Genomic DNA, 109,607 nt, shown 5'->3' with positions numbered 1-109,607 from the left:
TAAGCAACTTCCAAACTTCTAGAAATGACAGATAGTGTGGGCAGTCCTTCTGTATATGTGTTGCTTTTATTGGTTAATGAATAAAGAAGCTCCATTTGGCCAGTGGCTTAACAATATAGCCAGGCTGGGAGAGAGAGAAAGGGAGAGAGAGAGAGATTGAGAGAGAGAGGCAGAGAGAGAGAGAGAAGGGACAGTCAGGGAGAAGCCATGTAGCTCCACCACAGACAGATGCTGGACACTGGATGGAACTTTACCCAGTAAACCATAACCATGTAGTGATACAGAGATTAATGGAGATGGGTTAGTTTAGGATATAAGAGGTAGCTTAAAATATGCTTAAGCTATTCGCCAAACAGTATTACAAACAATATAGTTTTTGAGTGGTTATTTCATATGTGGGCAGCCAGGAACGAGCAAGCAGCCTCCACCAACAGAGACATCTCACTGCCTGGACAGTCACCCAGAGTTCTTCTGTAATGTTGGGGCAACTATCTTCAGCCTACAGGCCAATATTATCTGGAAGGCTTTTCCATGAATCAGGAAATTTGAAGATCTATTCTGCCTTGTACTGACAAAGTTCATTAGTTGCTTTCTTCTGTGTCCTGCAGAATGTCTCTCAGTTTCCTCTCTGAATCAGGAGCCCTGAAGGACTTTTACCTTCTTTAGGCAAGTTCACTATTCACTTTTCCTGAATGTCTAGTTCATAAAGCATACCATCAAGCAGTCCAGACAAGAACAGTTTCTTACCCAAATGTCTAACAAACTCCATAAGGAGCCTCTTCAATGCCTATCATCCTCTTAAAGTAATTGGTGCTGCCACAAGCAGATATGTTTCAACGTCGAGAAAAGTCTAAGTTCTTAAAACATTTTAAATGCTATATTTTGTAGGTCTCTGAAGTGTTGAAGATTATCTATCTGAAATATATCTCTATATCTAGAAAACCTAACTAACATAATTAAATGTTTGATTATTACAGATAACTATTAATCTGTATTTCTTAATTATATATTACATTTTTAAATGAGCCGCACAAACACAATACCTTAAATATACATACACAGTGAAATAAAATCAACCTTAAATTTGTATCAGTAGATCAAGATCCATACCAATGCAAAGTATTCATCTCTATATTTCATATCTCCCTTTAAATGAAAACAAACACTTATAAAAAGTCATTTTGGGAATTTGAGTGTAGTTTTTTTTAAATGTTTCCTGCTTTTTCTTGGGCAAAGTATTTTTAGGATTCATAGAGAACTTCTGGGGGCTCTTGTTTCATCAAACCACATTAGCCTGGAAGGGATCCACAGGTTCTCATCTTCTGTGGAAACAAAAGCAGAACCTCTTTCCCAAAGCAACATATCCTTAGACCCAAATTTTGAAGTCAAGATACCTTTATGTTGGTTTAACTTAGCAGCCCCTAGAATCAAATGTCTCTGCAGTCAAAAAGGTGAAAGAAAACAATAATATGCATAGTCCAGACACTGTTTATTTTCCATCTTTATGTAGCTTATTTTCCATTACTCCTTTAATCAGTGACTGTCTGTACTCTTTTATATTACTTTTACTGTCTCTTTAAAGACTTTACTTCTTTTTTAACCATACTCTTTTTCTTCTCTCTCCCAAACCTACATACATTTATCCAACACTGTGACCCATTTGGAGGTATTTTTCATCTGAATCTGTCTTTATAGCATATCTGTAGTCATTTTCTGACCAGGAGTGCTTTTAAAATGGTAAGCAGTTTGGTCGCAATGGCCATGGAAGCTGACTTCGCCTCTCTCAGCTTTTCAGTATGGCAGAGGTAACTTTACCACCATCTCTGGGACCGCAGGGTAGGAGCCATGCTTGCCACTTTAACTCTGGGTAGGAGCATGCAGCACATAAACCCTGTTTATCTGAGTAAGCTAGCTAAATGGGCCATGCAGTGCACTGCACGGCCTGGAGATACCTGTGTATGGTGGTGGGAATCTGCCATGCTCTCCTGCCTGTGCACTCCTAGCAGACCCGATTTGGCTGCTTGCCCAGGTAGGGGTGATGAGCTGCTGACATGCTCTCAGCTACTTTCTTCCTGACCCCAAGTGGGCATACAAGTATCTGGACCTGAAGTGTGTGGCTGGTCATATATGTTAACCCCACATTTGTGTACCATTTCGCAAGGTGGAGGCTGTATTTTTGTTTCCCCAGATGCCCATACCTGAATAATCACACAGAAACTATATTAATTACAACACTGGTCTGTTAGATCAGGTTTCTTATTAACTAACTTACATCTTAAATTAACCCATTTCTATTAATGTGTGTATGGTCACGAGGCTGTGGCTTACTGGTTCTCTTCTGATGTCTTTCTCTGTTGCAGCTACATTTTGTTTCTCTGACTCCACGTACTCTCAATATCTCTTTTAGCCTAGCTGTATTAACCAGTGGTAGTAAAACATATTCATAGCATACAGAGGGGAATCCCACATCACCTGCCCCCATCTCCTGTAATTTTTTTAACTAGAAATATTACTTAGCCAGGCAGTGGTGGCGCACACCTTTAATCCCAGAACTTGGGAGGCAGAGGTAGGCAGATCTCTGTGAGTTCGAGGCCAGCCTAGTCTATAAGAGCTAGTTCCAGAACAGGCACCAAAGCTACAGAGAAACCTTGTCTCAAAAAAAACGTGTGTGTGTGTGTGTGTGTTATTGTTTAATGAAATTGGCATCATACAGTGGTTACCCAATAACTACAGATTACATTTTTAACACAAACCATATGCCAAAAGTACTCCCTTTGTAGGGGTGTGGTTAACTGAGAAGAAATAAATTCCCTGAACTATCTCATAGGAAATTAAGGAACTTTTTGCTTTAGAATTGCTTATGTTGTTAGGCAGTCTAGGGATAGGTTTGTAGCTTGCTTGGTTGCTTGGTTTTGTGTACTGGTGGTTTAATGAGGGGTTTCACATACTGATTTCACACACTTAACATTGAGCCACATCAACAGCTAGAGTTTTCATTTTAAGGACTCAGGATGAAGTGTTCCATAGTACAGTCAAAGTCACAGATAATACTAGAGAAGGCACTTGCCTAGAACCTGGAGACCTTATATTTAAATGCTTCAAATTGAGGCACAGAAATATGTTTCAAGTAAAGTGGGTTTTATTTACATAGATTATGAGATATGAATCTAACTTCATTTCAGTATCCCAAAATTCTAAGTCCTCATTACACTGAACAACCTCCTTTGAATACCACAATGGAAAGGTGATCTTGATAAACTTCTGCCTAATGTGCCTTGACATATTTAGTCAACATTTTATGTCACACTGAAAGTTTTACATTCCTGAAGACCAGAAGCTGAAGTAAATCCACAATCTCTAATAGGCTTAAGTGCCTTCACCTTGTCCTGATTTGACCTTTTTGTATACTCTAGATCTTGAAGATTGCCAAACATATACAGTATTAGTAGATTATTTGCTTTGAATTTTTGTGTTCGGATGAGCATCAGATCCCTTTATTTGGACTAGTATTCAGTAAATCCATTGTCTTCTAGCAGATTTCGCTGAGTCACAGTTTGTGATCGGGTCAGCGCTTAGAGAACTGTTTATGTGAAGCACAGAAGAGCTGTGTTTGTACATGCGCCCTTACAACATTCTAGCAACTTACTTGAGTCAGATTTTTATTGTAACTATTTTCTCTATTTTTCTCCCAGTTATTAGTGATTATATTTACATTAATAAACATTTTTCTTATTCTTTGGCTTTTTGATAATGTACATATATTACTGCATTTTGAAGACATAACTGAAAAACACAAATGAAGAAAGCCTTAGATGAAATTGAGGACCCAGCAGGGAAAGGTTCTTGGAGATAGTAAAAGCTTACCACTCCCTGTCATCTCTTCCTCCTCTCAGCACCAGTGCAGTAGGTACTATGATTGTTTGGTGGGAGGAAATGAAAGCTCAGAAGGTAACTAGCCCACCACTCCACAGCTAGAAGTAGGAAAGCAGGTAGCAGTTTGGCACCACAGCCTTGATCTTCACCATTTCCTGGTAGTTCTCATCCAGAATAGTAACACAGATGAGTAAAAAAGATAGCCTTTGGATAGACATCTAATAAAATAGGAGTTCCTATTACCCTTAAGTGTGTCAGTCTTGTGGTTTTTCAAAGAATTTGCTACTCAAGATAAGTGTCTAATGTGTGTTTCTTTTGTACAAAACATTAAATCTTACATGAATGTTTTGATCATCTTTTGTGAAGTTCTGGGTGTTCTGATAGCATTCTAATATGTCTTACATGTTTGTGCCTGCTGTGTTTGTGCTTTCATGTATCTTTGCTACAACAGCTCCAAACAAACTTATGTCCATAGTACTGTCCTTTATAATTACAGAAAGTAGGAAAATTAGAAGTACTAGTTAAATTTTATTTTGACATAGCAAGATATTGAGGGTTTTCTCTCAGATTTCTCCTTAATAGCAGAGATTGTCTTTTTCGTCTAAAGACTGAAGCGGGTATGGTGGCACACACTTGTAGTCCTAGCACTTGAGAGCCGAGGCAGGAGGAAAGCTGTGCATTTAAGGCCAGTGTTCTCTGCATAGTAAGTTCAAGGCAAACTGGACTATATAGCACGACACTGTCTCAGAAAACATCCAGGGATCTGGAGAGAGAGATCAGATGTTAAGAGCACTTTCTGCTCTTCCAGAGGACTTGAGGTTAGTTCCTAGTATTGTCGTTAGGCAGGTGTGTCTGTATGATGTAATATATTACATATATAAATCCTATATTTTTAGTATATTAATTTTAAACTTTGAGTTAGGCATACATGTTACATAATATTTATAAATATTTTGATAATATAGGTTTAATTCAGTTTAACTATAAAGCAGAAAATTTAGAGTTTTTCAACTTTGTTTTGTTGTTGTTATTGTTTTGTCTTCAAGACAGGGTTTCTCTGTGTATCCCTGGCTGTCCTGTTCTTGCTCTGTAGATCAGACTATCCTTGAACTCAGAGATCTGCCTCTGCCTCCCAAATGCTGGAATTAAAGGCACAAACCTCTGCTGCCCAACTCAAACAGAAAGTTTGTAACAAAAGTACTACAGAAATCCCTTCCTTTATTCGATTTCATAGTAAGAATCACACAATGAATATGAGACTCCTAATTGAGTGTAAAGTTAATAGAGAATTCTGACTTTCTTCATAATTATTTAAATTTAGAGACTTACAACTCCCTTTTCAATAATATCTTTAAAATAAGCATAAAACTAATTTTCCTAGGAAGTCTGTTGTTGGACACATATTCTTAGAGTCATTGGAGGCTGCTTTCTTTGATAGTGGGATAGTCAAGAAGAAAGGAGCCTGGTCTCTGAAGGGAAGTCCATTTCAAGCTGTTTGGTCTTACCATCTCTGGATACTTCAGGTTTCATGTTTTCATTCATTTTAATATTAGGATACAAAGTAATAGGTTTCCCCATGTCATTATCAAACACTTTGTCACTAAACATTGTCATTCATTTCCCATGACCATGCTGAAAGTATAGAGATGTATGTTGGACATCTTCCTCTCTTGCTCTTCACCTTAACTTTTGGAACATATTCTCCTACCAAACATGGAGCTTAGTGATTGAACTAGACTAGTTGCCCTGCAAGCTTTAGGGATCCACCTATCTCTCCCTTCAGCACTGGTATAGGCATGAGCCACTACATTCAGCTTTTATGTGGGTTTGTGGCTTCTAAACTTAGCCCATTATGCTCTTGCGTCAAGTGCATTACTGACTGAGCCGTCTTCCTGGATCAACATTTAAAATTTTTGAAGCAGTCATGATTGGAATTTTCCACCTCAGAAAATGATTGTTGGAATACGGCAAAGTTTCTGATTTTGTGTGTTGATTTTTGTATGCCCCTTACTTTCCTGAAAGTGTTTTGTGTTTTCTAGTGGAATCTTTGGAGTCTTAATTTAAGTACATGATTATGTCTTCTGAAAGTAGGGATAAATTGATTTCTTTTCCTATTTATATCCTTTTTTTTATTGTTCTAACACTTTGAGCACTAATATGAAAAAAAGTGGGCACCCTTGTCTCGTTGCATATTTTAGAGGAAATGCTCTCATTTCTTCTGTATTTAGAATTATGTTTGCTGTAGGTTTGGGGCTTGTCCCAGAACTAGCTCTTGTAGACCAGTCTGGCCTCATACCCACAGAGATCCACCTGCCTCTTCCTCACAAGTGCACCACCGCCCAGCTAAGGTCTTTTATTGTGTAGTGATATTTAACTTTTTTTTTACATGAATTTAGATAATGATGTGGCGTCTGTCTTTAAGTCTATTTCTGTGCCCAATTACACTTTCTGATTTGTGTATGTTGAGCCAGCTTTGCAACCCTGCAATGACACTAACTTGACAAATCCTTTTGGTTTATTGATTAGAAATTATTACAGTTTAAGTTCCTCAAAAGCAGGTGATCGGAAGATGTGACTGTATATCAGTGGCTTCTAAGGTTTCTTTCCTGCATCCAGGGCGACTCAGCCACATCCTGGCCAACTTATTCGTCCATGCTTGGAGGGAAGCGTGAGGATTAAGAAGTGGCAGGTAGAAAAATAAAGATACAAAAGAAAAGACAGAAACACAAAATCCATCCTGCATTCATTTCTCTTAGGCTTTAGATACCCCAGTCCACAGGAGAGGGAAGACAAAAGACTGCTTTGTCGAGATACAAGGAAACAATACAAGGAACAAACAAAGTAATCACCTTCTCAATACCCAAAGCATCAAGTAACCACACCCTAGGCCAAAACAGCCTAAGCACCAAGTAGCCACACCCTGGGTCAAACCTTCTGTCCTAACCTTGAAGGAGCAAGAAGAGGCCTGAACTCTCTGACCTTTGGTCAAGGTGGAACAGATCCCATCTGTGGGCTCCCACAGCAGATTAGGGTTGATTGCTTCATTCTGAAGGATTAGTGAAAACATGGTTTTCTACATGGCACTATCAATTTCAGATAGCACATATTAAATATAAAATTCATCCAGACAACTATAAGCTTCCTAATTACTTCATCACTTTGGCCTCATTGGAATTGTTTTATTATTGGTGTTAACAAAACCACTGTGTGCCTCATATTTTGTAGTTAGACCTTAAAGAAAAAGGAATGACAACATCATTACCATATGGTAGAAACCACAGTTTAACTCACTTCATTCTGGCCCAGGATCTGTTCAGAGTTAATGACCTCTGCTCATTGCTGCTAGTGACCTAACTGGAATTTCTTGGTGCTTTAATAAGGCTTCAGTAAATTGAGAAAATAACTATTTTGATGATGAAATCTTATGATCCTATTTCACAAGTGTCTTTGAGGCAGGATTTAAAAGAATTACTATCTTCTCACTCATCCTTTGTGACCAGCTGAAAGGATCCTTCCAATGTGGGTGATGTTCATATCACCTCAGGCTTCAGGATAAAGTTCAGACTACTTATTCTTACTGTCATGGTTTGTGTTTTCTCTCCAGACTCCTTTCAACTCAACATCACACACACACAGACCACACCATCCCCCACCCACACACAGTGACAGAGCATATTTCAGGCCATCTCCGTGAACCACCATGCAACTTCATTCCGAGCTTTCAAACTCACTGTGTTGAGAGCACTTTCCCTCCTCTCCTAGTTTTCTTTCACCCATCATCCTACCTCTTCCCCAAATACTCTTGCTTTGAGCTCCATATCGTACTTTATTCTCCTCTTGCAATTTTTGTATAGAATATTTCTGTGCACTCCCTTGAACATGGTACAGAGTAAGCATATTTACTATTTAAATATTTACTATATTTAAATTGTGAGTAGTGTCATGGTTTGAAAAAGAATAGTTCCATAGGCTCATGTATTTGAATACTTGGGCCCCTGTTGGAACTGTTTGGAAAGGATTAGGATGTGTGTCAGTGGGGTGGGCTAACACCCTTCCCAGTTAGATTTCTTTGCCTCCTCCTTGTAGCTGCTGCTTCATGCCTGCCACACTTGCCACAGTGATGGTCATGGACTCATCCTCTGAAAGTAAGCCCTAAATAAACACTTCTCTGTAAGTTGCCCTGGTTATGCTGAAGATGGATGTGGTAGCACACACTTGTGATCCCAACTACTCATAAAGCATGGGATGTTTGATTGCAAGTTAAAGGACAACCTGAGCTACACAGTGAAACCTATCTTGAAATAGAAACAAGACTAATAAAAAGGAGTCGATGTGTAACATAGAGGAGGAACACTTGACTAGTATCCTCAGAACTCAAAAATTAGTGCAAAGTTTTTGAATAATTGGACTACAGGACAAAGAGCTACTGGGTTTTTTTTTTTAAGAAGTTAAAATGTTTACATAAGAACCAGGTGTCTGTTCTTACCAGACATCCATAATTCCTAGCTGCTGCCGCCAATTAACACCCATTTTTCTATCAAATGAAGAGCTCCTTTACCAAGACTTGGCCACACCACCAACATTTATGTGAAGTTCTTTAGGAATAATTTTGCTAGATTACTTATTATGTATTGCAAATACTATTCTTCAGAGATAGATCACCAACTTGAAGCACATCGGAATCACTGGTGGGAACTTCTTATTAACAGGGAAGTGTACAGGGCAGGTGCCAATCAAACTGAGTCAGTCCTGGACATGGAGAAGGCAGCTGATGCTGAATAACCTCCCAGAGTGGCTCTGATGCTCACACAAGTCTGAAAACTACTGCCATCTCTCTCTGCAAGGGAAGGTTTCCTTTTAGGAATAATAATTCTTAGGGCTTGGGAATGGCTTCATTGTAATTCATAATTCTGAATCATCATTCTGTCTGCACTACAACTGTAAGTCAGCAAATCTGTGGCATGACTTATTGTAATGGAATGAACTGACACCTAATTTTTGCTTTTATGTTGGAAAATTGTGTATTAATAATAATAGCTCACACTTGGTTTTAGTCATTTTCACTTGGCATGTGAAAAAATGATGGCTGCTTTTCCAGTAACCACTATTAATAAATCTGGAGCAGGTGAACAACAGCTGTTAATATTCCAAATAAAGAATCACAAAATCCTAAGATTAAAGTCAGAATGTCCAGCCATATGCTACTTGAATTTTTTACAGCCTCTTTACCAAGTGACTAAATATTCTATTCCTGTTAAGTAGCCATTCAACCCTTAGGTACAATTTCTTCTATTTAACTTACAAAATTCCTCTTTGGTCAATGAGATGGCTCAGTGGGTAATAGCACTTGTCACCAAATCTGACAACCCCAGCCTGCCTGGAACCCAGAACCCATGATAGAAGTAGAGAAGCAACTCCTGCTAGTTGCACTACATGCATACATTCATACACAGTCACAAACACACACACAATAAATACATGTAATTTTAAAAAGAAAGTTCATCCTTGTAAATAGGTGAAATGAATTTCTTTGGTCTTCCATGTATTAGTCCTTTTCCCAACCTTACCTGAACTTCTCAAATCAACCAAAACCTTTAGTTGCTGTTTCTGCTACTTGACAGGATGCCTCAGTATCTTATGAAGTGAAAGAAAGCTTCTGTACCATTAAATTAAAGATTTTTATATTTTATTCATGAGCTTTTGTAATCCCACATAAAGATATTATGGCACATTTAAATATGGTAGGGGCAGAATGGCAGAAAAAGGAAGGTGATCGTGATTTTGAACTATAAATATTGAACTTTATAATTTTGTTAAGTGCTTAACTGTATTAACATCATTAGCTTGATATGTTGAGTTTAGTAACCATATTTAAATTAAAGAGGTTGTTTTGCCTTCTCTGTGAGTTTTCAGAATCTTCTCACCCCCCTGGAGTGGTTGATAGTTCTTTCTAAATGAAAAACATACCATATGGCAGGTTCCACTTGAATATATGTGCCCCCACTACCTAAGAGCTTCCCTGTAAACATTCGTCTCACAGACTAAAACTTAACTGGTGGCCCAGGATGATGGCTAAGACATCGGGAGCTAGTATTGAGCCATCTTCTACTGATGTGAACTCTCAAACCTCTGGATCCAGTTAGATTAAAATGTAGGCAACAACTACACAAACAAACCGGGTTAATATCAGATAGAGACATTTTCTTGGTAAGTCTTTCTTGACATAGATACTTTTACATTTAACATCTAACATCAGGAAATTGGAAAACCTATTTCAACATTTGTTATTAATGTAATCATTCAGCCAGGGTGATATATAATATTCTGATCACAGAAGGAAACAGTATTATATCCTGACATAAAGATAATTGGCATTTCCATTAAAAGTTATTGTTAAGTTTGGTTATAAATGTAGGAGATAGTCCCTTTGATGCGTACTTTTTCCTGGGGTAGAATGAAAGTTCAGCATTCAACTCTATTATGAAGCTTCCAAAATTTTGCTTAGTCATGGGTATTCTTTTCCAAATGTATGCATAATCTCTCAGTCATAATCTCTCCCTCCCTTCTCATAAAAAAAAATCAAGGTATTTTGCCACACCTCCTTCACCCTTGGTTCTAATTAGTCTACTGCAGTAATGACATCTTCAGCATTCAAATTAGCTCTTCAGAGTTCAAAAAAGTACAGAAAAGAAATATATGAGTCATTTGATTATGCTTTATAAAAGAAGACTGAATTATTATATTCATTCTCTGACAACCAACATGGAGGAATATCCATCCATCTATCTATCTATCTATCTATCTATCTATCTATCTATCTATCTATCTATCTATCTAATCTACCTATAAATATGCTTTAAATGTATATGCTTTATTAATAAGGGGCTAGATAGTTGATGTTTGAACTGCAGTAGTATCTGTCTTAAAATATGATAATTGTAATATGGAGAAATACATACCTAGTATCATTATGCTTTCTAGGGTTAATCCCATGGTAACTGCAGATAAACTATACCAACAGTATTTTGTAATTCAAAGGCAGGAAAACAATTATGAAAAATGAGCAACTCACCGCAAACTGCGGGTGCTGTGTTTAGACAGAATCCTGTCTGAGCACTGGAGGAATTCTATCTGCTTCTGCTCATTAATTGTGGGAGCTCAACAACCTGCCAAGCATTGTGTGGCTGCCAGTCTGCTTGTGGAATTCTGAATTAGTCCTCAATAAGCTACAGTCAACTTATTGTTAAGCATTATAAGTACATGCCTAGGCTTATGACACATTTAAGAGGCCACAAAATGTTGTTCTTCTTACCAAGTAAGGAGATAAAATGAATGAATATAAAATAATGAATCTGCCTATATTATATGCGTCTTTGTGCTAACATGGTCATGAAATATAATGGTTGGGAGTTTCTGGTTTAAGGAAGAGGAGCCTCTGAATCCAAAGGTAGCCTGTGATAAACTCTAGGTAGTAGAACTCATGGAGAGCCTTTGTGGTGGTTTGCCTAGGAATGATTCCCAAAGGCTCATATACTTCAATACTTAGTCCTTAGCTGGTGGTACTGTTTTGGGAAGGATTAGGAGGTGTGGCCTTGTTGGAGGAAGTATGTACCTGTCTACCTGCTTCTGTTCTTCCTGCTGTGATGATCAACCTTGAGATCATATACACACAAACAGGTTGTATTCATATATTTGAATATGTATTCAGGTACACACACACATGAGCACACACACATAACAATAATTATCAAAGAAAAAGAAGCTACCAATTTGAGAATGAGGTGAGAAACAAGGTAGGAGTTGAAGGAAGGGAACATAGAAGAGGCTGGAAAGAAGAAAGGGAAACTGATGCAACTGTATTTAAATTTAAAATGTATTTAAATATAAAATACTAGTTCATAGCAGCATTGTTTGTCATAGCCAGAATCTGGAAACAACCTAAACACCCCTTGACAGAAGAATGGATAAGGAAAATGTGATACATTTACACAATGGAGTACTATATGGCAGAGAAAAATAACGACATCTTGAAATTTGCAAGCAAATGGATGGAGCTAAAAAACATCATATTGAGTGAAGTAATCCAGACCCAGAAAGACAAATATTATATGTACTCATAAGTGGTTTTTAAATATAAAGCAAAGAACACCAACCTGTAAATCACAATCCCAGAGAACCTAGACAACAATAAGGACCCTAATACATGAATCTAATCTACATGGGAAGTAAAAATAAAAAGGACAAGATCTCCTGAGCAAGTTGAGAGCATGGGGACCTTGGGGGAGGGTTGAAGGGCAGGGGAGAGGTAGGGAGTGGAGCAGAGAATGTATAGCTCAATAAAATCAATTAAAAAAGAAAAGAAAAAATAATAAAATACTATCATTTAAAAAATGGGTAGTAACTCTACACAGACACTTTTCAAAAGACATACAAGTAACCAACATATACATGGAAAAATATGAAACATCATTAATTATCAGGGAAATGCAAATCAAAACCATGTGGACTATTACCTCATTCTAATCAGTATTATCAAGCAGATCAAAGAGGGCCTGACAAAATGACTTAGTGGGTAAAGAAGCTTGCTGCTAAGGTTGGTGACCTGAGTTAAATCCCTGGGCCCCAGATGTTAGAAGGAGAGAACCAACTCCTGTGACCATCACACATGTCCCGTGGCTGTGGGTGCACATACACACACACACACACACATGCAAATAAATAAATGCAAATTTTTCCAGAAAGATCAAAGAAGGCCTCAGAGTGATGGTGGATGTCTATGTTACCACTAAGGAGGCTGAGGCAGGGGATTTTACAGTCCTGCCAATCAAGAATATAACAAAAAGAGAACCACTATCTTCTGTTGGTGAAAAAATAGTAAAGTCAGTGTGGAGAACAGTATGGGGGTTCTTTTTTTTTTAAATTAAAATGGAACTATGATATGACAGAGCAATACCACTACTGTGTATTTGTCCAAAGGAAATTAAATCAGTATGTCAAAGACACATTATTCACAGTAACAAAGAACTAGAGACAGCTGAAGTATTCATCAATCAATGAATGGACAATGTGTGGTATATATACACAACGTATAGCTATAAAGAGAATGACACTATGTCATTTGCAGTTCCATGAACAGAACTAGAAATCATTATGTTACGTGAAATAAGTCAGATGAGAATCACAGGATCTACTCATGTGAAATCTGAAATGCCTGAGCGCCCAGAAGTTGAGAGCAGAATGATGATCATGAGAGGCTGGTAAGAGTGGAGAGGAGAACCACTTACCTTACAAAGGCTGGCATGTGAAAGAACCCAAGCACTGAACAATGGTTCAAGTTTCCTGTGTGAGCTCAAGCTCAACTAGTGTGCTGCTGTACTTGGCGTGTTCTGTGGCTGCTCTTTGAGTTCATCCTTTAAACTAGGCCCTTATGCTATCATAAACATTCCTATACTGCAGCGCTAGCCAATGAAAACTTGTGTCCATTAAGACAGTAAGAGTTTAGAGTACAAGATAGTGTACCATGACTTCTTCCACCTAAGACCCTGGCTTCTCAGCCACTCTTACAGTATTTACATTCTAATATTTACAAAGCACTTGGTCTAGAATATGCCAGGAGACTTAGAATTTCATTTAATTCCCCAGTGTGATGGTTTCCTCTTCATGTTTGTAAGTTATTTACTGTACTTCATATGTCTTCAATTTGTTTTGCTTTTATTTTTCATAGAATTTGATGGAAGGGATAAGAACTTCAAGTCAAATGAAGAAAGTGAAGCATTTCCATTACAGTTTTTTTCCTCAAGACACAGAGCTGTGCTGACTTCTCTACCTAAAGACAGATGACTGGTTTCATTGGAGAAGACTTTAGAAATAGCTTTTGAGAGTTAAACCTGGAGTCCTAGTGGGCAATAGACATTAAAAAATACCAAGAGAATTGACTACAGTTCATTTGAATGAAAGAGATTAGCTTAACTATTTGAAGTAAATGAGATTTGAAAACTCAGGGCAAAAACCATGCCCAAATAAATAACAGAGTGTTTAGGGGATCAGCTTAGCTGAAGTTTCCTAGGAATTCTAGTGGTTACTCTATTTAAAAAAGAAAGCACCGACTTCCTTTATAACCTAACATCTTTTCTATTTAGAGAGCCAGTGTGTGGCTTGAGAAGCACCATGACACCACAGAGATACTCACAAGAAGAACACTGGAACAGAGCGGGGTGGCCATCCCCATCCCCAAATATGTCTCTAAATGATTAGGAAATCTAGAGGATAATTGGCTTTGGAGAGGGGCTGATTCAGACTTTAAGACTTTCAAGTAAATTCTGCTATATATAAATGCCTAAATATATAAGGGATTTCAGTTTCTGCAATTAAAAAAAAACTTTAAGCACTACATATGCAAAAGTATCCGAAACACAAAGAATGCTTTTACAAACAAGAACACCTGTAAAACCAAGAAATTACTTCTGATGGTGTAATCCAACATTTCTAAAAATGTGTAAATCCTGGCTGTCGTTTTGTTTTTTCCTATTCCTGTTCTCCCCCTGGTGGTTATGACAAGAAAAGACTGAGGGCTCTGGTAGAAAAAGGAGGAGGGAAAGAGAGAAGGGAGGATGGATGGGAAGGGAGGAGGCCCAGGTGGTGAACTGATCACCAAGGTAAGTAGGCTTGCCTGGTCTCCACAGTTCGGGATCTTGGATCTTGGCAGAAAATACATGGAAAGTTGGGAAGGAGTAGTTGTAAATTACCCTATCATTAAATTTTCTGTGGCATTGGTAAAGGAAATTGAAAGGGCAGTTACATACATGTCTTTGGCTAAACCAAGTGGAAGACAGAAGAAAAGAGAACAGAATTTTTGCAGTCCTTGAAGGGTCAATCTTCTGGGATGTGAAGCAGGAATGTTAGTCTGTTTAGGCAAGCAAAGTACATCTAGCATATAGGGTCTTCCTAAAGGAGCTCACTGTACTTATTTCCTGTAGTAGAACAAGTCCAAGGTGGATGGTATAGAGTGCCTGTCCTATAATTTGGAGTTGGATTATCTATACAACCCATGTCCTACTTAGAAAACAGCAGAGATAACAGACTTCTGCCATGCCTCAAATGAGCATTCATATTTGTCTCCTCCAGTGAATGTGTGAATTCTGTGCTTGAAGGGTTCAAAACACTAGATGCTTTGGTGAGTGACAGTAGACAAGGGAATAAGGTAGAAGTGGGGAGGCGGAGATCCCCGTGAATGTCCGCAGCTGTCCTCTCCCACTCTTATTCCTATAGAAAAAGTAACTTGCAGGTTCCTATCTGCATGATCAGAACCGGTACTGATTATTTATTAGACACCTGCTCTAAGATACCAGCAGAGAAGGGTTCCAAACATACACTTGAAGAAAATTAAAACTTAGTTTGAAGTTACTTTTATTTTTGTATATTTGTAATTTTTTATTTACTTTATAAGTGTAATAGTTTATTTTATGTTTCAGAGAGTGGTTACTAGTGGGGGAATGTCTGCATATTCTCATTTTTTTTTAACGATTGTTCAATAATGCTTATGCTGTCCCTGGTTGGATCTGAAACAGTCTGAGGGCCCAGCTCCTCCTGTCCTGAAAAATGAACACCACGGGCAGAGCTCTGCAGGTTAAAACTGCCATTTGGAGCTTTTATCTTTGATGAAATGCTTCCTTGGTTGAACACATGTATTTTCCCCTAAGTCTGCAACATAACTTGGATCCCATTCACGATGTGGCAAAGGATGGAGACCTTGGTTGCTGCATATAGCAGAATGTCAGGGAGGAGAGGTCAAAGACACCGTTGTTATTAATCTGCTAGCCATTCGCTAGCTTGACCTGTTAACACCAACAATTTATTACCTCGCAGTTCCAGCAGGTGGAAATCCCAGATGAAGATGTTGACAGGGTTGATTTCTCCTGAGGTCTCTTCTACATGTGGCCTCTGCTCATCCCCTTGTTTTTCCCTCTCCTTATTAGGAACCAGGCCTGTTATATAAGGATTTGCCCTTCTGACATTTAACTTTCATTATTTCACCAGAAGCCCTATATTCAAATGCATTCTTACGGGACTTAGAGCTTCAGCATATGACTTTTCTGAGACATTGCCTCAAGGGACAAGATTTTTAAAAAAGATTAAAAAATGTCTTCAACTGTTACTTTTCATTCTCTACGGTACTCATAGAGATAGCTCCTCCTTCTCCAGCTTCTGTTAGCTTTTATTCCTATACTATTACTATAATAACTTAGCCAAGTATATTGCTGGAATTGTTTTATTAATCATTACTCCCTTACTGTGCTTAATTTATAAATTAAACTTTTTGTAGGTAGTGTATATAGGAGATGGAGTCCATATAGGGCTATCCAGTGTTTAATGGTCCCTTTGAGAATACTGGAATACATTCCCATTGATAAAAGAAGAATTCTGCACCAATCTTTTATATTTTTTAGTCTTTTTTGAGACAGGGTTTCTCTGTGTAACAGCTCTGGTTGTCTGGGAACTCACTTTGTACACCATGTTGGCCTCGAACTCACAGAGATCTGCCTGCCTCTGCCTGCTGAGTGCTGGGATTAAAGCCCTGCTTAAATAAAGGAATTCTGGATATACATATGAAAATAACATGATGACAGAAATTCACCTCAGCAAATCAGTAAGATTAGAACAATTTTAAAGTCTCTTGGTAGGAAATCAGTAGATGCATATACTGGAATACTTGGTAGTCATAAAAAGACAAGGAAGCTCATTTATATACAGTCAGGATAAGTTACAGTTGAGAGCAGTGGTTCATATCTGTACTTCTAGAATTAGGGAGGCAGAGGCACGAAAACTGCCACAAATTTGAGGTTAGCCTGGGTTGCATAGTGAGTCCAGGCCAATCTGAGCTGTGGTATAAGGCCCTGCATATGAAAAAACAGACCAAAAAAAAAAGTATTTTCTTTCAATTTACATTTCAATTTACATTAGGTTAAAAAGGGCAAAGTGCAGAACTATATTCATAGTTTGCTGTTATATATATATATATATATATATAGTACGGAAACATATACATGTAAAACATGTATGCATTATAGCTGCATACATTTTTATATTCATGTGTTATAGTGCGCTCAATTTTCACTAAATAACATATTGAGTTGATGGCGATGGCTCACAATTCATGTCAATCTTCCCAGCACTTCGGTGGCTGAAGAATTGGTGAGTTTAAGGCCAGTCCGGGCTCACTACACTAATTTTTAATATATACAATAAATACTTATATCCGGTATGTTAAATGTCATATAAATATACATTATGCCTCACGAGTATATGCTATTTATTTTCATTTTATATATGAATGTCTGCTCACATGTATGTATATAAACCACATGTGCGCCTTACCAGAGACCAGCTTCGGTGAGAGCATGGGGCAGTGTTCAGGTCCCAAAGAGGATGTGTGGTGTGGGGGTGGGGAGAGTGGAGAAGACAGACACTATCTGTGGGTGAATAGGGATGGCTGCCAGCAGATTTAGATGAAAAAAGGCTACATCTTTTACTGCACATAGGATTAAAGGTAGAAAAGGGGCATGTGAACTGGGATGTGGCTCGAAATCAGGGCTTGAGGAAGCCAGCCTTGACCATGGCAATAGGCACTCATCATATCTTGTTCATGAAAGGGCCCTAAGTTTTTCTTGTCAGAAATAAGGAGAACGAGTGCTTTATCAAACAGCAACTTTCCTCAAACCCCTGAGTGAAATGTTTATCCAAATGCCTGACTTTGGAAAAGGACTTCTGAGGAGCAGACACAATACTACAATTTCTTAGTCTTACTGTTCCCTTATAACACTCCCAAAAGGGAAGGTCCTGATGCCTTACTCTTCTCCCATTATACCATAGCATTCTGATTTATCTGTATTTATTAACTGAACTCTTGCCCTTAATAGCCTCAGGCTCTGGATCTGAATTGTGGGCAGTTCCTCTTTGGGATCAGGTGTATCTAGTAAATCTCTAACTTTCCTGTTCTTGGTGTAATTAGGGGGGCACAATGGGATTCCTGGTTCTGAGGTGGTGGGGATTTTTTTCTTTTTTTTCTCTTTTTTTTTTTTTTTTTTTTTTTTTTTTTTTTTTTTTTTTTTTTTGATTTTTCGAGACAGGGTTTCTCTGTAGTTTTTGGTGCCTGTCCTAGAACTAGCTCTTGTAGACTAGGCTGGCCTCGAACTCACAGGGATTCGCCTGCCTCTGCCTCCCGAGTGCTGGGATTAAAGGCGTGCGCCACCACCGCCCGGCGCGGGGATTTTTTTCTAAAGAATTATTTTGTTTAGAGAAGCTACCATTGTACACATTTTTATCCTTTACCAAAGCCTGCGCAAAATTTCCCAAAAGGAAAGGCATTAATATTGAGAATCATTAAAGATGAAAGTAAAAAGGTGCAGGAGAAGCATGGTCTGCAGTGTTGAAAGCTGGAACTTTGTCAAGCAGCAATGGTGGTTGTCATGCGGTCCGCGCCAGTGCTTGGTGCCTGTGGGGGTGAGGGCATCAGATCACCTGGGTCGGAAATTACAAAGCCATAGTAATAGTTAGAACCCAGGTCTTCTGCAAGAGTAGCAAGTGCTCTTAACTGCTACACTGTGTAAAAATACATATGTGTGTATTTTTAATATACATATTTGCTTGTAGATTATCTCTGGGCAAATAGTTATGGAAATGACAACAAGAGACAGAGAAGTAGACAGGAGTCTATTCTGCATACTTAAAAATTTTTGGATATTGCACCATTTGATAATGTCCAACAGATAGAGATCATTAGAAACATGCATGTAGGCAAACACTTTTAGGAAAAAACTCATACCAGAGCAACAGTGTATTAGTCAAAGAGAATACAGAGGGATTTTTTTTTCTTCAGTATTTAAACTTCTGCTCAGTGACTGAGGTGTTTCGGGGAAGTGAGCATCAATGCTGAAAAGAATGTTAGCAAATCATGCAGAAGACAATGAGAAAAAAAAAAGCAGAGCTGGGGCACTCATGGTAAATAAACATTAAGGAAACAGAAGGCTGTTCGATCCCGCATGGTCTTAGGAAAACGCTGCTTCTGATGGTCTTGGCATTTGCACTCTGTGCGTATTAGGTACATCACAGACCGACTATAGTGACAACCTCACTTTCTCGGTCTTCGAGCTGTGCATGTTAAAAAAAAAATTAATGCAAAAAAAAATTAATGCAAATTTTAAAATGGAATGAAAATAAACGTTCTCCACGTACTTCTTAAACACAGACCACCAATTCCTTTGTATATAAAATGTATTTTTTTTCCCTTTCAGCCCAAATTTCTGCATTTCCACTCTCCGTCGTTAGCTTAGAGCTTTTGCATGTGTTTCAGTTTCTGTAACTTTTCTGTGGAGACCGAGTGCACAGGGGAAAAAGCACACCTTGCCATAAATCTTTTACAGAGATCTGTGGTACAAAATGAGACTATCTGGAGCTAGAAAGAACTTCAAGAAAATGATAGAGTAGACGTCTGACAAGTTAGCTACAGATCCAACACTCAACACTTCAGATCCTAGTTCGTCTCCTAACCCTTTACTTCCCTGAAGGCTCGTGCATCTGCAGATGCCACAACAACACACATTCTGCCTCTGCCGCTGACACTCTAAGGCAGCCATAGACGCGCTTCACCGCCCTTTAAGCCGGAGCTCTGGGGGCGGCCCTGGCGTCGCTCTCGTCCGTTCTCCTGATTGGCGAGCTGTTCTAGCTTCTCTCCCGGGGCCCGGCACAGCTCGCGGCTGGATCCGGCTCGCGGTGATGACGACATCGCTCAGCGACGGCGGCCGCCGCCGCGGTGCCCGTACGGCGGGGGAGGGCTTCCGGGCCGTGGGCCTGACTCCTCAGAGCTGCTGTCATGGCGGGTGCTCTGTGGGGCTTCTTTTCCATCCTGCTGCTGTTACTCTCAGGAGATGCCCACAGCTCGGAGGTGCCTGGGGCTGCTGCCGAGGGCCCGGGAGGTGGCGGGGTCGGCCCGGGAGATCGCTTCAAGATCGAGGGACGTGCGGTCGTTCCAGGGGTGAAGCCTCAGGACTGGATCTCCGCGGCCCGAGTGCTGGTAGACGGAGAGGAGCACGTTGGCTTCCTTAAGTGAGCATCCTGAGGGCAGCAGGAAAGCGGCTGGGTGGACGCTGGAAGGGTATCCAGCTAGGACAGCACAGTGTCAGGACCGACAGCGTAGCTGTCACCAACTGAAGGTACAGGTGCCACTAACGGTCTGTGCTGGGAGTCTGTGCAGTCAGCGATACTTCAGCAACGAGGACGGAGGACAGTGGCCCCAGGCCCGAAACATTGGGGTCATTTATTTGTAGCCCCATTTTGCCCCCTTGTATGGGCTCATTTTGTCCCCTGTGGGGCGGATGACACTTGAGCCCAAGGGATTGGTGCGCCCAGGTTTGTTTGTTGGATATTTTGCACCTTTGCATCTTGTCTAGTTTCTCAGGGACCTAGGTACTTTCTACTTGTCGGTCTTCTGGTAGCTTGGTGTTGTGTAGAAAGATGTTAAACAAGTGGGAATTATCAAAGCCCAAAGGACTCCCGGTAGTGACATAAGCCTGGAAGGCTGATGTTTCTGCTTCTAAAATTAATGGGCCCTGAAGTCCCTAATCAAAGAGCTTTTTCCCCCTTGGCCCGAGGTTGCGATTATTGTTCTTTTTACATTTGACTTCGTCGGGGGATTTGCGATAGCGCGGTCGTCTTCTGTGTCAGATTAAGGTTTTTCAAAATTCCTTACACATACCTCTTCTCGTTCTTAGGAGAAATGGGATTTTATGGGAAGGTGGGGTGAATTTATTAGTGATTTGGCTTGTCAGCAGTCTGTTTTCATCCTTATAGGCATGAATATGATGTTTTAAATTTTACCACCAGTATTAGGGGTTGAAATTATTTTTTATATTTCTTTGTATATTAACTTGTGATATCTGAAAACCGTACATCTTAAATGTGGACGTTTAAGTTTGAATTGCAGATTTCTGCAGATTGTTAAAGTTCCCTCGTGGGAAATTCAACCTCACATTAATAAATAACTACAAATTGACAACCATTTTTTGTGTGTGTGCGCATGTGTGTGTTTTATTTGTTTGTTTGTTTGGTTGCTTGGTTTTTTTTTTTTTTTCTATGACCTCTGTAGGGATTGGTTGGTTTTTTTGAGGCAAGGTTTCATTGTAGCTTTGGAGCCTGTCTTGGAACTAGCTCTTGCATGAGCACTGGGATTAAAGGTGTGAGCCACCACCACCCTGCTGTTGTGGTTTTTTTTAAATTAATTAATTTATTTATTATGTATACAATATTCTGTCTGTGTGTATGTCTGCAGGCCAGAAGAGGGCACCAGACCTCATTACAGATGGTTGCTGGGAATTGAACTCAGGACCTCTGGAAGAGCAGGCAATGCTCTTAACCACTGAGCCATCTCTCCAGCCCCCCTGCTGTTGTTTTTTGAGACAGGGTTTCTCTGTAGCTTTGGAGCCTGTCCTGGAACTCGCTTTGTAGACCAGGCTGGCCTCAAACTCACAGAGATCCACCAGTCTCTGCCTCCCAAGTGCTGGGTTTAAAGGAGTGCACCACCACCTTCCGGTGATAAACAGTATTTTAATTTCATCTGGCACTAGGGTATTGTTTAGAGTTTATCCTAATTAATGATGCATTAATAATAAAAATCCCCCCCCCCCCGCCGCGGTAGTGGTGCACGCCTTTAATCCCAGCACTTGGGAGGCAGAAGCAGGTAAATCTCTGTGAGTTCCAGGACAACCAACACTACACAAAGAGACCCTGTCTTGAACCCCTCCTAAAAAAAACCAACTAAACAAAACAAAAAATCATAGTAATAATAAAATCTCATTAAGTTTTGAAAGGTAAGACTTAATTGAGAATTTAACTTCTGCAGTGTGTAGCACTTTTGAAAACCACTTATTTTTATTTTGAAATTGTTTTTAAAATTAATATATGTTGTCATATATTATTAACCTTGCCTGTTGCCACATGCCTATCATCCCAGCTACTCCTGAAGTGGATGCAGAAGGATATAAGTTGAAGGACATCATGAGCAACTTAGTTGAGACCCTATCTCAAAAAAGCTGGCTGGCGATAGTTTTGTGGTGGAGCTGGAGTCACTCCCAAGTGTAAATAAATAAGTGTTTATTGTGAAAAATACAAATAAGACTTTTTTTTTAAAAGGTTGCAGTGAACGATACAAACCCTTAAAGTTTTATGACTTGTTTTTAAGATTAAAGCATATCCAGGCTCTATTTCCCAGGATGTGGGCTCAGCCTACCCCACTTCCCCTCAGCAGAGCCTAGAATAAAGGTGCCAGGCTTCTCACTCGTGGGAGGAGTGTTTGAGGAAGGAGCCTCACCCAGGCTAGCCTGGCCTCACATTTACTTGGCCATGATAACTTGTCAGGAGGAGCTGGCGAACAAGATGAAAAACTGACTGATGGGGCAGGGTGTGGGGAGATTAAAGCACATAAGACGTTGTAATTTTAATTTAACATTTATTAAAAATGTTACAGTACTTTGGTTTTTTGTTGTTGTTGTTGTTTGTTTGTTTGTTTGTTTTGGCTTTTTGACACAGGGTTTCTCTGTGTATCCCTGGCTCCCCTAAAATTTACTCTGTAAACCAGGCTGTCTTCAACCTCGGAGATCTGAATTCCTCTGCCACCGGAGTGCTGGGATTAAAGGAGTGCACCACCACCACCTGGCTTCTACTCTGTGCTCTTATATTCATATAGAAGGGTTGAGAGTTTATATGATTTTTATGGTCATAGTCTTGTCGTAAATAGGATAGGTGATTTGTCTGACAGCTGTTTTGACTAGTCAGCATACAAGTTTGACTGTAGTTTTGGCTTGTGGGGAGGTGGCTTGGAACTTTGCTAATGGAGATGAGAGGAGCTGGGGTTGAAGAGCATGCAAGCCTGTTTTTATATTGTAAATGTGTATATAAACCACAACGCACTTATCCAGTCTTCTAATTTTGAACAATTAGGTAGGTGTCAGAGTAATGATTGTTCTGTCTCTTTAAAAGACAAGCCACACCTACTCCCTTCCCCATCACCGACTGAGGCAAGCTGATCTTCAGCTTCCAGCCTCTTTTCTGGCTCCTTCCCCAGAGGCAGCTCCAGTCCCTCCCTTCCTCCTTCCCTCCCTCTCTCCTTCCCTCCCTCTCTCCTTCCCTCCCTCCCCTCCCTCTTTCTCTGCTCTTCTCTCCTTCTCCCCTCCTTTCCATAACCACTAAATAAATATCCAACCTCACTCTGCATGGTGTGCCTATCCATCTGTCTCTCACTTACTGCTGCCACATGGCTTGCTGCTTGGGACCAGCCACCTTCAGAGATGTGCTGCATGGTCTCCTGCACCATCCCTGCCTGGGACCTGCTGCTCTCGGGACCCGCTGCCCCCTGCCTGTCACGGCTTGGGGACCTGCAGTGTTTCTGCTGCCTGCCACTGCCAGGGATCCGCAGCAATTTTTATTAATCAATTACAGTCAGTTTTTGGTTTTTGTTTTGTTTTGATATTATAAGATTATATACTCCTTATTTTTAAAATCTTTTTATTGTGTAGTTTCACTGTGTGGTTCATACTGTCTTCACACTCACGGCCTCCTGGATTCCCACCTGATTACAGGTGTTGGCTCTCACACCTAGCTTAGCTTTCTTTGGATGATCCTGATACTGTTTGTGTTGAACAACCATCACTCATTTTTTCCCTCCATGCTCAGAAAAAAACATGTTTTGAAATTGATTCTGTCAGGGTCCATCAAGAAGCAGAAGATGACTAGATGTGATGCTTACGCTTATATCCTAGCTCTTGGAAGACTGGGACACTAGCATTGTGAGTCTTAGGCCATTCTTCGTTGTATGGCAAGACTTTGTCTCCAAAAACAAAAGAGCAGAATATGCATTAAAATTAGAATAGTTCACATAGAGTTCAGTCATCAAGGAATAGAGGAACAGTCAGAGTGTACACTACCTAGAGCTTCCAGCCTCAACACTGTTTACCCAGTAGTACAATGAAAGCAAAACATAGCTGTTGCCACCTCCAAGCTGGAGGGAAGTGGGGAGAGGAGGGGAAGAGGCTGGAAGTGTGTGAAGTGTGTGTGGGGTGAGGCAACTCGTGTGTAGCTGTGATCCTGAGCAGAGACAGAGATGGTCTGTCCGTGAAAAAGCTGTGGAAAAAATACACTAAAGTAATTTTCTTCCCTTCCCATAGACGTGAAAAGAAAAGTAGAGAGAGGGTCTGGGGACTGTGAGGGTGATATGGCCGTGACGGCTGTCACCTCATTGTCAGGGTTGATTTGGCTAGACAAATGTCTCCTAATTCTAACCACACCACATGCATCTTTCCTGAAGCTGTTAGACTCTCCAAAACCCTTTCAAGGTACATTTGAAGGTGTGTCTGGAGGTTAGACAGGGGATCTGCTGAGGAATAAGGCATCTCAATGCTTATATTTCAGTTCTGCTTTACCTTGGTATAGTCTTTCAATGACAAGAAACACTTTTCATCTTAATTTTCTATGTCTTTTTTCCTTGAAAAAGAAGTTTTTCATTTTCTAGACAGGTTAATTTTGACTTGCAAAAAGAAATTACCAGCTTTTGATTGGGTAATTTTTTTTAACAAGTAGGATTAGAAGAAATAAAGGAAGAAAAGATGGATGGTTTTAACTACTAAATTGTAGGTTTCTGCATAACCGGCTAAAAAGTAACTAAAGTAAATGAGACTGTTTATAATAAATGGAAGTTACTATTGAAATATGTTTATATGGAAAAGAAAGCCAACAAATACAAGTTAAAACTAAAACAGAACGCTTTTTTGAATGAGCAGAATGTATGGAAGGGAATGAGTAAAGCTGGGACCCTGCTACTGTGATAATGTGCACTGACAGCTGTCTTCAGTGAAGGCAAGGCTGCAGAGTACTAGCTGCCCTTTGTCGCTGTCCTCCTGCCGCAGGGGTCTAATACTCTGCCTTAGGCTTGTCTGTGCCTGCAAACTCTGAAAATACTGGAATGTAAATTGCAGGACCAACTTTTGTCATTTTTTGTTTATTTAGGAATAGAGGCAGAAACTATGTAGGCCAAGCTGGCCATGAATTCACTATGTAGTTCAGGCTGGCTCCAAACTGGCAGTGATCCTCCTGCCTCAGTCTCCTGCATTTTATGATTACAGGAGTAAGTCATTGTACCTGTATTTTCTGTTTGCTTGTAATTGCTTGTGTGTTTGTTTGTTTGAGACAGGATTTTCCACTGTATGTAGTCCCGGCTGTCTTGAAATTTACTATGTAGCCCAGGCTGGCCTTGAACCCATGATGATCCTTCTGCTTAAGTCTCTCAGGTGCAAGAATCTGGTTTTCTTCTGATGTTTTTCTAGAACTCTTTGGGAAATGAACAAGTGCTTTCAAACGGGAGAGACTGCCAGGCGGTGGTGGCCCACACCTTTTATTTTATTTTATTTTATTTTATTTTTTGAGACAGTGTTTCCCTGTTGCTTGTTTCTTGTAGACTCTGCTTGCCTCTGCCTCCACTAGGATTAAAGTGCTAGGATTAAAGGAGTGCGCCACCACTGTCCATCTGGACCATGCCTTTAATCCCAGCACCTGGGAAGCAGAGGTAGGCTGATCTCTGTGAGTCGAGGCCAGCCTGGTCTACAGAATGAGTTCCAGGACAACTAGGGCTGTTACACAGAGAAATCCTGTCTCAAAACAAAACAAAAAACAAACAAATTTAAAAAAAAAAACCAAAACGGAGAGACTAAGGTGCTGATGAGAAGTGACTAAGTGTGACTTTCCTTTTTCCAGGACAGATGGGAGTTTCGTGGTTCATGACATTCCCTCTGGCTCTTACGTAGTGGAAGTTATCTCCCCAGCTTACAAGTTTGATCCTGTGCGAGTCGATATCACTTCAAAAGGAAAAATGAGGTGAGGATACATTTCTTTCTATTAAAGTCTAATCTACTTGTTATGTATTACTTTTGCAGTTCACAGTGAAGGTCGAGCGTTTCTTATTTAAAGCACAGCTGCTTCTTAAAATGTTTATGTTGAGACTATGAAGTTGGATTTTTTTTCCCCCTAAGTGAATGCTTCTAATATGGTAAACCCCTTCTATAACTGTATAGCGTGAAGGTAAGATTATTTGATGTAGGGGAAAAGTACTGTGAAATTATAATTGAAATTTAACTTTTAAATTTGAGAGTTATTTATTTTTTAAATAATTTGAAATGCTTTTCCTGACATGTCATTGAAATATTTTGATAATCCTTCTATTTGCTGAAAAGTTGATCTAAGAGTTTCTATAGCTTCTCCTTTATATACTACAAATTTCAGTAAAGAAATTATCAAATGTAGTTGTAGTGTGTATGTGAAAGCGAGGCTCTTGATAAAAATGGAAAGGAGGGCCCGTGTGGGTCAGAGCACAGGCCATGAAGCCTCACGACCAGAGTTTGATCTCTAGGACCCACACGATGGAAGGAGAGGGCCAGCTCCTGCAAGCTGTCCTCTGACCTCTACAAGTGCACTGTGGCACCTATGTGCCCCCCCAAACACACACTAAATAGATAAAAAATGTGTTACCTGGGGTATGAATTTATTTCTTCTCACAAAATCTAGGAGCTTCCAAGCTGAAGACTGAAGATGACCCTTGGTTAGTATAACTCGAATAGTAGCACATGTAAATGCTTGACTCTCTGGTAGGGGATGCTCTGTTGTGTGTTTATGTTCAGAAAAACATTTCTATTTGCTGAAACTACCCTAAAAATTCAGAGTAAATAAAGTCTGCTTTTCTTTCAAAATACCCACGGAAACAGTGTTTATTGAGCCAGCCAGTGAAAACAGGCCTCTAGAAAGTTAAGATAGTATGGATACTAGATATAGGCTAAAATAGTTTAAAAGTATATTTAAAGTGATTAAAGAAAAGAAAGACTTGCTATCTGTTGTTCTCATTGTAAAAGTTACTGTGTATAAATTTGTAACTTTGTCTTAATTAAAATGCTAGTCTTTAGAGGATTAAAAAAAGAAATAGAAGATTTCCTGTTAACACAAGCAATGTATCAAAGTAGACAATAGATATTTGAAAAAAGATAAGATAGGATTTCTACAATAAATACAGGCATTGAGGTGGAAAGATCAATGGATTGTAAAACAACAGAAGAGATGTCTGATGAACTGGAAAACATAGTAAAATAAATGATCCAAACTGCAGCACAGATAAAGAAATGAACAATAAGCTGGGCGGTGGTGGCGCACGCCTTTAATCCCAGCACACGGGAGGCAGAGGCAGGCAGATCTCTGTGAGTTCGAGGCCAGCCTGGTCTACAAGAGCTAGTTTCCAGGACAGGCTCCAAAGCTACAGAGAAACCCTGTCTCAGAAAAAAAAAAAACAAACCAAAAAACCAAATCAGAACAACAACAACAAAATAACAAGAAATGAACAATAGCTACAAGGTGGTTGCCTACCCCCCAATATATATCTGGTAAAAATAAGATATTACCAAATGTGTTTTTTATGGCTTTCTTGAATTGTATATTTTTTCTGTAAAATAACCTTAAACTTTGGGTATATCCAGTAGTATATATTTTAGACCATCAAAAATATGTAAGCCAATACTTTTGCATGTCTGACACAGGCCTTTAATCCCAGCACTCAGGAGGCAGAGGAGGGTAGATATCTAAGTTCAAGGCCAGCCTGGTCTATAGAGTGAGTTCTAAGATAGCCAGAGATGCACAGAGACACCCTGCCTTCTTAAATAAATTTCTTACTACGTGTATGAAAGGTCTTGAAAGTGGGAAAGATTCTAAAATAATTGGGGGACAAGGAGGTGTTTCTTTTATTTTTTTCTGTCTTTTTTTTTTTCTCATTGGAGACAAAGTCTCATAAAGCCCAGCAAACTTCCAACTCCCTCTGTAGCTGAATTTGGCCTTGAACTTCTGATCCTTCTACTTTCCAGTCCTAGGATTACAAAGATTTGATACCATACCCAGATTTAAAATAACTAACTTGATATAAAAAGTAGGTAAGGAGTTACATGGACCTGCAAGAGTAAGAAGTGATGTAGCTAGAAGACCCCAAATCTAGTTCCTGTGTACCTTACTTTAGACCGACACTCTTTTTTTTTGGGGGGAGGGGTTTTAAGACAGGGTTTCACAGTAGCTATGGAGCCTTTCCTGGAACTAGCTCTTGTAGACCAGGCTGGCCTCGAATTCACAGAGATCCACCTGCCTCTGTCTCCCGTGTGCTGGGATTAAAGGTGTGTGCCACCACCGCCTGGCTAGGCAGACACTTTGATCGAACTTTCACGATCAAAAGTTTGCACGTGGAGCTGGAGAGATGACTCAGCAGTTAAGAGCTCTGGCTGTTCTTGCTGAGGACCCAGCTTCAGTATTCAACACCCACATGGCAGCTCACAGCCATCTCTAACTCCAGTTCCAGGTGTCCACGCCCTCTTCTAGCATGCTTGGATCCTGCTTACACATGATGTACAGACATATATGGAGGCAAACAACCTATAACATAAAAATAAGTAGGTAATTTAAAAAAATGTTTAGATCCTGAAGTGCTTTGGAAAAGCTGAAGGTAATTATAAGGCATTGTTAACATAAGCAGTTGTTTTTTGTTTGTTTTGCTTTGTTTATGTGTATGTTTTCTTTTGCAGTAGCTTGTGACTGCACATGCTAGATAAATGTCATGTTCTTCATAGAATTCATTTTTCCCTGTTTCCTTAGAGCAAGATATGTGAATTACATCAAAACATCAGAAGTGGTCAGATTACCCTATCCTCTCCAGATGAAATCTTCAGGTCCACCTTCTTACTTCATTAAGAGGGAATCGTGGGGCTGGACAGACTTTCTGATGAACCCAATGGTATGTTAGAGCATTTTACTAATCCCTGGTTTGCTTCTAGCAGTTGGAAACTTTAAACTCCTGCGAGAGGAAAGGGTGAAATTGGGAAAATATAGTCCTTAGAAACAGATATGGAAAGGAATATGAGAATTCTACTGTGTATTTCATAATAAATGTGCAACTGAAATGAATATTGAGGAAGATATCAGATTTCGTTATAATAGATTAATTAAAAATGCTGTGGATCCCCCAAGTGGCTGCAGCAATATAAACACTGCAGGTCAAGAGGCAGCAGTGGGTAGCGGGTCCGAGAGCAGCCAGTCCTAGGCAGGGACTGAGCATGAGACCACACCACAGGTCTGCGAAGGCAGCTGGTCCCAGGCGGCAAGCCATGTGTCAGTGGCAAGAGACAGATAGGCACTCCGTGCAGAGTGAGTTTGGATATTTATTTAGTGGGTTATGGAAGGGAAGGGAGAGAAGGAGAAGAGGAGAGAGAAGGGGGGGGAGAGAGAGTGAGAAGGGAGAGTCGGGAGAGGGAGAAGTCTCCGAGAGATAGATGGAAAAAGGAAGAGACTCAGGCTGCAAACAGGAAGGAAGATCTGCCTGCCTCAGTGAACAGGAGATGGGGTGGGCGTGGCTTGTCTCTTAAAGAGACAGGACAGACTATTACATTCATGAGATATCAGATAGAATGAGAATATTACTAAATTGTATATGGAGTTAACCTATCCATTCTACCTATTTGCCCATTGCTAAATGGCGGTCATTTATTAACCAGTCCATGTTGATGACACATGTAATGTTTTATTATTGTTTGAGGCAGGGTCTAGTGGATCCCAGCCTGGCCTTGAGTTTGCTATGTAGCTGAGGATGACAGTGAACTTCAGATTCTCCTGCCTCTACTTCTCAAGTGCTAGTATTATAGGGGTGTACTACATGACTGGTTGTTTTATGAAGTGCTGGGAATCAAAGGCAGAGCCTCCTGAATGCTAGGCAAGCACTCTACCAAATGAACTTGTCTCCAGAAGGAAGTAGGGCTTTCTTCCTCCTTTTTAAAACTGGGGTAGTAAACAGAGAAATTATCTTGGAGGTTTTTTTTGTTTTGTTTTGTTTTTCGAGACAGGGTTTCTCTGTAGCTTTGGAACCTGTCCTGGAACTAGCTCTTGTAGACCAGGCTGGCCTCGAACTCACAGAGCTCCGCCTGCCTCTGCCTCCCAAGTGCTGGGATTAAAGATGTGTGCCACCTATCTTTGAGTATTTTAAGTAGTTATTAATCGTGAAACAACAACCCACAACTCATGTTATCATCCTACTAGTAAAATACTAATAATTCTTTAGAAACAAATTGACCTTTTTAAATGTTTTTGAAAATTGTTTTATCTTAGGATTCTCTAAATTTGGATTAGATTCCTTGCTGATAACTGTTTAGATCATAAACAGGGCTGTTTGGGGCCTATACATCTGGTGAAGGTAGATTAATACCTGGGGTTTATTACCAGAGACAAAAGGGCAGGAGAGCAGCTGAGAAGAGAAACCTCAGCAATGAAACACCACCATTTTCATCTTTGGTGTTCTTGTTTCTGAAATTGCACAGAAGTGTGTCAAGTGCTGGAGGATTCTAGGCCGTCTTCAGGGTGAATGTGCTCAAGTCATTGGCTTCCACTGTGCTGCAGGTCTAGGGAATGTAATTAATCAGAGCAGTGACACAGCACTCAGGAAGCAGACCGTTGTCTGTGAGGAGCAGCCCTCTGGCCATTGGAATCACCAGTGCCAGCTTGCACTGGAAGAGAAAGAATGAGCAGACAGATCCACTTAGAAAGATTTGTGTTCAAACTAAACTCTTCACAAGGGCAGAAAGAGAAGTTTGGTATCAGTGCCTGCATGAGCAAGACTCCGTCAGTCTCAGATGCTGCACGGCAGTCACACAGCACCCCACCCAGCTGGTCGGTTACTGTTAAGGCAATTTGGATGCATTTTATTCTGTGTACTGTGTACTTACTTGAATATTGTCATTAGTTATTAAAAACAGGTTTTGTTTTGCAAGCTAAAGTGGAAGAAAAGGTTCCTGATTTTTTTTTTTTTTATTCTGCAGGTTATGATGATGGTTCTTCCATTATTGATATTTGTGCTTCTGCCTAAAGTGGTCAACACAAGTGATCCTGACATGAGACGGGTATGTCCCAGCTATGGACTTTTGAGTCATACTGTGCTTTTTTTTCAAATGACATTTTGAAGATGTGTATATGTGTACCCACATGGTGTGTGTGTGCACGCACGTGCATGTGCTCTCACAAGCACTGGGGAGTAAACTCATGGCCTTGCGCATTTTACCAAGTGCCCTACCACTGAAACAGAGCAACATTCTTAGTGCCAGTTTTTAAATCTAGCTTGAGGAAGAATCTCAGTAAGTTATCGAAGCTGGCCTTGAGCTGTCCATCTTCTGCCTCAGCTTCGCGGGCTGTCATGTGGTCAGGTTCTGGTTCTTGTTCTTGGTCAGGTTCTGGTTCTTGTTTCACTGCAGCAGTGAACTGCATGGAACCGCATGGGAACTCATCCTAGTTCCCATGGCAAATTCTCTTAAGAGTTTGTATACAAAAAAAAAAAAGAGTTTGTATACATGCAGCATTATGTTTTCTTGTGTTCAATTAGCTGTTTCCACTGGACAGTTGGTTGTCTTAGTGAATGCTAATGTCTTTCTTGTGCTATCTTGGTCTTTTTGTGTGCCTTGCTTGTTACACAGTTGAAATGCATAATAACTTTGATATGCCTAATCGAGATATTTTGATCCTTTAACCTAATTTTGCTTAGTAACACTCTTTTGTTAGTGTGTTCATACATACAAATGATTCAGGTAGACCCAGGGAGGATGCCTCTCATATCTGGCACTTTCTCTTCCTGCAGGAGATGGAGCAGTCAATGAACATGTTGAATTCCAACCATGAATTGCCTGATGTCTCAGAGTTCATGACAAGACTCTTCTCTTCAAAATCCTCTGGCAAATCCAGTAGTGGCAGCAGTAAAACAGGCAAAAGTGGGGCTGGCAAAAGGAGGTAGTCAGCCCGCAGCTGCCATCGCACAAACTCGCCTACACCAGGGGGTGTCCAGTCCTGAGGAAACCGTGTGAAGCGACTACTGTAAACTGAGTCATCCTGAAAGTTGATCTCGTACAACTGTTGTCTATGTTGATTTCTTAACACATGTTTTGTACTTGGTACACAAGAACACCCAGCTTTCATCCTTTGTCTGTATGAGGTCAATATTAATGTCACTGAATTAATTACAGTGTCCTATAGAAAATGACATTAATAAATTATATGAAGTACTATACATTATGTATATTAAAGAAGTCTTAATCCAGAGATAAAAAATTATCTTCTGTCATTCTTTACTACTTTCCTTTTCTGGACAGTTTTCCCCTTTCATTATCTGACCTTTGCTTTTAAAAAGAAGTGCTTAGTACATACACCATGTTTTTTATGTATGTGCCCATATGTTTCAAAATTTCCACCCTAAGACAGGCATGGTGGCTCACACTTAGAATCCTAACACTGAAATGCTGATGCAGGAGGATTGCCTTGAAATTGAGGCCAGCCTTGGCCACAGAGTAAGACTGCTTTTCAAAAATAAAAATCCCAAGACCTACATTCACAGTGAACAGTCCCTGGTTATGAAGTGGCATGGCATGTTTTGTTCCTGATGTAGTTATCATTTTATTATTTTTAATTTTAGAGTATGGACTTTTGGGTCAGTATAGAGCCTGCCACTAGTTCTATGTTCTAGTTTCTGTCCTTGGTATTCATTTCACAAGTTTTGTCTATCAGCTGTGTGCTGTGGTCTGTAGTAGAATACAGAGATGGATATTAACCCAGCACCTGTCTCAGAGTGAGACAGAGCCTATCAGGGGAAAACAGTCTAGCCAGAAACAGTGCCTCCTGGCCTAAAAATGGAAAACCAACCTTAGTGTCATAGGAACACAGATCAAGTATTCTTAAGTTGCTCTTCTTTACAGTCTTAGAGTTCCATTTAGAGTGTTAAAGCATGACAACTTCACAGTGTTTTAGTTTGGAGAACTAAATTGACTTCAGTAAGTCACAAAGGTTTTTACAACTTTTTCTTATGGGTTATTTAAAGAATAACCCTTGAGTATCAGACGAGAACTGGGATAAACGACTCTGTTTTGCTTTTTTAATATTAATCAGAAAACCCATAGAAGGGTTGGTTCCAAGCTCTACTTTCTCTTTTGCTTATTTGTTTTTGAGACAAGGTCCTAACTCATTATGTAGCCCAGGCTTGCCTCAAATATGTGCTAATCCTGCCTCAGACTTGCAAATGCTGGGGTTTCAAACATGTGCCGCCATGACTTTTAATAAATGCTTAAGGGAGTGGCTAAGTCCTAATAAAGTTCTTAAGTGTGGGACTGTATGGGTGGAGTACAGCTTAGGAAAAAGTGCCATGCAAAGGTAAGATTGAAAGGCGATAAAGATTAACCAGGCTGTCCCAGAGAGCCTAGACAATGAAGACCCTAAGAGAGACATACATGAATCTAATCTACATGGGAAGTAGAAAAAGACAAGATCTCCTGAGTAAATTTTAAGCATGGGAACCATGGGAGAGGGTTGAAGGGGAGGGGTGAGGAAAGGAGGGGAGCAGAGAAAAAATGTAGAGCTCAATAAAAGAAAAAAGATGAACCAGGTTGAAGCAGAGAAGCAGTTAAAGTGGATAACTCCTGAATTGAGGTGTGTGTGGGGGTAGAGAGTGGGGCGGCTCATGGAGGAACTGAACAGGTATAGCTAAAAGAAAGCACCCAGACTGGGGCTGATAACCGTAGACTGCTGCCTGGGTGCACTGCAAGCCTGAAGTCACTTTGTCTTCTGGAGGGTACCTTGTAGAGCAACCTAGGTTGAGGCTGGTAGTGTGGGTCAGTAATCTAGCTATTGAGGAGACCAAGGCAGGAGGATCACGAGTTCAAGGCCTTCCTAAGCTATACTGAGGATCACAGTGAGGGTAAGGCAAGGTTGGGCATCTTAATGAGACCCTGTCTTAAAACATTTAAAAAGGTTGGGGATGTAACTCAGTGGTGGAATGTTTGCCTAGCATGTGAGAGGTCCTGGATTTAAACCCCAATACTGGAGGGAGGGAGAGTTAGTGGGTCAGCCTGTATATCAAGCTCCGTGATGCTCGGAGAAGAAGCTGGAACTGAATACAGACTGGGTCAGGCCAGCTTGTGTTTGAGACAGTGGCTGCAGCTAATCATAATGAGTAGCAAGGCAAGGTGGGTCTGAAGCTGTAGCTCAGTAGGAGAGCACATCTATAGCATGTGCCAGGCCATAGTCTCAGGCTCCAGTGTCCAAAGGACAATAAACAAAGAAAAAAGAAAAACTTTGAGATGTTAATTGAAGGAACATAGGTCTCCCCTTCCTTCTTACTTCTTCCTGTCTTACTCCTTGCCCACCTCTGGCTCAGACTCAAAAGTTCCCATTCAAGTACTAACCAGGCCAGACCCCGTGTAGCTTCCAAGATCAAATGAAGTCAGGAACATCCAGGGTGGTATGGCTAATGGTCCAGTTTCAAATCTTTGATAAGGTTCAGCGGGGCCGGTAGGGTAGAGACAGCTTTTCTTTATTTGCATCCTCTTTGGAATTGGTTGGAAAGAACATGCCTGCCCTTGTGCAAGGCCTCCTAGAAATTGTCCTTGTTCCTGGTAGATGGGTAGCCTTCCTACCCTGACACAGCAACTCCCATCCTGATGGGTTTTCCTGTTTGCATGCTTCAATATATAGACCTGTAACGGCATAGGTGACTATGCACTTGCCTTTAAAGGTATGCTGGCTGAATTCTACAGACAACTCTTAATCTCTGTGATGCTGCCTGACTTCTGTGAGGAGTTGTGTGGGGTCTCTGCAGACATTGGGGCCGGCAAAGAGTTGATCCTTGTGAGATAAGAAGGAAATCTGGTTCAACACGACTCAGTAGCTGGTGTTGGTTCAAACTTTTAGTCTGACACCAGGCAATTTATTTAAGACATTTAAGTATGGTACAGTTTGGAAGAAAAGTTTCCTAGTGTAACACAATCCTGTGTGCACCAGAAGCCATAATAATGCTGAAACTCTTCTCAAAATACATGTCACTTCTTTCATGAAGGTTAGTTTTAGAGATATGTGTTATCTTAAGGACCTAGGGGAGGGTCTTGTGTGGTCTCCATCATACAGATAGTACAAGTTAGCCATGTCTGGTCCTAGTTGTGGGAGCTTGGAGGACCCCAACTACCCACCCACTGGCCATACAGATAATGCGAAGGTCTTCTAGACTATTAGTTACCTCAGGCCCTTCTTAGGGGAGCCAAGTATAGCCTGACTTTATAGATAGTACAGGGATGACCTAGGCTATTAGCCACCAACAGGTTTTCCCTCGAAAAGACAACTTTATGTATTTAACATTCCTGGATTCTCTGTGTTATCTGTGAGCACAAGGACCTTTGTGCGCCCCACAGAATCTGGTTATCAAATACACAGGTTAGGTATATCCAAAAAACAGAAGCCTTTCGACATGTCTTGACATGTAGCATATGAACTAGGAACCAAATGTGGGGAAAGGAAGGGCTGCTCTCAGACCAGGCAAGTAGCTCACTTAGTAGGGTGCTTGTGTGGCAAGCACAAACCCCTGTCTGTGTTCAATCCTTGGTGCACAGGTAATTCTACCAGCTGAGGAGAGTGGAGGGGCAGGAGGGTCAGATATTCAAAATTATCCTCAGCTACGGAGAGTTTGAGCCTAACCTGAGTTAGAGATGCTGTTTTGCTTGTGTGCCAGGCTGTTTATGAGAACTTGGTGAATACTGCAGTCCACATGCATCTCATCAGGATCCAGTCACCCTTTCTTCCACCCTTTGCTCACAGATCCAGCCTCTGACGCTTTTCTTTATGTGCCAAAGAACAGTGCAAAAGAGGCTTAGAGAAGGGAAACATTTGTATTTGGGGAGGAGCAGGGCAGCCAGCCAGCACTGGAGTGATTTCCTTTGTACTGGAGTGGTGAATGGTTGTTCCGTTCATCATCCAGTTTGTCTACATCTCTGAAGCGGGGGAGCAGTACCCATTTTCTTCTGAGCACCAAGCTCATTGCATAGATCAATAATTATTTGTTGAACAAATGAGCAACCAAGCATAGGATAATCAAGAGTTGCCATTTTGGGTCTAAAATATGATGAAAGAAAGATGAATTCTCAAGGACAGTAATCTTCTTATCCTCTAAGCTGTACTGGTTGCATTTAACAGAGATAGAAAATGACAGATGCAGCCTCTTTCTGATCTATATTTAGTTAGGAGTGGGAGCTTTCTGTGTCACTTGAAGCCTTATGATTTCTTCTTTGAAGAGTCTAAGTGGCCAGATACTTTTTATTCAAGGACCGCCAAATGGTACTTAATAGCACTGTAAGTTCAGATGAAACATGTTTATAGATGGCTGGTGTGGGGGCAGGGGAAACCAAACTTTATAGACTGCTAATGGGAGCGTCAATTAAGTGGAGGTTCCTCCAAAGACTAAAAATAAGGCTAGCATACTTCTACACATATAACTGAAGGGATTAAAGAGCATCCAATGGAGATACCCGCACCCCCATGTTTATCGCAGCGCTATTCAGGTCAGTCAAGGTTTAGAAGCAGTAGATGTGTCTAGCGGTGGATGAATGGATGAAGACAATGTACTATACATTCACAGTGGCATTTAATCCACCATAAAGATGGGCAAAATCATGTGGTAGGTGGGAAAATAGAGCAAACTAGGGATTATCATGTTAAGCAAAATAAACCAGACACAGAAAAACAAAATGCTCGTGTCTTCTCTCGTATGCAGAATCTATATGAAAATAGAAAGATCGTGAAGGGAGAAGTAGGGCTTTGACAGGTGAAGAGGGACCCGAGGAGGGGGACAAAAGAGGCTTTTGGAGTGGATGTGATTAAAATATACTATATGCTTGTATGAAAATATCACAAAACATACTGTTTTATAAAATTAATATATGATAATTTTTTTTTGGTTTTTTGAGACAGGGTTTCTCTGTAGCTTTGGAGCCTTTCCTGGAACTAGCTCTTGTAGACCAGGCTGGTCTTGAACTCACAGAGATCCGCCTGTCTCTGCCTCCCGAGTGCTGGGATTAAAGGCGTGCACCACCATCGCCCAGCTGATAAGAATTTTAAAGTATGTGTGTGCATACAATAAGATTTCAAGAGTAGATGCTAAGATATTTTGCTGGCAGAATTATTGGTAATTTTTCATTTGTATGTCTTCTAGGAAAATATGTATTGCTATATTAATCATTGTCTTATAAAGTATAGTGAATATAAAGCAAAACTGAATATAATTTTTTGTGTGTTCAAGCATGTGTGTGTATGTGATGTTCAGACCAGAGACTGACATGGAGTTTCTTTCTCAGTTGCTCTCCCTTTATTTTTTGAGTCAGGGTTTCTCACTGAATTTCTTTGGCTAGACTGGCTGCCAACAAGCCCTAGGGATCCTCCTGCTTTCAACTCCCCAGTTCTGAGTTATAAGTGCACACTGGCTTTTAAGTGGATGCTGGGGGTCTAAATTTAGGTCCTCAGAACTTTACCACCTGAACCTTGCCTGGTCCTCTAGGTTGTTTGTTTGTTTGCTTATCCAATGAGTGTTTTGCCTACCTGTATGTCTGTGCGCCTCATGTGTGCCTAGCACCTCAAGAGGCTGGAAGAGGGCATCAGATCTCCTGAAACTGGGTTTACAGATAGTTATAAGCCATGATGTGGGTGCTGGGAATTGAAACTGGATCCTATGGAGGAGCAGCCAGTGCTCTTAATGGCTGAGTCATCTCTCCAGTCATGTAGCATCATTTCTTTTCTTATTCTTCTCAATAGGCCCTACTTCCTGGGTATCAAAGATCCCTCCCATCTGAAGACTGTCTGTCCATGACAGACCGGGTTTCCAGGGAGTAGAGTTGTACTCAAGATACCAGAGGAAATCTGATCAGTATTCCCACTGCTATCTTTCAGCATGTGGTGTTTTCTACCACAATCTACTGGACTGATCAGTTGGTAATCTGGCCTATTGTTAGTATATCATCATCAATAACTTGATGGATTTTGACCAAAGGTAACTTTGTCTATCTTTGGATACATGAGTACCACTAAAAATAAGTACTAATTTCCATCTTGAGATATTTGGAATACAAGAATGCATTTGCAACATTCTGTTAGAGGTGAAGTTGCTTCTTTTTATTAGGATGTCAATGCAGATACATTTATACAAGATAATCACATTTCTAAACGCTCTGCCAAGGACTGGGAAATGGCACTCTTGGGATGGCCATTCTTAGAAGGAACATAATGAACATCCTTGTGGATATCTAGTGGTTTGAGACTTGTTGAGAGTTAATATAAAAAAAGGCATTAGGATTTTTTGGTAGATAGATTTCCATGACATATAATGATGCTAAATAAGTATGGATAATTGTTGGACACAATAAGCAAAAACGAGGCTCATTTTACTTTGGTTTTATTCCCCTAATTTTGGATCACAGATGAATTTAAGGTTGTATTCCCCACCCCCACACATAACTCATGAATTACTAAGGGAGAGGAGTGCGGTTCCTTGGAGGATTATAATGGCTGTCGCCTCTCTGAGTTCGACATGAACATGTGAGTTGGTCTTTTGTCTGTTATCACTTATTCTCTCCATAACTTGTGGTGGTTTGAAGGAAAATGGCCCCCAAAGGGAGTGGCACTGTTAGGAGGTGTGACCTTATTGAAATAGGTGTGGTCTTGTTGGAGGAAGTGTGCCAGTGTGGGGGCTTTTAGGTCTCTTTTCTCAAGCTTCACTCTGTGTGATAGTCGATTTCCTGTTGCTTCTGAGTCTAAATATAGGACTCTCAGCTCCAGCACCACATCTGCCTGCATGCCACCATGCTCCCCATTCTGATGATAAGGGATTGAATCTCTGAAACTGTACGGGAGCCACCTCAGTTAAATGTTTTTCTTTATAAGAGTTGCCGTGGCCATGGTGTCTCTTCACAGCAATAGAAACCCTATGACATAGCTCTATTAGTTTTACTGGATGCTTTCATAGCTTTCGGTAATAGTAGCTGCTGCAGGCGGGCACAGCGTGTGTCTTCTCTAGGACCCATGTGTCTAGCTTTATGGCGAGCTCTAGAACATAATACCCAATGAAAAATTGCTTGATAGAGACATCCATGTCCACACAGCACTTTTGTAAATTGAGGGCCCTAGGGATGGTGAGTTTGAGGGAAATAATTTCTGTGGAAAAGTCAGAGCTTCATTTTTCACAGAAAGAGAAAAGCGGTGGATATTTTTCTTAAAACATCAAAATATGCAGAATTTTAAAATGGATGCTAACACTGAAAAAAATGACTATAAGAATTTTTAAAGCCTTTTTATATTTATTTATTTTGTTTGTATGCCATCAGAGGACAATTTGCAGGAACTGGTTCTCTCGTTCCACCTCGTGGGTCCCAGAGATTGAACTTGGGTTTAGAGGCAAGCAACTTTATCTGTGGAGCCTTCTTGCTGGCCATTGTGGGTTTTTTTTTTTTGCCTTTGTTTTTTGTTTTGTTAAAGACAAAGGGGGAGAAACAGAGTCTGTTAACTAGACAATGATGGAATAGGATAAAAGAAAGAGAGGGCAGAGGGACACTTTTCTGAGTAAACCTGGTTGTAGTTTTGACTTTTACAAACATTAATATTCTACTTATTAAAAAGAAGTTAAATCAGTGTGGGGAGCGGCTAATACTTAAAATCCAAGCACTTGGGAAGCTAATGCTGGAGAATCTTGAGTTCCAAAACAGCCAGATCATGTCCCAAAGTAGGGGGAAGGAAAGTGCAGGACCATTGTGGAACTGAGTCTGTAGATCAACACAAGAGTGCTTGCTTAGCATGCAGAAGGGCCTGAAAAACGCACACACTATGAAAGGCCAAGAAAAGCTGAGGCCCTTCTCCAGATGCAAGGTTCTAAACAGGCCGTGGTAGAGCATTCTGTTTGGTCCTAGATTAGAACCTGGACTGGAAAAGAAATTCTTACAACAAACATTTGTAGGACTAGTGAAATTTGAACAGTGTATAGACTACAAATCAACATTGTAGCAATGTCAATTTTCTTGATTTTCGTTGTTTGTGCATTAGTTACATAAAAGTAACATTGTTCTTAAGGAACAAACATGGAGACATTCCAAGGTAAATAGACACATGGAGAAAACCTACTCTAAGAGAGGTGAGAAAAAAAATGGTGGGCCAGCACACACAGCTGTGCACACTGAGAGAGAGAGAGCACACTAATAGAACAAAACCTTAATGGGTTTGTAAAACAGATGAAGGACAAAGAGATTCTTCTAGTATTGATTCAGCTTTTACATAAGTTCAGAATTCAAAAGAATTTGTTCTTTTTAAAATGTGCTTCTGGCTCCTTTCCTAACACATTTACCCACTCCCTGCCTAGATTTCCTTAAATTAGCAACGAGCTTGCATAATCCTAAACTGATGAGATAGAAATTACAATCACAAAATGCTAATGACATGACGGGGGAGAAAGTGAGGCTGTTCCCGTTGGCACAGGGCCTCTGTCTGAGAAGAGTTGGACTTCCAGGTTTGTCCCTCATCCCAGTCCTACAGGAGAAAGGAAGACTTTTAGCCACAGACGTTTTATCATCATTATTTAATCTTAATTTGATCATTGGTAACTGGAATGGCACATCACAGAAAGTAGCAACAGGGATGTGTATTCCATATTGTGTGCCCTATTGTAAAAGGGAAGGCCATGCAGAGCTGGGTAAGACCCCGGTACAAATTGGGTCTGTCATGCTAACCGGAGAAGAGTCTCCAGTTTTAACACTTTTCACAGAATCACTGGGCAGCTGAATGTCTTTAATATCCAGAACAACATGAGTACAATATGCTTTGCTGTGATTCGGATATTTGTAGTAGACGGCTATATATCCCAACCCAAGGGTTTAGGTGCAGATTTCACAATACAAATAACTGACAGCATCACCCTCAGAGCACACTCGCCAGAGGAGCAAAGCAGAGGAACACTGGTAAGGTGTGTTGTTTGGCCAAACAGGAATGGAAAAGAGGGACTTGTTACCAAGTTCACAGCCAAAGAGAAACAAATCACATTATTAGCAACACATAGCTTCAATGGATAACTAGTTAAAGCTGAACACAGTTTCCACCACAGACAGAGCTCAGGAGACTGGGATCTGGGATCCTAGCCCAGAAGGCGTAGGACAGGATACACCCCGCCCGCTCAACCAGTCCCTGTAGTTGACAGCTGAATCTTTGCATTCTGAAGGCCCCACTTAAGGCCCCGACTCAAGGAAACTTTGGTTTCCCCTAGTAGTTTTGGGGTACACTTTGTCTGTGTTAGTCGGCATGAGTACCTTTGTGAACCTGGCTACTTTCCAAAGTCAAAGATCAGTTTCACAAAAGATAAACTAAAAGCGCTCATTCTGTGTGATGATGGAGCAATACTCTCTCCATTCCAGCTCTGGGTTCCTTTGCTTTAACTGCCTTATCCTTCTACTGTGACTGATGAATACCCAATATAGGATTAAAATGCCGTTTTCATTGAAAGATTTCCAATTCTGTCAGCAGCCAAGGCCTTAAAGGAAGAGAATCAAGCCTGTCTACAGCTGGTAGAGCAGGTTTCGGAATAAAGCCACACCTTCCTGGTGTCACGTAGGCCTGGGAACTCTGTCTTAGAGATCTGAGCCAATTAGTATTTTCTGCTAGTTTCTTAGCAGGTAGGAACCTGCCCTTCACAAAGACTCCACAGCTACGGTGCATCAAACATGTTCCATTTCAACATCAGGGCTCTGCAGGATAGAATAGAAGCCTGGGTAGATTAGCCTTGTGCTGCCCAAGAGTTCCCCATCCCAAAGGCTCCTTGGCATCTAACTCTCTTCTTCCAGGGTTGGAGGAAGAACTCAGACACACGTCTAGTTCCCAGGAAACAGGCCAATTCTTCTTCTTCTTCTTCTTCTTCTTCTTCTTCTTCTTCTTCTTCTTCTTCTTCTTCTTCTTCTTCTCTTCTTTTGACATCCTCTTAGCAAATGAGGTTGAAAGAGAGCTGGCTTCCACTGAGTGAAATGAAATCCAGATTTTTTTTTCTTTTTGAAAGAGGATCTTGCTATAGACAAAGCTGCCTCCACTGCTCAAGTGCTGGTATTAGAGGTATGTTCCACCACACCCAGCTGAAGTGTAGAGAATTTTTTAACACAGTGTCAAATAATAGCAGATCTAACTAGGAAGCTTCCAAAAGGATTTCTCCACCTGCCAGTTCTTCATGTAGCTCTGCACTGCTTTTACTGTGGAGCTTTCATTAATTCAACTTATTTCATAGCTTTAATTTCTTGTACATATATTTATGTTTAGAGTCATCAAAAAAGCATCTTAGGTTCAATATTTTTCCTCTCTTGCTTCTAAAACTCAAACCCAGGGTTTTCAGCATGCTGGACAAGCACTGTCCAATGAGCACCACTCCACTTCCAGTTTGTTTATATAAAAATACTTCAGTTAAATAGTTCCAACAAACTCAGTTTTTAAATAATTCCATGGCACAAATGTATGTTGATAATTTTGTTTTTATGTCATTATAATTTACACTTAGTTTTTAAGATGAAACTTACATTTAAACAATGTTTGCTTTGGTGCTGAGGGTCAAATCTGGTGCCTCATGGATGTGGAAGAAAATGTCGTATCACTGGGCTCCTCCTAGCCAAAGCGTTCATATTTAAGGACCATAACCAACTGCACTGAACTCTCAACGGTAAGTTTCTGAGCTCCTCACTTTGGGGTGAATTTGGGTAGGACTGAATAAGGAAGTCATTTCTTTCAAATATGAAAGACTTATAAGAGAGGAAGGGAGAGAGAGAGAGAGAGAGAGAGAGAGAGAGAGAGAGAGAATATTTCCCTCTGCTTGCCCAAGTAGCATTTCTTTCCCAGCACAAGACAGTAATCTGTGAATGTCTGGGTGTGTTAAGGGTTGAATGAGGGGGATTGGGAGCTTCAAAAACTCTTAAATAAATGTCAAAGCATAGAAGGAAAAGCATATTTGGTTTCCATGTTTTGTGTCTGAATTGTCCTGAGAAGAGATTAGAAAGCAATTCCCCTGAAAACAACATAAAAGACCCAACATTCAATATTTTGGAGAGGATTCCTACTGGACAGGGCTGTTATACAATCAGTTTCTCCTGGGAACACAGCATATTTAGTAAATGATTCCAAATGGGCACCAAAAGTGATACACAATATTTGTTTAGAGAAATAATTGCCTCACTGGTAAAACACAAAAGTAACTGTACGGAAACTTGATCATCATTAGTAGCAGAATAGAAGCCCCTTTAGGAGACCAAGTGTGCCAAGTGTGCCAACGTCAGCACCCTTCTTGACTCAGGATTCTGAGAAACTGATGGTCTGTGGAAATCACCATGGTTTCACCGGGCACAGGCGTTGTCATAGCTATGTAAGGGGGAGTGAGAGCATCGTTCTGCATATGAACAGAAAAACATGCCACAGTACAAAGCACGTGATAGCTGCATAATAAGTGCTGATTAAATTACGAGTGATATTCTTAGAAGCCAGTTGAATATCATTCTTATCCAGAGGCGACAGTGGCCTACATTCTCCTGATTCTCACTGGTATAAGACAATTTCACACAGACACATACACAGTCCCGAATAGTCTATGACAGAAAGCCACAGGGGAAGATTTCCATCTGGTCGCTACTGTTCTGCACAGGTCAGTTCCCCCAAATCATTGCCCACTGTGACTCAGATGTACGTCCAGAGCAGGGCCCTGAGTCTGTCTCTCTGCTCCACCAGCAGACTCTAGTGGCATCAGGTGGCCTTGGTAATAGAGAAGACTCGTTGCTGTGTGTGTGTTACTCTTCATCTGACAACAGACCTTGAGTCCTGACAAGTCTTCGGGGACTCAGAATGGCAGATGACGTCCTTGAAAACAAGCAAACCGGACCCCACGTGGTTATGATGCTTTCGAGGGGCGTTGCTGACTTTTCAGGGTAGCTTGCTGTTCCCTTGCCAGTACAGTTTTTCCTCGGCTTTTTTCTTTTTCCACCGGCAGAGGAGCAGCATCTTAAAAGTCTTCCTGAAGGTTCTGTTGCAGAGAGCATAGCAGATGGGGTTGACAGTGCTGTTGACGTAGCACAACCAGTAACCCAAGTGCCACAAGGTGACAGGGACACACTTGTCACAGAAGGTGGAAACCAGGACCATGATGTTGTAAGGGGTCCACGTGATGATGAAGGCCAGGAGGATGGCACTCAAGGTCTGGGCTGCTTTCCTCTCCTTGACTAGGACCATTCTCTTTCGTTTGGTCATTTGATGGCTGAGGTTGGGATCCAGGCCTTTCGTGGAAGGGTCTTTGGACACCGGGAAGGTACAGGGCATGATTTTCACCTTGCGACAGCCATTGTTAGTCTCTTGGGTCCCATCAGCTTTTACCACCAGTCGGAACTTATAGGCAACACACTTCTGACTCTTGAGTTTCTGAGCAGTAGCCGGGGACAGGAAGTACTTGGGAGTGTCATAGTCATTGTTTTCAGTCTGAGCATTCCCAAAAGTTTCCTTGGTCTCTTCAGTGCTGAATTCTTTCCTTGCGCTTTCCTTGGCCTGGTTCTTGTAGACCACTTGGAAGACAGGGTCAGTGGTGGTCTTGGCCTCATCCTCTGAGGAGGCATAGCTGCTACAGGTAGTGACCTGCTCAGCCTTGTCCCAGTCTGCACTTAGGCCCGTGGCCTGGGTTGGCTTTCCTGTGGTTGAGGGTCTTCTGCGGGAGGATGACCAGTCATTCCTTTCCTTCTGGGCCAGGCTGGGTCTAGGGTAGCTAAAGAAAGATCTGAGCAGGGTCCTGTGAGCTGGCTTTCTCTTCTTGGCTTCTGCCACAGAATCAGAACCCTGGAGGTCAGCCAGGTCCTTGGTTCGCTTCTCCGTTTCCCTGTAGATCCGGCAGTAGAGTATGGTCATGACGGAGACAGGGATGTAGAAGGCAGCGATGGCAGTGCCGAAAGTAATGGTGGGCTCGGAGAGGAATTGGATCTGGCACTCATCGGGGGGTACTGTCCGCTTCCCCACCAAGTATTGCCAGCAGAGGATTGCTGGCGCCCAGAGGATGAAGGAGATGAACCAGGCCAAGCCGATCATAATGCCCGCCCTCTTTGGGGTACGCTTGGCCCGGTATGTCAGTGGTCTTGTGATGGAAAAGTAACGGTCGAAGCTAATCACCAGAAGGTTCATGACAGAAGCGTTGCTGGCAACATAGTCCAGTGCAAGCCAAAGGTCACAAGCCAGACTCCCGAGAACCCAGCGACCCATGAGGATGTAGGTCGTGTAGAGGTTCATGGAGAAGACCCCAATGATGAGGTCCGCGCAGGCCAAGCTGAGCAGGTAATAGTTGTTAACTGTCTTGAGCTGACTGTTGACTTTGAAGGAGATCATGACCAAGACATTGCCCACAATGGTCATGAGGCTGACCACGGCCGTCACCGCTGCAATAGTGACGACTTCCCAAAGCCCATGGCGTTCCAAAGCCTGGGGATTCACTGGGGTGCCATTGACTGTGGTTTCATTGTGGTAAGATTCCGCCTCCATCCTGGTTCAGGAAGTTGTTTTCGGATTTAGTCTGAGGTTTGGAGCCGCTCTGTTCTGCCTCCACTCTTCTCCACCAGTACCTGGAAGAGACATAAACAGGTCATCTCCGCTCATCACAGTTCTGCCTGATTTTCTTTTCCATTCGAGATTCGTCATTACTTCCAGAGTATGAAATGTATGTAGAGTAAGATTATAATTGTTAAACTTTTTTTCTTAGAAAATGACTTAATTTATCATCACACTATTGTTAGAATTGATAGTGTTGAGATAGTTAAGGTAAGTATAAGGTAAAAGGCAAAATAAATTTGGGAAAACATAAATATGTGTACACATCATCATTGCATTGGGTAACAGTATAGCAATATATGTATATATATATATTATCATTGCAAAATTATTCTGCCTAGTGAATAAGTATTTTTAAACTTTATTTTATTTACTTAGTATACAGTATTCTGCTTACATGTATGCCCGTGCCAGAAGAGGGTACCAGATCTTATTACAGATGGTTGTGAGCCACCATATGGTGGTGGGAATTGAACTCAGGACCTCTAGAAGAACAGTCAGTTCTCTTAACCGCTGAGCCATCTTTTCAGCTCAAGTATTGGGTTTTAATTACAAAAATTTTCAATTAAAAAATTTTTAATGAAAAATTCTCTTCCATTTTTATACATGTAAAAATGAATTTTGGTCATCTTCATGCCCCAATACCCTCTCTCTTTCCTCTCTTTCTCCCCTTGAAACCGTTTTTCTTCCATGGAAATCTCTGGACAGTCAGCAGCATTTTTATAGGGTATCATCACTAGCTCTTTGAGAATTTCGTATGATGTGTTGTGAGCACATCCATTCCCTCCCACAACCTCTCCCAGATCCATTCCCTTCCCTACCCACCCAGCTTTGTGTCCTTTTAAATTTTTTGGTGAATGCTCGTTTGCATTTTAATGTGCCTCAGTGCCTGAGTCCCATTCATATGAAACTGCTGCCCTCTTGTGGCAATTTTTTAAAAAGGGGGGTTAAGAAGATGAAGGAGATTAAGGAATGAATTGTTTAAGACTGGGAGGGTGGTGGAGGTGAGGGATCGTAGGGTGGAAATGAAGGGTGTGGTTGCGGGTGGGGTGGGGGGGATGGAGGAGGCGGCCTATGGGTGTGATAGACTTGAATGCTGGGGATAGAAAACGGAAATGAGCATTGGAGGTACCGCAGGGAAGCGGCAGGCTTAAAACACGACAGCTCACAATGGGTTAAAAACCAAGGGGAATTCCTATTGAAGGAATGTGTGAAGAAACAAAATTTGCGCATTTTTTTAAAGGCGACTCTTTTAAAGTAACAAACATCTAACTTCTAACTCAGAGAAAAGAAGTGCATGCAGTCTAAAGCTCATTTCAATTAAGAGATACCTTCTTGGAGTGGGTGCGGATGAGAAGAAGGATGGGGGTGGGGAGAGGAGGAAGGGAGGAGAAACTGATTGAGTTGGGAAAAAATAATTATTTTTTAAATTTCGGGGGGGGGATGATGGCTTCTCATTTTCTATGAAGTAATAGTATCTGGGGCACGATTTTAACCGATGCCTTAAGAACACTGTTTACTGGTGCTAGATGCCTTGGAGCGTAAAAGAGGCTCGGGTGCATGAACTGAGAGACTAAATCTTGTTCAGCCCTAAACAGCATCCAGGAAGAAAGTGAAGCTTTTGGGTCAAATTCTTGGGACAGAAGAGTCATTCTCGAGGATACTGAATAGTTGCACTGTCTCTGCAGAACAGGAAAGCTGGTGAGACAGCTTATACTTGAGGACTAAACTGCAGCCTCTGGATTCACGTGTGAAGCTTATCTCCTAGTCCTGGGGTGTGGCGGTGGTAGGGGACTCCCTTCCTTTCTGTCTTGTGCGGTATCCCCAGACTTTGGGGAATCTATCATTTTTCTATGTGTGCCCTGTCATAAAAAGCCTTGGAAGTACTCCTGCAGTTAGGTTTATGAGAAAATCTGAAAGCCCAGAATTCCTTGGCAGCTAGCAAACCCTTCCCAATAGAAGTAAAAGCAAGATTATGTATTTATCTTTGCATTCCTAACGGAAGCATATTTTTCTGTAAGCAATAGGAAGAAAATGTCTTCAGGAGGCAGGGACACACTGCGTGCATCAAGCAAAGCTGAGAAATCTAATTAGATAAGGACTGACACAGGAGCCTGGGTTTAGTTCCAAGGAGATAAGATGCATCTTGGAAAGTTGTTTGGGGCTGTGGTGCTCGGAGAGCTTCGTGACACATGAGAAAGAGGGACCAGGAGGAGCAGAGTGGGAGGAAGCTATGCTACTGACTGCATGCTTGTCTGTGGACCAACTTCGTGCCTGTATGCAATACCAACCGAAGGCCAGAAGAGGGAGTCTCTTAGGACTGGAGTTACAGACAGTTATCCGCTGGGTGGATGCTGGGAATCAAACCCTGGTTTTGGGCAAGAGTAGGCAATGCTTTTAAACATTAAGTCTTCTCTCTAAACTGGCTTTTTCTTATTTTTAAAGAAGGGTGAACATAATCTACTTTTCCATGCTCATGAGAATGGCAGTACATTAGAACGTAAAAAATCGACACATGGGAAAGACTCAGAGAGATTCTGGACTGAGCTGGTCAGTGAAGTGGCATAGGACCTAACGTGGTAATAGAAGTAACTGCCTGCCCCTAGAGCAGAGGCCCCACAATAGTACCCCGAGGGAAGGTGGAGTGTATGACCCAGACACCAGTTGCAGTGTTTGGAAGAGGTGGAAATTATCTTCTGATCACACCCACCTTTAAGAAATAAAAAGCCTAATCTTACTCTTGTAAGAAGTTGTGATCCTAGAGAAGCTAAATAACAAGATGAACCTGAAGAAAATCATGTAGTTATTTTCCTGGATATTGGAAGTAGACAAGAGTGCCAGGCAACCTTGGGTGCACGGGGGTTGGGGGGAATGGAAGGGGAGAGGGTTAGAGAGAGGGGAGTAGGGGAGGATTGGGGAAAGCTTGGGGGATTGGGATGGGGTGGAGGGAGGAAGGATGGATATGGGAGCAGGGAAGTATATACCTCAACTAAGGGAGCCATTTTAGGGTTTACAAGAGACTTGATTCTAGAGGGGTTCCCAGGTCCAAGGAGAGATCCCCAGATTGTTCCCTGGACAGCAGAGGAGAGGGTGCCTGAACTGGCCTTGGTCCATAACCATACTGATGAATGTTTTGCATATCACCATAGAACCTTCATCTGGTGATGGATGGAGATAGAGACAGAGACCCACATTGGAACACTGGACTTAACTCCCTAGGTCCAAATGAGAAGCAGAAGGAGGGAGAACGTGAACAAGGAAGACAGGATCAGAGTGAACCTTCATCCGACGATGGATGGAGATAGAGACAGAGACCCACATTGGAGCACTGGACTGAGCCCCCAAGGTCCAAATGAGGAGCAGAAGGAGGGAGAACATGAACAAGGAAGGCAGGACCGTAAGGAGTGCGTTCACCCACTGATACAAGGGGACTGATCTAATGAGAGCTCACTAAGGCCAGCTGGACTGGAACTGAATGAGCACGTGATCAAACCGGATTCTCTGAATGTGACTGGCATGGGGACTGTCTGAGAAGCCATTGATAATGGCACTGGGACTTGCTTCCTCTGCTTTTTGGGATCCTAGTCTGTTTGGATGCTCACCTTCCTAGACCTGGAGGGACGGGGGGGGGGGGGGGGGGGGAGGAACTTGAACTTCTCACAGGGCAGGAAACCCTGACTGCTCTTAGGGCTGGAGAGGGAGGAGGAGAAGGAGTGGGGGGAGTGGGAGGGTATTTATTGGGAGGAGGGGCGGAAGTGGAAACTTTTATAAATTAATAAAAAAAAACTTAAAAAAAAAAAGAATGGCCAAGAACAAAAACACTGATGACAACTTATGCTGGAGAGGTTGTGGGGAAAAGGGAAAACTTCTGCATTGCTAGTAAGAAAGCAAGCTGGTGCAGTCCCTTTGGATGTCAGTGTGGCGATTTCTCAGAAAATTAGGAAACAACCTTCCTTAAGACCCAGTAATACCACTTTTGGGTATATATCCAAAGGATGCTCAATCATGCTCAGCTATGTTCATAGCAGCTTTGTTTGTCATAGCCAGAATCTGGAAACAACCTAAATGAACCTTGAGCGAAGAATGGATAAGGAAAATGTGGTAATTTACACAATGGAGTACTACACAGCAGAAAAAAATAATGACATCTTGAATTTTGCAGGAAAATGGATGAAGCTAGAAAGCATTATTTTGAGTGAGGAAACCCAGACACAGAAAGACAATTATCACATGGACTCACTCATAGGTGGTTTTTAAACATAAAGCAAAGAAAGTCAGCCTACAAATCACAATCCCAGAGAACTTAGACAACAATGCGGACACTAAGAGAGACATACATAGATCGAATCTATATGGGAAGTAGAAAAAGACAAGATCTCCTGAGTAAATTAGGAGCATGGGGACCTTCGGGGAGGGTTGAAATGGGGAGGAGAGAGGCAGAGAGGGGAGCAGAGAAAAATGTAGAGCTCAATAAAAATCAATGAAAAAAAAAAAGAAATAAAAAGCCTAGTGAACAGCTTAGAGTGGGGAGGGAAGGCAGCAGAAGTCTGTCCTGTGTATTTTAGGGATTGGTTCCATCCATTTTGAGGAGTTGCCTAGCCCCGAGGCAAGCCCTCGAACCCCCTTAACGTTTCATCATTACCTGGCAGACTTTGCCTCTCCGTCATCTCCAGCACAGTGTGGACAGAACTTGGGGGCTCAAAGAGTAGCTCTTGTCAGCTCCCCTCCATCTGTAACCTTGAGCACCCCTCAGTAGCAGATGGAAATGTTTAAAATACACAACAAATGAAAACCCAGGCGTTGTAGCACAAGCCTGTAACACTAGCTACGCTGCAGGCTTAGACAGAAGGGTGGACCATTTAAGGGCCTGCCTGGACTACAGGGTCAGTTGAAGGCTCTCAGTGCAAATGATTGAGATACTCTTTCAAACGAAAAAGTAAGGGTGGCCTTCTTTCTGGGAAAACCTACCGATGTTTCTCCATTTTCTTTTTCATGCACTCAGCACAGAAGGGAGCCAAACTAATTAAAAGTCTGACTGATTACAGAGAGAGAGTCAAGAAATTGTGTTTGTTGTATGAGATTTGTATTTGCAAGGGGTCCATGATTTGTTTTACAACTATCCCAAACAGCTAGGAGGTGGTGGTGTACGACTTTAACCCCAGCACCTGAGACACAGAGACGGGTGGCTCTCTGTGGGTTCAAAGCTAGCCTGGTCTATATAGTGAGCTCCAGGCCAGCCAGGGCTACATAATGAGACCCATTTAAATTAAATAAATGAAGAAATAAGGAAGGAAAGAAGGAAAGAACTATCATAATATTTTCTTTTCCAAGTAGCGAGAAACTGTAAGTTCCATGGTTTTGGGTTAGTATAGTGATGTTTTATTTATGTTTTAATAACTAATGCTTGAAAGACCAGAAGGGAAAAGCTAAGGCCCCAGAGGTCAGGCAGTGATGGCACACACCTTTAATCCCAGGATTTGGGAGACAGAGGCAGATGGATCTCTTTTTGAGTTCAGGGCCACCCTGGACTACACAAGATCAATGCAGAAACCAAACCAGGTGGTGGTGGCTTATACCTTTAATCCCAGTACTAGGGAGTCAGTCACATGCCTTTAATCCCAGAACTAGAGGGAATATAAAATGAGAGGAGAAAGAGGCTTAGGTTTTAGTTTGCGGTCACCAGCCTTGGTAGAGGGAAGACTTCACTCATGGGTTGGCTGCTTTGCTTTTCTGGTTTTCGAGTTGAACCCCAATTTCTGTCTCTGGGTTTTTATTACTTGTGCTACAGGCTAGGATTTATGAACCTTCTTGGGAGGTTTAAATGAAAGCCTAGATATTACCTGATGATAGTGATTTTCCAACCTGAATATGTATCACAGCTGCCAGCAAGTTGATTGAAACAGATCACTGGACTTCATCTTCAGCCTTGTGGCTGCAGGGATGTTTAGGAGTTTGTATTTCAACAAGTGACACTATGCTACTACACAGTTTGAAAACAACTACAGAATGAATGGATATTTTAGGTGGAGGCTGCTTGTTCATTTTCCGGCCAGACCCCGAAATAATCACACAGAAATTGTATTAATCAAAACACTGGCCTAGGATTCTTATTAACTTATTATTCTTTTTTAAATATTTATTTATTATGTATACAATATTCTGTCTGTGTGTATGCCTGAAGGCCAGAAGAGGGCATCAGACCCCATTACAGATGGTTGTGAGCCACCATGTGGTTGCTGGGAATTGAACTCAGGACCTTTGGAAGAGCAGGCAATGCTCTTAACCTCTGAGCCATCTCTCCAGCCCTTAACTTATTATTCTTATTATTGTTATTAATTATTCTTGTTAAGCTTAGGATTCTTATTAACTAACTCTTATATATTAAACTAACCCATTTCTATTATTGTGTATTTTACCATAAGGTTCATGGTTTACCAGTAAGATTCCAGGGCATCTTTCTCCTTTGGCAGCTACAAGGCATCTCCTTGACTCTGCCTTCTTTTCTTTTCTATCTGTGCTTGAATTTCCCATCTTTCTCTATTCTGCACTGTCATAGGCCCAAGTAGTTTCTTTATTAACCAATGGTAATAAAACATTCACAGCATACAGAAAGGAATCCCCTTTTTTGTCTAAATAAAGAGGAAGGTTTTAACTTTAACATAGTAAAATTACGTATAACAAAACAGATATTAAGCAAGAATTACAGTTACAATATTTATATTTATTTATCACTTATTATAAATAAGGAAAACTATAATTATAACCACCTATTTTTTAATTCCATTAAAGACTCTAGAAGGATATAGTATTACCTAAGTAAACAGGAATTGTAAGTTATATTATATTCAACATCCAAAATCTAGAATTGACAGAGACATCTCACTGTCTGGATAGTCACCCAAAGTTCTTCTGTAACATTGGGGCATCCATATTTACCTTACAGGCACATAGTATCTGGCAGACTTTTTTATGAAGCAGGAAATTTAAAGACAGTTTTGCCTATATTGGCAGTTTGTCAGTCACTTTTTCTGTGTGTCCTGCAGAATGTCTGGTAGACTCTTTTATTAATCAGGAACCTGAAGGACTGTCTAACCTTTTTTAGGCAACTTCAGCATCATTATTTTTTTATGGGTTCTGCATGTCCAGTTTATACAGCATACCATCATACCACCAACTAGTCCATCCAGCAGTTTCTTTTTCTTTTTCTTTTTTTGTCCAAATGGCTAGCAAACTCTATAAGGAGTCTCTTTGATACCCTTCAACCTCTTGAAATCGATTGGTGTGGCCAGGAGCAGATGTGTCTCACTGTCATGAAAAATTCTAAGTTTTAAAAATCATTTTAGATGTCATATTTTGTTAATCTTGGAAAGGTTTGAAGAATACCTATCCATCTGAAATACACCTCTGTACATCTAGAAAACCTAACTAACACGACTGCCAGCTTGACTGTTATAGATGACTCTCTATTAACCTGTATTTGTAATTATATGTTACATTTTAAAATGAGCTGTACAAACACAATACCTTAGTCAAGAGCAGAAGTATACATGTAACAAAATTGACTTTAAATTTGTATCAATAAATCAAGAACCATACCAATAAAAAGTATTCATCTCGGGGCTGGAGAGATGGCCCAGAGGTTAGGAGCACTGGCTGTACTTCCTGAGAAAGGTCCTGAGTTCAATTCCCAGCAACCACATGGTGGCTCACAACCATCTGTAATGAAATATGCTGCCCTCTTCTGGCCTGCAGGGACACATGCAGGCAGACCACTGTATAGTTAATAAATAAATAAATCCTAAAAAAAGAAAAGAAAAATAAAAGAACTCATCTCCTCATTTTTTTTAAAGAAAAGTATTCATCTCTATAGCATATCCCCCTTTAAAGTAAACAAACATTTATGAACAATCATTTAGGGAAATTTTTAAAAAGTTTTTTAGGTTTCACCTTCCCCCTGTCTCCACCCCCATTCACTCCTCAGAAAGGGTAAGACACATTGCTTAGGGGAAGGTCCAAGGCCCTCCCTACTATATCTAGGCCGAGCAAGGTATCCATCCAAAGAGAATAGGCTTCCCAAAAGCCCGGACAAGCAGTCTGCCCCAGTCATACAACTGTCACTCACATTCAGAGGGACTAGTTTGGTCCTATGCTGGTTCTTTTCCTGTCAGGTTGGAGTTGGTGAGCTCTCATTAGCTCAGGTATACTGTTTCAGTGGGTGTCTCCATCATGGTCTTGACCTCTTTGCTCATAATCTCACTCCTCCCACTCTTCAACTGGACTTTGGGAGCTCAGCCCAGTGCTCTGCTGTGGGTCTCTGCCTTTATTTTCATCAGTTGCTGGGTGAAGGCTCTATGGAAACGTTTAAGATATTCATCAGTCTGACTACAGGGCAAGGCCAGTTCAAGCACCTTCTCCACTATTAGCTTAGGGTATTAGCTGTTGTCATCTTTGTGGATTCCTGGGAGTTTCTCTAGTACCGGGTTTCTGCTATCCCCATAATGGCTCCCTCAATCCAAATATCTCTTTCCTTGCTTTCATCTCTGTCTTTCCCCCATCTCGACCATCCCACTCCCTCAAGTTCTCTTTCCCCTCCCATTCTCCCCTCCCATTCTCCCCTCCCCTTCTCCCTTCCTCTTCCCCTTCCACTCTCTCTTTTCTCCCGAACCCCATTGTCAGGAGATCTTGTCTATTTCCTCTTACCAGGGGGATTTATATATGTTTTTCTTAGGGTTCACCTTGTTACTTATCTTCTCTAGGGTTGTGGATTATAGACTTGTTATCTTTCGTTTATAGCTAGTATCCACTTATCATGTTCATATTTCTGGGTCTGGGTTACTTCACTCAGGATGGTTTTCTCTAGTTTCATCCATTTGCATGCAAATTTCAAGATGTCATTTTTTTTTCCCACTAAGTAGTACTCCATTGTGTAAACGTACCATATTTCTTTATCCGTTCTTTGGTTGAGGGGAATCTAGTTTGTTTCCAGGTTCTGGCTATTACAAATAATGCTGCTATGAACATAGCTAAACAGATGTCCTTGTAGTATGATTGAACATCCTTTGGGTATATGCCCAAGAGTGGTATTTCTGGGTCCTGAGGTAGGTTGATTCCCAATATTCTGACAAACAATCATACTAATTTCCAGAGTGGTTGTATAAATTTGCATTCCCACCAGGGTGGTTGGTTCTTGTCTGCCTTGACTCCACCCTTCTTTCTCCCTGTTTTCAGTATGGCTTTCTCGCCTAACTATATTCTGCCTTGTTATAGGCCAAAGTAGCTTTTATTATCAACCAATTAGAGCAACACAAATTCACAGTGTACAGAAAGGTTATCCCACAGTAGATGTTGGCTGGTTACTCCCAGAAGCTTTGTGCCACAATGGCATTAGCGTATCTTGCAGGCAGGACACCATTGGAGATCAAAGGCTGTGACTGGGTTGGTACTTACATTTTTCCTCTGGTAGCGTGCAGAATACCTTCTTGTACCAAAAGCTCTAAGTAGGCACCAGCTCAACTTCACCATGTTCAAAGAGTTGTGTAGTTGGGATATCTAGGTTGTTTCTAATTTCTGATTATTATACATAGGACAGTGGTCAGGAAGTAGGTGTGCACCTTTAATCCCAGCACTTGGGAGGCAGAGGCAGGCAGATCCCTGTGAGTATGAGGCCAGTCTGGACTACAGAGTGAGTTCCAGGACAGCAAAGGCTATCTGGAAAAGCCCTGTCTTGAAAAACAAAACAAAAACAAAAAGGGCAGCAATGAACATGACTGAGCAAGTGTCTCTGTGGTAGGATGAAGCATGGTTTAGGTGTATGCTCGAGAGTTATATAGCTGGATCTTGAGGTAGATTGATTCCTATCTTCCCAAGGAACCACCACACTGATTTCTATCGTGGCTGTGCAAGTTTGAAGCCCTACCAGCAATAGGTGCATGTTTCCCTTACTACACTAGCATTAGCTGTCCTTTGTTTTATTGATCTTCGTCATTCTGATGGGTGTAGGATGAAATCTCAAAGTACTTTCAATTTACATTTCCCTGATGGCTCAGGATGCTGAACATTTCTTTAAGTGTTTCTCAGTCCTTTGAGTTCCCGCTTTTGAGAATTCTCTGTTTAAATCTGTATCCCATTTAGAGACCCACAGTCAGACAATATGCTGGGAGTGGGAGACCTTAGATCACTAAGCCCTAAACGGAATGGCTCCATCAAATTCCTCCCCTCAGGGCAGAAGAGGCCTGGAAAGATCAACAGGATTGACATATGAACTCATGGAGACTGCAGCAGCACGCAGAGGGCCCGCACAGATCTGCAGCAGATGGGGTCCTAGAGTTGACAGAAGTGAAAACATGTCCCCATGTCTAACCCACAAGTTACCTCCGACTGATAATCACTTGCAAATGAGAGTTTAGTTTCCTCAAAGGGAAACAAACTACTCCTAAGTGTAGACTGCTGAGCAGTAGATGGCCAACAGAAGGTGAACTCAATGGCATCTTTGGAGGTTGTCTGACGTTTTTTGTTATTATCTTATTTTTTAATTTTACTTATATTTATTTTCACATTTTTCCTCTCTCTTTACCTTATAGGTTCTTTGCATTATAATTTCCAGTTTAGTGTTTTTATGGTATTCCCGAGCATGCAAATGAGTGAGTTTCTGCATCTATTTTTTGTGCCTTTTCTTGGACTTTTTCCTTTCTATTTGTCTGTTTTGTCCTATTCTGATGTGTTAGTTTTTGTTCTATCCCTGGATGCCTATTTTCTAATAAGAGACAGAAAGAAGGTGGATCCAGATGGGAGGGGAGGTGGGAGGAACTGAATGAAGTAGAGGGAGAATATTTTACATAAGAAAAAAGACCTATTTTCAATAAAAGGGGGAACATATATTTAGATTGCTTTGAGTTAAAAAATGTAAGGCCACAGTGATCATTTTGAGATAAACCTTCATATGTATTCTTGTTAATTTTCTTTAAAAAGTTCCTAAAAGTATAATTACTTGATGAAAGGTTATGAACATCATGAAGGCATTTTATATACATTTAAAGAAATAAGTAAAGGCAAGGAAATCTTCATTTCATACTAAATCATTTATTTAAATAAAATGTGCTTATTATACTTCCTCTAATAATGGTTATCGTTAGGACATTTTGTTCAAATGTTGTCTTGCATGCTTGTTGAAATATAAAAATCAAGTCTTAGCTAATAAAAACGCTATATTATGTGTTTTTGTTAGCTAGAGGTAGGAATCAAATGTATTTGCTTATTTGTAATTTCCTGACATCAGCTCTCACTGATGAAAAATGAAAACAGTAGCAACAACAAAATCGAAGGTACAACCGGAATTTTAGAGAACGTGAGCCAGAGGAAGACAACCATCGAATTACTGTCCTCTGTTGTAAAAGTTCCTTTTACTGCAGTCCTCCACCATGTGAGGAGACAGCAAACACATGGACCCTCACCGGACAGCACATTTGCCCACACCCTGCTCTTGAACTTGACAGCTTCAGATCTGTGGGAACCAGATTTGTTTGTGTTACCCAGTTCACGGTGTTTTGCGATAGTAGGCCCAAAGAATCAGATTGCTCACTCCCCTGTGTGCAGGCCTTGCTTCAAAGAAGTTTGACCATTTCTGTTGTGTAAAACATCTCCATAATGCCTTGGTAGTTTCAAAGGGAGTGTCTCTACTAGAAGGTGTGGCTTTGTTGGATTAGATGTGCCCTTGTTGGAGGAAGTAAGTCACTAAGTCACTATTGGGGGCAGGATTTGAGGTTTCCAGGGCTCAAGTGACCTCAGTGTGTGACACACAGACTCCTTCTGCTGCCTGGGGATCAAAATGTAGAACTCTCAGGTCCTTCTCCAGCACCATGTCTGCTGGCCTGCTGTCACGTTCCACTGTGATAATAATGGACGACACCTCTGAAACTGTAGGCTAGAGTTATGTATGTGGTCATGGTGTCTCTTCACAGCAATAGGAACCCCACCTAAGACAATGCTTTATTTCAACCTACCAGCTTTGTTACTGAAACACAGAATCTTAAAGAGATAATGTACAAAACCATTATTGACCTGGTCACCCAGAGAATGGAGTTTAGACTGTCCAGTGTGTTCTTGAAAATGGTGTTTATATCTGTCTAAGTCTTGCTGGTTCCTTTATGGTATGTAGAGAAAAGAATATGACTCTCCTTACTGTTGTTATGGTTCTGTGTTTGGTTGTTTTTGGAGAGATGGGACTACTGAATTTGAGAGCTCAGAATAGGGAAGAACACTGGCATTCTAAATTTCACAGGTAGATACAAAGTATCTATCTCAATATCTATCTATCTATCTATCTATCTATCTATCTATCTATCTATCTATCTATCTTCCCAAATAGAAAGTATAAAAATGTAGTGTGCACAAATAAAAAGAAAATGTAGAAATGTTTTTTAAAAAAATAAATGTGCCATGTCCGAAATAATAGTATTATTTATACCATTACACTAGCCAACAAAATGTTAACTGTTATGACAAAGAGATAACTAAGATGTAGAATGAAATGTTAAATTACTATTACTATTGGGGTACATGAAAGGGTAATGGGGGTGAAGCTTTTTATATGTGCTAAAATTTTGTGATTTAGATTGGCCTACCCTGATACATCTTCCTCCCTAACTCTTGATTCTCTATTAATGGCACAATTAACTGTCCATACAATAAAAAAATAAAAGCGTGTATCACCACTATTTCTCAGATCCTGACCTCCCCATTTACATCGGGATGTAGAATTCTCAAGTGGGAAATGTAAACTTACATTTCCCACTTCTCAGCTGTCTTCTTGGCTCTCATCTCCAGTTACACCCCGACAACTATGACCTGGACTTTCCTAATGACTTTACGCCTCTGACTGGAATGTCAATCTCTTTTACAGACTGATTTCTCAAGACTTTGAAGCCAGACAACCCTGGGCTTGAACCATTCCATTAATTACTAGCTGTATGACCATAAAATTATTTAATGTTTGTGCTTTCTTTTGTGTGTGTGGTATAGCACATGTATGTTTGAGCATGCATGTTTATGTGGGCTAAGTATGGAGGTCAGCAGTTGATTCGGGGGCGTCTTCCTCAATCACTGGTCACTCTCCACCTTTTTGTTTTTTGAAAAAAAAACATTGTAAAGAAATGATTACAAACTTATTTGTATATATAGGGAATCTTATTAAACTTCAGTTTGTAATTTTAAAATGTAGAGGAATTAGGCTTTTTTTATCAGGAGAATGCAGATAAATTTGACAGCATACACTTGATGAAATCACCAGTGTAAAATAATTAAAATTCTACAAAATATTAAAATGTGTTTACAAGCAAGTGTGGTCACAATAAAGGCTAATGTCGGTTATAAAGACAACGTTGACCTGAACTCACTTTGTTTCTTTGTCTCTAGAGATTTATCCAGAAGGCTTATGCATTAAACAATTATAGAAGATCATTTTGTTCATGGTTTTCAGACAGGGTCTCTTACTGTGATAGCTAATCTTGGTCGTTATCACACCTTGGCAGGGGAACCTCAACTGAAGAATGACCTTCATCATGTTGGCGTTAGGGCTGGTTTGTGGGGCATTTTCTAGATTGCTGATAGGTGTGGGAGCAGTACATTTGTGAGCCGTACAATCCTCAGGCATATGGGGCTGGGCGGCACAGAAACAGAAGGGAACTGAGGGGCTAGAGAGATGGCTCAGTGATTAAGAGCACAGAGAGATGGCTCAGTGATTAAGAGCACTTGTTGCTCTTGCAGTGGACTAACATTTGGTTATAATCACCCACGTGGCGACTCACAATGATTCACATGACTCTACTCTATGTATGTATGTATGTATGTATGTATGTGTGTATCCATTCATCCATCCCTATCTCTAGATTTCAGGGAATCCAAAATGGTCTGCTAGTGTCAGTGGGTACCAGGTACTCATGTGGTACATGTAGTATGTGCACGCAAAACACTCATACACATAGTTTTTAAAAAGGCAGCTGATTTGCAAACAAATCAGAAAGCAGGATTTCTGTGGTTTCTACTTCAAGTTCCTACTTTGAGTTCCTGCCGTGACTTCCCATAATGATGGATTTTAAATTGGAAGAAGAAATAAACCTTTTCCTTCCCAAGTTGCATTTGCTCATGGTGTTTATGACAGCCACAGAAAACTAAGTAGGACACTCCCAGAACCTGGATCTCACAGGTTTGGCTAGAAGGGTTGAACAACGAGCACCAGGTATTTGCACATGGGGCACACAGTCAGGCTTTTCCTGCTGGTGCTGTGCATTTGGGCTCAGCACTTTCCCAATGGAGGGCTTTCTCCAGCCTAATGTTTGTGTTTTCATTCTGGGCTCCAAACCTGAGTCTAGTAGTTCCTGTCATAGGCCTGCTGAGTTCAGAGGAAGGGATCTACTCTGCACGGAGACAACTGGTGGGTTTTAATGCTCTGCAAGGGACAGCTGTTTCAAAGACTGTATCTCTCTCAAGTTGACAAACCTTCAGGGGCCCCCTCATCTTTGTAGGTTCTCCCACTCTCTCCCACCTATTAGCTGGGCCAGCTCCTGTTCGGTCAGAAGACTGTAGCTGGGGTGTCCACGAATCATGAAAAGCTACTTCTAGCTTTGGTCGTGAACCTCTTCCTGCATTTAGCTCATGACAGCGGAAATCATCTTTCTATATAACTGTCTTCCTTGTGAGTTCAGGACTTTAGCGTGGGGGTCGATCTCTCTTTTCAATTCTGGACATAGTACTGCCTGTGTGGTTCTGTGCACAATTAGAAGCAATATATGGCAGTGAGGAAGGGCCAGGAAAGACTGGGGATGAAAGTGACACTTATTTTGCCAGGCTGATTTCTATCTTTTCATTATTTTTTATTTTTCGGTCTTTTGAGATAGGGTTTATTTTTCGGTCTTTTGAGATAGGGTTTCTGTGTAGCCTTGGCTGTCCTGGAACTCATTCTGTAGACCAGACCGGTCTTGAACTCAGAGATCTGCCTGACTTTAACTCTAGTGTTAAAGGCACAAGTGCCACCATCGGCTTGCTTTCATTTTCCTGTAGCTTCCCTAAGACAAAATAAACCTTGGCTTCTGTGGTTTCTTCTTCTTTTTTTTTTAACCTGTGCCAAAGACGAATTCAGCACTCTACCGCTGAGTTACATCCACAACCCTCTCACGTCTTTCTATAACTTTCTTGCTACCCTTTTCTTTGGATACTATCTGGCCAAGTCTTGCTAAATGAGTTAACTTCTCTAGGGCTGTTACCTCATTGCAGAATAAGGGCAACACAAGTACCTATGAGAATCAAGAGCTCAGTAAATGTACCAGCAATTAGGTTTACAAATTCTTTTTCTTTTCAAGATTTTCAAGCACCCTTTCTACTTTCCCACCCTCCTCTCCACCCACTTGAGCTGCTGTCTCACCTGTCCCGTGGAACTCACCCAAGACCTATACCTCCTTCCTAAATCCTGATTTTAAAATGACATATCCTCTTTAAATCAGGAAGTTAACAAACTCATCGTACATCTCTGGCTTGGGGTTCTGCAAATACTAGTATGAATCAAAAGCGATCACACAAAGTGTCTTTAGAGCGTCCTTTCAATACAGATCACTCCTGCGGTCCCCGCCCCGGTCGGCCCGCACCCGGATCACCGGGGCCCGTGCTCGCCCGGCCGCTTCCGGTGGGGCCTTCGCTCTCGGCAGCTGCTCGCTCGCGCGCTGCTCTCGGCGGGCGGCCTCATGCAGGCGGAGCGCGGGGCTCGGGGCGGCCGCGGGCGGCGGGGAGGCCGGGAGCGGCCCGGAGGGGACCGAGAGTCGGCCGGAACCGCGGCGGCGCTGGCGAGAGGAGGCTGCGGGGACGGAGGCGGCCGGCGGGGCCGAGGCCGGGGCTTCCGCGGAGGCCGAGGAGGCGGCGCCCCGCGTGGCGGTCGCCGGGAGTCGGGAGGCCGCGGTCGCGGCGGCGGCGGCGGAGCCAGCACGAGGGTAAGCGGCGCGGGATGCTGCAGCAGGCAGCCGGCGTACGGCGCCTGCGCGGGACGGAGCCGGGGGGACGCGCGTGGACGGTGCACGCGCAGCCCCTGGCTGCTTGCGGCCCAAGGACTGGGCTACCAGCCTCCCGGTTTTGCTATCGCCCGGGTCCCAAAGTCTAATGGTGTCCCTGCAGTTACCTGCTACAGCGCGGGCCCGGGCACATGAACTCAAACAGATTCACTCAGAGATATGTTTGTTCCTCTATCCTGTGTTTTCTTTATCCCATCCCAGCATTGCCTAGGTAACACTCTCTGTTGCCACATCTGGATGGGGGGACATGAGGAAGATCATGTCTTTCTTCATTTTGGTCCTTCCCACTCTTCAGATCATATTTCGTCTTATTGAGGGTACCTAAAGATTGACCGACCTTCCCGAGGTCGCTCTGTTCTCATATCTTACGGTGGGCACATTGGTGTCTTAAATCAGGATTAACTGCAGAGCTCTGAAAGCCAAACAATAGAGTTCTGCCTGTGTAGGGACCATTGTCCAGCTGCAGGATTCCACAGAGTGTCCATCCTTTGCGTTCTCTCTGGATGCAGATGGAAACAACTTCTAGATATGTACTACTCCAAAGTAACTTCTTCGGGAGCCCAGAGGTTTACTGACTTTGATAACAAAATCCTCATGCCGGTCACCTTCACTGAATACCTAGCTGAAACGCGACACTATCCTTGATACAATCATTAACTTCATAAAATGCAAGAATTTGTTTAGTGTTTATTTTTTAGAAATATCTCTCTCTCGTGTGTGTGTGTGTGTGTGTGTGTGAGAGAGAGAGAGAGAGAGATAGAGAGAGATAGAGAGATGTGTCATGACCTTCTGCATATGTGTTGCTTTTATTGGCTAATGAATAAAGCTACTTTGGCCTAAGGCAGGGCAGAATATAGCCAGGCGGGAAGAGATATATATATATATGTATATATGTATACACACACACACACACACACACACACACACACACACAGAGTAGGCTGAGTCAGAAAGATGCCATGTAGCTGCCATGGTAAAACTTCGTGGTAAAACAAAGACGAATATAAATGGGGTTAATTTAAGATGTAAGAGCCAGCTAGGAAGACTCTTGAGCCATTGGCCAAAAACAGTGTTGTAATTAATATTGTTTCTGTGTGATTATTTGGGTCTGGGACAGCCGGAATATGAACAAGCAGTCTCTGCTTACGTGTGTGTGTGTGTGTGTGTGTGTGTGTGTGTGTGTGTGGTGTTGGGGTGCACGTGTGGAGGTTGGAGGACAACCTTCTGGAGTCTATTTTCTCCTTGCACTGTGGATTACCAGGATAGAACTCACGTCATTAGACTTGCGCAAGTGCTTTTACCCATTGAGCTATATTACTTGTCCCAAAATATATATTAAAATTTAAATGACACATAGTAACTATACATTTATGGGGTATTAAGTAGTATTTCTATACATGGATACAATGTGTAATGATGAGATCAGAAGGATTTGATATACCTATCATGTTAGAAATAGATTACTTCTTTGTGTTGGTGTGCGGCCTAGTTTTATGGCAACTTGACACATAAAGTAGAGTTATCTGAAAGGAGGGAACCTCAGCTGAGAAAATGCCTCCATAAGATCCAGATGTAAGGGATTTTCTTAATTAGTGATTGATGTGGAGGGCCCAACCCATTGTGGGTGGTTTGGGCTCTGTAAGAAAATAGGCTGAGAAAGCCAGCAGGGAGCAAGTCAGTAAGCAACACCCCTCTATGGCCTGTGCACCAGCTCCTGACTCCAGATTCCTGCCCTGCTTGAGTTCCTGTCCTGACTTTCTTTGGTGAATAGCAATATGGAAGTGTGAACTGAATAAATTCTTTCCTCCCCAAGTTGCTTTGGTCATGGTGTTTAATTACAGCAGTAGAAGCCCTAATTATGAAAGTTGGCATCATTAAAAAACTTCTAGGCCAGTGTAGTCAGAAGGGTCGCTTGTTGGTTCCCAGCCAACAAGCTAGCTTAGACACGAAATAATCACACAGAAGCTGTATTAATTAAATCACTGCTTGGCCCATTAGCTCTAGCTTCTTATTGGCTAACTCTTACAATAATTTAACCCATTTCTATTAATCTGTATATGGCCCCGTGGCAGTGGCTTAACCGGCAAAGTTTCGGCATGTCCGACTCTAGCGGTGGCTCCATCACTTCTCCCGACTCCGCCCTTCTCCCAGCATTCAGCCTAGCTTTTCCTGCCTAGTTCTGTTCTGCCCTTGCCATAGGCTCAAAGCAGTTCTTTATTCATTAACCAATAAAGGCAACACATAGCAGAAGGACCTCCCACACCAGGTTAGCTGTTTTCTAATAATTGATTTTCATATCCTACTTTGCTTTGATCTTTAGAAATGATTCTTTCTGTCTAAGTGATCTGTACTCATTAATCGTCTCCGCCTTCCCTTTCCCTACACGTTTCCTAGTCTCTCATCACCACTATTCTAGGTTTCTTCAAGATCAACTTTTTAGTTTCCACATAGAAATGAGAAAGTGATAGTATTGGTCTTTCCGTACCCAGCTTATTTAACTTAGCATAATATCCTTTAGTTCCATTCATTTTTCTGCTGGTAACCATTTCATTCTGATGTTCTGAAGGCTGACTGAACAATCCTTTGTGTCTATATATTCTCTTCTTTTGAAAAAAGGACTTGTTTTTATTTTTTTAAATTATGTATATGTTTATGCATGTAAGTGCAAAGCCAGCAGAGACCAGACGAGGGCATCAGGTCCTTGGAGCCCGAGTTAAAGGCAGTTGTGTCCTCCAGAACAAGTACTCTTAACTGCCTCTGAGGGCATCTGCACACATGGCACATGCTTACAGGCACACAAACGTGTTATAAACAAACAAACAAACAAGCAAACAAACATGGGAATACCAGTGTTTCTTATGCATACTGACTCCAGTTCCTTTGGATATGTACCTAGTAGTTAGATTGTGGAATATTTACTGTTTTTCTTTTTTTGTTTTTTGAAGAACATCCATACTGCTTTCTGTGATGCTGTACTAGCTGATGTTCCCACAGCATACAATGAGAGTTCCTGTCTCTGCATCTTCCCTAGCTCTTGCTATTTTTTTTTCCTCTTCCTCTTCTCCTTCTTTAGACAGGATTTTACTATGTACCCATGCTGCCCCAACTCAGGATCTTCCTGCCTCTATTTCTAAGGTATGGGATCACACATGGACTTCAACACATCTGACTTTATTTAGCTAACTATTTATTTGTTTGTTCAGACATAATCTTATGTAGCTCAGCCTGTGTCTGGTTCTCAGTTACTGGTATCACAGGAGTGCCCCAGTTTTATTTTAATTGTTTTTTTTGTTTTTATTTTTATTTTATCTATCTATCTATCTATCTATCTATCTATCTATCTATCTATCTATCTATCTATCTATTTTTACAGACAGGGTCTCACTATGTAGACTTGGCTGTCCTGGAACTATGTAGAGCAGGCAGGCCTTGAACTCAGAGATCTGCTTGCTTTTGCCTCCAGAGTGATGGGATTAAAGGTGATATCTCACAGGAGATTTTTTTTTGTTTTGTTTTTCTTTTTTGCATTTATTGAGAAGTTTCTAGATACTCTTAGGCAAGCAGTTTGTTCTCATGGTTTTGTACATTTGAACGGTTTGAGGTTGGTCCATTTTACAATCCTCTCTGGCTGGGTGATCAGCTGGTAAACATTCCCTCCGCTGTCGCTGTCCTATGCAGCTTTTGATGTGGTCCCATCCGTCAAGGTTGCTGCTGTTGTTTGGGCTTCGAGGTCAAATGCAAAGAAAGCTTGGCCCAGAGCAATGTTCTGAAGTGCCTTTCCTGATAGTTTCAAAGGTTCAGGTTTTATATTTAATTCTTATTTATTTTGAGTTGGTTTTGTATATAGTTTATGTCTTCTGAGTATGGATATGCACATGTATTTCTGGGGTTTTCTGTTCTGTCTCGTTGACTCCTCTCTTTTTAGTGGTGGGACTGAACTTGGGATGGAGTGCATATTACCAAACCACATTTAAACCACCAGGTTTTTGTACCAGGACCATACAGGTCAGCCTATTACCCTTTGCAGTGTGTTTTGAGGTCTTATATTGTAATGCTTAACTTTTATTCCTCTGTTTAAGACATTCAGGGTCTTTTACACTTCTGTGCAAATTTTAGGAGTGGTTGTTCTGTTTCTGTGAAGAAGGTCGGGCTATCTCAGGAGGCATTGCTTTGACTCTGTAGATCACTTTGGGTATTACAGGCATGTGAAACGTAGTGCATAGTTCCATCTATGCACCCGGGAAGGGTGTGAAACCTTGTAATTTAGTGTCTTCTCCAGTTGCTCCCATTGATGCTTTGTAATTATCATTGCAGATATCACTCACTTCTTTGGCTAAATTTATTCACATATATCTTATTTTAAGTTTTCTCTGGTATTGATTATTTACTTAGATTTATTTTTCACTCTCACCAATTTTGATACTGTTATATTAAAAAATCAACTACATTTTACATGCTAATTTGTATTCTGTAACCTTTCTAAATTTATCAGTTTTAATGTTTTTGGTAGTATTGTTTTATATATAATTTATATAATCATATACAATTATATATATAATATATAAAGTATATGATTATATAAAATATACATAATTAATGTCTTCTGCTAGTACGGGTTGCTTAACTCCCTTCTTTTTTGTTTGAATGCCCGTCTTTTGTGTTCTGTCTGAGACTTTTGGAGACAGGCTCGTACTATGTAATCCTGGCTGGCCTGGAACCCATTATAACAACCAAGTTGGCCTCGAACTTATAGATCCGTCTGCCTCTGCTTCCCGAGTGCTGGGACTAAAAGTGAATTGTCTTGATGAGTTATTAACAGGGAGGAAATTAAGGCCTATTAGCCATCCTTGGGATTTCTTACCCCTTTTTCCTGTATATAATAGTAAGTAATTAACATTTATTGAACACTTAGTTATGAGATTTGTACACTGAGTCATAACTAAGTCACTCACAGTATTGGTTAAATTACTATTTCACAATTATCTGAAGATCACTGAACCTGGATTCAACATAGGTCTGTTGCCTCCAAAGCCTGCTCTTCTGGGCTTCTCTGAGCTTCTGGTACAGGTTGAAAAGAGGTAGCTCCGTGGTAAGACCTCCTGTTGCACAAGCATGAGAACCTGAGTTCAGATTCCCAACACCACGTAAAAAACTGGGCATTGCAGCTTGTACCTGTAACCCCAGTGCTGTGCGGTTGGGGTAGAGACAGGGAGGGGGATTGCTAGAGCTTGCTGGCTGACAGCCTGACTGAGCTCCAGCCTCAGTGAGAGACAGTGTCTGAAGTAAATAAGGCAGAAAGCAGTGGAGGAAGATTCTCAATGTCTTCTGACTTCTACAGCATACACTAAGGCATACACACTTAGATAGACTACACACACACACACACACACACACACACACACACACACACACACACACGGGGTCGGGAGATAACTGTGTTTTCACATACCTTCCCCCTCATGTTTAAATATAATTACAAAGCCATGTAGTGATACTGGTAACACGTTTAGTTCTTTGAATGTTAGCAAACATTTGTGCTCCTTCTCCACGTTTATATGGCAGATGTATATGTCTGTATTCACTTAAAAAAGTGAGACAAAGTCTCACTGTGGAGCCCAGGCTGGCCTTCATCTGTGCTACCATCCCTAGGCTGGCCACGTTTTAGTTACTTATATTCAGTAAAAAGCCATTGCGCTGAGGAAAGTGGAACTTTGAAGGCATATGCATTTGTTTATATTTATTTTGCTGTTTTGTTTTCTTTGTGACTACTGTCTGGCTGGAGTAGTAAACAAGGCACTAGTGCTGAGACTCTTACACTTTGCCTGGCTCAGATGCTCAGCCGTAGAGCCCCATTCGGTGTCACATCGGGTCTTGGCAGGTGTCTAAGTCTTGTTCTGTCCCTGAGACCTCATGCCAGCCCTGTGAACTAAGAAGTGCCTGTGAGCTTCTTAAACTCAGACTCAAACAACAGTCTCCAGGAATGGTTTTTACTTTTCCAGAAGACTGAAGCTGTCTTGGCTAGAAGCTGAATGTGGTTAAGTATCCCAGCAGAAAATTGCTCTAGGATTATATTTTTGAGCCAGGTTACATGGTGAGTTCCAGGACAGTCTGTGCTACATTGTGAGGAAAAGGCATTTGCCATTCTTTCTTGTCACTGCGGGCCACCGTGTGGGCATTAGTGTCTTGTGAAGCCCTTCTTGTTAACAGTGTGCTGTTTGGAGGTATGCTCTTTTCCATCAGCCATATTTCCATAATCCACACATATATAATTCATCCTCAAACTGTTTTACTTATTCGGAGGAAGCCATGCATAATACCACGTCTATAAGTTTACATCTAATATCTTTTAAAATCAAACGGTTCAGATACTTTTAAAATATCTAATTCCCAGGATATTCTGTGCATTTGTTAATTAAAACATGGAGCAGGAAAGCATTTTAAGGGCTGAGAATGTGGCTCTGTTGATAGTTTTGCATAGCTTGCATACGGCCCTGGCTTTGGTTCCCAGCACCACATACACCCTAGGTATGGGGTTGCATACCTGCCTAAAGCTCAGGACAGGAGGCAGTCTTTCAGATGTTACACAGTATTTAGATGCCAGCATGGCATTTCAACAACAGCCACAGAAACAGTTAAAATAAAACAGCATCACTATTTTTATGAATGAATGGTCTTAAATACTGTAGTGACTTGATATTGTCTTCATTCATAAAAATCACATCAATACAGATTTTAGCAGTAAAATTCCAACTGTTTCTTTTACTTTTAAACTCATAATTTCTTCTCACGTTTCCTCATAACTTTATCAGGGGTACTATATTTTATGCTAGGAATTTGTTTAGTAGCTGCCTTACACTTTCTATGCAATCATTTTTTTTTTTTTTTTTTTTTTGGTTTTTCGAGACAGGGTTTCTCTGTAGCTTTGGAGCCTGTCCTGGAGCTAGCTCTTGTAGACCAGGCTGGCCTCGAACTCACAAAGATCCGCCCGCCTCTGCCTCCCGAGTGCTGGGATTAAAGGCGTGTGCCACCACTGCCCGGCTCTATGCAATCATTTTTGTTTTATTTTGTTTCTGTTTTGAGACAGGGTCTCACGTAGGGCAGACTCGCCTTGAACTTTAGATTCTCTGTCTCCATCCCCCCCGTGCTAGGATTTCCAAGTGGTAGAGGCATTTTATTAATATAAAGTGTAATTAGGATGACAAGACTTCATATCAAATTCATATATTATTTTAGATCATCAGTTCTCTAATAGTTTTATTTTTGTATTATGAGACTGAGTTACTAACACTGAGAGACTTTGTTAATTGATGTGTGTTTTGTGAGAAAGTCACTGTGTATAGAGACCTATGTGTTGTCCAGTGTGAATGGATCATTATCATTTGTGACTGGGAACAATTAAAACCGTTCAGCTAGTGAATACTTAAAATGTGCTGTGTGACTTTCATGTATGTGTGTTTGGAATTCCTTGGGCATCTAGAATTGTGCTGGTATTGTTCATGTCTGTTCATTTAACCTTGTGTTCTTTGCGAGATTAAGTGTTGGATTCAGTCTGTACTTCCTACACTCTGGAGTGTGGGTTACTTAGAAGGGCACAGGACAGCACTTCATCAGCACAAGTTCTGATGAAAAGATTTGCTTTTCTCTTCAATTGTATGAGGCGAGGTCTCTTGTTCTACAGCCCAGGCTGTCCTGGAACACGATATTGTAGCTTGAGATGGCCTTGAACTCTTGATCCTCCTGCCTTACGTGCTGGCTGGAATTATAGGCACGTGCCATCAGATCTAGCAGGACACCAACTCCCCCAAGAAACAAATACCAGAGTTTACAGAGTTGAAAGTCAATCTGTAAATTGGGGTGTGCTCAGAGCAGGGAGCCTGAAGAATGGCTTCTCTGTTTATACCACACCCAAAAGAAAGCTGGTCATGTGTGAGGAGGCTTACAGAACGTTTCACCTTCCTCTGAGCAAATGCCCTACACATCGACAAACAAACAGAACAAAACCAAGAAAAATAAAATTGTGTCTTTTAACCAAATCAAATAGATGAAGAGCAATTGACTTCTCAGTCAAATGAAAGTTGTATTAACTCCACCTGCAAAGTCCCTAGCTCCAGAACAATGAAGAGAGAACACCCGGGCAGGCCCAGGGCAGGAGGTGTAGCTAGGTGTTAGAACACGTGCCCGGGTCCTGTCCTTAGCGTGGGAAGACATTTCAGTCCTAGAGACCAGCGGGGGGGCCCCCCTCCCGCGCCCCAACTGTGCTCAGCTGGGTGAAACTGGCAATCAAAGCTCAATTTTAGCTGTGACCAGCAGGTGGGGCAAGGAGCACGTTCACGGAGCAAACCCGCCTGGCTTACAGCGGGCAAACAGCCGCAGGCAAAGCTCCTCATTGACTCGATCTTTACTACTCAATTGAATGCTTCCTGGTGTTTATCCCTGACTTTTCGAGACCTGAGAAATAGCACGTTCTCATCGTCATGCTCTGTTTTAGAGAAAATTCCGTTCTTCTTAAAGAGTTTCCATTGTGTGTAGTGTTTGTCCCTGGTCCTACGTTACTTGAATACCTTTTCCTACAAGTACATACATGCTGAGCTTCCCCCACCCCTTCTCCCTGCTTCCCGCTCTTGTTAGTTCCCTTTGTTCCTCAGTTTCCCTTCTTCCATACAGTTTCACAGACATATACATAATTTTATATGTCTATAAAATCTAGGAACTACAAATGAGAGAAAACATATATATATATTTTTTCCTGAGACTAGCTGGATTTGCTCTTATTACCCCCAGTTGTACCCATCTTCTTGTAATTGCTGTGACTTTCTCCTTCCTTATGGTTGAAAGAATTCTGTTGTGTATATAGGTCAGATTTGCTTTATCCATCCCTGCAGAGGAAACTTTTGATGGTGGAGTGTCTTGCTTTTGAGAGATGAGAGACATTTACCATGCCTGATCAGCAGCATGCGTGCCTGGACCAAGACCAGTTGATAAATGTATGTGTTTAATGTGACTGTGAGTATTTTATTCTTAACACGGCATTTCCAGAGGAGATGTTTCCTGAAACTGGCTTGTAGGCCTGGAGTGTTGCCATGTTTCTAAATGTTAGTGTAACTTTATGAATTAATGTATATTGGGGCCCAGAATCAAAGTAGTTCTTATATCCACAGAATACACATGAAGTAACAAACTCAGGAGTTGTTAATTTCGTTTGGGTTTTTAGGCTCTTCTGATAGGTTGATTTTTATTTAGTGTGTGGTCTTCTGGATGGTAGATATAGAATTTACACATGTAGTGACTTTTTTGGTGCCACAGCCACCTGTAACTCCCATTTCACCCAACTATTGTATCCTTAAAAAACACATCTATTTCATTATTATTTTTTATTTATTTATCTGTGTTTGAGCATATGGCAAGTGTGTGCTGATGCCCACGGGGACCAGAAGAGGGTATTGGATCCCCTAGGGCAAGAGTTATGGGCAGATGTGAGCTTCCTGACTTGTGTGCTATGAACCAAACTCAGGTACTCTGCAAAAGCATTACACACTCTAAACCCTCTTTACTGCTGAGCCATCTCTCCAACCCTACGTTCATGTTAAAGAACAAGTTTATCTGGGTGTGATGGATGGTAAATGCCTGTAATCCTGGCGCTCAGAAGGCTGAAGCAGGAAACCATTAGTTTTTGTTCTGCTGAAACTTAACTCCTCTTGGCTTTTTCAGCTTTTTCCCTTGTCCTGAGTTTTTTCTCTTTTTCTTTCCCCTAACTTGACACAAGCAGGAGTCACCAGGGAAGAGGGAGCCTCAGCTGAGAAATTGCTTCCTTTAGATTGGCCTGTAGGAAAGTCTGTGGTACATTTTTTTCTTTTTTTCAAGTTTATTTTTATTTATTTTATGTGCATTGGTGTTTTGCCGTGGATATCGGACACATGGGTGCTGGGAATTGAACCCTAGTTCTCTGGGAGAACAGTCAATGCTCTTAACTATTGAGCCATCTCTCCAGCTCCACATTTTCTTAATTAATGATGGATCTGGGAGGGTCCAGCCCACTGTGTGTTGCCACTCTAGGCAGGTGGTCCTGGACTGTATAAAAAAGTAGGCTGTGCAAGCCAGGGCCATGGAAAGTCAGCGAGTCAGTAAGCAGGGCTCCCCTATGCTCCTTTTGGCTCCTGCCTGAGCTTCCTTCAGTGACCAACTATGATCAGGACGTGTAAACCAAGCAAGTTCTTTCCTCCTCTAGTTGCTTTTGGCCATGGTCTTTATCATAGCAATAGATAGAGCAAATTAGAACATTTCTCTTGAGAGTTTAAGGATGCAATTTAAGTTCAGCGGCTTCATAGTTAGAAAGAAGAAAACAACATCAGAATTTAATTTGTGCTTTCTCCCTAAAGAGTGTTTAGACATTTTCAGTGGGGATCTAGGGATCGTGGAATTAAATGTTACTTTGGATTTCTGTGAAGCAGAGGCCAATAATCTGCCAAAAATCAGGTCACAGTGCTGGCTGGCACTGCTAACCCCCACACTGGGCTACCAAGGCGTACTGTTCTGTGGCACAGCTTCCAGGCCTTTGGCTCGCCTTACCTACCCACCATACTGATCCTGGGATTTGCATTTTGTTCTGCTGGATCAGGAGCTTTGAGAAAATCCACCTTTCTCTAATGTAAGGTGAAAGCTTTCTCCTTTCCTCAGCATCTTTGCTGCCCTTTCTTTTAATTAAAAGATTTCCCTTCCTAATGTTGGAAGAGCTTCCTAAAGGTCACCCTTAGAAAGTGCTGCAGAAGGGGGAGGTAGATTGTAGGACTCTGCCCTGCTGTAGGAGAAATGGTCTCCTGAGATTCACAGAAACGTGCCTTTTCTTATTTTATTTTTAGTTTTTGTTCCAGTAGGGACAGGAAGGGAAGGAGGTTTTCTAATGTACTGCCATGGTACCAGGCAGTTAAGGATCAGTTTAATCAGAGGGGTGTGTCAGGCGGGCACCTACCAAATGCCATGCACTGGGTAGCAAAAGGAGGTTGAAGAATCCCTAATGCATTTGCCTTTACACACACAGCGCCTTTCCTTCTACTTACTAAATACTTGGGATTGAGCTCGCTATATAAGTGTGCAGCACTTGCTGCTTGACTCCTCTGGACCTTGGGGGCCACTGTGAGCGCTTCCTTTCTTTCCTCCTCTCATTAGTGCCATGTGTGATGCTCTCGAGGAAGAAATGATTTTGACATGAAACAAACGTGGCTCGCCCTCAAAACAGAACAGGCATGTGTTACCTACTCCAGCCACCAAAGGAGAATGAAAAGGAGGGCAAATTCAAGAGGAACTTCACAGGCTGGGAAGAACCCTTACACAGAGACTTTTCACACACTTGGTGCAGTAGCTCCTTCTTCCTTGTGTGGTCAGTGCGTGTACGTGACCGTCACCCTTGGGAGACAAGAATTCTGCCAGGTCTGCCTTTTCTTTTGTGTGACATGGCAAATCAAACAGTCTTTGCTGGTTAGATTGGGTTTGCCCTTTGTCTGAGAAGACAGCTGAAGGGCTGTGTGGCAGGGCTCAGTAATAGCCGGCGTGAGCAAGAGCAGCAGCTTAGTCCTTAGCAAGAGGAGGGGGAGATGTTATGTAGATATTGTATTTGAGTTTTGTGAGATTTGATGTAATAGTTATAGTTAAAGACTTTTGCCTCGAGGAGAATATGATTATCATTTGATCAAGGGTCCAAATGATGTGGTGGGACACATCATGAAGACACTCGGGTGTCAGGGAAGGACAGCAAGAATGGTAACTCACTCTGAGCCCTTAGGTGGTGTGAGGAGAGGGGACCTTAGCACAAGGTGGAGTTAAACTTTAGCAAGAATAGGCAGAGTGAGCTGTAGCTTACATTTGTTTTGTCTGCCCGCCTATCTGTCTTCTTCCCTCTCTCTCTCTCTCTCTCTCTCTCTCTCTCTCTCCCTCCCTCCCTCCCTTCTTTCCCTCCTTTCCCTCCACTCAAAAGTTGTTTTCTTTTTTCCAACAGTTGACTTTTGTCTTAGTCTGATGTGACTCGGATCTTGACTGTCTCAGTGATTGCTAGGATGCATTTCAGTGAGTAAGTGTTTGGGTTCGAGATCTGTTCATTTGTGTGATTGGTTAAGTTTTGGAGTGGGAGTGGGATCTATTTCAAATAAACTTTATCTGTATTCATGTAATTGATTATATGGAAGATCCTGTCTTCTCTTCACTGAAGTCAAATAAAATCATTGAATGAAAATGAGTTTGGAAAGATGTCTGATTTGGGGATGTAGCTTGCCAACATACATCGGATTTGAGTTCAGTCTTCCAGCATTCTTCAGTTTCTGGCTCTAGTCAGTTAGTCTCCCTCTTCTCCATCGGTAATCATAAGAACTTCCCAAGGCCTTTAGACATTGAGATATTTTACATTCTTTTCTTTTTCATTTCAGACAGTCTCATTCTGTAGCCCCAGGTAGCCTTAAATTTACTGTGCATTCCAACTTGACCTTGAACTTGAAGTGATAAGCCTTAGCCTTTTGAGTGTTGGGGTTGTAGTTATGGGTGACCACATGCAGGTAAAGTTATTTTTTTTTCACAGTAATATTTTGTTCAGTGAAGAGACATATTTGCACTTCAAGATATTTTCATTCTGTTTCTGCCCATAAGACCTTGGAAAGTCCCTCCCTGAACCTTGTTTCATTTTTAAAGCCCAGAGAATCCAATGGAAAATGAATGTTCTAAAAGAAACAGTATTGTTTCAGTCTAATTTCCATTTTGCTTCCCTGGATTTATATTGTAGAGGAAACTTGTAAAGCCACTAGTAGGAAAGGCTCCCTTCAAAATGGAAAAGGAAGTGGGTCATGGTGGCATATACTCATAATCCCAGCTCTCAGGAGACGTGCTGCTAAGTTAGAGGCCAGCCTAGGCTACACAGCAAGACTCTGTCTCAACTCCACCACATTACCCACTAGTAAAACTTCAATCAAATGCATTGAAAGAATTAATACACCCAAACTTGGGGATGCTGCCTGGTAATCGTACCTACTCCGGGGGCTTAGACCAGAGAAACTCAAGTTCAAGGCTTGATGGGCATCTTAGTGAGATCCTGCCTGCCTCAAAATAAAAAATAACAAAAGGTAGTAGGTAAAGCTCAGTTATGGTATGTAGCTAGCATGAGGGAGGCCTTAGGTTCAACCCCAGTTCTGTCAAAAAAAAAAGTTTAAGAATCTAAACCTTGCATGGCAGTGTTTGTCTGTAACCCCAGCACCTGGGGAGTCTGGGGCAGAGGATTTGGAGTTTGAAGTCAGTCTCGGTTACCCTGTCTCAACAGTCAGGCCCTGTCTCAACAATAAAGACTGTTGAAGCTATTTTGTGCATTGGCTGAAGTGTACCAACACAGACAAGAACTGCAAGAAGACATCATGATCCTTGTTTTGCAAGTGTTGCCAGGGAACTGGATTTTTAAAAGTTTTAGACATGTAGGCTTCCTGAAGCCGCTTACCTTGGTCATTGGCCTCTTATCAGAACTGACAGCTACATGGCACCAGGGACATTAGTGAAGAGTCTTAAGTAATAGACCCTTCAGAGGAGCTGATGAGATGACACTTCCTTTGGGGAGCTGCTCAGCTTTCTTGGATCAGGATGGATGAATGGCATTTGGCAGGGTTCATCTCTCTGGAGAAATGTGAGCACCCATTTAAGGCTGCTGTGTAAGGACATAGGAAATTTTAAGAAACTTTGCTTGATCAGGAGCTGGTTAAGGACTGCGTTCAAGAAATTCGCAACATCCTGGAAACAGGAACCTCTTCAAAAGTATAAACCATGAAATGTTCCTAGCAGCTAGCTACCTGTCGACACCCAGGTCTAGACAGAAGCAGGAGTAATTGCTCGGGGAGGGTAGGGGGACATGCACAGAAGCAGAAGTAGCCGCAAACAGGGAGAAGAGGGTATACAGAAGTAGTCCACACCCTGTATCTAGCAAAGCCAACCCCCTTGACCCTGAGTAATATATATGTCAACCCCAAATGAGGGGTGGGAGGTTCCCTCACTGCACTACTTTGTGGGTGGAGGCTTTGAGCTTTGGTTTGAATTTTGCAAGCAGAAATAAACCTTGCTTTTGCATTCTGGACTCGACTGGATTCTGGTGGTGGCCTCACTGCGGGCCTCAACTTGGGCACAACAGCTGGTGAATTGTTAACAGATGGATTGGGTGGTGGATTTGGGAAGGAGGTGGATTTAGTTAAGGAGGGAAAAATTTAGTCAGTACCTTGTTGGCAAGAGACGAGAAAAGCAGTGGTTTAGAACTCTGAGTGTGAAAAAGAAACAAACCTTATACTATTTTATTATTATTGAGATGTGCGTTTTCCCATGTTGTCTAGGTTGGCCTTGAACTCTTGGACTGGAGCACCCCTCTTGCCCTGGCCTCCTAAGTGTGTACCACCACGCCACACCGCGTCACACCACGCCACACCACAGCAGTTTAAGAATAAACCCTTTGTCTTTTGCAAGGCACTGATACTGTTTTAAAAGGGAACTGCCGTTACCAGAGGAAGGAATTCTAAATGCTTGTTGCAAACCTTATTCCTGCTGCAACCCATACAAGCTCACAAAGACACTAGTGTTTAGCAAACAGAGTCACAGTTTTCCTCTTCCTCCTCCTTCTCCTCCTCCTCCTTTCCTTTCTCTCTCTTCTTGGTCCCGGTATTATACTTGAGTCTCTCACATGCTAGGGAAATGCTCTGTCACTAACACCCTAAGCTCTTTTTCCTTTTAATTTTGAGACAGATAACAGGAGCCTACCGGTAGGCCTTGCTGTTTGTTTTTGCAAGATTTCTCACTCTGTATCCAGGGCTGGCTAGCTCAGCCTCTCAAGCCCTGCTATTACAGACACGCACTACTGCCGCTTGGCTTGGCTCCAAGTGGATTTTCTTCTTAAATATTTATTTATTATTTTATGAATATGTGTGTATGCCGTAGTGTATGTATAGTACCATACACACAAGTGCCATACACACAAGTGCAGCTTCTCACAGAGGCCACAAGAGGACCTTGAATTCCCTGGAACTGGAGTTGACTGGTGGTAATGAGCTGCCTGCTGGCACTGGGGGCCAAACCTGGGTCCTAGGAAGCAGATCCTCTGGAAGAGCAGCAAGTGCTCTTAATTGATGAGCCATCTCTCCAGTCTCTCCAAACAGATTTTTATTTCAGGAAGTAGGGTGCTGCTGCAACAATTATCTTAAAACATAGAAGTGTTCACTGGACTGGGTAATGAGTGATGACTGGAAACATTTGGGGGTGCATATTAGGGGTCTAAACCGTCTTGAGACTGTCATTGGAAACGTGAACCCTAAAGATAATTCAGGGTGGATCTCAGGTAGAAAAGAGGGGTATGTTGCCAGATGTCGGGGAGCTAGTAAGCTTTGTTCTAAAGTGGCAGAGACCTTGGCCACATCCTGGTCTCCTATTGGTGTTTGTGTGTCAGTGGACAAAGAGTTGCTCTCCCTACTGTTCTGAGAATAAAAGTGTTGCCACACTCTTCCCTATTAGTGGAACACTGATTCGTCCTTTCTGTTCCCGAGTTGCTGGGATTAAAGGTGTGCCCCACAACGAACTGATGGAGAATTTTAGATTGTCCACCCTGAGTGGACTTCCTTCATCTTCATCTTCAAGTCAAATTGACCCTTGCCTATTAGAAGTAAAACAGTACTCGTTTCAGTTGAGGCCCTCTGTGTGTTCCAAATTTTCTTGTGGTTTGCCTTGCCACTGGGCAGGATGATAGCACAGTGGTACTTTGATGGTAAGTAACCTGACTGGATTTCTGCTGCTTTAAGAACACTGCAACCAGTTATGGGCTTTCAGGTATAAAGCATTACTGTGAAAATTACCAGTGTGGCTTTGAAATGATGTCAACAGAAAAACAACGCCTTGTTTATGTAATACTGCATTTTTCAGCATTCCCACGTGCTGTGTCCATGTCTGTACAATGAAGCAAATGTCTCCTATGCTTTATTTCTTCTTCTCTCCTCTGATAGGTGTTGCTCTGGCACTCACATTTGGGTAGGAGCGATGAGATCCTAGTTTGGTGGCACTTCTAATTTGAGATTAGGGAGTCGTTTATCTGCAGGAGGTCGGCCTGCTTTGAACACTCAGTGACTACTGAATGACGGTCCTCTCAGGGCCCTTGGTTCTCTCCAGGTCTCCCGCCTTTCATTTCCATGTTTGTCTTCCTGCAGAAACATCCTCTCAGGTGTTTCCAGCCACAGTGGTGTCTTACACCAGGATCATTATCTTCCCAGGCTTACAGTTTGCCACGTGCTTTAGCTGCTCGGAGATTTCAGGCTAACTGGAGACTTCTCTGAACTTTACCCAGTGGGACAGCAAAAGAATATTGGGTTTTCCCACAATAAAGCCTGCTAACACTTTCAGCTCTAGATCTTGCCCCCATCAGTCCCAGGTATTAGTTGACTTACGTAGTGGAATTAACTCACTAAATAACTTTAATCAGCCAGCATTTTTGGGTCTTCAGAATTTTATGGAGATGGCAGCCCTGAGGCTTGAGGCTGTATTTGTAATCTCTAGATTTTATTATAAGTGACCATTTTCTTGCTTTTGTAATGAAGCTTATGATATTTGATGGCTGAAAGAGATCATGAAAGGCCAATTTAATCCATCATTTTAGGAAAGTTGTGCCGTTTCATTTAGGGGAGAATTATTGATTAATGTGAAGTTTGTTGGGTGAGTGATTGATGGGAAACTCAGATTTACAGAGGGCCAGAGTAACACTAAAGCAATGTCCTGGATAGAAACAGGGACAAACCTACACCATGAGTGGGTTAGGCCTGTCACTCAACCCTTCTGCAGTCATCTTGTTAGTTGTGCTGGGGTTTCCCTTTGTCTGCCTACTGTGATGTGCTGTAACACTGTCTAGGGGACCATGTATGGCATATTGCAGCCAAGACGTATTTGACTGTGATATAACACTGCCCAGGGACTGTGTATGGTACATTGTTGTCAAGACATATTTGACTGAGCATTTAGGTAACATTGGAAACTAAAAACAAATCTACAAGAAATTTAAGAAAAACAGAGACGAAGCCAGACAGAAGATAGACTCTTCTGAATGCTCCCTGTCCTGGCCTCGTCAATAAACAGACACACTACAAAGAGAGCTTGTGCTGGCTTCCAGTGATGTAGGATAGTGAGCAGAAAGCATTGGGGACTTGCTAGAAGAAACAAGCAGTAAAGGAATTTGTTTTGGAGTGATGGGGCTAGAAGTAGTCTGTGTGGCCTGGGTGTGGTGGCACCAAACTCTAACCTCAGTACTCAGGAGGCTGGCCTGGGTATGGTGGCACTAAACTGTAACCTCAGCACTCAGGAGGATGGCCTGGTATGGTGGCACATGCCTGTAACCCTGCACTTGGGAAACAGAAGCCTGAAGCATCAGAGTCTGAGAAGAACCTGGGCTGCATAGTTAGATTCTCTCAGAAACAGAACCGAACCAACCTTTCAAATAGTATGTGTGCTATAGAAATGAAATGAATTGAAATGGAAAGTTAGATCATGCTTACTTAATGAAATTGGTTGCCAAAAATAAAATGTGTAAGGATAATGGAAGAAAGGACCAGGCCTATGTGTGTTGTGGTGCTCTCTTGGTAATGAGAAGTAGTTTATCTTTCAGGTGGTACTGGGTTTTGGATGTAGGGCCTAGTGTATAAAACACCAATAACTCAAATGTGGGTTTTTGTCTTCATCATTTTCTATGTGTTAGCAAAGTGTTGTTTTTTTAAAAAAATATTTTAATTAATTCTTCAAAAATTTCATATAATACATTTTGATTCTATTCACTCCTCGATTTTGACTTTGACTCCTTCCAAATCCTCCTCACCTCCCTTTTCTCGTCCCCTACTTTCTAATAATCCATTGAGTACAATTTGTGCTGACCATATACTCCTGGTAGTGGGGCCATCCAATGGAGCATGGTGGGCCTACCTGGAGCCACACTCTTGAAGAAAACTGACTTTATTCCCGCAAAGCCATCACCTACCTATAGATCTTACTCTGTAGCCTAGGCTGCCTCTAATTCATGGTGATGTTGGAATTATAAATACATGCCACCACACCTAGCTAATTGGGGTTTCTTTTTTTTAAACTATACAAAGAATAAGCATCTATCTTTTTTTTATTGAGCTCTACATTTTTCTCTGCTCCCCTCCCTACCTCTCCCTTTCCCACTTCAATCCTCCCCCAAGGTCCCCTATGCTCCCAATTTACTCAGGAGATCTTGTCTTTTTCTACTTCCCATGTAGATTAGATATATGTAAGTCTCTTTTAGAGTCCTCATTGTTGTCTAAGTTCTCTGGGATTGTGATTTGTAGGCTGGTTTTCTTTGCTTTATGTTTAAAAACCACCTATGAGTGAATACATGTGATAATTGTCTTTCTGTGTCTGGGTTACCTCACCCAAAATAATGTTTTCTAGCTTCATTCATTTTTCTGTAAAATTCAAGATGTCATCATTTTTTCGGCTGTGTAATACTCCATTGTGTAAATGTACCACATTTTCTTTATCCATTCTTCGGTCGAGGGGCATTTAGGTTGTTTCCAGGTTCTGGCTATGACAAACAAAGCTGCTATGAACATAGTTGAGCACATGTTCTTGTGGCACGATTGAGCATTCTTTGGATATATACCCAAAAGTAGTGTTACTGGGTCTTGAGAAAGTTGTTTCCTAATTTTCTGAGAAATCGCCACACTGGCATCCAAAGGGGTTGTACCAGCTTGCATTCCCACCAGCAATGCAGGAGTGTTCCCTTTACCCTACAACCTCTCCAGCATAAGTTGTCATCAGTGTTTTTGATCTTGGCCATTCTTACAGGTGTAAGATGGAATCTCAGAGTTGTTTTGATTTGCATTTCTCTGATGACTAAGGACGTTGAACATTTCCTTAAGTGTCTTTCAGCTATTTTGGATTCCTCTATTGAAAGTTCTCTGTTTAGGTCTGTACTCCATTTTTTGAATTGGATTATTTGTTCTTTTGGTGACCAATTTCTTGAGTACTTTGTATATTTTGGAGATCAGACCTCTGTCTGATGTGGGGTTAGTGAAGATCTTTTCCCATTCTGTAGGCTGTTGTTTTGTCTTGTTGACCATGTCCTTTGTTTTACAGAAGCTTTTCGGTTTCAGGAGGTCCCATTGATTAATTGTTTCTCTCAGTGTCTGTGCTGCTGGGGTTATATTTAGGGAGTGGTCTCCAGTGCCAATGCGTTCAAGTCTATTTCCCACTTTCTCTTCTATAAGGTTCAGTGTGCTGGCTTTAAGTTGAGGTCTTTGATCCATTTGGACTTGAGTTTTGTGCATAGTGATAGATATGGGTCTATTTTCATTCTTCTACATGTTGATATCCAGTTATGGCAGCACCACTTGTTAAATATGCTTTCTTTTTTTCCATTTAATATTTTTTTCCTTCTTTGTCAAAAATCAGGTGTTTGAGGATGTGTGGATTGATATCTGGGCCTTCTGTTCGGTTCCATTGGTCCTCCTGTCTGTTTTTATGCCAATACCAGGCTGTTTTCAGTACTGTAGCTCTGTAGTAGAGTTTGAAGTTAGGGATTGTGATACCTCTAGAAATTCTTTTATTGTCCAGGATTGTTTTGGCTGTCCTGGGTTTTTTGCTTTTCCATATGAAGTTGAGTACCGTTCTTCCAAGGTCCTTGAAGAATTTTGCTGGGATTTTGATGGGCAGCTAATTGGGGTTTTTAAACTCAGATTTAAACTCATTTTTGAACTCATATTTAACTGCTGTATAAAGCCAACTACTGGTTGGCTGGGATATATTTCACTAGTTTTACTTGTTTGCTAAGGATATTATAATCTCTTAGACTTTCCTTTGAACTATGAATTTAGATTCTACATGCATGTGTCCTATAAAGGGAAACACTTTATTCTGAAAAATTTCAAATATACAACAAAACATAGACTAACTGTGCACCGGATTCCCATTACTCACCACCCCAGCTCAGCAATGGCCAAGTAAGTAGTTTATTTCTGGCCACCATTCCTCTCCACAGACTGTATGAACCAGCTTCCAGGTGCCATATCTTTTCACACACGGTTGAATATTTGCACCTAATGCACGAGAACACTATAAATTCATAACATTGTTATGAATCAAACGATAAACAGATTTACTAGCTCATTCTTAATAAGGTCAAGTGAGTAGTCATTGTTTGTATTCCTTAGTTGTTCTAATGATGACTATTTCCTCTGGCTAGATTATTTGAATCAGAGCATAGATAAGTCCCCAGTCTTACATTGTCAATCCAGTGGGGTGTGTGTGATGTGCTGGGGATGAAACCTGGGACCTTCTGCTCCTGACAGCCACCAAGCTCATCAACCAGGACCTTCTACCCTTGACAGCCACCCAGCTCATCAACCAGGACCTTCTGCTACTGATACCCACCCCAGCTCATCAACCAGGACCTTCTGCTACTGATACCTACCCCAGCTCATCAACCAGGACCTTCTGCCACTGATACCCACCCCAGCTCATCAACCAGGACCTTCTGTCAGTGACACCTACCCCAGCTCATCAACCAGGACCCTCTGCCACTGACACCCACCCCATTCCATTAAGTTTGTTTAATCTATTTCTCTTCTCTATCACACCACCATTTTTTTCTTTTGCAATTTCTTTATTTCCTGCAAAAAAAAGTGTATAGCTGTTTTGCCTGCTTGTATGTCTGAATACCATATGCATTCAGTGCCTACAGAGGCCAGATGAGGTTGTTGGATACTTTGGAACTGGAGTTACATAGAGATGCTTATGAGCTAATATATGGGTGTTGAGAATTAAACCCAAGTCTCTGGAAGAACAGTCAGTGCTGTTAGCCATTGAGCTATCTCTCTGAACCCATTACAATTATTATTGTTGTTATTGTTATTATGTATGTGTGCGTGGGCAATGAGGTGGGTTCATATGTTGCAGTAATGGTTGATTCTCTCCTTCCACTGTGGGTTTTGGGGATTGAACTCAGGGCACCAGGCTTGTGCCACTGATTCTTCTCAATGGTTTGCAATTTATTTCTTGAAACAATTAAGCGGTCGTTTCTAAGTATACTGTAGAATTTCTTACAAACTGTTGTTCTCTGCGTGCTTCCTTTTAATGCCCATGGCTAGAAACACTCAAGAATGTCTCTGGGTTGAGTTCCCACTAAAACATATTTGTGAGGTACATTTGCAAATATCTGTAAATTTCCAGGGAGAGCTGATTTCTATTTTGAAATAATCAAAATTACTTATTATTAATGTATGTGTGTGTGCGTGTGTGATGTATACCATGCGCCATAGTACACGTGCAGAGGTCAGAGGACAACTTTCCTGAGTTAATCTCTCCTTTCTTCTTCATATGGGTTTCTGGGATGGAACTCAGGACCATCGGCCTTGTGCATCAAGTGCCGTTATCCCCAGTCATCTTGCCAGGTTCTGGTCCTAAAGTCTTATCAATCCTACAGCCTCAGTTATTTCAAGTAGATGAAACAGTCACTATAAGTGGGGGTAGGTCCGACAGAAAGTACCGGTTTCCTTTACATCCTCACTAGAAAGTTACTCTGAGATAATGCTCTGATAGACGGAGGTTCTTTGGAAATATTGCTTTCATTTACAAATTCAGTTTTTAGTGTTACACATTTATTCTATTATTTTCCTTACTTTACTGTAGAGACTCCTAAGGTCAGGATCCCACTGTCTGACTATTGATTTGTCTCTATTGATTGCAGGTGGAAGATGACAGTGACTCAGAGACCCATGGAGAAGAAAATGGCGAGCAAGGAAGTTTTTCTAGAAGGAAGATTGTCTCTAACTGGGATCGATATCAAGATACCGAGAAAGAAGTCAGTGATGAAAGTGGAGAATCCCAGCGGGGGACAGACTTCAGTGTCCTCCTGAGCTCTGCAGGTATGAGTTCCAGTGTGTGCTTGCTGCTTGCCGGGAAGAGTGCATAGACATTTGTTACTTTTGAAATCGCTTTAAAATATTATAGTGTATGTGTGAGTGTGTATATGGGTGTGTATACTTGTGCCGTGATATGCAGGCAGAGGTCAGAGGACAACCTGCAGGACCTGGTTTTCTCATTCTACTCTGTGGGTCTTAGACTTAGAACTTAGTTGTCTGACTTGGCAGCAAACATCTTTACACACTGAGTTCTCTTGCTGGCCCTTGCCTAGAAGTTCAAATGCCTGCGCTAGACTAAGAATAATAATTGATGAACCTATTCTGAGTAGGAAAAATTGCAAGCGTATTAAATTGTGAGCCAGAAGCACAAGATTCAGTCTGGTGCTGTGAACTGGTGTTGCTCATAGCACAGCCCCTTTAGCTGTGGATTTGAAACGCATTCCACTCTGACTATTCAAGGCCTCAAACCCTAAGTAATTGTACAGGTCAACTGAGCGCTTCCATCTTGTTACCTATACTTTGGCCAATTATAATTTATGAACACTTTTTATTCAAAGTAGGAGGAAGGAAACAGTAAAAATGTAGCTGGCTAGTTAATTCTTATCAACTATTTGGCTAAAAGATCTTGGAGGGGAAAATTGAAATAATGCAATTAAATTAACTTGTATTCTGCATGTGGGTTTAATGCAATCAGTTGTATAGTTAATTATTTGAAGAGTATCTGGCAATAAGAGATACTGCATAAATGTTTGAATTCAATTAAAATTCTAGTCTAGCCCAGCAGGCATGTTCTTTGGCTTATGATTTTGGTTATTTCTTTTAGCATTTTATTTACATAATTTAGAGCGAGGCACATGGCTGAATCCTCTGTTATTTTTCAGTAGTCTGCTTACTGATTTCTTCGAGGTTTGATTATCTGTCTTGGGAGGTTGCAGTTGACAAGTCTTTGCTGTGCTCTTCTGTTTCTGCTCCCCTCTGCTACTGGTTTATTGGCTTCTCAGTGCAGCACGACACTGGGAAGAGCCGCCCTGCCCTGCCTTTCCATGCATGCTGGTCTCCTGCTGCATCATATTTCATTCTCTAATCATACATTTGAAGAACATCCTCCGATATACATTCTCTGCTCCTTACAGTGATTCTGAGTTTTTTGTACTGTATGTATGTATGTGTGTGTGTGTGTGTGTGTGTGTGTGTGTGTGTGTATATATATATATATCATTAAATGATGGCAGTTGCTTGGGGGGAATGGCTGTTGCAGTTTTATAGAGTGGCCAGAGAAGTCTTACGGAGAAGGTAACATTTGACTAAAGTTTTGAGGAAGGTGAAGGAGGAAGCAGTTTGGATATACCTACAAGAGTCTTCCGGGCAAAGATAGCAAGTTCAAAGGCTTTGAGGGAAGAAAGCTAATGGATTGTCTCTAAGTAGGATTTATTTCCGTGTATAACAGTTAACTTTGCGGATTGGTAATCGAGGAGGAACTTTCTTTCTTCCCCATTCGGGTTGATAGATCCACCCTGGAGGGTTGTTTACCCAGGGAAGTTAGGAATCCAGCACTTTCATCCTTGAGGAATCTCTAGAGAATTCCAGTGAATGTGCATGAATGTTCATAGATGATTGCTCAGGGGCTCTCAAGTTCACATATATACTAATAGTGAAATGAATGCACAGAGGTATGAGTGAGTCTCTCAGACATCCTATTGTGCAAAAGAAACATTTCACACCTGTAGGAGACCTCAGTGTGGTTCTGTTTAAACATGGGACCCAGGTCTGCTAGTGTTCACCTGTGATCGGGTGCCTGGAAGGCGGAGGTAGGAGGGTCACCTTGTTAGACTACACATTGAGACTGTATCTCAAAGGATCAGACACAAGAAAAAGTTAGCTGTGTTATTTAGGAAGGAGAAGAGGGGTAATGGTTAGGGAGAGGCGTCCAGCAGGTGTGTAGGCCTGGGCACTCCTGTGACGTTGGTTGTGCTCCGTTTGCCTGGATGATGGTTACCTTGGCTTAATAATTATTCTTTAAATTGTTAATATGTATGCTGTATTTTTTTTTGTGGGGGGGAGGGTTTCAAGATGAGTTTCTCTCTGTAACTGCTCTGTCTTTGAACTCATTTTGTAGACCAAGTTGGCCTTGAACTCACAGAGATCTGCTACCTCTGCCTCAGGAGTGCTGGGATTTTAATTTTACAAGTCTTCCAATAAAAGACCCTCTTTTGTAGAACTCATCAACTTGTACAGACAGCACTGCCTGCCTTGAGTCTTTAGACGTGACTGGCAGCATCTACGTTCTTATTTCCAGAGGACATGGGAAGGCATATGGTTTGTTCTAGGTTGCACTCATTCTGGTGGGACAGGGAATTTGCAGCTGTCTGCTCTTCTTGTAAGCTTCTGAACAAGATAACTAGGTCGCTAGCTTTTGTTTCTAATTAACGTTCTTCTAATCTTCAGGTATGCTTTAAGTATTGGGTAATGGGGGCTGGCGAGATGGGTCAGTGGTTAAACCCAGCACCCACATGGTTGTTGGTAACCGTCAGTAACTACAGATCCAGGTGATCCAGTGCAGTCTTCCAGCCTCTGCAGGAGCCATCCCTGCATGTGGTACACACACATATATGCAGGCAAAACATTCAGACACATAGAATGAATAAGTTTAAAATAAAGTTTGGAAGTGGGCTGGTTATGGTGGTGCATGCCTTTAATTCCAGAACTCCGGAGGCAGAGGCAGGAGGATCTCTGTGAATCTGAGGATAATCTGGTGAGCTTCAGGACATCCAGGACTATATAGAGAGACCCTGTCTCAAAAAAAAAAAAAATCAAAACCAAAAAAAACCAAAACCAACAACAAAAAAAACCCCAAACCAAAACAAATAACAATAACAACAACAACAACAACAAAACCAACCAAAACCAACAACAGCAAAAGTTTGGAAGTGGTAGCCTGCCCTCATGTACCTTCAGGGTTAAACTGGTATAAATAATAAGTCTTCAAGCAGTACTTTTTTCTTTCTTACTAACTCCCATCCCAGTAGTCATTTACTGAGTTCATGCCATGAGCACTGTCGGTTCCTTTCAAGATGCCACTTTAAAGTTTGCTTTAATTAATTGCTTTTGTGTTGATTTTAAAGAAAATGGTCCCCATAGGTCCAGAGGGAGTGACACTATTAGGAGGTGTGACTTATTGGAGTAGGTGTGGCTTTGTTGTATCACTAAAGGGTGGATTTTAAGGTCTTAAGACAAGGCTGGCCAGTGTGTCAGTCTTTCCCTGATGCCTGTGGATCAAGATATAGAAGTCTCAGTTTCTTCCCCAGCACCACGTCTGCCTGCCTGCTGCCCTGCTTCCTGTCATGACCTTCCATAATGGGCTAAACCTTTGAAACTGTAACCAGCCTCAATTAAATGTTTTCCTTTATAAGAGTTTTTGTGGTCATGGTGTCTCTTCACAGCAACAAAACCTTAACTATGTCAACTTGCTTTAATTCATTTGGTCATGATGATTTGGGTTGGTGGTCTTTTCCTTCCCATCTTTGGAATTAACATCTATATGCGTATTTTCATTTAAAACCTTTGCACATGTTCATCAATGTAACTGTGAAAAGTTATTCTGTGGGAAAGATTTTAGTTTTAATGATGTTTGACTTCCCAACTCTGTGTTCTTACATCATCCCTTTTGACTGAAAGGGAAACGAAGATATTGCGCTAGTAGCCTGTGCTTCTAAACCATGAACCTTTCTTTCTCTTTAGCAGTGGAGCAGCTTCACTGATTCAGTTCCTTGTTCTCCCCACCTCCACCCCCCACCCTTTTACATGGTGTTTGGTTTGTACTTAAAGAGTTTCATCTTGGGAAGGAAATTTAGTAAGGGAACCCAACCATAGGTATGTGGATAATCTGAAAACAAAAAACAAAAAATAAAAAACTCAGCAACAAAACAACAACAACAACAACAAACAGAACCATTTAACTTAAAAAAGTATCTCAATGCCAAAATAGTCTTTCTTTCACTGGAATATAGTAGTGGGTCAAATCTGATTTTCCTTTTTAAAACCTCACAAAGGGAAGAGCAGCCTAAGCTCCAGAACTTGTTCCCTGTTGCTGTGGAGCAGGTTCTTTGAGTGGTTGGTGGTCCAGCCACATCCTTTGCTCCACAGCACTCAGTTTTCTTACTCTGAGGCTGCGCTTACTGGACTTGGCCTGGGACCCTTGTTCCCTTCCTTTCCTTTTGTCTTTGTGACATTTTGGCTCCTCTTTCTTAGGGATCCTATAGATGTCTGTGAGTTTCTTTAATGCTTCCCTTTGTACTTTTGCTCCCATATTTCCCACATCGGTTCCTTGTTCCTCTTAAATGACCATTGTGGGCCTTTTCCGCTTTATTTGGTGCTTCTTGAATTTTTTCATTAAGTCAAATTATTGTCTCTTTTGCTCTTCTGCTAAAGTATGTCCATTTTTATTTTTCCATGCGTTCATGAAAGTATGTGCGGATCTCTGTGGATCTTTGTGTGGTCTGGCCATCCTAAGTCACCCAGTGGTTTTACCAAATAGTCAGTTTAGAGGTTTCAGTTCAGCCCCTTAGCTTTTTAGCACTTCTGTTCTTTCTGCCCTTGTTTAGGGTTATTTACCTTTTGCTTTGCTTTGCTCCCCTCCCCCCCTTAAAGTGATCTTCCTTGAAAAGTATTAGGCGGTTTGTGCCTTTACATCAGAGTGTTGGGGCTATGAGTAAGGTCTGTATAAAATTTTTAGCAGATTCAGTACCTTAAACACCATGAATCGAGAATACCTTGTACTCAGCCTTACGTTCTAGTGTTTCCAGTGTTACAAGGTTGCACCAGTTGGGTCTGTTTGCATCTTTTTCCTAATGGTCATTAATGGTCTGATAGTTTGTACTCAACAGGAAGGTTTGTTTTTAGTTTTATCTTCATTTATTTCCAAAAGTGCTGTCCAGTTTGCTCAACACTGCTACTGTTATATTAAAGTCTGTAATATAGACTTAAAATTTATTATTTTTATTTTGTGTGTATTGGTGTTTTGTCTACATGTATGTATGTGCACCACATGCATAGGCCAAGAGAAGGTATCAGATGCTCTGAAACTGGACTTATGGGTGGTTGTGAGCATCTGTGTGGTTGCTGGGAACTGAACCCAGGTCCTCTGCCAGAGCAGCCAGTGCTCTTAACCTCTGAGCCATGTCTTCAGCTTCTAAAAATGTTTTTGCGACATCTATATATTTCTTTGTGTGCTGATGGGATACGCACACCGTGAGCATGTGGAGCTCAGAGAACAGCTTGGAGTTGGTTTTATCCTTACACCATCTGGGCCCCAGGATTAAACTCAGGCCCTCAGGCTTGGTGGCAAAGTACCTATACTTACTGGACTGTCTCGCCAGCCCTAAACGCGGGTATTTTTTCATTATTTCCTGAGGAGCTCAGCTTTCACCCTTTTCCATCTGTTCCCTTCGGTAGACTGTTTCCTGGTAAATTAAAGTCACTGAAATAATAATGGTGAATCTTATTCTGTTCAGTGTCAGCGCTGTCGCCAGTTTTGGCAGCTGTGGTTTTTCCTTGTCCCAGTCCGCTGAGTCGGTGTCACAAGGTCACTGCTTGTGACCGCGCGGTCTTTAACTTCACTTTCGAGTTGAGTGTTGGTTTGCTCAGATAATTAGATAATTTAGATTTTTTTATAGTTTTTTTTTTTTATGTCAGAGTTTCTCTGTGTGGCTTTGGAGCCTGTCCCGGCACTTGCTCTGTAGACCAGGCTGCCTCTGCCTCCTAAGTACTGGGATTAATGGTGTGTGTCACTGCCGCCCCGCTGACTATTCTTATTTCTAGGAAGAGAAAATAACCAAGTCTTTTTTGGGTTTGACTTCTATTCCAGATACCCTTCAGGCTACAGATGTCTACTTAACCACACCGTCAAGTCTGGGTGTTATCCTAACTGCATGTAGCATGTTCTTTTCAATCACTCTTGCCTCCTTTCTGCTTGGCTATAATACCTGCTTGTCTTAGTAACTGTTTTATTTTTGTGAAGAAACACGATGACCAAGGCAACTCTTATAAAAGAAAGCATTTAATTGGGGCCTGTCTACATTTTCAGATGGTTAGTCTATTATCATTACGGCAGGAAACATGGCAGCACGCAGGTGGGCATGGTATTGGAGAAGTCGCTGAGAGCTTTACAGCCTGGTCCTCATGCAGCACGCGGGGGTGGGGGGTAGGGAAAGAGAGATAGGGAGAAGAATTGGCACAGCTTTTGAAACCGCAAAGCCCACCCTTAGTGACACACCTCCTTCATCAAGGCCGTACCTCCTCATCCTTCCCCGATAGCTCATCAAATCAACTGGGAACTAAGCTGTAAATATATGAGCCTCTGGGGTCCAGTCTCATTCAAATCACCACACTGCTCTTCTTCCCATTAGAAAGATCACCAGGGGGCTGAGAGGATGGCTCAGTAGAAGTGCTTGCTACGCAGGCATGAGAACCTGAGTCTGGATCCTAGCATGCACATGAGAAACTGTGCTGGTGTGCACCTATAATCCCAGAGCGGGGAAGTAGAGCTAGGAGAATGGCAGGGCTTGATGGCAACCGTTTCAGCCTATTTAGTAAGCTCCACGACAGTGAGAGGCTCTGCCCCAGGAAACAAGGGGCACGGCACTGGAGGATCAGCACCTAAAGTTGACCTCTGCCTCCATTCACATGCACACACATGTATATACACACTTGCACGCATAAATAGTCGTTATGTTTAGTGGAGTAGTGGACAGAAATACACGCTGTTGTCTTGCTGTGTTGAAGTTGGAGTTGATTTTGTTCTCTTCACTTGTTCTTGGGAGAGAGGAAAGAAAAAAAAAACAAGTGTGTTTCTGGAAAAGTCTCTAAAAAGGTTGTTGTAGGATAGCTTTTGTAAAGAGTAAAAAACGAATGAATTTAAAGGTTATGGAAAGGTAGTTAACTTGACAGTAAAGAGTCGTGTATTCCAGTAGAGCTGTAGGGTAGGGTGGTTGTGCAGGCAGGAGGCAGGAACTTGACTGAGAGCTGTCAGGTGATCGGAGTTCTGTTACAGACTCTGAGAGGGAAATTCATGGCCCCATCCTTCAACAGACAACTGAGTTAGAAATATCTTTATTTTAATCTAGTATGGTTTGTGAGGATCATGTAGAATTACTTAAAAAGATGTAATGTGAGGATGGCATACTGTGAAGTATCTAATTTCTTATTTTAATGACATCAGGTCATTAAAATGGGTATGCCAGAATATACAGTATGGGGCTGACGTGTATAATCAGAACGCAAAAACAATGGCCACTATCATGTTTTCTTTTTATATATAAGGTCAGGGATGGAGGGAGGTTTACTGACTTGAAGCTTTGCAACTATGAAGGTGACCCAAGGAACCTCAAGCTTAGCACGAGAAAAGCAGAATCTGTGGTTGAAGGTTTACCATGCTAAGCAAAAGAAGTTGAGCGATTATTTAACAATGATGTCACATATATTTTAAGACATAAAGACAAAGACATACAATCAAATGTGCATAATGAAAGTGCTGGGAATTTGCATGAGTGTCTGTGCATCTCACCCTTGAGTGTAGGTGGGAGTTGGGTATCATCCTCCTGAGACTCTTCTAGAGTGCGTTTGATTGAGATGCGTTCAACCGTGGTCCTTTCCACTGTGTAGGCAAATAAATTCTATTTTCCTGACCTCTTTTAACCTTTAATAGTTCTGTAACATCTTCAAATCAAGAATGTCAAACATAGTGAGCATTCTTAGCAATTTTAGGGTTAAAGTCATTAAGAAAGAGAGATATGTGCATGTGGTACTATGAGACCTAGTGATGATAAGGCTTCTTAAGTGAACGAAATGATAGATGCTGCCATTTCTTCAACGCCTATCAAGTGCAGACTCCATATGAAGTATCTATCTAAGGCTCTTTTTCTGCTTCATTAAGCCTTAACATTAACCAACTATGGTAGATTTTTTTATCTCTGTGTGTGTTGAGGCCAAGCCTTAGCTGTAACACAGTCAAACAACAACTCATCTCAGTTAGTCCTTACCTAGACTGTGAATGTAAAAGTGTTCCATTCCCCTCAGGAGTGGTTTTTTGGATACACAAACAAGACCCATATACGTGGCTCTACACCCTAAGAGACACACACAGACTGGAAGTTAAGGGATGGGAAGGTATTCTGAGCAAATGGAAACACTGCTCACTCTGCCTAGCTTGGATTGATCTATTTGTCAGATACTGAATGGTATCTCTTGGTCTCCTGGTTTTGTTTGCTCACAGTACCTTTCCTTTCTGTTTATTGGAAAGTTGTGCCTGGTTGTGATGTTGAGGGGCAGAGGCAATAGACAGATGGATCCTAGTTTTTAATCTAAGATGTTGGTCTGTGCTTTTTGATTAGGGAGTTGAGATTGTAAATGTTCAGAGTTAGTATAAAGAGGTGTATATTAATTCTTGTCATTATTTTAAAGGTTTTGTAGCATTTAGTGCTTTCCTCCTTCTCACTTGCTTTACTGCCGTCCTAACATGATTCATCCTTTCTTGTGGCTTTATGGGTGCATTCATTTAGTTTTCTTCATTCTGAAGGGTCCTTTCACATTTCTTCTGTGGAGCTGTCTTAGTGGTCATGAATTCCTTTAGTCTGTTCTTACTTTAGAAAGTTTCCTTTGCCTTTAGATTATGACAGCTGGGTTTTCTGGGTATAGTCCTTTGGATTGGCAGTTGGGGCTTAGCGCTTTGAATACATCATTCCAAGCTCTTCTTGATTTTAGAGTTTCTTTTGAGACATCTGCTGTTATTCTGGTGGGCCTACCTTTATATATGACATGGTGTTTCTCTGTTGCAGTTTTCAGCATACTTTGTTCTGTATTAGTGTTTTTACTATTGTGTTGTAACATAGGAAGGGCCTTTTCTGTATATTTGACATGCTAAATGCTTGCTGTTTAGGACTTTGTACATGTTGGGCAAATGCTCTTCCACTGAGTTATACATTCCAAGATCTTACCCAGTCTCTATATTACTAATAATACCTTATACAATACAAATGCTATATAAATTGTTATTATACTGTTTTATTTAGGTAACAATAACAAGAGGGAAATGTCTGTATATGTGCAGTACAAATGCAGTTCAAATTTTTATTTTTGACCTATGGTTGGATACATCCATGACTGTACAACCCGTAGATAGGGAGACCTGAATTTATGTTAAAGATCATCCACCATGATCAAGTAAGATTTCCCCCTGGACCATAAAGTGTGTTTGCTACAGGAACTCAGTGAATGGGATCCATCATATTCATGGGATGGACAAATGGCACATGATCACCCTGCAGATGTGGAAGAGAGATTTGAGAGAAGTCCTTTCACTGTGAAAACTTTCAACAAATTAGGTGTAGAAGGAATATTTCCCTATAAAAATTAAGGCTGTATATGATAAACCCACAGCCAACAGTGAAATGTTTGAGGATTTCTTCCTAAGATCAGAGATAAGACAAGATATCCCCTCACAAGGGCTTCTGTTCCACACCAGAGTAATCAGGCAAGGACAGAGAAAGAGAAAGAAACCAAAGGGAAAGGACAGAGTGAAATTTAGGAGAAAATGCTGAGGTTTCATCAAAAACCTACAGTAAAGCCTTGCCAGTTTTGCCATTTTAATGCTTAAAAGCAAGCAAACAAACAAACCCCATAGTAATCAGCGAACCAATGTAGGAAAGTTGCATGCAAGATCAACTTATAATAGTAAACAGCATTTGAAAGCACCAAACCTTCTGAGAAAAGAGAGGACTGGACACTCTGACTTTCCAGGAAGTGTTCGATCATAGGAAGTCAAATACCCAGGGAATCAGTTATCCCTGGGGAACCTTTGCTTCCTAAACCAGTCTCTACAATTCTCTGAACAGCAGCAGACCCAGGAAGTCTCGGTGCCTGATGGTCTCACAGACCTGACACCCATAACATTCCTGCCAGGGAGACAACTCCATAATGTAGCAGTTTGAAATTCTGGGCAGTTAGTTACCTTGTTATGCAAGATTATTCATACTGTCACATTTCATTGCAAATTTTTGTAAAGATTAAGCTTTTTATATAAACACCGAGTCATCTCACCAGCCCCAAAACATTATTGTTACTCGCTTCATTTAAACTGAAAAACCTGGGAAATGTGGATTTATTTCAGCCTTGACTTGGATTATTATGACAGAGGCACTCAGGAGCTCAAACACAAAATGAGTTTTCCTTGACTGCTGAGAATGAATAACTCAAGCAAGAAGATGATTGTGTGTTATAGGCCATGCATGCTAAGAGTCAAGCAGACTCATCTGCTTCCTCTTTTTTCGGGAAATTGATGAGATACCACTTTCTTACTGTTGCTCACACTGTTCCTTAGCTTTCATATTCAGTTATCTCCCCCTGGCAGTGTTGAGAGGATCCAGAGGAGATGCTGCTAAGGGCTGACAAAGTGCTATTACACAGCTGCACCCAAGCTCAGCGTGACTCCAGGTGGCCACAGTGACCTCCCGCTGGATTGCTTTCCACCCCCCCCCCCCCAGGGTCTCCCTGTGTAGCCCTGGCTGTCCTGGAACTTGCTACGTAGACCAAGTTGGTCTCTTAAGTCACAGAGAGCTGCCTGACCCTGCCTCCTGAGTGCTGGGATTAAAGGTGTGCTCTGCCATGCTTGCTTCCTTTTTTAAGATGAGAAGGCACTTATTTCAAAGCATGTCTGAATTCTAGGTTGTTGGAATCCTTTTGACTGGAGGGTCTCATGGTATCATTTTCCGGTAAGCTGTATTTGGCTACAAAAGAGTTATGCTTTCCCCTGTATTTTGGAGTCCAGATGGCTGGTAATTTTCTTGATCTTTTTTGTTTTCTTTGCATATAGTGTAAATAGGACCTGGGGACACATACTTTTCTGTACTTCTCTTAGAGCAGGAAGATATTTTTGCTCAGTGACAGTGAGAAGTGGGTAACATTGGGGGGCAAGGTTCTCCTCAGAGCCTGCCCTCCTCTTCAAAACAATTTCCATTTTGTATTTAGGTTTTAAAAATTATTTTTATTTTCATTAATGTAAATTTATTTATTTTGTGTGTATATTTGTTTTGTCTGTATGTATTCTGGGCACTACATGTATGCCTAGTATCCATGGAGGCCAGTAGAGGGCATCAGATTCTTGGAACTGGAGTTACAGATGGTTGTAAACTTCTCCATGGGTGCTTAGAAATTGAATCTGAGTTTTCTGTACGAGCAGCTGGTGCTCTTCGCTGCTGAACCATCTATCTCTCCAGCCTGTAGGTTTTTTTACTACCTATTGTGACCTACGAAGTTTCCTAGGTTCATTTGTGCTTTGCTTACTCTCAGGGTACTCTCCTAGAAACTCGTCTATGTGTGTTAAATATTCAGTGCGTGTTACTGCTGTCAGTGGCCAGAGATTGTTACCTGAGAGTTAATGCATCTGGACCGGTGTGTGGAGCAACACCAGAACATCCTTATGCAAATGAAGCCACAGGGAAGAGAAACCATTTTAGCAGGCTGTGTCAGTTCAGGCTTGTCAAGTTAAGTCATTCCCAATGGAATGATCTTGGAGGTATGCTGTTAACAGAACAATAAGAAATTAGGTCTGTGTGGGAGTGTGTACCTGTCAGCTAGATACTATAGCTTCTAAATAAGAATTTGCTGTTGCTTAGCTTACAGGCATCGTTAGCTGAACATGCTTGATTGCCGTGTACCTTGTCTTTGCTCCCCCTGGTTGCTGCCAGCCACACTACTTTACTGTGGCATCACTTTGAAGAGCAGCATTAATGTAGTTAGGAAGTCTAGATCGTCTCCATTTTTATTCTTACTCCTGTTTTCCTTTGGAGTTTGAAATCATAGTGAAAAAGTGAGCTGCATTTTGTTTAGAAAACTAGAGAACAGACAGTTAAGCAGCATCATTACATGGTGGCTTTATGGCCAGAGAAGATGTTGTTGTGGGTGGATTCTTTTGATACCAACCTTGGGCCTCTTGAGTGGATCTGGCTCTGCTGTTCAGTAGGTAGAAGGAATTGCTGCAGGAAAGATGCACAAGCACATGGGTTGCTTTTCTTCTGACCACAGAGTACCTGTTTCTTCCCGCATGCGCCCTTTAGGTTGCCAAGGGCGTCACTCTGCTCTGTGTTGTGCAAAGTCCATGCACTTTGAGTCCTGGAATTCCTTCTTTCGTTCTTCAGCGTCAGAGAGTGTTCATCTCATGTCCAGTCTCAGCCATCTTTTGGGCAAAAACATTCACTTTTTTAGATCGGAGAACTGAAGCACATATGGGTTGCAGTTTAACTCAGGGATGCAGGTATTTGTGGGAGATAAGACGCTCAAAGAATTTTCTTGGCAGCACTCACCCATTTGAATTTCAATGTTTTCCTTTTAGAATGGGGTTTAGGAATTGAGTCCTTTGTGGTTTTGTCCTTTGTGATGAGCTATCAAAATGTTATAAGTACATATATATTTACATATACATGTACAATATAATTACATAGTTTTTTTTTCCCCCTGAGACAGTTTTATTCTGTAGCCCAGGCTAGCTGGGAATTAACTATGTAGTCCCAACTAGATTTGAACTTGGTAATTCTTTTGCCTTGGATTCTCAAATATTGGTATTGCTGGTATAAACAAATTTGTTTTTCAGGGTTACATTTTCCTCAGACCAATTAGGAACTGGTTTGCCCAGTATAGGTTTCATTTCTACGTTTAAAATATACTTCTTTTGTGTTTTTTAAAACTGCTAGTCCTGTGCCTATGTTAGGTTTGTCCTCGTGCATGATGGGAGCCTGCTCAGAGCGAGCTCAGGAAATACTGCCAGTTCGGAGTGTCACTTCTTCACAATAGACAGCCTTCATCGGGCCTCTTTGAGTTTTAAACAGGCATAGTGAATTTTGAAATAGTCCTTTCTAACGTGAACTTGGATGTGTTACCGAGAAGACTAAGTTACATCAAGAGCCCATCACAGGAAACAGGACTAAATAAGAAAATATATGATTCTCTGTTTGCAGAAATTGTCAAAGATTTTCAAAGCTCAGTTTCCCAGACCTGGGTATAGAACTTCTATGAGAAGACAAGCATGGACCACCCTTGCTTTCAGAGTGTCTCTAAGGAGAGGGAGGGACCAGCTGTGCTCCGTGTGGCCACCAAGCTGGGTGAGCAGCTTTCCAGCCGAGCATGCAGACGTTGCTTCCCAATAGGAGAGGAGCGTGTGTACATTAGAATGGGCTGTGGTGCGTGGTATCTAAGGGAGGAGGTGAGGCGCAGTGGAGAGTTTGTTTCAGGCTGTTTCACCTTCACATCTCCGAAAGTGTTGATCAGATGTGCTCTCAGTGGTAGCAACTCATGAAAATCAGGTCCCCTTTCAGGAGAGCGGCAGAGCTGGTGTTTGAAGGAAACTCCTGGTCTCATGTCAGTAGTTGAGCCTTTTGTGTTTCCTTGAATTGAAACGGTGGAGGTCATTGTTCAAGGTGTTTCTAGAAAGGATAGTAGGTAAGTTTTCTGCTGTCAAGAGGGAAGAGGTGGATATTTTCCACTTTACTCTCCTGAGAACCCACTTGAGCCCACAGTTATGTTTTCTATACAGCGTATTAACCATGTCATAAGCAGCTGATATTGCTGTGACCATGAATGTACGCATTTTATGAGTGTATATTAATTATATATAATAGTGGATCTCATTGGCATTTCATATGTACATTTAAATGTATTTGATCACATTTAACACCCCCAATGTCCACTACTGTTCCTTCTCCATCACTGATTGCTTTTGCCAACTATTCTTCCTTATCCTTTCATGAGTTTTCTTTCTCTTTTCCCCTCTCTCCCTTCATTTCTTCTTCTTCTTTTTTTTAAAAGATTTATTTATTTATTATATATACAATGTTCTGCCTGCATGTATGCTTGCAGGCTGGAAGAGGGCATCAGATCTCATTACAGATGGTTGTGAGCCACCATGTGGTTGCTGGGAATTGAACTCAGGACCTCTAGAAGGGCAATCAGTGCTCTTAACCTCTGAGCCATCTCTCCAACCCCTCGTTTCTTCTTTTTTTTTTCTTGTGTATGAGTGCATGTGTGTGTGAATTAATGAGTTTAATTAGGGTTGCTAAGAGTGGCAAGGGTGAAGGGTTGTTTACAGAAACGTGGGTACTTTACAAGCTGTTACATTACTAAAGAAAAGGTTTTCCTTCACCAAGCAATCACTGACCACCTAAGAAACTCAGGGACGAGTGCGGCCCTCTTGGACCCCTCCCCACTAGCTACCATTTGTTACCTATAAATTTTCAGAGATGGATCTAACCTTCCTTTTGTTGTTTTGAGAAGGGTCTAATGTAGACAGGGTGGACCATTAGATGATTAAGATCTAGCATGAGCTGCAGGCCCGGTCCTCCAGCTTCTTCTGCAGCGTCTGGGGTTCCAGGTGTGTCTGCCTCTAGCACCCCATGTTGGGTGGTGATGGAAATGAAGCCCAGGGCATCTGGTATGCTAAGCTGGCTCTCTACCCACTATGTTACACCCACCAGCACCTAAATCTTCAGGGAAGGGTGTCCCTTCGCCGTGATAACTTGTTGATGGATCCATTTTTGTACAGGATTTAAATTTTTTAAAAGCTATTTATCTTTATTCTCTATGTATTGGTGTTTTGCCTGCATGCGTGTCTATGTGATGATGGCAGATCTGGAACTGGAGTTACAGACGGTTGTGAGCTGCCATGTGGATGCTGGGAATTGAACTCAGGTCCTCTGGAAGAACAGCTAGTGTTCGTAACCACCGAACCATTTCTCCAGCCCTCTAAATTTTTTTTGTTGAGCTATATGTTTTTCTCCACTCCCCTCCTTTCTTATCCCCTCCCCTTCTGCCCTCTTCCATGGTACCCGTGCTCCCAATTTTCTCAGGAGATCTTGTCTTTTTCTCTTTCCCATGTAGATTTCAACCACGTATGTCTCTCTTAGGGTCCTTATTGTTGTCTAGGTTCTCTAAGATTGTGAATTATAGGCTGGCCTTTCTTTGCTTTATATCTAAAAACCACTTATGAGTGAGTACATATGATATTTGTCTTTATGGGTCTGGGTTATCTCACTTAATAGAATGTTTTCTAGATCCATCCATTTGCCCATAAATTTCAGGATGTTATTATTTTTTCCTGCTCTGTAATACTCCATTGTGTAAATGGACCACATTTTCCTTATCCATTCTTCTGTCGAGGGCATTTAGGTTTCCAGGTTCTGACTGTGACAAACAATGCTGCTATGATCATAGTTGAGCACATGTCCTTGTGGGATGATTGACCATCCTTGGATATATACCCAAAAGTGGTATTGCTGGGTCCTGAGGTAGGTTGTTTCCTAATTTTCTGAGAAATCACCATACTGATCTCCAAAGTGGCTGTTGTACAGGATTTTTGCAGGTAATCGTAGCTACTGCGAGTTTGTAGATGAAACAGCCATGCCGTTTCTGAAAGGCAGTGTTCCATAGTCCACCCCTTCTTCCATCACATTCCTCTGCCCTCTCCCTGTGTTGCTGTCTGAGCCTTGAAGGGGGTGATGTAGATGTCCTGTAGGGCTGAGCATTCAGCAGTCACTCTTTTCTCACTGCTTTGCCCAGTTTAGGCGTCTTCTTTCTGTATAAGAATGGCTGTGGGGAGTTGGTTTTCTTCTCAAGAAAGCCTGTAATATTGGTTGTTTTCCCTGTCTATAGTAGATTATACTACTAGAGCCTTGCTCAGAAGTGGGAAGAGAGAGCATAGAAAAGAAAATAACCCATGAGTTCACTGTTTCGGACGTTTGCTTCAAAAGTTCAGTTGGCAGTCTGAGACACAAAAGAAAAGTTTAAAAAAAAATCTCTCTTTTTCCTGGTACTTATATTTGTTGGTAATGCAGATGGTTTTATATTTATGGATATAATAGGTCAGTCTGATTCTTAAAATTTTTTTTAAATTGTTTCTAGAAGGGTTTTGCTGTGCAACAGTTCTGGCTGTCCTGGAACTTTCTCTGTAAACCAGGCTGACCCCAAACTCACAGAGATCCGCCTTCCTCTGCCTCCTAAGTGCTGGGATTAAAGGCGTGCACCACCACTGCCTGGCTCTGAAAAACCTTTGTGAGTATAAAATGATAAGGAACTTGTAATGTATTTTTAGAGCACCTTACAGAAAGGTGTGCTGGCCTCTGGAGTTCTCCCCATCTCTATTTTATGGCTGTCTTACAAAAGTGTAACTGCACAGACGTTGGCTGTCATTTTGGAATAGTTCAAAGTAAAATACAGCAGAATCTCAATATATTAACATATTCTTTTGGAAAATGTACAAAATATTGGTTACTTTGGAAACTGTGTTTGTGTGTTCATGAACATGCTAAGGTGCATGTTTGTGTGCATGCATGTGGAAGCCAGAGGACAGCCGTGGATGTTGTTATGTGGGTGTGGTTTGCTTTATTTTGGTACAGGGCCTCTCAATGGCCTGGAGCTCACCAATTAAGATAGGTGGGTTGTCTAGCGAGTAAGGCCCAGGTACCACCCTCTGCTGCCTCCTCAGTGACTTACAAGTGTGTGCCATCATTTTTGGCATCTCTTTTTTTTCTTTGTGTGTGTGTATGTAGGGATTAGATTAAGTTTTTGCTGTCTGTACTTTACTGATTGAACTATCTCCTCAGCTAGGAAAACTGGTTTTAAATTAGGATTCATCTGGTAACAATTATGACAACTTCTCAGTGAACAGTTGTCCTGGAGAAGGGTGCTGAACAGAAAGGAATAAACTGTCATATAACTAGCATAATATAAATAATCAAATTAATATCAAATAAAATAATATAATAATAAAAACATAACAAAATATAATAATCAAAAAATTCTTTTGTATGGAAGCTCATATTTCTGCTCTTTCTTTGAGACAATATCTTATATAGCTCAGGGGCCTAGAGCTTGCTTTGCAGCTGAGGGTAACCCTGAACTTCATATCCAGTTTGTATATTCCTAGTGCTGGGGTTCCAGGTGTGGGCCCCCAAGCCTTGCTGATGGGTCGTATTAGGTCCTGGGCATCCAATGCAGTACTGTGCATAGGTGAGCGCTCACTCACATGTAGCCCTGGCTGACTCTGCTTCCCGCATTCTGGAATTACTTATTCCCTCCTTTCAAAGTTAACTTTATAACATACTACAATATTCAGTTACACTGAAGCTCAGATTTGAGAATTCAGACTCTGTCTTACTTTTATAGTCTGTAATTTACTGAACCCATAGGCCTGGAATCAGCTAAGGATAATAAAATAATTAGTAACTGTTAAGGAAAGAGTTTTTGAAAAGGTCTTCCTTATTGGTATTTTCAACAATTCTCTTGGTTTTTCACACTTCATTCTGAAACATTTTTATGGCAAAATCTTACTGTTTCATTTCTATGCTTGACTTTCTGATTACACATGGTATAATTTACTGAGACTTTGTTCATTGTAATTACTTCCAGCATACTTCACCCAATCCAAATTATAGTTGTTTAAAATAAGCCTTTTTTTCCTTTATTTTATTTTTTTTCAGTAAAATATGCTTTAAATCTATTTGAATCCTGGTCTTAGTTGCTTTATCAGTGCTGAGGGAACAGAATAGCTGTGTGGTGCACTATTGTGTCTAGGCAATGATGGTTTGCAGCCTGTATCCTCTTAGGCAAGAAGATACTATTGATTCACATGACTCATAGGAGTTATTGTGGACTGGTCCATGACAGTGTCTGCTTGGAATCAAAAACATGTAAAACGGAGAGTACCTTTGTGAGTCCTCTAGATGGCAGAACAATTACAACATATATACTTTAGGAAGCATCCAGGAAGAGCACGGGAGAGATGGCAAAAGCGGACGCCCTGCAGGCTCTCGCCTTTCTATCTCCGAGAAGATCTAGTTTTGTATGCATTCCGTATCGACGTTTTACCTAAGATCTTTTTTGAAGGAGTGTGACTGCTAAAATACAGTGTTACAAAACTCAGAATCTGTGCACACAAACATCAAACTACAGACTCGGTGAAGACCACTTATCTGATCATTTCTTCACCGCAGCTGACTCTACCATAGCACCCAGGGTGAGTTCTGAAGCAATACCAGCTTATGCGTGCCTTCATTTTTATCACAGCATAGACTTTTGACATTGCCTCTACTTATACAGAAACCACTACTGTTGGCATCGATTTAGCTGATGGGAACTCCCGAGGTTCTGGTGATGCTGGCTCACAAACTCAGAAAGATGTTACTTAGATACTTGAGCGCATCTAAGGGTGAAAGGGAAAGGGGAAATAAACGTAAGAGTTCGAGGATGTGACTTTTCTCTGCTCTCACCGTCCGATAGCTGATGTCACTATCTCTTCAGTGTCTGTGTTTTATCTTACTTTTCTCATTTTGTGTGTATGAGTGTTTGCCTGCACGTGTGTCTGACTACATGTGTCCCTGCTGACCTAGGAGTTTAGGAGAGGGCATCAGATCCCCTGGATCTGGAGTTGCAGAGAGTTGTAGTCTACTATGTGGGTGCTGGGTATGGGACCTGTTCCTCTGGAAGAGCAGCAGGTGCTCTGAACTCTGGAGCCTTCTCCCTAGTTCCTATCTCATCAGTTTCTTTTGCAAAATGTTTTATGCACAGTTTACTGTAATTACCTTTTAACAACAAAAACAATTGAAATAGTCCTTTGGGACTATTGATTTCCTGGATCTCAGCATACTGTGGGAAATTTGGTTTCCGTATTTTAAGTAGAGCAGAAATATAAGGATAGATATGCTGCATTATATTTTCTCATTTGCAATATCATAGTTTCCTTAGTGGGTATGATTTCTACATATCTTCTGTTTCAGTACAAGTGCTATAAAAGACCATCATATTGAGACTTTACTGAGTAAACTACTTGCCCTCTTACCAGTGAAGGAAACGAAAGTATATTCAGGATCACTGTTTTTTTTTTTTTTTTTTTTTTTTTTTGCCTATTTGAGACTGTTCTTGAAAATGTACCAGTAGAATATGTTTTCATACTCATTGAGCACACCCACTAATTAATTACTTCTGAACATACTTGAAAATAGACAGTTGGTATGATCGTTATTCTTGTGGCCCTTATCTATAAATAATGCAGAGTTTCCTAGACAAAACAAACATGCATTTTCAATGATACCTGACAGTCTTTTGGGAAAAGCAGTATAAAAGGGCTAAGGACGTTTCTAGCCATGAATGTCTTTTCTATAGGTGTTGCAAGTTCCCAGAAAGTGCCATACGTAGACAGACTGTCCTTGTAACAGTATGTAACAGATAAGAGATTAAGTATTAGAGGAGTGACCCGATACAAACCAAGACTTTAATTGTGCATCTGCCAGCTTTTTTGGGTTATTGTTCCAGAAAGTTCAAGGTATTTATTTATTTATTTATTTATTTATTCATTTATTATGTATACAATGGTCTGTCTGTGTGTGTGTCTGCACGCCAGAAGAGGGCACCAAACCTCATTACAGATGGGTGTGAGCCACCATGTGGTTGCCGGGAATTGAACTCAGGACCTTTGGAAGAACAGGCAATGCTCTTAATCACTGAGCCATCTCTCCAGCCAAAGTTCAAGGTTTTTATTAGAGTAATTGAACTGGACATTGTCTCTTGTTTTGCTGTTCCAAGAGCTCAGGATTTGATGCTATATTTCTATAGTGACAAGTAGGAAGGCCCACGTACTCCGACGGCAACAGCAGCATGGCATTGCACGAGAGAACTATAAAAACATTTTCTGATTGATCTGGATTCTGAGTTATTTGACTAATATATCATGTTATGTGAAAAATAGAGAATGTCAGGATGGTCCAGCTGTTCAATAATACGGTGTAATTAATCAGTACATGGGGCAGATATGTGCTTTTACAATCTTGTCACGTTCTGTCATTTCAAGCAAAAGGTGTAACCATAAATAATGAGCTTGGCTTGTAATCATGTGTGGAGATGTTATTGCTTTGTGTGTAATATTTGTATATGTTCTATACCTAAGAGGCCATCACAGATGACTAGGATTTTGAGCTGGGAAATTGCTATTAGTCTAAAGACAAACCACACCTGTGTTTGTGGAAGAACCGTCTAGTCTGTCATTGTCATTTGAAGTTAGCTGCAGTTGCAGCCCAAGATGATAACATGAGGGAAGATGGTCATGTGTGTACATGTGTTGACAAGAGGCACTCTTGTCTTCACGTCCTTTGTTGAGCTCTGACTTATAATTCCTGAATTTCTTTTATATTTTCTTTGCAAATTCGTGTTGAAGGATGTTCTGGAACACAGTATTTTTACTAATGAAGGAGATTCTCTCTTAAGAAATTCTTGTTTTCTTAGAAGGGTGTTAACTAGGCCTTCTCCCTCTCAGGCTCCCACACTAGTTTGAACGTCACACACTAATTACCCTGGGTGACTCTCTCAGTGAGAGGCACCGTTTTTCCCATTTGAGGTCTACTGACCATTTTTCTCATGTTTTTCTGAGCAGCTTTGATGTCCCTAGTTGTACTGGGAGCAGTTTTGCCCCCAAGTCTTGTCTTTTCTCACTCCTGCTCTACTAATGTCTCTTGCTTGCTTACCAGAATTTTCTTCTGTCCCATTTTATCCTCATCTGTGAAATTAGGTGACATGATGTTTACACCCCCCATGATGTCTCAAATGATTAGTGAGGTAAACTGTGAAGTGGTCCTTTTGTCCTGCACAGTTGATGCTGAAGAGTGACAGGTACTGGGGAAGCGTTTGCTTTCCCTGATTCAGCCCCTGCATGGATCTTCCTGGTGTCTCAGTGGTGTGGTTCGAGATGACTATGCTCGCAGCTCTTTGGCATCTAGCTCTCCTGAAAGGGTATAATCATATTAGATATCAGCCAAGTACCCAGTCATAGACCATGATGTCACAAACCAAAGATCATTTTCTCCCAGCGGGAACAAGCTGAAGAGGAGGAGAATGTCCATGACAAGTTAAATCTTTGTTAAAACTCAGTCACTTCTTAGAGAAAACGAACCAGACGGCACAGTCCTGCTGGCGTCCGACTGAAATACCCATCGCGGTGTGCAGAGCACTGCATTCACCGCTATACTACAGTGAAAAATTGTTTTAAAAATTAAAAGCTTAAAGTTATAGACATGTACCTAAGCAGATACATACTTAAACACTTAAAATAGGGCTTCTTGATAAGATAAATGCTAATATATTAACTTGAATTTTATATATATTTCCAATTTTGAAATGGTAAAATGACTTCCTTCTAAAGACTGGTGTAATACCAGGGATGCTTGGTGGAAGAGCTTTATTTTGACCTTTGTACCTATTTTTCTTACAGTTTAAACAGGAAGCTTATAGGGTGATGTAAATGGAAGTTTGGACGGTATAAATGGCCAGAGTCTAAGGTGTAGGATAGCAGATGTCACTAGGAAGGATATGCTAGCCAAGACGTTTACCTCATAGCGTATTGACTCACAGAAACAATTAGTAGTCACTGACTGTTCCCCAAGATTCAAAAATCTCATCAAGTGTTACATCTACTGATAATAAGGAAAATTCCCATGAATAAACTTGGTCTTAAGGTACTCACTCTAAAACCCCTTACGTGGGCTGCCGTGATGGCTCAGTGAACAGAGGCGTTTGCCGTGTAAACTTGGCATCTTGTGTTCAATCCCACGTAAAGGTGGAAGGAGACAACCACCTCCACAGAGCTTCCTCTGATCTCTCCATGTACGGTGTGGCCCGCCTACCCACCCACACACCACTCTCTCTGACTGTCTCTGTCTCTCTTTGTCTCTGTTCTCTGTCTCTGTCTGTCTCACACCACACCTCCATTTTGAAAAACTAAACCTGCTGGGCGTGGTGGCACATGCCCACAGGCAGGCAGATCTTGAGTGAGGCTAGTCTGGTCTACAGAGCGAGCTCCAGACAGCCAGGGCTATACAGAGAAACCCTGTCTCAAAAAAAAAAAAAAAAAGATAAAATAAAATAATAAAAAAAATAAACCTTACCCATTTGTACCTGTAACATGCTACAGCTAATGGCGCTGTTATCTTTTTAGTACATTGATAATTGTAGATTGTTCCGAGTTACTACATCTTTTTTGGAAGCTGTTGCTGAGGATGACATAGCTTTCTGAATAGATTATTATAGATAAGAGAGAAAGTGAAGGCTCACTGGGACTGACGCTGTCAGAGACTAACTTAAGAGTTGGTATTTGGTGTCTGTCTGCCCGTCCATTGTCCCTGGAGGATAAGCTATGAAGGAAGCAAAGTCCCTGAGAAGTGGTACGTGAACCTTCCTCATAACAGTGAGTAAATAAAATACAGACACATTACCTTCCATCCCCTTCCATCCTGCACAGTGCTGTAAATCTCCCTTTCCTCTGGGTAATTGAAATTTTAAATTATGATTTGAAATATTATTTGTTTTTGTTTTCAATTAAAATGCATTTTCTTGAAGCATGTCAGTCTGTAAAACAAGGTGGAAACGGATGAAAAGAACTTTTAAGGATTCAAGTGAGTCTCATCTGTTAGGGGGAAAGCAAAAAGCCAGCACTTTAGTTAGGCTGTTACATAAATGACAGTCAAGTTGCTCTCTGTATTGGAACCACTGCTTGCCTTTGTTACTGGGAAATGACAAGCGAGAGTCTATAATGACTTCAAATGCAAAAGATATGTGACATTTAAGGTTATTAATGCAATGTCTTGAAAAGAGTCAGAGGAGCCGTGTGTCCCACTATCTTAAGAACTGAAAACCAAGAGTTCAATGAAATGGAAGAGTTCTCTTCCTTGCTATTACCTTGTGCTGGGGATGGAACTCAGGCCCTGGATAGGCCAGGCAGGTGGCCCTGTCTACTCAGGAGCGAGCTCCCCAGTGTCATGTTTGTTTTCAGAGGAACAACTTTGGTGGTTTTTCTTGGATTAGAGAATTTTAGTTAGGTGTGGTATGCATTTGTTGTTTTTCTTATCCCCACCCTGCCAAGCTAATAGAAATAGGACTGTTGGACGGCTTTTTGTGAGATTTTTGAATCTGACTTTTCAGTTGAACTTAGGAGAGTTACTTCATAGCCGTGATGTGTGAGAGAAGGAATTAAGATAGCATCAGGTGAAGGAAGCTGTGGATTGATTCCTTTCTGTGCTTTCTACACAGAAAGTCTCCGTAGAAGCCTCATGCTGGGTGGGCAGTCTCTCCAAGGCCCTCTACCTTTAACACGGCTTTGCTAGTCCTTTGCATTTTTTAGTTTGGGTCACTAGCCTGGACGGAAAATTTGGAAGATTTAATGTGCCAGACTTTTTTTTTGTTTTGTTCTTAAATGTCATTTGCTCTGCTCCAAAATATCCTGCTATCTTTGGGGTAAATTCACCCGACCAGAGATTGTCTCCGTCAGTGTGAATGAGAGTGACATCACAGTTAGGGTGTTCGGTGTGCTAAGAATTAAAATCAGCCAATGAGCCTTTTAAAAACCTGGACAGAAATGTTGCTAACCATGCGTGAATCCCTCCTTTCCCCAGGCAAGCTTGGTGACACCTTCTGTGGGTGCCTCTTAGGCAGCATTCTGGCCTCCTCTCATGCTTTCAAGTTACTAAATAAAATTATAATTCTCAAAACATGAAGGAAATAATGGGACCATTCAGTGAAAAATGAATGGGATCTGCAAGCCGTTTGATTGTCGAGCTGTGAGTGACTAGCATTCAGCCTGAGTAGAAACAGGTGTTTACCTCCGAAGGTTCCAATCAGCACAAAGCCTAAGAAAGGGAGAACCACATGAAATTCGGACCTCCTGGCTCACCCACTGCAGTAGCAGGGTTCATTCCAGCAGCCAAGCTATGAATTAATGTTATTAAATCGAATCTTACCTGGTAGCAGTTGGCTGAAGCTCAGTAAGGAGTGGTAAGCTGTCGTACTCCAAATGCCTCGTCGACTGCGCTGTGGTGCTCTCTTTCACCCAGGTGTCTCATTTCTTGCAGCATCTCTGAGGCCCGCTAATCCCGTGCTGTTAGTTAGGACAGCTCACAGCAAGGCAAAGACTCCATTTGGATAGGATTATGGAAATCAAAGGGTGAATTTTGCTTTTATCAAATAACAGCCGTTGATCTGACCGCAGTGCTGAGAACTTATTAAGAATTCTTGGCTCTCTCGGCCGTGAGAAGCCCCGCTTACTCCTGCAGACGGTTCATACCCTGGAAAAGTTGTGCTCGCCTGTAATTCAGGATGGCAGACGGCCCCAAGCCGTGCTGCTTTAGCGCTGGTGTGTTTTCCAGAAGCACGGCTGTTCTGTAGCACCTTCTGCTTCCCTGGGCTTTCTCCCGGACAACTTTCCGTCCTCAGCCTCCTGTCTGCAGAGGTGAAGAATTTCCTCTCTTCCCGGGTGCTTCTGTTAACACGTCGCTCTAGTGGTTTCTGAGTGGTGAGGGGAAAATCCGAAAGGAAGAACAGCTTTATCGTATCCCAGACACCGAACATGAATGAAGCGCTGATCGGATCGCTCAAATCAGACAGCCAAGTGGTGTGATGCTGCTTTCATACATAATCAACCCATTAATTACTCCTCCCGATGGACAGCGGAGCGCCCTGGCAGGAAGAGAGGAGGAGCAGAGGGGCGTGTGCTGCTCACTAGGTGCTCTCTGAACAGCTTGTCACTGAGGAGGGAATCCAGGGGAGGCTGCAGCTCTGCGGTGTGATCAGGTAGACCAGGCAAGTTATTTTGACAGACAGTTAAATGACGTATTTTGGAAGGAAGAAAAGAGAGCTTAGCTTAGCAAGAGGTAGCTGGAATGCAGTTCCCGGATGTCGTACGGATGGCATCCCTAACGCTGGAAACATTTTCTACCTTTGCCCTGCAGGATTGCAGAGGTTCTGTCCAGCTGTGTGGTTGTCATGTAGTTTTCTCCAGTGAAAGAGAACTTTTCAGAGGTTTTAGGTGGAAGACATATACTGGGAGTTTTAAAAGCGGTGGCAGGGAAAGGCTGTTCTTTCCTTAATAAAAGACGCATTTGTTTTTATACATCTTTTGGGCACATGCGTGTTTTTGCTTTGGAATAAAGCATTACAAATCACTTGTTGTATAATGTAATGAATAATCTACCAGTTTTCTTAAACTACATGAAATTCTGATCAGTTATATAAAGTATATATGAATAATATGCCAGTTTCGTAATTTTTGTACTGTAGTTGTTAAATCTGGCAAGGGCCTTTCACCCACTTCTCATTGAAGCCCTTTAGGATTATGACTAGCCACTAGGATGTTTTAAAGCATTTTAATTGTTGAAAACTTCAAAGTTGAGCAAAGGTGAAAGGAAATACATCAGCTCCCTATAGACCCACTACCCTGATTCAATAGCTACTGGTATTTTTCTCTTTACTGAAATACTTTAAAGGAAATTTCATTTCTTTCTGCTCCACTATGTGGAGTTTAAAACTTCCCGAACCCTTTCCAGATGGTCTCTGTGGTCATCCACGAGCCACTCTGCTTGAAATTCCTTGTTTCTCAGAAGCTCTCTTTTCATGGCGTTTCTCAAGTGAGAATCCGAAGTGTACACTCATGCTTAGTTGTCAAGCGTTAGAAACTTAAATTTTGACCAAGATAACTACATATGAGAAAGAAGTAATTTTGATTTCATGGTATCTTTCATACTAATTTGTAGCACAAGTGTACAGGAGAAAGTGTCTCTAGGGCTTTCTTGAACCCTTTCCTGCTTAACACTGACACCATAATACTAAAAAGAATTGAATTTTGGGGGCGCGGAGAGATAGTTCAGTGGCTAAGAGTATGCGTTGCTCTTATGGGGGACCTGAGCACCCGTATTGGATAGCTCACAACCACCTGTAATTCCAGCTCTAGGGGACCTGGCACATTCTGGTATTCATGAGGACCAGAGACGAGGCACCACACGTCTTTCTCATGTCTGCTGCCCTTCTGTCAATTTCACCTCCTGCACCTGTGAACACCTAATTAGACAGCATTTAATTGTCCGCTTATCTTTTCCGGGAATGCAGGGGCGTGAGGTTTGAGAAAGCTGTGTGCTACCTCTTCTTTGCTGAAGTTTATTCTCATTCAGATTCTTTCTCTCATCTCATTTCATCTCCTTAAGTGACTGGATGAATGGAAAATGAGAAGGTGAAATATGGGGAACCATTAAAAGAACATGGGCGGAAATTGTTTTTCTGTGTCCACCTGGGCTTAAAGCCAGTGTTGCGGGCTTCTAGTTATGGGATGCCCCTCTTGCAAGGTGCTCATAAATCCTAGGTAACACACTGCCAAGGTCCTCAACTCTGC

The 109,607-nt window shown here is 41.5% G+C and overlaps 2 protein-coding genes and 2 non-coding genes across 4 annotated transcripts; 3 read left to right on the top strand and 1 right to left on the bottom strand.

The window, feature by feature from the left end:
• Window positions 1-19,683: 19,683 nt before the first annotated feature.
• Window positions 19,684-32,073, top strand: Emc7 (ER membrane protein complex subunit 7). Its single transcript, XM_048459793.3, has 5 exons — window positions 19,684-19,974; window positions 25,669-25,788; window positions 28,588-28,726; window positions 30,798-30,878; window positions 31,607-32,073. The coding sequence occupies exons 1-5, from the start codon at window positions 19,742-19,744 to the stop codon at window positions 31,757-31,759; spliced, it is 726 nt and encodes a 241-aa protein (XP_048315750.1). The 5' UTR covers window positions 19,684-19,741; the 3' UTR covers window positions 31,760-32,073.
• On the top strand, window positions 22,120-22,258 carry LOC125416938 (small Cajal body-specific RNA 21). Its single transcript, XR_007237015.1, has one exon.
• Window positions 32,074-38,003: 5,930 nt separating the features above from the next.
• Window positions 38,004-108,269, bottom strand: Chrm5 (cholinergic receptor muscarinic 5). Its single transcript, XM_048459513.3, has 2 exons — window positions 107,188-108,269; window positions 38,004-45,422 (listed from the first exon to the last, which is right to left on the bottom strand). Exon 2 carries the CDS (start codon window positions 45,340-45,342, stop codon window positions 43,750-43,752), a length of 1,593 nt encoding a protein of 530 aa, XP_048315470.1. The 5' UTR covers window positions 45,343-45,422; window positions 107,188-108,269; the 3' UTR covers window positions 38,004-43,749.
• LOC125416940 (small nucleolar RNA SNORA11) lies at window positions 69,312-69,439 on the top strand. The gene has a single exon (XR_007237017.1). It is a non-coding gene; the product is annotated as a small nucleolar RNA SNORA11 (small nucleolar RNA).
• Window positions 108,270-109,607: the final 1,338 nt, after the last annotated feature.

This window comes from Myodes glareolus, chromosome 10, assembly GCF_982192425.1.
Source record: "Myodes glareolus chromosome 10, mMyoGla1.1, whole genome shotgun sequence".
Lineage (NCBI taxonomy): Eukaryota > Metazoa > Chordata > Mammalia > Rodentia > Cricetidae > Myodes > Myodes glareolus.
Note: the sequence above shows the minus strand (reverse complement) of the source record. Positions and strands in the feature narration are given on the sequence as shown.

Excerpts from the sequence above, each read along its gene's own strand:
- Chrm5 (XM_048459513.3), bottom strand. The coding sequence starts at position 45,342 with ATGGAGGCGGAATCTTACCACAATGAAACCACAGTCAATGGCACCCCA.
- Emc7 (XM_048459793.3), top strand. The coding sequence starts at position 19,742 with ATGGCGGGTGCTCTGTGGGGCTTCTTTTCCATCCTGCTGCTGTTACTC. Across the intron at positions 28,727-30,797 it reads ACTTTCTGATGAACCCAATG|GTTATGATGATGGTTCTTCC; the intron begins GTATGTTAGAGC and ends TTTATTCTGCAG. Across the intron at positions 30,879-31,606 it reads GTGATCCTGACATGAGACGG|GAGATGGAGCAGTCAATGAA; the intron begins GTATGTCCCAGC and ends CTCTTCCTGCAG.